The 144,179-nt window shown below is 41.2% G+C and overlaps 2 protein-coding genes across 10 annotated transcripts in view; both read right to left on the bottom strand.

The window, feature by feature from the left end:
- Positions 1-8,257: 8,257 nt before the first annotated feature.
- Positions 8,258-84,277, bottom strand: adamts18 (ADAM metallopeptidase with thrombospondin type 1 motif, 18). 2 transcript variants are annotated; one of them, XM_061815262.1, is made up of 24 exons: positions 83,953-84,277; positions 83,629-83,734; positions 77,844-78,154; positions 63,345-63,606; positions 61,869-62,083; positions 60,955-61,038; positions 60,451-60,610; positions 58,740-58,845; positions 55,930-56,067; positions 55,698-55,851; positions 52,666-52,761; positions 51,021-51,169; positions 37,902-38,074; positions 35,216-35,346; positions 32,897-33,020; positions 32,572-32,816; positions 24,770-24,890; positions 23,250-23,376; positions 16,236-16,440; positions 13,317-13,511; positions 10,904-10,974; positions 10,652-10,817; positions 8,992-9,184; positions 8,258-8,828 (listed from the first exon to the last, which is right to left on the bottom strand). In XM_061815262.1, the coding sequence occupies exons 1-24, from the start codon at positions 84,052-84,054 to the stop codon at positions 8,710-8,712; spliced, it is 3,753 nt and encodes a 1,250-aa protein (XP_061671246.1). In that variant the 5' UTR covers positions 84,055-84,277; the 3' UTR covers positions 8,258-8,709. The 2 variants fall into 2 exon arrangements, with proteins under 2 accessions (XP_061671246.1, XP_061671247.1); XM_061815263.1 differs by lacking the exons at positions 77,844-78,154; positions 83,629-83,734; positions 83,953-84,277 and adding an exon at positions 63,718-63,765.
- Positions 84,278-109,266: 24,989 nt separating this feature from the next.
- Positions 109,267-144,179, bottom strand: part of phkb (phosphorylase kinase, beta) — a 96,002-nt gene continuing 61,089 nt past the window's right edge. For 7 of the 8 annotated variants that reach the window (XM_061814833.1, XM_061814829.1, XM_061814830.1 and 4 more), the window contains 17 exons: positions 144,100-144,155; positions 143,791-143,884; positions 126,523-126,606; positions 125,173-125,277; positions 123,979-124,061; positions 123,081-123,171; positions 122,855-122,913; positions 122,592-122,754; positions 121,381-121,462; positions 121,007-121,064; positions 117,342-117,432; positions 112,864-113,069; positions 111,883-112,017; positions 111,525-111,654; positions 111,317-111,424; positions 111,054-111,194; positions 109,267-110,656 (listed from right to left, as the gene is read on the bottom strand). In XM_061814833.1, coding sequence (XP_061670817.1) covers positions 110,519-110,656; positions 111,054-111,194; positions 111,317-111,424; positions 111,525-111,654; positions 111,883-112,017; positions 112,864-113,069; positions 117,342-117,432; positions 121,007-121,064; positions 121,381-121,462; positions 122,592-122,754; positions 122,855-122,913; positions 123,081-123,171; positions 123,979-124,061; positions 125,173-125,277; positions 126,523-126,606; positions 143,791-143,884; positions 144,100-144,155 — 1,824 coding nt within the window. In that variant the 3' untranslated portion in view covers positions 109,267-110,518. Of the gene's footprint in view, positions 110,657-111,053; positions 111,195-111,316; positions 111,425-111,524; positions 111,655-111,882; positions 112,018-112,163; positions 112,231-112,863; positions 113,070-117,341; positions 117,433-121,006; positions 121,065-121,380; positions 121,463-122,591; positions 122,755-122,854; positions 122,914-123,080; positions 123,172-123,978; positions 124,062-125,172; positions 125,278-126,522; positions 126,607-143,790; positions 143,885-144,099; positions 144,156-144,179 lie in introns of those variants that run through there. The other variant, XR_009794249.1, reaches the window with a different exon arrangement.

Raw genomic sequence — 144,179 nt, forward strand, 5'->3', positions numbered from 1 at the left:
TTCATAAAATGCTCTGACGAACAGCTTCCAACACAGTACACACTCAAGAACAGGAATGTAAGGAAATGAACAGTATGTGATAGGGTTGGTAATGAATATGTGCGGAGAATAATAGGTCAGAGAGTCCAAGGGTTTAGGTGGGGGTTGTCTAGAGAAGTTGAGTCTGGTGAGTCTATCCTTTAATCTTCGGTTCCTACAATGTAGCAAGATCATTCTGCATGGATGGAAGTGGGAATAGAGAGACTGTAAAATGAACACACAACCCAACTAAATCAACACACAAGAAGAGTCCAGTTGCCCAATTCAACCACTGTTGATTAGTATGACTTGGATGACCCCGAGTCTATAAAGGCAGATAAAAACATTATTTTTAGCAAGCACTTTGGTGTTTTTATGTATATTGGAACAGCAAGTTTAAAAAAAAAGAGGAAATTATGTTATTAGGCTAACAATGCTGTATTGATTTTGATGCACATGTGATAACCGGTGCATCATTGCTTTTTGATGCATTAGCATACACAGTCTGTCTTGGATTTATATCAGGCAGATTTAATATTTAAAAGCTGCATTTGATTATATGGAGTATTAGCATTGTACAATAGATATCAAAAATGCCTTTCTGGTTACTTGTAATTTACATTTAAAATAATTGAAATTTCAGTTGGAGTCAGCTGTAAGGTGTAACATATAAAACCACAGATAGTTTTCACTTTTGGCAGTCATGTGTCAAGCTTTCTGATAACGGATGTCTACCATTCCGTTGCATAAATTCTTGAATTGTAATTGAATTACAGATCGAGATCGGTCGATCAACTCTGTTGTTTTTCCTAGTTGAAACTTGAGGATATCTGAAAAGGAACATGTAAATGTCTTGGGTCGGGTGAATTAAAGATATCCTGAACCTGAGATATCCATAATCTGAAGGATGGAAATATGCAACCAAATTGTAAATACCAACATGAAAGACAAAAATAACGCTGTGTGTTACAGGCAAAATGACATTTTAGATATCTGAATGGAGAATTTTGGATGGGAAGAATGTTGTTTTGGATTTCTGAAATGTTCTTTTTGACATGACAAAACTAAAAATTTGCTATCTGCGACACATACCGAGTCTACTTATATATTTAAAAGAATTCTTGCAATAGAAATTATTGTCGAGACAAGAGCAAGAGCCCTGTTGATATTCATAAAAAGCTGGCAGAGTTGACAGAATTTAAACCTTTAAATCCATCTATATTATTTTTACCTGTTCATCTTTTCTTTTTGCTTTTCAACGGACAAGGGGTCAGAACCAACCTGAACGCATTGTTGGAAATGTGCTTATGAGCTGCCGTCACGCTTTGATGCTGTTTGAGGTAAAAGTCCATCAACCTCGATATGTTGTGGATACATCTACTCATCTGTATTGGACACCAGAGAAAAAGGGCCAGTGGATGCCGTGGGGGAGCAATGCCCCCTGGTGGCCGTATGGCATTCTTCCATACTTCCATACTTGTGGTGGCTTAAGGCATGTAATGTCATTTCATAAGTAGACTTTGTGTGTGTGTGGTGTGTGTGTGTGTGGTTGTGTGTGTGTGTGTGGTGTGTGTGTGTGTGTGTGTGTGTGTGTGTGTGGTGGTGTGTGTGTGTGTGTGTGTGTGTGTGGTGTGTGTGTGTGTTGTGTGTGTGTGTGTGTACATGAATAAATTGCTGTCAAGCAAAGCACAGTGTCTCCCAGGGAATAGGAGGGAGGGCGGGACAAGACATCAACACGGGGGAACAGATGAGTGTTTCTTCGTTACTCTGATTAATTCACAAACAACAAGGGCGAGAATGAGTAAGACTCAAAGACAGCGAGGACAGGGCGGGGTGCCGGGGAACATTGGTCTCGCTTTGTTGGAAACTGCTCGGCTGAGGTTTCCTCAAAGTCGCGAGGTTAACAGGCAGTCAGGTAGCGTTGCAGGGAGTGTCTGCCAGGCGGGGGCCCAGAGGAGCCCCCAATCAATGGTCGCATTGCAGGGCGAAAATTATGAGAAGCTCGATGCTCAAAGCAAGACAGATGAGGGAGAACGTTACGGCAAAACAATACAGATCAATAGAGGCATTTTTCATTTTATGTGTGGGTTTTTTTTTTCTTTTTGTCCCCAATGGAGGTGAGATGTTCGGAAATACAGCTTGTACTATTGCCTTGATGCTCTAGGGAGCAAGAAAGAACAATTTGCCTCTACTGTGGAACTAAAATTGTACTTTCTCTTTGAAGAAAGAGTGGAGGAGTACGAAACCAAGTATAATGTCGTAACAAAACACTCCTTTTAGTTTAGTCACTGTTACCTCGAAGCTGCGCACATGCACAATTGCCCACTGCTAATGTGGTCTCTGTGCACAGACATTCTGCGTTGCGCACAAAAAAATAAAAGTAAAAATGAAAATACAACCCGAATTGAAAGTACAATATGACATACAACTATTCGGTTTGTGCCATTTTGCAATGTGATTCAATGAGTTCTGGGCATCTGGTTCACATACGAACTTCCACAGCCCATCCACTGACGTTTACAATGACAGGGTGCTTATCCGCTGCCCACCACCGATGTTGAGTTAGTAAAGCGGTCTGCACAAAGTTGAGCAAAGACGAGCGAGATACGCTACTCATGTTTACGCCTACGGTGAAAGTAAAAAAGTAAAAAGGAAAAAAAACCTCTAATTTTAAGAGAGAGAGATTAAAAGATTTTTTCTTTTTCGGTGAGAAAGGTCTGGTCTGAAAAATGTGTTTGCGAAGACAAAGTAGAAAACGAGTTTACGGAAGGAAACGTGTTTGGCTAGAATGGAAGCCACTTTCATCACATTCCGTAGTTACCCATCCATCCATCCATCCATTTTCTGAGCCGCTTATCTTCGCAAGGGTCCCAGGAGACCTGGAGCCAATCCCAACTGTCATCGGGCAGGAGGCAGGGTACACCCTGAATTGGTTGCCAGCCAATCACAGGGCACCTGGAGACAAACAACAGTCACACTCACAATCACACCTCGGGGCAATTTGCGGTGTCCAATTAATGCAAGGTTTTGGGATGTGAGGGGAAAACAGTGCCCAGAGAAAACCCACGCAAGCACGGGGAGAACATGCAAACTCCACACGGGCGGGGCAGTAATTTGAACCCCGTTTCACAGAACTGTGACAGCAACGCTCTACAGCTGCGTTACCGTGGCACCTCCACACGAGTCGTTTGAAAGGAATTAGAATTATATGCAGTTGTAAATTGGAAATTGGGATCGGTAATCAGAGAGAGTGCCAAACAGAATAGGAACGAGCTGAAACTGGGAAACAAATTGTACCCAGAGCAAGTTAAAATTCCCATCGACAATATCCTGCTCGCCATCAATAGGAATGCATCACTGGTGTCAATTTAACAAATTCAAAGTCACATGGCAAAGTGCCTGAGTATATCAGAAAGCTGACGTAACCAAGAGAATCCAGTCAGTGAATACAATGAAAATAATTCATTGTCTCTTCGGCGGCCCGGTGCCAATTGATCCATGAACCGGTACCTGTCTACGACCCAGTGGTTGGGGACCACTGCTGTCAATCATAAAAAATGTGTAAATGAGTAAAAGAGGCAGCACGGTGGCTCAGCTGGTAAAGCGATGACCTCACAGTTCTGAGGTCCTGGGTTCAATCCCAGACCCACCTGTTTGGAGTTTGCATGTTTTCCACGTACCTGCGTGGGTTTCCTCCGGGCACTCCGGTTTCCTCCCACATCCCAAAAACATGCAACATTAATTGGACACTCTAAAATTGCCCCTAGGTGTCATTGTGGGTGAGGCTATTTGTCTCTATGTGCCCTGCGATTCGCTGGCAACCAGTTCAGATTTACCCCCCCTCCTGCCCGTTGACAGCTGGGATAAGCTCCATCATTCTCCGGGAACCTCGTGAGGATAAGCGGTGAAGAAAATGGATGGATAAGTAAAAGAACCTTGTTCTCTAGACTTTTCCAAGCCATTAAATGGAAACTTTTCTGAGTTTAAAAAAGGCCAATGGAAGTAATGAGACAGACAAGGTGACGGGAAGGTGGAGAAGTAGAAGCTGCTGTAGCAAACACGCAGATCGATAGGAGAGAAGAGGCTAATGGGCTATAGGCTTCGGTGGCACCGCTGATATCCACAGGTCTTTTTTTTACTGCAGCCTTTTTAAATCATTGCGACCATGACACAGGCACAAAGACCCGCTGCCACGCCGAGAGCCGTTGCTTGTCATTTGAGCCGTTAATCATCCCAGATCTGCCGTGGGGGGGACCTCATCTTCTTCTTCATGTATAAAATCCCCGTCGGCATCATGATCCACATGCACAAGAAAGTGCCTTGAATGAACAAGTGTTCTCTTCGTGGTTTTGAAATTGTACCCTCCTTGAAGAGAAAATGGGAAAACATGCACTGTAATCTAAGTCACCATGTAGTGATACAGCCAAGCTCGATGTAGATAGACACTTTTTTTTTGTGTGTGTTTAGAGTTATGGGTTAGGGTATGGCCAGTATGAGGATAGGGTTTAGAGTTAAGTGAGGGTTATCGTAAGGTTTTGTTTGGCTTAGGGTAAGAAAAGGTTCAATGTTGAGAGTAGAGTTGGGTTTGGGTTAGGGTTTAGTGTAGTTTTGTGACAGAGATTATAGTATGTCACATATGTGCAAGTCTCAAATCATAACCTTCAAGTTTTAAGCCGGTCCTAAGTCACCACGAGTAAAAAATAAAATCAAGCATGTCAGGTAGCCAAAATTTTCAAGCAAGTCCGGTCAACTCATTACACAAGTCAAGTCATACAGTCTTGCGCAAGTTCCAACATATACTGTATTGGAGTGCTAATTTTAAAAAAAATCATAAATCATAACACTCAGGGATGAGGGATGTATTCACACCTTGTCAAATTTAAATGAACACTACTGAGATGATGATTGATTGAGGTAATTGGCGACCAGTTCAGGGTGTAGTTCACCTTTAGCTCGAAGTTAGCTGGGAGAGGCTCCAGCACTTCTGTGACCCTTATGAGGACAGGCGGCTTGGAAAATGGATGGATGAAGTTATTGCACTGAATTGTTTTAAAGTACATAGTCTGCCATGTACTTTGTTATGACAGCCTTGCAACTTCTACACTTCCCAAGAGAGCACCATTCAGCAAAAGCCAAGACTGTTTTCTGTTGATAAAATATAATATGAAGTGTACCTTGTGGGCAAATAGGAATGGAAATAATACATGACATAAAAAAGTTGCAATCCTTGAAAAAAAAAGAATCAAGTGAACAAAATTTGCATTCCTCCCGTGTCCTCTACTTTAACTCACTAAATCTCATTTGTTAAATGATTTAGAAGCATTTACTCTGGATAATTGACAAATGTCAGTAAGTTAAAGGTTATGGTTCATATGGTGTTGTGTCGATTTTAAAAACATAGTGCAGTAATAGCTGACACCACTGCTGTCACTGGTGAAACTTCAATAAATTAGGGTTAGGCTAGGAGTAACCCTTTTGCTTGCCTATTTACAGAAATGGAAGATTCAGACAATTTTCATAAACTGTCCCATTCTAGTTATGTACTTGGATATAACTAAAACGTTAAAAATAACTACTTTTAATCATGCTACACCAGTGTAAGACTTAATGTTTGACCCACTAGTTAAACTGTTAGATTATCTTGCCTGTCTTTGTGAGTTTTGTAGTGACAGATAAAGTCTGACATTTTGCTTATTATGTCTTTAATACGTGACTGGTAAACCATGCTGGTTGCCATTCTCTTTCTACATATATTATCGATAACAAACTCCTTGACTCCAAATTGTATTATTTTTGGAGCTCCTTCCATCTGTGTTCTCGCAGGTGGACTCAATTGAGATGCAGATTTCCATCTCAAAATGAGATGATTTGTCAAGTCATGTAGTTCAAGTCAAAGTCAAGTCTCATGGCTACCAAGTGAACAGTCACATCAAGTCTTTCTCCAGTATTAGACAAGCAAGTCGCAATTCATAAAACTGGCGAGTAGTCAACACAAGTCAGTTGACTCCAGTCCCCAACTTCTCTACTTAGTAGTTTAGGTTTAGGGGTAAATCTTAGGGAAGGGTTAGTGGCACGTTTTATATGACGGGAAATGGTTAAGGTTTAGGGTATGGTTCATGTTTAGTTTTATATATCTCAGGGTTTTTGCAGACTCTTGGTTTTAGTGTAGGGTTGCCATTCGAGTATGATCTGTGAGGTTATGATTCACATGGGAGGTTAGAAAAGGACAAAGATGTGTGTCGCCTTCTCGCAAGTGCTCAGCGAACACCGCCACTGAAATATGACAGCTTGTGCAGTAAAGGCTTTCAAGAAATAGAGAGATGGATATTGTAAAGGAGGGGATGATGGGACTCTTAAGATGTGATCAGGCCCACTGTCAGTGGTTGAGGGGGTCCTATCAGGGTTCACTGCGCACATAAACGAGCGCCTAAGGCTGGGGAGAAGCACGTGACAGGCTGGTAGTGAGGAAAATAACAACCAGCCCCTGAGATGGAGGGGGAGAAAATGTGGAAATACAGTGCAGAAATAGTTGCATCGATCAGGCGAGGTGCAGGGAATTGAGGGTGACAGATTCCATTTTGGATAGGATAAATTGGAAAGTGGCGGTGTGGACATTACACTCCCTGTTACACACTTGATTTCCGTCTATGCAAACTGACAGCAGCTATTAGTCTTCTTACCTGTTGCCATTTAGCACATGCACGCTGATGATTATTATGAATGCTAATGTGTAGTTAAAATTCTTAATACAGTCAATGTCTACTTGATGTGTTTGTTTATATTGTGCAATGTGGTGTGGAGCGCATAATTAACATGAATTATATGGTGCATACATTGCTACCATGAATTGTTTTGTAGATTATTCCAATGGTGCATTTTACCATAAATAACTGGTATGAGGACCAATGACAATAATTGTAGGACATATAGATTGCACACATGTCTTGGACATTTTACGACTGGATTATTTCTAATTGTTCTATTAATTGCTATTGCGCAATCTGGCATTCAGCCTGATTACTGTCGAGGGGTGTGATCGCATATTAATCTTGTAGCTACAATCCACGCAATCTTATGAGCGACTGTGCTGTAAACTTTGTCTTTTACTCTGTGGATTATATTTTGTAGTTCTGTTCCACTTTTGTCAGCAAGGTGACAGGTATCATTAAACTTTACACCAATTTTATTGGCCTTATTGGATGAAAAATACAAGTGGATTGAGGTTTCCCTTCCCCGGACGCGGGTCCCCAGCGCCCCTCCTATGGAGCCAGGCCTAGAGGTGGGTTCCGAAGGCAAGCGCCTGGTGGCCAGGCCTGCAAGCATGGGGACCGGCCGGGCACAGCCGGAAAGGGTAACGTGGGTCTCCCTTCCCATGGGCTCACCTCCTATGGGAGGGGCCATTGGGGTCGGGTGCAGTGGGAATGCGATGGCCGAAAGCAGGGACCTTGCCGATCTGATCCCCAGCTGCAGTAGCCCGGGCCAGGAACGTTGAACATCGCCTTTCTGCCAGGGAAGGAGTCTGAGCTGGTGTGTGAGGTGGGGAAGTTCTGACTAGATATATTTTGACTTGCCTCCACACACCGCTTGGTGTCTGGTAGCCTGCTAGTCTGGGCTTCCCTGTTATAGCTATTGCCCCCACAACCCAACCTCAGATAAGCAGGAGAAAATGGATGGAAGGATTAATGATACAGTGTAGGTGTGCCTGTGAGTGACAAAGCTCTTTAACTCTGTGGACTTTTTCAAGTCATTGCGGTCATTTCTATCGTGCAAGATGGCAGTTATCGTGAATAAGTGGAAGAGGAGCCATAGGATCACGACATGCACACATGCCTGTCCAAACTGGTGTGAACTGGAGTTCTGTCTTAGTCCACATTTTGAAAACATGGGCAAAATTGTGCTTTAAAGGGATTTCATTGCACATGATAAATAATGTTGATCAGTTTGAACGATGAATATCTTGTCTTTGTTGAGTATTCAATTGAATGTAGGGTGAAAAAGATTTGCAAATCATTCTGTCTGTTTTTTTTTAAACTTTACACAGTCCCAATTTCATTGGAATTTGGAATTTTCTTTGGGGTTTGTAAATTTTAAAATTATTTTACAAACAAAAATCAACAAAAACAGAGGTTGCTTCTCGAACAAGCTGTATTATTTTCGTAGCGATAGAGGAGAGACGCACACAAAAGCATGTTTTCCACCGTGTCAACACGCATGGAAGGTCCTGGGGGTACGTCAGCAGCAGGAAGTAGAAAAACAGGACCAGGAGAAGTGCACCAAATGCGAATAATTCTTCATAAAAAAAAAAAAAAGAAATGAAATCATGAAAATAAAAAGTACAAAATGTCATCGTGTGGAGAAAGTCTATTGTGGGTGAGTTACACGTCACAGATCCACTGCACAATATAATGTAACGCCATGAGCAATAAGTTAAATAAAGGCATCGGATCTTTGAAACACACACACGATAGAGGCGAGCTAATAACAACGAAGGAGGAGAGCTCAAATGTCCCACAGACAGTAAATGTTACTTTTCCAGTTTGTTGATCTTCTTACTTCTTTACTCAGTTCATTAGTCAAGTACTCCAGGAAGGACAGACACATTCTGTCGGGTGCAGTTCTATGTGTTCTGAGAGTTCTAAACGGTCCGCCTCAGAGGGGTCTGGGTCCTTTCCTTCTTCAGTAGGGGGAGCTCTAGAGCCTCCTGCCGGTGCAGGACCGGCAGCACTGGTCTCCATAGAACTTGTGGCCGCAGACACCGTGCTGGGGGACGAGGTGGCACCAGCTGAAGTGGTCCATGCAGGGGGGCTCACCTGCACAGAGATAGAGAAAGAAGAACAATTACGTTTGGAACTTTGAGAATTTTTGGGGGAGCAATTGTAGGGGACGGTTATCCCTTATAGTGGTCCCTGGGACTAAAATATTTGCAAAGCCTTGATGCAGACACAGCAACACATTTACTTTGAAGCACTTTACCTCTCAGAGTGGTCCCCACAGCCGTGGCCCGGTTCTGGGGCTGTGGCGGTGGGGGGCCACGGGGGCAGAAGTGAGTGTTGCAGGCTCGCGAAGCGATCGGTCGCTGGTGGGGCAAGCAGCCGGCCGCCGGGTGACCTTGACGCAGGCACTGGATGCCGCGAGTCTGGACACCCCCGCCGCAGGACACCGAGCACTGAAAGAAAAAGAAGCTGTGAAGAAAAGCAAACACGCAGAATGCACCAAGATGCCGTCCAGCCAGATGTGGACAAGCGTCTCTTCTCTGGTGGAAACAAGCGCCAATCGCAGACTTGCATCAAACTATCAGCAGTTGCCCTTAAGACTTGATGCATAATAGATGAGGAGTAGCAACACACAACAAGCTCCCTGCCCACAGTTTGCTCACTAGCGCTGTGTTGACTTACAGATCCAAATATTTTTTTCCCTTGAATATAAATACTCTTTTTTCCGCTCTAAATTAAGAAAAAAAAATGTCCTCAAAAACACAATCTAATTTTTTGACAATAAAAAAAGTCCTGAAAAATAATAATATCTAATAATTTTCTCAAAAAAAAAAGAATGATTGGAAACGATAACTTGCATAACTGTCACACTTTTTTTACTTTTTATCCATTTTTTTATAAGGATTACAACTTTGTCATGAAAATATAAACAGCATATTGAAAAAAAGATTTCTGTGAAATCCATCCATCCATTTTCTTAGACACTTATCCTCACAAGGGTTGCGGGAGTGCTGGAGCTTATCCTAGCTGTTGACAGGCAGGAGGCAGGGTACACCCCGAACTGGTTGGCAGCCAATCGGAGGGCACATAGAGACAAACAGCCACACTCACAATCACACCTTGGGGCAATTTAGTCTATCCTATTATTGCATGTTTTTGGGATGCGGAAGGAAACCAGAATACCCGGAGAAAACCCATGCAGGCACGGGGAGAACATGCAAACTCCACACAGGCGGGTCCGGGATTGAACCCGGGACCTCAGAACTGTGAGGCCAACGCTTTCCAGCTGCTTCACTGTGCCGCCATATGTGAAAAATATTATTTTCAAATTACTTTTTACTTTTTTTTCTTGTATGACAATTATTTTTGTCTTGGGGGAAATCACTTTTTCAAAGGAATCCAAAAAAATCTAAAAGAAAAAAAAAACCTTTATTATTGTAAACCTTGCGGCTCCTCTTGTGCCGATCGACGCTCGCACCAATCACAGAGTTGTTGAGGGTGCAAGCATTCGCAAACCTGTCCCAATTCTCATTTATCCCTCCAAGAAAAAAGCTCCTCCCATGACTCCTTCATAGTTCCTGTTGTCGAATGCCGATCTTAGCGTTAAAGTCACGTAGGAGGATGTCGATGTCTTTATTACTCAGCTGCTCCAGGATGTCATTGAGCTGTTAATCCTTGTCTTCTTCACTACTTTCATTGGTCACCGCATAACCAAAAGTATCACGTTTTTGTTTTTTTTTTTCATAGCAATCCAACTTTAATCTCGTTCAAAGATGAATTTGTTAGTACTCAGGACACACCATAGCAGGAAAATGTTAGGGGACACTTTCCCATGCTAGTGACTGTGTTAAAACCTCAATTGTCAACGGACTTCTCTATCTTCTAACCGTGGGTTTGTGTGTCATTTTGATGATGGCTACCTGTTGCCACGGAGAAGAGTACCATCTTGACACCATGGCACCAGGGACGGTCCTGCCCTCCAGGACCCGGGCCAGCTCAGGGCACGGTCCTCGGTCGCAGGTCTGCTGGAGAACTGCCAAGGGTTTGGCGAGGTTCCTGCATCTCCTCGCGGGAAACTCCACAAACCTGCGATGAGAGGGAACACCAAAGAACGGGACACTTCTGACTGGATTTGCGTCAATGAAAATGATATCACTGTGAGGAGTTCTTACCCGCCCTGGAAGTCTTTCTCCCCACAGTGGACCTCTCGCTTCTGGAGGCCTGGACCGCATGACTTGGAGCACTGAAACAGAAGACTCATACATTTCAGAATTTTGTTCATTTGTCATGTCAAACCGCATTGATTTCCCCCAATGTTACGAGTAGGGACTTTGAGAAGTTAATGAATGAAGAAAATGGGAGAGAAGGTAGAGTAGAAGAGGCAAGTGTGAATGACCAGGAAGTGGCAATGATTAGCAAGGGGGGAGTTAGAAAGGCACTGAACAGAAGGAAAAATGGAAAGACAGTTGGTCCTGATGACATACCAGTACAGGTGTGGAAGCAATTTGGAGAGGTGGCTGTGGAGTTTTTGACCAACTTATTCAATAGAATAGTACCGGGAGAGAAGATGCCAGAAAAATGGAGGAAAAGTGTGCTAGTTCCCATTTTTAAGAACAAAGGCGATGTTCACAGCTGTGGGAACTATAGAGGAATAAAGTTATGGGAAAGAGTAGAGGAGGCTAGACTCAGGACAGAAGTAAGTATCTGCGAGCAATAGTATGGTTTCATGCCTAGAAAGAGTACCACGGATGCATTATTTGCCTTGAGGATGCTAGTGGAAAAGTACAGAGAAGGTCAGAAGGAGCTACATTGTGTCTTTGTGGATCTAGAGAAAGCCAATGACAGAGTACCAAGAGAGGAACTGTGGTACTGCATGTGTAAGTCTGGTGTGGCAGAGAAGTATGTTAAAATAGTACAGGACATGAATGAGGGCAGCAGAACAGTGGTGAGATGTGCCATAGGTGTGTCAGAAGAATTTAAGGTGGAGGTGGGACTGCATCAGGGATCCGCACAGAGCCCATTCCTGTTTGTGGCAGTAATGGATAGGCTGACAGACGAGGTTAGACTGGATTCTCCTTGGACTATGATGTTCGCAGATGATATTGTGTTCTGCAGTGAAAGCAGGGAGCAGGCAGAGGAACAATTAGAAATATGGAGGTACGTGTTGGAAAGGAGAGGAATGAAGACAACCAGGGTGGAACAGTTGGCAGAAGGTGTCTGGTGTTCTATGTGACACAAGAGTCTCCACTAGGATGAAGGGCAAAGTTTATAAAACAGTCGTGAGGCCGGCCATGATGTACAGATTAGAAACGGTGGCACTGAAGAAACACCCAGGAAGCAGAACTTGAGGTAGCAGAAATGAAGACGCTGAGCTTCTCGCTTAGAGTGAACAGGTTGGATAGGATTAGAAATTAACTCATTAGAGGGACAGCCAAAGTTGGATGTTTTTGAGACAAGGTTCGAGAGAGCAGACTTTGATGGTTTGGACATGTTCAGAGGCGAGAGAGTGAGTATGTTGGTGGAAGGGTGCTGAGGATGGAGCTGCCAGGCAAAAGGGTGAGAGGAAGACCAAAGAAAAGGTTGATGGATGTTGTGAGGGAAGACATGAGGACAGTGGGTGTTAGAGACGAAGATGCACGAGATAGGCTAAGATGGAAAAAGATGACATGCTGTGGTGACCCCTAACGGGACAAGCCGAAAGGAAAAGACTTTACAAGTAGGGACGCCATCTTTATGCGCTGTTCTAATCTGCATTTCAAAGTCAGAGGTTGAAAAATTAATTGAAAAAGTATTTTGGAAAAATTAGTTTTTCTTGAAAAATACAACTTTATTCTCAGAATATTACATTTTATTCTTGAACTGCACTGTACACTTTTTTAAAATTTAAATTACAAATGAATATTTTAACAAAAAAATAAATTTGCAAAACTACTACTTTATTTTGGGGAAAAAAAATTTACCCCCCCCACAACCTCCACCCCCCCCCACCCCACATACAAATGTATTCTTGCATAAAAGATTATTATTTGTTTTCCTTGAAAATACACAAATGATACCAAGAGGGTGGGGGTGGCATCTAGACCTGCCACAAATAGGGAAAAACCACAAGTAATTGATGACCCCTTCCAAAAATGTTCAGAACAGAAGTACAAATACTTTTCAACTGTAAATATACAACTTTATTTCCAAAAATTCACTCAATCGAATATGCACTCTTCAGAAGAAAAAATATTTTTGAAAATTGATCTATTTTTATTTTCGAATCCAATTTAACTGTTTTTTAAAGCAAAAAACAACCTTTAAATGAAATATGTCCTTTCCTCTTTTCTTCAAAAAAAATCATGCCTTCTTTTCCTGAAAAAAAAATCCACCACCCTAAAAATGAGTTTATCTTAAAAAATATACATCCTTTTTAAACAACAGCAACAAAAGACAATATTTTTATAAGACTCCAACTTACAATGACAAAAAAAAAGAGTATTTCAATCTCATTTCCTACTTGGAGGAGTGAAATGTCCTTCCCAATGTAATGCAATATAGTATGTCCGGTACTGACAAGCCAGTCCACAGAGGAGAAGTTCCTACCTCCCCCCATGAAGTGTGCATCCATTGCAGCTTGTCGTTCCTGGGGCAGCGGCGCAGGATACAGCTCTCCTGGGCTTTGGGTCGCTGGTTCTGTCCGCACATGCTGTCGGGCACCACTGCCGCTGCTGCCCCGGGGTCGCCGCTTTGGCAGAACACGCTTCGCTTCCTCAGTCCGCGGCCGCAACTCTTGGAGCACTGCGAGCGAGGAGACACGGTGAAACACGGGTGGCATCCTCTGAGGCGTTTGTGGCGTGAACATGTGGACCTCAAATTATCATTTATTTTTTTTTGGGTAACCTTGCTTGCGATTCGCTGAGGGTGGATTACGTTACACTTTTTGGGAAAACTTTATATCTACTTCTGAAGCAACCCATCCAGATATTTGGCTAGTGATTCAAGTTACGATATTCTCCTTTTTTCTCCCAAGTATAAAATATTCCAATGCATATTTCAAGCTTCTTTCAAGTTTCTGAAAGATTGACACTTTTTTTCTAGAAAAAAAATATATAAAACTTAATAAAAAGTTAATTTTTCTTGATTTTTTTTCATTTGTTCTTTTTTGTATATGTTTTCTTGTTGTTTCTCTAAAATATATCTATTTTTTTGTCTAAATATATTTGGATGAATTCTTGTAAGATTGCAATTATTTTCAAGAATTGTTTTTACGCTAATGAAATTTGAAATTAATTGTCAAAAATATACACTTTGTAATAAAATACCCAACTTCTAATCACAAAAAAAATCTTAAGCCATTGATAATTATAAGATGACAAAATTTGGGGCAAAACCATTTCTTTGAAACAACTGTTTTTTGGAGGAGCTAGAGGCGTGTAGATCTTTTTTTTTTGTTGTGTTTGCATATTTATGTATGCTTTATTGTGAACTTGAAACTCAAATCAATTTTATATTTTTAGTAAATCTGGTTTATGATTTACAAAATGAAACTATTTGTTTGGTATAATTTATTATTAAAACGTCATTAAGTATAGCAATCGAGATGTAACCCTGCTACAGTACATTTTCTACTCAATAATCAATTGGCAATTAGAACAAGTAACATGCATTGATAATTCAAAACAAGATGGGCTCCGAAACAGAACAGAACTGCTTGACTGAGGCTCCAATATGGAGCCAAACATGAAACGCAATACAGGCACTGGTCACAAACGAATGTGACCTCTAACCATCAGATAATCTGGCAATGCAACAACACAGTTGGGTGGAGGGGTGGGGGTGTAAATGCTCCTCAGGGAGGTTTTAAGAGACCATACGACACCCCCACTCACAATGCCACACCGACCACACAAACATACAAGGTGCCACACCTCAGCCGGCCAAAAATATAATTTCATACTTATCACATTCTGACTTTTTTTTTCCTCGCCAATGTTCTTTTTTTAAACTGAACACTTTTCTCTTGGGATATTTTCAATAATAATAATAAAAAAAAAGGTTAGGTCCAAATATAATTCTTTAAAATACAGAGTAATACAACTATTCTTTCAAAACATTACAATGGTCTTTAAAATTTTTCATCTTTTCACAAAAGTAAATAACTTTTTTTATGTAAAAATTTGGTATATTTGTTTGGAATACTATTTTTTTCAATATTTCTCATGAATAACAATAATAATAGACTTTCATTTATACTTTGTATGAGACTTCAAGGGATCTAAGAATGATTAACAATACTTTTACATTATTTTATGTCATATACATAATTTTTTTTAATTATTTAATTCGGGGTTCATCCTATATACGTTTGAACATGTGGGAAAAGCGCACGAATATATTTTTTTTATTTTTAGCAATTTGTCAGTTGGAAAAATGTCCAGTAGAGGGCAGCAAAGCTTTAAAAATAAGTCTGATAAACTTTTATGCAAATGATGTGCGCTTGTGTGTACGCGTATGTGTACGCACGTGTGCACTTGACTTTTGTGATTTCTGGAATTGACTGACATCTACAAACCGTCACCTTGTTTTCAAGTTATTTATCTTTGAAAATGGACGATTTTTTTCCCATACATCTGTTTTTTTTAAATAAAGGTATTTTATTCTGGCACTGTGGAGAAGCTGGTGAAAGCATTGGCGTCACAGTTCTGAGGACCGGGATTCAAATCCCAGCCCAGTTCGCACAAGATGCAATAACTGGAAAATTTTACAGAAATAGTGAATGTGTTCTTGTCATTGTGAAACAAGAAGAAAATTCCTTGTATATCAGTATACATAATTACCGGTAGATCAAATGCAACAGGAGTATTTTAGTCTGATGTTACTTCAGACAGTGAGACAAAAAAATGAAATGTGTGTTTTTTTTCCACAGTGTATGTAAACCTCTGGCTTCAACTGTGTATTTTAGGCAGCACTGTGTAGTAGTGTTGGCCTCACATTTGTGAGGATTGGGGTTCAAATCTTGGCCCCGCATATGTGGAGTCTTCATGTTCACCCCGTGCCTGCGTGGAATTTCTCTGGGCACTCCGGTTTCCTCCCACATCCCAAAAACATGCACATTAATCGGACACTCTAAATTGCCCCTTGGTGTGACCGTGAGTGCGACTGTTGTCTGTCTTGATGTGCCCTGCAATTGGCTGGCAACCAGTTCACGGTGTAACCCGCTTCCTGCCCATTGATATCTGGGACCCACATTTGTGAGGATAAGCGGTTCAGAAAAGAAATGGATGAAATTTGATGATTTTCTTCAATTTTTTTAATGTATAAAAAATGTAACTACCTCCTATGAGTCGCTCTCTCTTTAGCTTCAATAGGCAATGAAATTCGAATTGCATTTGAGGGTTTTAGCTTTTTTTTAAATTACTGAATAAGTTTGCATCTACGTCGTTTCAGAAGCAGCCCCCCAACCCACCCACCGCAGCAAAGCATGAAAGGTGTGCGACACGTTGTTGCATGCTTTGAATTTACCTGGGACCAGGCTCCCGCATTCCAGGCGGGCGGGCAGGCCTGCGTGTTGCAGGGCCGCAGCTGCGCGGGTGAGACGACGGGGCAGAGGGAGTGCGCCGCCGCCTCCTCCCGCTGGTAGGTCACCTTCCTCATGCAGCGCAGCGTCCTGCTCTGCTGACCCCCGCCGCACAAGCGGCTGCACGTTGCCCACTCTCCTGTCCACCAGCTGAGAGGGAGAACAAAAGAGATCCCCATTGATTTGGAAGCATTAAAAAAAAATGCTTTTCTTCTGTCAGACACTCAAAAAAAAAAAAAACTACTGCACAAATTTCATAATCATATTCGTTCATATTTCTCATATAGTATCTTTATTCTCGGAAGAATCCTTAAAAAAATAAATAATGAAAAATGTGATTTCCTATTAAAAAATAGAGCATCTTTACATGAGAAAAAAATATATACTTCTGAATTTAAAAAAAACAACTGCTTTACAAAAATAATTATCAAGAAATCCTTTTTTTAAAAGAAAAAAATGTTTTTTTCCTAAATGTATAGCTTTAAAATACATGCCTTTTTTTCTCCTAAGAATAAATGTATTTTATAAGATTTCATATATTATTAAAAATATATAGTTTTAAATTAAAAATAATTTTAAAAATTCCTTTAAAAATGTCTTCAATACTTTATTACCCTCACATTAATGCTAATATAAAAGTTTTTCTTTTTTCAAAGGGAGCTTGGTGAAATTTTATAATTTTTCTCCAAATATAATCTTTATATAATTGAGTTTTTTTCATGCTGTCCTCTGTCAGGTACTCACAGTTTTTTACTGATTTTGCATGTTTCATAGTAGTGCTTAAAGTAGCCTCAGACATAAATTTATTCCTCAGTTGCAATGTTTTTTAAATGACAGTGTAAAACAAGTGCAGTCAGTCCCAATTCTCAGAGGACCAGTGAACATTTTGTTCAGTGTGAAACAGCTCAGTAACTACTACTACACCTGTGAACTATTCTTATTAGTTCTGTTATTTTAACTAAGTACTAACTAACTAAAAGAACGTCCACGAACATCAAATCTTTTAAGTTTTTGCATCTCTGCTCCAAAATAGATGCTGTGAAGTTGACAACGCGGCTGAAGGGGGTGAGATTACTGCAAAGATGCGGTCTGACCACCGCGGGATTTTAGGCAGGAGGCAGATGGCGAGTGGGGCAGATGTCTCGGGATGCCACAAAAATAAAAAAGACTTCGGGGCACGGAGGCACTTCTCATTCTCTTTCGAATTCCACAGACGAAATTCGGGAGAAAAGCCTCGCGCAAAGAAGTGGTTCTTTATTCCCTTGTATTTTGTCCCAGATTATAAATAACAATACATCAACCAGCGGAATATTTCCCGAAACCGCGGCCGAGCTCACCCTAATTTAAATCTCGCAAACGTTACATTTTGAGATAGATGACCAGTGTCTATTTCGAGGGGTGTTCCATTTGGTATTGAATTTGAAGGTAGGCCAGCGGGTATCCTACGTTCATTTATTTTTCTTCACTTAGTCAGAACCAGATTAAATGTTTACTTTAGCAACATGGAGGGGGGAAAAAAAAAATATGCCTGGGAATATACAAAAAGTCAACCATCTTGGTCAGAAGGGGCCATTTTAGTTCCATCCAAATTGAGTACCTCCCAGAAATGTTCTCTGATTGCGACCAAATTCAACGAACAAACAGAAAACTCATCAGATAGGTAGCACAAAAATGCAGACTTTTTGAGGTAGGTTGAATCATTTGTGTGTGGTTTGATGATGCGCCATTTAAGGAGTTGTGGCATCCAGATGGCTTACATTTCACTCACAAGTTCTCTTCATATACCTTTTGCAGCAGGCAGCCATTTTGAATGATGAAATTCCATGTTGGAGCAATTGTTAAATAACTAGTTGCCCTGGGGACGCCCCCCTTTCCTTAGCCAAAATATAAATAAAATATACTGTTCTGCCGTGTCTTGGTGTAATGTCAGCAACAGAATCGGAGAGACAGGGCAATGTATTATAGTATATCATGGCATTGAATTGAAACTGTATTTTTGTACAGTAGTTGCGTGAGGGCAGAGTACAGTGACAAAGTTTGGCATCTCACCATAAAATACAAAAGTCTAATCACTCAATTTGAAAATTCAGGCCGGGATTTTGTCAGACGGCTTCCAAATTTGAACCACGTATACCCGACAGATGAGTGACAAAACTTTCTGAAAAGTTATACATTATCATTGTATTTTGAGCAAAGCGCGGTAACAAATCTGGGATGACTCACCATAAAACGCAAAACTGCAATAAATTGACTGTTCACAGTTAGCTCTCGCCCAAACGCTAAAGTCTTCACGTGCCTCTCAGCTTCACAATTAGCCTGTAAAACTGGCACTTAACCCGATACAATCCCCCGTTTCCACTTATAATATGAAGGATTTTGTGGCAAACCGCAGTCACTACTCTTTTCCCTGAGGGCCCAACACTGACCGCAGCGTAAAAAGTGTAAAGCAGGTCTAAGTATGTCAGCTGGAGGGTCTGGACTGACTCTGAGACAGTCCGGCGAGAGAGTGCGGGGCCCCCGTGGAAATCTAGGCACAATAAAACACGTCAGTGGCCAAAATGCAGTAGTTATAAGAAGGCCATCCGCGTTAGGTGTGGAAAAAATACACTTTGGATACAATTTAGATAAGAAAAAAAAAATCCTACTTCACAAGGCTCTGTTCACACAATGAACAAATGATCAGTTTGTTTATGTCTATTGTGCAACGTGACAGTTATTATTAATAACTCCTGTGACAAGCTATCCCATTCATTATAGTACATTTTGCGTGCCTGTGTCTCTCTCAGTGGGTGGTGGACTTTTTTTGTACTGCATTATTTCCAGTTGTACAACAACAATGCTGTGCTTATTTCTTTTATCCAAGATAGGGGTTATTATTAATAACTGTGATTATGGGACATGACACTGCACAAGTGAATGCAGATGCAAGTGCTTGACCAAGCATGCCACTGACTTTTTTAACGGGATTATCTCTAGTCCAGTAGTTTCCAAACTTTTTTTCTCCGAAGGCCACATACAGAAAAATCGAAGGAGTGTTTGTGGTTTTAATTTTGGATGCTTTTGTTTTATCATGCATCTTTAAAAAAAAAAAATAAAAACACACGTTGTGTGACAGCCATCAGCACCACTCTGTTTGGACCTTGCCCATTATTTTGTCAACCTGGGCTCTCGGCTTTCTTTAGTTACTTAAAGTTAACCTGTTTGTGTTGTCTGTTTCTGAGTTCAGTAAGCTTTACAATGATGTAAACCTTTGGAAAACAGGATCAAGATTAAAAAAGTTCTGAAAATGTTACACTCAGATTCAACAAACAAAATCACACTTAAACCCAAATTGTCTTTCCATTAAAACATTGGCCAGAAAGTGCTGGATTTTCACATTTTTAAAGATTGATAACTTTCTTAATATTTGTCACATGGAAATATCTGTCTGATAATGCCTGTCTCATGAATATGGCTTGAAATTTAAATTTGTTTCTTTTAATCTCATCATTCACTTCATTGTACAGTGGTTGGTCATTTGTGACATTTTTTGTTTTTTTCCTACAGGTGATTCACAGAGTTTGTCAAAAATTTGCTACATTTCTCAAAATGCTGGCTTTTCAACTGGATTAAAGGTATTTATTTTGCATTGAAGTGAACGAGATTTGTTGTGGGTGCAGTTTTCTCCCAAGCACTGAGTGTTTAATGTCAGGAAATTTAACATGAACCTATTGTAGGCTCATTTTTCTATCCAGTGAGTCGCCCAAATATTCATGCACAAGTCTGATGTATCGCGCTATTGAAATCATCCCCTCACCCACATCCATTTGTGCTTTATGTGCACAAGCCTGTGCGTGTGTGTAAACTAGTGGCCCCGCTTACCAATTGACACAGAGACAAAGAGTCTGAATCCCTGACAAGAAATCCCCACCACCACCACCGGCTCCTTTTGTTTTCAAACAAATTTTCATGAGCCTCCTGCAGTTTTCTCTAGAGGCAAGAGATGGGCAAAACTGCATGCGAATATATTAAGGCAAGGAAATTTAGGATCACGGGCTGTCTTCAATGTTATTTGTCGCACATGGCCCGCAGACCTTAGTTTGGATAGCCCTGTGCTTGTCATTTAATTCTATTGTGCAAGGTGGCAGTTATCAAGGGTACTTGGTGAGAGGAGCAATCACAGTAAAGACACATGACAAAGTGTGTGAATGGCCGCCTGTCTGTTGATTTCTATTGTGCAAGATGAACATGAATAGGTGCTGATTGAAGCTATTGCTAGTGCGTCTACTCGAGTATTCACAAGGTATAGCCACCTAGGTTGACTTCCATCATTTGTTAGCTTGGATTTTTTTAAATATCCTTTACGAGAAGCACACACGTGGTGAAGACTCTCCATAAATTATGTTAACAAGCCAGACTAAACTTAGCTCCTGCCTGAGATATAAAGATCTCAGTATCACATGCATCATTTCATTACTCTACGTTTGACATCATCTATTAGGCTTTGCTGCAATCTTGCAGTTTCAAAAAAAAAAAAGCGCAAAATTACTCTGCGAGCCACAAATACTTGAGAAAAATGTGCGAATAGGTGAGGGTTTCCCTGCATACTACTCCGATCCCCTTCCTAACAAAAAGGCTGTGTCAAGACGCGCACCGGGACTCTTTAATACCTTTGGCTGAGATAAGAGAAACGCAATGCCCAAGATTAGCGGCAGGAAACGGCGTCTCGAGTGTTGGGAACGAAGGCTTTTCCTCTCGGGCTCGTTGCACTCAGCATGGACTTGTTGCGGCAGCCCGAGCCAAGCTGCAGCGTCCCCGAGCATCCGACGCATGCTTTGTATGTCTATTTCGGCCTTGCGGCTTGGATGCGTAACGCATAATTGCAGCATTAATGGAAGTGCTCGTGCTCTCCCTGACCCCAAAACGCTCTGCCCTGCCTCTTCGGTGCAGTGCACATGTAAATCACTTTGCCGCTCGCCAGAGAGGGAAAGCTTTTCATCCTGGCGCTGCTTCAACATGAACACCACCGCAGTTATCGAGTCTGCATGCATGCACGCCCTTCTTTTTGAAAGTCGACCCCATTAGACACATAAGGTCTAGACTTGGGTGGGCTTATCTATGGACGTTGGTTTTGTTAATGTCAACAGATGGTTTTAAGACAAAAATAAAATGCTTCCAGGCAGATCAGCACATCTGGCTCACAGTTCTGAGGTTCAGGCTTTGAATCTCAACTTGGGCATTCCTGCCTGGCGTTAGCAAGTTCTCCCCCATGGGCGCATGGTTGTCCCGCATTCTAAAAACATCCATGTAAGGTTCATCCAAGACTTATTTGTCCACAGGTATGAATTTCAGTGATTGCCTGGAGAGCATTCAAAGGTGTTCTCTGCTTCTTAAAAATCCACTTGGATAGGTCCCCAGAGTCCAGTACTGAAAAATCCAAATCAGTGAATGTAGCACTTTTGTTCGTATGCATTATTTAAAAAAACAAAAAAAGTCCTCTAATTTCTTTTTCTATGATTGGCTGACATCAAGTTCACGGTGTATCCCAGCTCCTGGCCGAAGACAGCTAAGATGGGCTCCAGCACTCTTGTAACCCTCGTGAAGATAAGTGGCTCAGAAAATACATGGGTGGATATTCCTTTTTCAATTCAGTAGAATATTTTTGTTTGGACATTTTGCAAAAGGCTTTAGCGTGCATTTACTTTAAACTCCTGTATTTGGTAAAATGTGGCCTTTGTGTTTCGAAAGGTTCACTTAGCGATAGCACCGCTAGGCCAATCCTATAAATACAGACCTCGAAAAACGAGTGAAAACACAGCAATGTGCAATCGAGGCCAGGAGTCTGAAATCTCAGTTTTTCCAGAAAGTACTTGTCTAAAACTATCATTTGTATGGCCTCATCGGTGAAAATGTGAGATTGGAAGTCTACAATTTTTAGTACTTTAAGTATGGGACAAGTTAGCATGATAGTACATCTGCTCTTAACACTAAAAAATGTATAGTGAACTCACACATGTGACTATTCTCTCATTTATCTATTCACAGTTCATGTACCCTCACTACTGACACAAGATGCAAAAGCCTTGACTAAAAAGAATGTAGAAATCGGCGTCAAGGTAGTAGTATGTTGGAGTGACACATTGCCACTACTGTAAGATATTTTTATGTTGGTTAGGAGTTAAGTTTAGCCTAGCTTGTTAGCAGTTACGAAAAAGTCTTTCCCCTTGTGTATGCTTTTGCGCTGCTGAAATTCAATCTTTATAGGGTTGTAATATCAGTTTGATATGATGTTAAAGGGCTTTGGGATCTTACATTTTTGTACTGGCTGCACTATAAAATGGGCAATTGTAAACATTTTTAGTGTGGGTGTCATCACTCGTTATTTCGTCGTATGGATTAGTTTATTTGCGGGCGATTACGGTATTACATTTTCACGGATAATGCTATTCAACATGGAAATGCTCCCATTTTCATGCCAAAATTACAACACGTTTGTACATTTTCATGTCGGATAAATGAACAACATTCTCCCAATGGTCTAAAAATAAAAAAAGATTAAAAGGAGATTACAAATGATTAAATTTAGTTTGAGTAGTTTTATTGTATGTCTTCATTTATTGGTTGAGACAAATCAAGAACAGCATTCTGTCCTGGCACTACGACTAAAACACCGCTTGTGATTAGCGTAATGCCTGGCGGAAGTCGTCCATTGATTTGTTAAGTAGAGAGCTGAGTCGCAAACCGTCACGGTGGGTTTCTCAAAAAGGAACAGAGGAGAGATTAAAGAGTGGGATAGTATAGCAAGACCACAGACAAAGTGCAGACTCCCCTCAACCGGAATGAACAAGGGTGAGCAAGCCTATAATAAAACCAGCAAAACATTTGCCAACATGGGTGCATGAGCCGCAAACTGCACACACGTACGCAACTGCACTTGCAAATACACACACACACACACACACACACACACACAGACTTACTATGCAGGGCAGGGCTGCATATTGCAGAGATGCGAGCCCAGCGTGGGTCTTGTGAACGGATTGCACATGGTAGCGTTGACTTGAACTTTTTGGTCCTGCATGCAAATTGCCTTGGTAGAAATGCGACCTGAAGGGAAAGAAACAAGGATTAAACATTTTAACGAGTTCTCAGAGAGGCCGGTTTGACCGCACCAATAAGTATTATTTATTTATTCCGTTCAAATAATCCATCTTTGGCCATCCATGCCAGTGACGTAGTGGTGGTACAATTACTGGTTCTTCCACGAGAAAGCAGCAGATCCATTGAACCTTTGTACTCATCTATTGTCATTCATACAACAGAATTAAAGCTTGGTGTTCAACTAATTCCACATTCCACATTTATAATGTAGTAAAAATATTACCCGATAACATACATTCAAGCACCAAATCTAATGGAATCCGAGTGTCGTGTGTGTGTGTGTGTGTGTCTATATAAAAGGAAACGTCAGTGTTTAACACATCGCTGGCAAATACTGCCGGAAGGCATTTGCTTGCATCATCCAAATATTTCTTTTTTGGAAAATATATCCACACACATTTGCATTCAACAAGGGGGCGCTCCATTGACATCTCTTCTCCAAGTGCAGTTTTTGTTCGTTGTCCTAGCTGTCACATGTGAGTGCATTGGACTGAAAATCCTCCTTCGAGAACAATTTAACAATTTAAATGGTGATTGACAGACAGATAATGTTGGAACACTGGCAACCAAAATATTTTTGTTCTTATGTACAAAAAATAGAAAAACAAATACTAGTAGGCTGTAAAACTTGAAGCTTGAAGAATAGATGGCACCCTAAATCCAAACTGTTAAGATATTATAACCAATTAACGGGTGAGGCGGGGTTCGCACAAGATGCAATAACTGGAGAATTTCACAGAAACAGTGAATGTGTTCTTGTCATTATGAAACAAGAAGAAAATTCCTTGTATATCAGTATACATAATTACCGGTAGATCAAATGCAACAGGAGTGGTTTAGTCTAATGTTACTTCAGACAGTGAGACAAAAAAATGTGTTTTTCCACAGTGTATGTAAACCTCTGGCTTCAACTGTGTATTATAAGCGGCACGGTGGTGCAGCTGTAGTGTTGGCCTCACATTTGTGAGGATTGGGGTTCAAATCTTGGCCCCACTTATGTGGAGTCTTCATGTTCTCCCCGTGCCTGTGTGGGTTTCCTCCGGGCACTCCGGTTTCCTCCCACATCCCAAAAAGATGCAACATTAATTGGACACTCTAAATTGCCCCCAGGTGTGATTATGAGTGCGACTGTTGTCTGTCTCCATGTGCCCTGCAATTGGCTGGCAACCAGTTCAGGGTGTACACCGCCTCCTACCCAATGACAGCTGAGATAGGCTCCAGCACTCCCGCGACCCTTGATCAGAATTGGGGAAGGCTCGCATTGCCAAAATCCATCTAACCTAATCGCCATCTGTATACGGGCAAACGCATTTAACGCATCCAAACTCTTCCAACTCACCTCCGGCGCAGGGAGCGGAGCAGTCGGAGCGAACCACACCCCAGCTGTAGTCTGGCTTCCTCTCAGTGCGAGGCAGTGTATACTCCCAAACCACGCCGGGGTTCTTGCCTTGCAGGAGAATCTAGGACAAGAAGAAGAACCCATAAATTGTCATGGAGAGACAAGGAGTAAAGGACTGTAATGCTCTATAAAGTTGTTGTCTAGGCAAAACCCTCAGAAGGTGTCAGAGTCCATCTATTCATTTTGTACAGCTCTCATCCTTACTGGGGCTGTAGGTGTGATGGAACCAAGCCAGGTGACTTTACATAAGAGGTGGGGTACATCCCAGACTGGTCGTTAGCCTCTTGCAGCGCGCAAATAGACAAACAATAATTGACATTCACATCTGGGGAAATTTTTGATTCTTGAATTAAGCTAAAAAGCATGTTTTTGGAAGGTGGGAGGAAGATGAATTACCTCCAGAAATCACACCCAAAAGAACAAAAATACTCCACAAAGTAAGGGCGAGATTTGGATTCCGGAAGAATAGGGTCCAGCTCACCCCTGACCCTAATGACGATAAGCAGTATAGAAAATAGATTGCTGGATAGACTGCAAAGGCAACAAATGACTTGGCAAAGATCTGTGCTTCCCTGTGCTCTTGTCACTATGATAACTAGGAGAGTTATGGCATGCCAAAAATCACAGAATAGTACTGGAGGTCCGCGTAGCGGACCAGGGAGAGAGTAGATCATGTATGTTGCCTTCAACCGTGTCCGGAAATCTTAGCCTTGGACTTGGAGGGAGATTATTCTTCCTCCATGGACATTCTTGTGGTATGCCAACCCGAGGACCGCTGTGTAATTTAGCTCTCGCTCTTTGGGCTTGATGAGTGGCGTGGTGAAGATGTGGAAAACCTGTGGTCTGTTGTCTCGACTGCGACGATGTTTTGTACTTGTCAAACATGACAAAGATCTTACACTGTCCGCACCTTAAACGTGTCTATTTCCAACACTTGACAGATAGTCTGCCACTCATTTTAGTTCTAATTGTCATTCCCTGTTGCTCGTTTGACAGACTATTCAGATTAGTGTGTTGATGGTTGTGGCGGGGTGTTTATCTTTGCTTGTGTTTGGCTTGGAGACCAATATTTGGCTTTGTCTAAAGCAATTGTTCGAAAAGTTGTGTGGTGTTGTTCTTGGCAGACAATGTTAGTGAACATTGTGTGTCTCTGACACAGAGGGACTTGATCCACAGATGGAAAGCAGTAAAATACACGATTATGTCTGCATTCTATTGTTTCTGCAGCTGTTTTCAAAGAATTTTGGATATATCTCAATTCACATTTAATTTCATTCAACTGTGCAGCTTGTATACCAGGTTTTTTGGTGCGTTATGTGTGTCATATTCGTGTTTTCATAAAAATGGCAAGAAAAAAAATGGAGGATTTAGGACAGACCCCTGAGGCACACAGTTGGATTATTGCTAATTTTATAATCAACCTTTAAAATTAAGTTTTTGTCTATCAAACCAAATAGTGCGTGCTGGCATTTGAAAACCGGGACAACAACAAAGTGAGAATAGTGCACCGATAGTATTTCATGGAAAGGTAGTGACTCTTAACATTTAAAAAAATAAAACAGCAATTCAGATGCAAAAATTGAACACTTTTACACGTGTACTCTATCTCTAAATTCTGCTTAATTTGTCTTGTCATCCATGCGTCCATTTTCACAGCCGCTTATTCTCACAAGGGTTGCGGGAGTGCTAAAGCCAATCCCACTTATCATCGGGCAGGGGGGACGACACACCCTGAAGACACATGGAGACAGGCAATTTAGAGTGTCCAATTAATGTATGTTTTGGGATGTAGGAGGAAACCGGAATGCCCGGCGAGAACCTTCGTAGGCACGGGAAGAACATGCAAACTCCACACAGGCAGGGCCAGGTTTGAACCCGGGACCTCAGAACGGTGTGGTAGATGTTCTAACCAGTCGGTCACTGTGCCTCCACACATATCCAATTTAGCACCCTCCCTTTTTTTTTTTTTTTTTTTGGGGGGGGGTCGACATAGATTCCTCCTTTGAAGGTGCAGAGTCTGTTGACGCCAAGCACAAAAGCATCAGGGTATTGTACACTGGACATTTATGGATGCCAGGTAAAATTAACAACAATCCGACCTTTTTGTATCAATGACAGTAGCTGACATAAGCGACATTTATGGAAGATGACACGTTGGTTTGTCCTCTTTCAAGTGTTCATGCATGTGCAGGTAGCCAAGAGTAACAATCTACCTTTTTGGTCACAGGACCCAGCATGCACTTGGAGGTGTAAAGTAATTGTTCCAGTCGGTGGTTTTCCGCCTTAGGGAGGCTCTCGAATGTGGATCACACACGCTCTTGTGTAAGCTGGGCTGAAGGCCAAGGTAAATTGGTGATATTCTCAGGCTTGTCACTAAATTTGATGCTTAACCTGGAGGAGCGAACGCAATTCAGAGAGAGCATAATCATTTATGTATTGTACTTCCGCAATGAATTCAGTGTTTCCCAAATTTAAGTCCCTAGACACCCTGGCAGTCCACGACCTGTAGCTTCTGGGTCTTTAAAATAATTTGCAATAAATTATGTTGTATCATTTAAAAAATTGGACTGGCATGTCAATGACACACATATAATAAAACAATTTGTTTTCCGTACCTTAGTCTAATTAAAAGTCCTTTATGATTTTGATTTATCACATAGCGGTAATATTACAAGACTCATCCCTTGTTTATGATTATGTGCCCACTTATTTTTCAAAAATAGGCCACTTTTGAATTCTTGTTGCATGTAAGGGAACATATTGTACTCTTGTTGAACAGGCGGTCTACGGAAAAGCAAAAGCTCTCCTGCAAGGGGTTCGCAGGCCGAAAAAGGTTTGAGAAATCTTGCGCAAATGATCACGTTTGCTGCTGTTCACCCGTCAGACTGGGCTTGATTTGGACGTCAAAATAAATGTCTTTCCAACGTAAGTACGAATCACCGGTCAGTTGGTACAGTCAGGATGTGGTAGAAGATGGCTGGAAATTGAGCAGTGCGCTGTCCAAATAAAGTGACGGCGAACCAGCAAGAACAGAGAGCGGAAGCAGTCCTCCGTCTCAAGAGGTTTGTGGCCAAAAGTCAATGATAGCAGCAGGACTGAAGAATCATGCCACGTTGTCACGACTTTTTTTTATAGGCAATAAGTCTCCAGTATCCAGTTTCAGGTTGAATATGACCTCAAGAAAATACACTTTAGGGTCTTTGCAGGGAATATTGCATGATAGGATATTATAGGATTAAGATTTATCCATCCATCCATTTTCTTTGCCGCTTATCCTCACGAGGGTCGCGGGGAGTGGTGGAGCCTATCCCAGCTGTCAACGGGCAGGAGGCGGGGTACACCCTGAACTGGTTTCCAGCTAATCACAGGGAACATCGAGACAAACAGCCGCACTCACAATCACACGTAGCGGCAATTTAGAATGTCCAATTATTGTTGTATGTTTTTGGGGTGTGGGAGGAAACCAGAGTGCCGGGAGAAATTCCACGCAGGCACGGGGAGAACATGCAAACTCCACACAGGCGGGTCCGGGACTGAGGTGTGCCGCCGATAAAGATTTAGTTTATTTAATTTATTTCACAACCGCAGATAGTTAGCATTGCAGTGTAAGTGAAAATTTGGTACAGTAAAGATGCGTACGACATGAACATACAAGTGTATCACAAAGGGATAGGAAGCAGAACAGCCGTTTGCCACGTCTGCTCAATAAACAAACAGTGTAGCTTTGCCAATTGCTTTCAGGCATCATGGCTACCCATCCATCCTTTTTCTGACATGCTTATCCTCACAAGGGCAGTGCTGGAGCCAATCCCAGTTATCATCGGGCAGGAGGCGGGATACACCGTGAACTGGTTGCCAGCCAATCGCAGGGCACATAGAGACAAATAATCATTTGCACTCAGCTTCACACCTATGGGTAACAGGGTCAATGAATGGATGTTCTTCGGATGTGGGAGGGAACCGGAGGCCCCGGAGAAAACCCACGCAGGCAAGGGGAGAGCATGCAAACTCCACACAGGCAGGGCTGGGATTTGAACCATATTCCTTAGAACTGTGAGGCCAACGCTCTTAACCAGTTGTTCCATTGTGCCGCCTCATTTGGAGATACTGTACAGAAATGTCTTTAAACAGTCATTTTTTAAAGACATAAGTTGAAATGGTGAATTAAACAAACCATATAGTATGGTCTGTTACAGATACATACAGGATGCTTGTTTATATTTTTTTCCTGCATTTCTGTTGTCAAGGTTAACAAAACATCTGACCTGTTTTGTGCAACTACAGCGCAATATGTAGGATTCGTTTATACAATACTGTCCATTACCAAAAAATGGCAAAGAATAATCACTTGGATGCAAGGAAAACAAAAAGGTGCTATTTCAAGAAAATTGCAGATTGCAACAAAATAAGATTTACCATACCAAACGGTATGGAAGTGTATTCAAATAAAGTGCACCATTTAGTGGAAACCGTGTCTATAAAAATCAGCAGAAGGAAGAAATTGTGTGATCCGTCATGGCCTGACCTTAACTCATCACATTCAAAGAGCTCAGTTGCAAGATTCTTAATCTTTTAATCTAGCCGCTACCACTGCTGCACTCTCTCCTCTCTCCCCTTTTTTTTTTCTTTTGGGTTGTAATTACAGGACATACTTAGAGAGATTAGAGCGGTGACATCTACAGATCAGTATGATCTGTGGCTGCATGCAGACAAGACTGACTGCATATTAAGCTTCCTTTCTTTAAAGGACTTCTTTAGGTTGTTCAAACATTAATCCCCCTTTCATATTTCGGGAGTGTCTCGATCATTTATGATGATGTAAACCAAACGTGGCGTCCAAAGTTTATAAAAGACATGGGTGGACACAATTCTAATATTGCTTGAAAATGAGTGATTGAGTTTTGCGCATCAACACAAACTGTTATTTTAAAGCATTAAAAATGCATTTTTTACCTTGGTATTAACTACTTCAATCCTTTATGTCAAGATTTACAAAGGGACTACAGTGAAATAAATATCTATTTGCAATTTACCATACGCCTATATTGATGAACTGTACCCCAAACTCAGAACCTAAAACACATGATTTGATTTGGGGGGAAAATGGAATTTAAGGCCTACAACACTGACATGTAGCCCATAAAAGCCAACTGGAGCACAAAGATGTAGACATCAGGAACAGTTCCTGTAATTTCTGCTAAAAACCGAAGCCAAAATGAGCTCCTCCATGATTTACAAAAATCTTGGAATGGTGGTGCTGTATTGCTTCAAAATTCTTCCTTAATACTTCTTTCATAAAAGCTTTTCAGGGAGCAGTTTAGCATAGGTCTCATATGAAAACAAATGCAAACAGGTGAATTTGTGAATGGCAAAATGTGAACAGACAAAGGTTAACCGCAAAGCAGAGTACAGCGTCTAGGTCTCACTAAGTCAAAAATAATGACCAATAGGAAAAAAATAACAATTAACAGTATTTTATTTTTATTTGATGGACTGCAAAGCACCAACAAACATGCTAGCATGTTTTGCATCTTTGCATTTCCAGTGTATTTCATCCCAATCAAAGTTGTTCATCCATCCATGCATGTTCTGAGACACTTATCCTCACAAGGGTCGTGAGAGTGCTGGAGCCTATCCCAGCTACCAACGGCCAGGAGGCGGAGTACACCCTGACCTGGTTGCCATCCAACCACAGGGCACAGAGACACAAACAGACACAAAGTTATTCAATAGGGTTAGGGGAATATGTTTTTAAAAGTTATTAAATAACTTTACAACTTTGGGCAAGAGGTGGGGTACACCCAGAAGTGGTTGCCACCCAATCACAAGCCACATATACATAAACGACTGTTGACACTGACGAACAATTAAAATTATTTACTGGACCTACCGTGCATGTTTACAGAATTTGGGAGGAAACTGCAGTTCCCGGGTAAATCTCACGCACAGATAAAGGGAAAATATGTAAGCTTCACATACATTAGGTAGGGAAGATTTGAAACCGGGACCTCAAAACTGTGAGGCGGGCCTGCAAACCATTCGTCCACTGCGCCACAATGTATTATTATACTGTATACAAGGGCTAGCATGCCTTAGTGAGGATAAGCAGTACGGAAAATTAATGGCTGGATGGATGAATGGATGGATAGTTAATAATAATAATTTATAAAACACGAACATTTGCTTACTGCATATGTTCAATGATGAAGGCTGTATTTTTTTAAAAACCCCACCAAATATTTGAAAAAAGAGGGCTAATCCACCAACAAAGAATTTTTGGGATTGGTTTCCAACCCCCAAACGTCCATCCATTTTCTGAGCCGCTTATCCTCACAAGGGTCATGGGAGTGCTGGAGCCAATCCCAGCTACCTTTGGGCAGGAGGTAGGCTATACCCTGAACTGATTGCCACCCAATCACAGTGGACATCGACACCAATAACCATTTGCACTCAGCTTCACACCTACGGGTATTAATGCACGTTTTCAGGATGCGGGAGGAAACCGGAGAACCTGGAGAAAATCAACGCAGGCACAGGGAGAACATGCAAACTCAACACAGGAGAAATCCCAGTTTCAGAACCACACCACAAGTTAGCCCTCTTTTCTGAAATAGCTGCAAAAAGATACAAACTTTTCCAGATGGCCCAGTGACGAAAGATTTCAAGCCCAGAGCACTTTTAGCCCTTCAGGTGAGAACAAGTGTCCACGTGCTCACCTGGTTTCCACTTCTGGTTTCTGCAGCCAGGGTTGATAGTTCAAGGGAAAATGAGAAAAAGTTTGCCCTGACATTTATGTGTCAGGACCAGCCTCCATGAAGTCTGGCGCTTCGGGGCAGGTAAAAGACACGCCCTCCTGTTTTATACTCTCTTGCCTTCAAAGCAGTTTTTCTTTCCGTTTTCTTGCTCTGCTAAACACCAATAACGTTGGCAAAAAAAGCACTTTTGAGGTCAGTGGCCACGGGGGCCACATGGCCACAGCCCGGGAATGCTTGTGCATGAATGAAAGCACGTGACCACCTCTTTACATTGAGAGAACAACGGCTAAAGCATAGAGATGATGCACAGTGGCGGTGGTTTTTTTTTTTTTTTTTTTTTTATGGAGGTGAATCCTGTAAAGTCAAAGATTTGTAATTGCGGGAAAATAAGTGATAATTGATATATAATAATAATAGCAATTATTATTATTATATTTTTAAAAGAGGTAAATAAAATTACAAATAGATGAAAAAAAAGAAGAAGAAAGCATTTTTGAGTGAAAATCCTAGCCATTTGTGTTAAATGTTTAAAAATTTGTGGGAAATTACAAAAATAAAAGACTTATTAAAAGTCACATCTCCAAAAGAAATTCTGAAAAAAAAAATTCAAAACAGAAAATTGTCATGTAAGGAATTAAATTCCGAAAAAAAGAAATATTTTCATAAAGTGAGAGAAAATCCTAAATCTTAAAGGAATAGTCAAATGGTAAACTTTTGGAAGTGTTCCATCCAGTATTTGTGACAATAGCTTAAGGACTAAAAAAAAAAGAAAACTTTAAAAGCAAAATGTAAGGAAGCTTAAAAATAATGCAAAGAAATTTATATTTTAAAAACGGAAATATCTATCAGAAATAAGTACATATTATGGAAAAAAACCCGACTCATTTCAGCACTTTTCTTGAGACTTTGGAGAGCGGTAGATGCGTTACTGTCCTGACTGCTCATTACAAGATGACAATGAAAAGATGACGATGGCCTCAGCCTTACTTCAAACACCAGCGTCTCATTGGTGGGCCCGGCGGCGTACAAGCTCTCGGGCTTGCTGAAAGAGCGCTGGTAGCTGAACGTGGCCCCTCCGAAGTGGAACTTTCCCGGCCAGTCCACCGTCCAATCTCCAGTCAAGTAGTAGTTCCTCTTGAGAGAACGCACCGCCAAGTAGCTGGTAGACACCGCCATCTCCTCCACGCGAATGCTCCGGGCACCCGGGGGGATGGTCACCATGGAATAATACTCTGAATAATGAGAAAAGAGATTGGAATTACAGTGACGCCTTTTGTCTTGACATTGCTGGTGTAACATTGGACCAACTTACCGTTCGCCCTGTGTTGCAGCGTGTACGTGCCTTTGTAGAATTTGCACGAAGAGTTGCTTCCCTTGCACACGCCACACGCATCCAGAGAGGCCTTAGATCCCAGAATCTGATCGCAACCGACCGCCTGCACACAAAAAGATGGCAAGAAAAAGGAGAATTTAATGTCCTTGAGGGCATAGAAATCCAGACAGGTAGGAGGGATGATGTGGCCATGGCTTGAGATGGATGGATAGAAACAAATGATAAAGTTTCTCTTCGACGGTCATATCATTCCTAATCCTGACAAAATAAGTGAAAATAGTCAAAAAGGAATAAAGAAAAGTCGTGATGAATCAAAAATGAGGAAGAACTATCAAATTAAAAATCAAATTATATATATTTTTTAAGTGGAAATATGGTTTAAAAGGTTAAAATATGTGGAATTGAGTCAGTGGAAGTCAAAGTGTTTAGAAAAAGATATTTTCTCCTAAATATCCCATTACATTTCAATTTTATTTGATCAAATAATAAGGCAAAGGGTTTTAGAATTTACACGGCCAAAAAATATACCTAGAAAAACTAAAAAGTTGTACAAAATGTACCGATTTTTTAAAATGTGAAAATTGTAGAAAAAAAAGAGTGACTAAAATCTCAAACAAGTGAAGAGTACCCAAACATGAATGGAGAATTCCTATGAAATCAATGGAAATTCTTTAAAAACAACAATAATTAAGGAAAAATAACCAACGTGGTGCACACAAGATACATCCTAACGAGTGAGAGTTTAGTAAGAAAGCAAATAAATCCTTACAAATTCCATGAAGTGATCTTTCAGGATTGCAGACTACAGTGCATTGCAACACAGCTGTTTCTAATGCTTTTTTATATATAAATTCAAAACCAATTAGATGGCATCGTGTGCAACGGGCAGTAAACTGACAGTGAGGTTTCAACCCGTTCCTCTGCTCAATTCAATCGCTCTCCTGAACTTCCCCCTTGAAACTGACATGCAGCTGTAATTATTTATCGCAATGACGCTAATTCACAAGCGTCTCGTCCAAACCGGTTCGCCCCGGTACAGCATGCACGCCACAATGACTATAATGTACTGAACTTCACATGCAATCCAAGTCAGTGCCAACGAAAGCCAACGTTTGTGGAAACGGGACAAAATAAGTGTCAACGCGTCGGCTTACGTTGGACCACAAGACAATTGGGTTAAGCTCATGGTCACAGTTTTGAAATGATTGTTTGGAATATAAGCTTTTGACGGCCGCTGAAAGGTGACACTTGAGGTCTACCAAAGTTGCTCAAAAAACATTTGGTCTGAACACGGACGAAAAGGACTGAACGACGCTCACAAAGTGGACTGGTGTGCTAGTCACACTTTTGAAGGGAATCGGTTCATTATGATCACTGATAGAGACTTTTGAACCTTGCACGTGCCCTCGATGTCAATGTCAAGCTTGTGGTTGGGAAAAAAAAAAACACACACATAAAATAGCTAAGATGACAGAAAATGGTCAAAAATGGGGAGTAAACTGGCCAACAAAAATATAATAATGAAAAAATCTGAACAAATGTGATTTTAAAAAATGGTTCAGAAAAATTTTGAAAATTGTCAAACATTAGTGGCAAAAATGGAAAAAAATGAAAATTACAAAAAAATGTGAAAAGAATAAAGCCCAGTCCTTCTTGGTCCCACAAAGAAAAGAAAAATGTTTATGAGAAAAATAACAGTATTGTTCATTATAAAAGTCCACGGTAATAACGAGAGTGTCTTCAGACTTCAATTGTTTGTTTATCTTTATTAATTTATTGTGTGGCTCGTTCTGGTGTTAGTGCCTTGGCCAGAAGGGGGTAGTATTATACAGTCATATATAAAACATGAAGAAGGGTTTCACAACTAAGTGATTATGTAAGCTGCAACAATATGGTAGTTGTTTTTTGCAGATAATAAAGATGGGGTGCCTGTTATATTATATTGTCTGTCTACATGTTGCCGCACTCCTTGTGTTCAAATGTCTGTTGTTTCAAGGGTTATAACTCCACAACAGCGATTCTATGCATTATTGCGTTTGCATTGTGTTTGCAATAAATTTGCCGACTTTCGTAATGCAAATGTGTAGTTTTCTTTGTTGTACGTTCAGTGTGACTCAAACTGGGAGTGGCAATAAACTGTTGAAGGCCTTCTTTGGGGAGACATTCACTGCCACTGTTTAGCACTTTCACTTCAAATTTTTGCTCACAAGTCAAAGCAAAGAAATCAGCCAAGGGACTTTCTTGTATCTCAATAAGGGAATTGTGGTATTATGAAGCAAAAGTGAAGACTTTTTGTACCTCGCACACGCCGTCAATACAAACATCGCCCTTGTGGTCAGAGCAGGAGGTGCCATCTTTCACCTTGCTGGACATGGCGAAGAAAAAGTCAAAGTCCTCGGCCGTGCAGTACAGCTTACACACGTCTTCGTCTGTGAACCAAAAGTTACTCAATAAGCCAAAGCAATCAGTCCAGGCCGCAGACCTCTGGCAAGGCCAAACATTTTTACAAAGCACTCTGTTGACGTTTGAAAAGAACGAATTGAAAAAAAGAAGTTTGCGAAAAAATATGAACCAGGTACAATATCTTTATAAAGAGGAGAAAAATGTAAATGTAAAATGAAAATTGCCGAAACCAAGGGGCTGAAATTGTTGCTAATTTGTTCAAAAAGTGCATTATTTTTTAAAATGTCAAAAACTGTTAAAATGAGTGAAGATTTGTTAGTTAGTTAGTTAGTTAGTTAGTTAGTTAGTTAGTTAGTTAGTTAGTAGTTAGTTAGTTAGTTAGTTAGTTAGTTAGTTAGTTAGTTAGTTAGTTAGTTAGGTGAAAATTTATCAAAAAGGATTGAAAATGTTATTGAGAAGTAAGGAAGATTTTGTTTTTGTCTGAAAATACTGCAAAATATGAAATATAAATCTGAAAAAAAAATCCTAAATTTGTGAGTTTTTCCACTGGTATTTATTGCATAATTGGAGGTAATACACAATTTAGGGTTTAAGGCTTTGGTAGTGTGAAATTGACATTGCGGACCGGTGGCGTTATTAATTCAGGCTCAGTCTGAATGGGAAAAGACTGACAGTGAAGTCTTTCGGGGGATTTCTTCCTTGGTTCCAATCACAAGACAAGCCTCGGCGAAGGTGACTTGGCCCAAGGTTCCTGAGGCAGTTTATAATGTCTTCCTCCCTACATAACCTCCACTCATCAAGAGATTCAACAGGCCTTGGATGCTGGCCAAACACACCGCTGTTCTTCACCATACTACCTCCCCCTTACTTTCCTCTCCTTTTTCAAATCTTTTCCCAGTGTGTCGAAGGTTTGCAAGTAGCTGCATGCCTCCCATCTAAGGTGGCAAATATTTGTGTCAGAAAAAGTGGTAAAACTACTGATTCGACTTCTTTGGTTGATTAAAAGTTAAAAAAAAAAAAAAAAAAAAAAACTCAGAAAGTCAATAAACGGTAGTTAAAAGTCAAAACTCAGAAATGTACTGAAGAACAAAAAGATATATCCGGGAGCCTTTTTAAAAACTTCGCACAATGAAAAACAAAAGTAATTTTGAATGCCAGAATCTTTTGGATTTTAACATTAAATTATTCTCTTGAATACAGTGGTACCTCTACTTAGAAAATTAATCCGTTCCAGAAGTCATTTCCTAACCTCAATTTACGCATTTTACATGTAAATAGCGTAGTCCCTCATCAGTCAAACAATAGCCGTTAACTTCTTTTCTTGCCATTTGCATCTTTTTATATCATGTCTTCATCTGATGTGGTTGAAAAAAGTAACCCGCCTATTTTGTCCTAGTAAGATCGCACTTGTATCTTGAGAATTGTGGAGAGTATATATACCTAAAACTTGTACTCGAGAACAGTAACAAAAATGCGTAATTTATAACTTCCCACATCTGCCTTCCATGCATATTAGAGGGTGATCCTTTCCTCTGTCTTTTTTTTTTTTTTTTTGGAGGGGGGGCACATGCAGCAATAAATGGAGCAAGGCATGGCAGAAAAAAAAATATCATTAAATTGATCTGCGCTGGAATACAGAAGAACAAGCTCAATTAAGATGAGACAAAGCGGCAATACATCCTCCTTTGAGTATTTAAGAGGAGCTGCGTTGGCCAGTTGGATTGCAAGTCTTGCACTTTATATTGAAAATATTCCCCAAAATTCAATTTCAAGGAACTAATTAAGAAAACAGTGCACATCGGAAAGACCAACCACGACGCTTTGCAATTAAATTTGCTAGGTCTGGGTGATATGACCTGATAATAAAAATGTCCAATTTCTGAGGAAAGCTGACAGAAATAATGGATCCCCACCCCCTTTACGAGTCCTCTTGGGACAATGTCCCCTTTGTTAAAACAAATGTGTAAACACATACCTTTCAAAATATCATTTTAATTGTTGAACAATTGTACATAATCAAAGGAGCCATCAAACCTCAAGGCTCACCTGGTTGGCATTGCTGGCTCTCCCGTTGTCTTTTCTCTTGTAGTCAAGGTGAGACGACGATTTTAGCAAAAAAAAGGCTTGTAAGTACATGCCTCGGGTCAAAAGTCTCCATCGTGAACAAATCACTGCTTTTGCAACATATAAATGCCCACCATGTCTTTGTCTATGTTCAGTGCGGTTGACTCTGTGACTCCCTTCCATCGGGCTTCTTTTTTGTCATATGCAAAATAACGTTCAAGTAAAAATAATTATTACTATCATTTTGTTGTCTTTCCCTTAGCAGTAATTAAACTCACCAGTTAGCCTTTTTTTTAAGTAGTTGCTAGATGGGTTGGAAACGTCTCTAATTAAATAAAACATATTAAGTTGGAAACACTATGCTTTTGTAAACCACTTCCACTGTGTTCACATTCATGTTGTTAGTGTAAGCAGTGCAAGTCAGCATTGACACGATTGACTTGAATGTATCAAGAAACTAGATTATTCGCCCAGGCCTGTGCTCTATGATCAATACAATACAAGCTTCCAATATTACCGTCAACTTTGGTGTACGGCTTCCACTTGTAATACCAGCCCCTGAAGGGTTTGCTGTTGTACTCGGCGCACTGCTGAGACCGGAAGTCCACGATGTTGTGTGGGCACGGGCGGGTGTTGCACAGCTGGTTGTGGCGCCCAGGCCCATAGCAGAATTTGCCGTTATGCTGTGGCCTGGAGGAACAAGAGTAAATGTTGTCAAAAGTTAACAAAAATAAATGTGAAAATTCTTCAAAGGAAATAATGAGAATCAGAAAAAAAGGTCATTGTTAAAAAAGGGAGCCACAGTATTGTTAAATGTAGTGAATACACGTGATTTTTAACAGTGTATACTCAGAATAACGTATTGATTTGTCATTTTTCCTCAGATACTTTGGTCATAAAAATCCAGATTTATGTTCTAGGATAACATCAGTTGAGCTTTCTGAACGGCACAAAATGAGCTACACTAAATTGTGCAGTGGCGTAAGGAAGTAAGTGTTCATGCAGAACAAGCAAACATGCTTTGATGTTTTTCAGTGACTGGTTTTATATTCATGGCCTAGAAGTGTTTTTCATACAAATATTGACTATGACTTTACTACATCGTTAGCTTCAATTACTAATAGACTGCGGAAATACCCTCCAGTGTGGAAACACCGTCGCAGGAATGGAACTCTGTCATAAACAGAGGATTCTTTGTATTCAATACAACAGTCGGAATAAAACTGAGAATGGAGGCAAACATCAATTACTACATGTTGCAGAAATGCCTGTTGGCATTTTTGCAAGCTTTGGATTTCGCACAGGTTTTAAACGCGGGCATTGCGGCATGACCACCAGCGGAGAAAATTAACTTTAGCTGCTTACGGTGGTTAACAAAAAAGGTTATAGCTAGCGCGGACCCGGAAGAGTCCCGCTGTTTTCATAAAAACACTAATGCTGTTCAACTTGTCCAGGGTACTGAAGAATGCTGACTAGAAACAAAACCCAACAGGGGGGCAGGGATATCAGGGGGGGGGGGGGGTTGTATGTGTGTGGAATGAACAAATATCATTCTAGATTGTATGGAGGAGGGGTGGAATGGGAATGTGAGTGCCTTCGAGTGGGAGTTAGAGGGAGTTTTTGATGATATTTATGATTGTATTAGATGATCACACATGGTCACGGTAGTGATCTACACAGTGGACTCCATTTGAGCCCTTCTTCAGTGCAGTTGGCATTTCAAAATTCCTCTTTAACATTTCATCTAATCATTTGATCCCATGCCAATTGTCAATGTACTTCCAAAACAAGACATGAGCTAGATCGTTTGGTTTAAGTTTCAGCCTCCCTTCCGCATCAACATGATGCTGGACTCGAAACCTTATTGCTTCGTGACGCAGCGGCAACCAAAATTCCTGGGGTGGTCACTATCATCCCCTGACCTCAATCCTATTGAGAATTTGTACATCATCCTTAAAAGAATAAAGTGAAAACTATAATCCAAATTATTTGTTGACTGAAACTGTTATGCATAATGATGGGTTCTGGACAACTGTTCAGTTAAAGTGCCCCCCCTCAAAAAAATCCAAGCAAACATTGTTCCTTGAAGTTTTACTTTTTTTATGCATCTGTTCAGAATGTCAAGCAACAGGAACAAGACAAAAAAGAACCCAAGGATGAGGGGTCATTGTGTGACTGCAGGTGTTGAAGAACCTGAATTGAAAAATGGACAGCATGAATTGAAAGTGTACCAGAAACAGTTGCGATTCAAAGTTGGCATCTTGCGAGGAAAAAAACAAATTTGTGTAGATGTGTGAGGTCCTCTTTTAGAGCCCTATGTCAAAATTTGTGTAACTATTGCTGCAATCCAGAAAAAGCACCCAGTTCGGGAGCGTAGTGCTGAAACAAGATCTGGATCTAGTCCCCGGGACCTAAAGTACATTGGAATTCCTCAGGTTTACAACCAAGTAGGTTGGTTAATTTGGCTTGCGAAGATTATTTGATGTGTTAACACCTGTCAAAAATTACCATAACTAAGGAAGAAACCAACTACAGTTTCATTAAAACTGACTCAAGTATGAAAGCCCCTTGAAATCTGCCTGTCAACAGGAGGACTTGATGTCTGGTCTTCACCTGGAGGATCTTCCACTGTGATAAAGAGTCCGAGGCTTGTAAACAGGAGTCCACACCGAACACCAATGAGCCTTTACATTCCTCTTTACATCGAGTATGTGACAAAATGTGCACCGTCAAAACCAGGTCAAGACTGTGACCCTAATCTCCCAGGCTTGTTGGCGAGGATTAGGGCAGACCGCGTTTGATCTGGCAGGTGGTCCAAGGGGAGGAGGTGGGGGTGGGGGGAGGCAGGTGGAGGACATGGGGGTAAACCAAGATCCATTTTTTTCCCCTCTTTAGAACAGCTACCACAAAGGCTTTAATCTGCTCACCCCACAGAAGAAGATGCTTGGAGAAGAGGCCAAAATTTACACGGGGTCAAATGACAAGGTATTTCACAACTTGCTCCATGGGGTTGCATCCTTTTGCATGAAAAATAATAATCACAATTATTTTGATCAATATTTTAATCACATTTATTTGTCATGTTAGGGAAAAAATCTATTTGTATTGCATTGCTAATATGTAACATTTTTTCTGTGCAAAATCCATATTTTAATAAGAATAAAAATGAAGCCTTAAAGGTAGCAGGGGGAAGCAACTTGTTAGAGCGTCGGCTTCACAGTTCTCAGGACTGGGGTTCAAGGCACAGCCCCGCCTGTGTGGAGTTTGCATGTTCTCCCCGCGCCTGTTTGGGTTTTCTCCGGGCACGCTGGTTTCCTCCCACATCCCAAAAACATGTGTTAACTGGAGACTCCCGACTTCCCCTTAGGTGTGATCGTGAGTGCGAATGGTTGTTTGTTTATCTGTGCCCTGCAGTTGGTTGGCAACCAGGTGAGGGTGTACCCCGCCTCCTGCCTGATGATATTTGGAATAGGCTCAAGCACTCCGGTGACTCTTGTGAGCATAAGTGGCTCCGAAAATGGATGGATGGTTGGATGGATGAAGCCTTAACCATACATCCACCCTCTGCTGGTTGGGTGCCGAGTTTTGCGGGCACTGCTGCAAACGAAGCATTTTCCATACGCAGCAGTGCTCGCATTTTAAATGTAGAAAAAAACCCGCCGATGATCAGGCTCCTTTTAACTGTGTGGAAGCCAATATACCGATCATGACAAAAATTCAATTAACGCTGCTACCCCATAAAGAGAACACAAGTTAATCAGTCTTATAAAGACCACTGAAGCGCTCGGGCTCTGGTGTCGCATGATGCAAACATGTTGCAACAAGCATGCACTTTGTTTTATGCCTACAGCCGAAGACACAGACACACAGGTGTGCATGCACACATACACACACGGTTGTGAGATGCACATAGCTGCATTGAAATTTCTTTTAGCATTACCATCCCAAGTCCACAGAACCCAAAATGACTTTTTCTTGATTTTGATGACTCATGTGTTAAAGATGTCTGATAGCCGTCGTTTGTGGTGTCCATCCAGTCAAGATGCTGGGGACAGTATCCACTGTCCGTTAGTTAATCAAAGGGCATATATAGACAAACAAATACTTATGCTCACATTTAAACCTATTAACAATCTTGATTCTTTTGTTATCCAAATTTGCCTTTTTGGGGAGGATGTGGGGGGAAGTTGTAACACCTAGAGTAAAGCCATGGAGATTGAAACAGAGATCTGCAAAGTGTGAAGGGGGTTTGCTTACCATTAACCCACCGTCCTGTCTGTTTGTGGTGTGCTTCCAAAGTATGATCTGCAGACATATAGATTCTTTCTATACCATTAAAACCACATGCATCCACATACAACACAAAGCTGTGCTGTTTTCAAGGTTTGGTCCCTATATTGTTTTTCATTTTAAGACTCACTAAATACCTGATGCTTTTTAAGGTCTTTACATTATTTTGACTCTTTACAAAGAAAGATAGCAAAGCACCTAACTTTGAAAATTGTCGTGCACCTTTCTTGTTGTTGACTGTTACTTGGTCTCATTGTGATTTTTGTCAGACATGCAAAACAGTTGATTTGGAGTTGTTCGTGGGGTGTGAATGACATTAGCGACAGGCAGACAGATTCAGACTAATCCATCTGGTTGTAGTCTGATAAGGAGGAGAGCGGGCCTGCCAAATTAATCACTGCGATTAACACTAACACAAAAGCACCCACAGTTGAATAAATTCCCCCTTGCCAACATGCAACTGAGATAAACATGAGGTTTTGTTCTCAAGATATACCCGAGCGTGGCTGAATGTGTAGCCTGACAGTAACCCTTAAAGCAAACATCTTACAAAAAAGTGGCCTTTTAAGCTGTATTTTCACACCTATGAAGTATGAAATTAAGTAATTTTGCCCTCTACCTATTTTGATCAAATGTGCCTATGAGTGAGGAGAGGTTCTCATTTATTTCATAATCATTCCCACAACAATTTTCTCCAGCTATGACTTGAAGACTACGCAACAGTTTTTTGCTCTTTGATGTTGTAGCGTGCTGGGAGTGGGTTGTGGGGGTATGATCTGGTGGGCTTTTTGGTTGGCAAAGCGTCCGCTGCATGTGCCACATTTACAGCTCTGGACACTCAAACTGACAAGTGGACCATATGGAGTGCTGCCTCCGCGTAGAAAAATCAATACAGAAATCAGAATGAGAATCATCTTTACTTGCCAAGTATGTCAAAAACCCGAGGAATTTCTCTCCTAGTTGGAGCCGCTCTTGGATGACAAAACGGAGCCATTTCATGAAAAATACTTTTGAGACAAAAAACATAAAAGCACAGTATAGTGAGTAATGAAAGGTTACCAGTGATGCGTAGCACCGATACATCTAAAGTTACAAGTAGTCTGATAGTCTGGAAAAGTGTGAACGTTTTCTCAATCAAGACCCACTTCACCATTGGCTCTCCCACACTTTGAGTTACCACAATTATTCAAAAACAGTTAAAATGTACATCTTGCAATTTGCATTTAAACTGTGTATAACCCATCAACCATTGCATGTTTTTGCTTGTTTTATCTGTTTGCAAAGTTTCTTTGAGTTTCATGAAACGCAAGATAGAAGAACTGATTATTATTATAATTATTACTATTGGTTGTAATCGTAGTAGTAGTATAATCACTGGTAAATTTTGGATTTACAGAGGGGTAGGTGGTAGGTGGGTTGTATTACTTAATGGGCTTTTTAACAGTTTCCGACAAACTTTTATAACAATTTTTATTCCAATCATTTTCTAGAGTCTTAATGTTAGTAAATTTGTAAAGTAATAACAGGACAAAGGTAAAACTTTAGGACCATCCTGTGGAACTCAGGCTGACTACAAAATGCCTTCGATTTGGGGGCCATTGTTGGTCTAAAAACGAAAATAAGTGATTGATGAACGAAAGCGATGATGCATGCAAAAATGGGTGTAAACCCTTTTGACCATGCAAACTACAAGTGGAAGTTGATCTAATTGGGTAGTGCCAGGATTGGATCTGTAAGAAGCGCTAAATTGTCGGAAGTTCATTTTTGCGCATTGTTAGAGAAGTATATGCTTCCCTAATATGAGTCGAACAAATTATTTAGCAAATGATGTTTATTTGTCTCTCCAGTGACACTTCAAATTTCATTACTTCAACACTTCATTTTGAGCTTTCAGGGTTCTCCCAAAAGTTTCATAATGACCAAAAACCTCTTTAACATACGGGAAATGAGCTGTCATGATGTTTCGTGTGCAAAACCATCAATGTAGCGACAACAAGCCGGCCTGTGGTCCTCTTTGCCTACAATTCCCTAATAAAGTAACATTATGAATACAAACAAATCAGCTGTCCAAGGAGAACTAGATCCTTTGCCTGAAGCGTTATACGCAGTATTGTTATACTTGAACTCACCATGGAAGGAGGAAAAAAAACCCTGAATAATGTGCACATACACATGATTGGGAAGATTTCAACTATTCACTCTTGTCTTACTCCAACTGTTTAGTTTTGCAACCCTTTCTACAAGTTGCTGACATGTGCTATCAGACTTCGTAAACACTAATTACCACCCACTATTTGGGATATTTGTAAAATATCGGAGTGTTCGTAAATCAGGCACACCATGCTCACAAACTGCATAAACAATCGAAGCGTTCAGACGCAAAAGCAGATATATCAATTTTTGTTGTTTTTCTGTAGACTCTTTGATTTATATAATATATAAATATATTTATAGATTATTTATATAATCTATAAATACTATATACCAATATCTAAATATATTTATAGATTATTTATATATATTTATATAATGTATAAATCAAAGAATCTACAGAAACAACAAAAATGGATATATCTGCTTTTGCGTCTGAACTCTTCAATTTGTTAGTAGTTGTAAGCCCTAAGGGTTACAGATACAATCTCTGATATCATTATTTTATACACAGACCTTTTACTGAATTGTATTGAATATTTCCACTTTTTCTTTACAGTGTTTATATTAGCACAAAAAGCTATGAACACATCCCAAATGAGATCACTGTCATAAACTCATCTTCATTATAGCAGGATTTCCGTCAAAGACAAATTTAAATGCCACCAAGGTCGCATTAGGTGAACTCCAAAATGGTGGGAGAAAAGTAATCCTTCACTCAACTGATTTAAAGTGTGATAAGTCTCCTTTAGAACACTGGTGTCAAACATGTGGCCCATGGGCCAGAAGTTGCCCATCAGGGGTCCAATCTGGCCAGTGGCAATGGAGAACTCATTCACATTTTTCATTTTCATTCACTTTTGTTGCTAATTTAAGTCTTAAAGTGTTGTCAGTGCACACCGGAGTGTGCATTGACAACACTTAAATGACATTGGGAGGGCCAATGAATGCCAAGTTTCAGGAGCACACTCGTGTAAAATGCTGTGCCATCTTCATACTGTGAAAAAGAAATGCCTCGTGTAGAAATGTTTTCAGATATTGAAGATTACAATGGTTCAGTCAAAAGATTCACTTCAAAACAGGTTGGTTTGCTGAAACGTGTTTTTTCCATGCACTGCCACAACTTAAATTTTCACGCATACAAGCCGAAAGAAACTTACTTACTTTTTTTACATTTACAAAGTATGCATAATTAAATGGTGCACGCTCACTGATTCATAACACTGTTGAAATATTTTTTTGTTAAAAAATGTCAAACTGCTCATATGATTTGGAACAAAATTTGCAGCAAGATAATGACTAATGTGAATATTTTCCAAAAAACCTGTACTTATTTGCACTAAAATATTGCGGATATTTTTAAAGAGCTTCTACTTATGGATTTTTAATCCAGACATATTGTAGTCTGGCACACGTGAAATTTAATTTGGGTAAATGTGGGCCGGGAACTAAAATGAGTTTGACACCCCTGCTTTAGAGCGACCCGGATACCTTTCCCTCCTGGTGTCCTACTGACCCCGTAACTCATAGTCGCAGGAGCTGCTGTAAAAGCGCCTCCCTCCCTGCCGCAGGAATGATAAACGAACTGGACAGCTAACCTGCTTGCTAAGGGCCTCCTCCATGGGCCCTTCTTGCTCTGCCGAACCCAGCATATGCGTAACGTGTATCATATGAGCAGAAAACATCTTTGATCCCCTGGCGGGAGGGATTAGGAGACGGGCCGGCTGCATCTGTGTCTGCCTGGCTGTTAAGTAAGCGCTGATGAGCCCAGTGAAGTGAACGGTCCAAATATTTAAACTGACCTCGTTGTGTGTTTGTAAGGGGGTAGGGCAACTGGTGAAAACTTTGTAAAGCTTGAGAGGATGTGGTGAGGGGGGAGAAAAAAAACAGTTCATTACCACTGGCAGCCTCTTAAAGAAGTGTTGTACTAATGTTTTCAAACCTTCTGTAGTAAATCCTTTGGTTTTTTCTTTTTTTTCGTGAACAGAATACTATAGATTCAAATTGCTTTTAATCCCTTCCCAACACTATAGAGCTATCTAGTGGTCGTCTGTCTATCCATCATACCAACACCAACCATCCAGACATCCGTTTTCTGAGCCATCATCCTCACAAGGGTCATGGGAGTGCTGGAGCCTATACAAGCTGTCAATGGGCAGGAGGCAGGGTAAAACCTGAATTGGTTGTCAGCCAATCGCAGGGCACATAGAGACAGACAACAGACTCACTCACAATCACACCGAGTGGCAATTTGGAGTTTCCAATTAATGTTGGATGTTTTTGGGATGTGGGAGGAAACCAGAGTGCCCGGAGAAAACCCATGCAGGCAGAGGGAGAACATGTAAACTACACACAAGCGTGGCCAGGATTTGAACCCTAGTCCTCAGAATTGTGAGGCCAACGCTCTCAACCAGTTGCATCACTTTGCCGCCTATATACATATCCACATCAATTGGAGACCCAAAATTGTCCCGAGTTGTGATTGTGAGTGCGACTGTTGTCTGTCTCCATGTGCCCTGCGATTGGCTGGCAACCACAGGGTGTACCCCGCCTCCTGCCCGATGACAGCTGGAATAAGCTCCAGCACTCCGCAACCTTCATGAGGATAACGGCTCAGAAGATGCATGGATAGATGTATCTTTTTAGTCTATAGACAAGTAATTATACCCAAAAGTTAAAATGAATTGCAATAAAAGATCATATTGTTGCTTTTTTTAATGTCTCTGAAATCATGAAACATAAGGCCCGCCCTGGAGCTCATCTCAAGGCCCTGAAAACAAGCCCTTCAATTAAATACATTTGGTGAGTGCCGATGAGGTTATGCTGGGTAAAAAGTTAACTTCCAGTGTGTGTGTTAATTGACCCCTCCGTACAGGGCACTTAACCACGCCTCCTGAAGTGACGTCACGCCACGTGCGCTGACATAAGACAAACAGTAAAAATGGCAAATACAATACAATACATTCTGAACTGAGACAGACTCCATGCTTCTGATTTAATTCAAATCAACGATATATTATAGATTCTAAATACAATACATTCTTAACTGAGAGAGACGCCATGCTTCTGATTTCATTCAATCATTCACACGTAGCAATGTTATGCTAGCGAAGAACGTCTCATTCATTTATACGAGACGTGTATTAAAAATCAAATTTAGGGCATATCTTCGTGCAAACACAGTCTGGTTAAGCTTCGGCCGCGAGCCAGCAAGAAAGCGACACGTTTGTGCAGTCCGATCATCGCTAAATATCGCTCAACAAAGAATAAGTGTGTCAATCGATCACACGTAGCGGCGTTATGTTAGCGAAGAACGTCTCATTCATTTATACGAGACATGTATTTAAAATCAAATTTAGGGCATATCTTCGTGCAAACACAGTCTGGTTTCAGCTTCGGCCGTGAGCCAGCAAGAAAGCGACACATTTGTGCAGTCCGATCATCGCTAAATATCGCTCAACAAAGAATAAGTGTGTCAATCATTCACACGTAGCGGTGTTATGCTAGCGAAGAACGTCTCATTCATTTATACGAGACGTGTATTAAAAATCAAATTTAGGGCATATCTTTGTGCAAACAGTCTGGTTAAGCTTAGGCCCCGAGCCAGCAAGAAAGCGACACGTTTGTGCAGTCCGATCATCGCTAAATATCGCTGAACAAAGAATAAGTGTGTCAATCGATCACACGCAGCAGTGTTATGCTAGCGAAGAACTTCGAATTCATTTATACGAGACATCTATTGAAAATCACATATAGGGCATACCTTCGTGCAAACATATCTGTTCCGGTTGATATTAGATGGATTTAGTTGATGGTGCGGTCTTCCACAAAGTTTGATCCATCGAAGGCATTTTTCGTACTGGGTCTTCGGTTTTGGAAAGGGTACGAATCGAACTCCACCAACTAGCCTTTCAGGATACCTGTCGTCACTATTACAAAGTCCGTGACTGTACCTCTTAACCATATTTTTTGTTAAATAACCCAAATACGCGATAAAACGCTAACAAAACCTATACAGGACCATGCAATGTTGTCTGAGAAAAGGGCGGGAGCAAAAACGGGCTTTGGTTTATGCAGATCTCTGGCCTCTGATTGGTCAGTGACGCGGATTGTGCAGTATCCACAGAAGGGTCAATTGTGACTAAATGGAACAACTCGGAGTGAGGCGCTGACATTTTAAACGACGTTGCTTTGGTAGAGCGAGCTGCTTAGCTTTTTCGAGTATGAGCTCATTAAATTGTGAGTTTGCGAACGTAATAAACAGTTCACTTTTCCTGAAGTGCCTCTGTTGCATACTTCAAGGCTGTGGAGTATTAGACAGGGCCAACACTGGTCCATCGAGTGACGTCGCCAATATGGAGTGAGCTGTTTATCTCCTTAGCTCACTCGCTTGTTAACTCGTGGGCTAGCAAATATAATAAACACTTGACTTTCCCTTAAGTGTTTCTGTTGTGTGCCACATGCTGCACATGGAGCAAGACTGTGAATCAGTCGGAGTCAATACTGGTTCTCCTGCATTCCAAGACCTCACTAGCCCGCCAACTCACCACAACAATGACATCTTATTAAGTCCAGAAATATTCAGGAATTATCATAATCGGCCTAACTAACACTGCAGCTGGTATCCCGCATATAATAATTAATACTTGCCAAGAACAGAGCATCTAAAAATAACCTAGCCACGTATTGCTACACCAAGTCTAAAGATAATGTGATTAAATCAACACTGATAATGGATGAATTAGATTGTGGTAAATTTCCACTGGAGATTAAAAAAAAAAAAATAGGAATAAGAAATGAGGTAGAAGTCAAGTTTCACATGAAAACACAAAAATAGAAATTAGAGGATACCAGCCTAGTGACAAGATGGTCTAACCAAAATATGCAGTTGCCCACCAGACACAACCCACATCTTGTCTTCCATTGAACAAAGGAAAGGTCGTGTTTTCTTGCATGAAACAAATGAGTGACGAAGAACGTGAACGGTGTTGCCAAACATAAAATTTGCAAAAAAGATCAATTCTACAGAGAGAATGGAGAAAGGAAAGTCTTCTGATTGCAGTCCTAGTTTAGCCACAGCCTTGTCACACCAAAACATCTACTCTGATAGTTGACAATTATACTACTCAGCTACTCAGAATACGGGGTTCAATCACAACCTCAGATAGTGAAGCACATGCCCTAAAAAATGGAAAACCTCACCCTCATTTCCACCTGCCTACCCATTCAATACTACTTGCATTTGCTGGATAAAGCCCAAATGCAATACAAAATAATCGTACCGGTACCTGAGCAGGGCGGAACAACTTTGGATTAAGAGGCACGCTGCTTCCCTAAGTCTAAGACAAAGCGATAGAAAGAGTGTACCCCTCAAGCTACAATTACTGACAATTACCTTCATCGTGAGTGCCTACCGTTTCAATTAAGCTAAAGAAAATTTGTGTTTGCTTGATGAAACACAAATGCAAGAGAAAAAACATGAAAGGTGCTGTCGGCCATAAAATTTGTCTTGACTGTTGCTTCGTGTTCATCGGCCAAGAGTCCAAACGCTGGCAATTAGTTCCACCATCGATCAACTGGATCTATCCCCAGAGCTAAACAGGAACATGTTACATTTAATCTGTTACATTTACTCAAGTAACATTTTGGATTGAATGGATTAGACTGCCCTTAGGTGTGTTTGTGAGTGCGACTCTTGTTTTTCTCTATGTGCCCTGTGATTGACTCGCAACCAGTTCAGCGTGTCCCATGCGTCCTTCATGATGATGGCTGGGAAACAGTCTTCCATTCAGAAAATGGATGGATGAATCAATATCTGAATGGGCAGATTCATTGTGCATTGTCCATTTTCCAAGGCGCTTATCCTCTCAAGGGTCACGGGCGTGCCAGAGGCTATCTTAGCTAACATCGGGCGAAAGGTGGACGACACCCTGAACTGGTCGCCAGTCACCCGCAGGGCACATACAGACACTGAGCGGGAATTGATCCCACGCTGCTTGCTTCATGGCTACTCCACCCACCACTGCCCATCCCCCATGGTAATACAACACAGAACAAATCACTCATATATGTCAGCAGGTTTGAGTCCCAAAAATTGACTAGGTTGCACCCAGTAAGATTTTTTGAAAAGTCAATGCACAAAGCCAGTTTCACTCCGCAAAATAAAATATAGTAAAGGGACATCATGAATAGATGACTAAAAAGTCTCAAGAACCAAGGTTATAAAGAGAATGTATACCATTCTGAACTGAAATGGCCTTTTTATGGTAATTTTAGCTAGTTTATTGAATAAAAAATAATTTGCCACATTTGGGGAATTTCATGGGGAAAAAAAACCTACTGAACTTTTCTTCTAATCACTCCCGTCAGCCTGAAGCATGGAGCAACACCAAATTTAGTAAGCATGTCCCTCTCGAGTTGACCAACCTAAAATTCTCAAGAGCCCAAGCCAAAAAAGAAAAAGGAAGTCTGTCGTTTTGGTTTGAAATGACCGTTGTAGGCTAAGCATGGCCATTTCCTGGGATGTTTCAAAGACAAATTTGAGTTTGACATTTTGTCTAATTAATTTGTACCAGAAAGAGATGTTATGAGCTCTCTGCTTTTGTCATTGCATGTGGGAGGAGCATGGCGGAAAAGTTTGATGAGTTCCCCTAAAACACGAAATTCTAATAGTTCCACAGGGCAAAAAAAACAAAAAACATGTTATACTGTAAAACTACAAGCATCGCATGTGCATGTGGGATGGACAATTTTATGTTTGTGCAAGTGAGCAGCGATGCAAGACGTCGGCAGCTCTCGGCCCTCTGTGCTCTTTTTGAAGGAGGTTCCCCCCTCAACCCACCCTCGTCTGGAGCATGGGGAGAGATTGTCTTACTGTCTGGACTGTCAGCTGACTGCATGTGTGCATGTGCGTGCTTGTTGACAGCTACCTGGCAGACAGTGCATTCAGGTGTTCCAAAAAAAGGGATAAAGGAGCTTTTCTCTCATGCGCATTTCTTGATGTGGGAGCAGCCGTTTTTCTTTGAGTGATGACATGATGAATGCCATCTACTGTATTGTGTGTGTGTGTGTGTGTGTGTGTGTGTGTGGTGTGTGTGCGTGTGTGTGTGTGTGTGCGTGTGTGTGTGTGTGTGTGTGTGTGTGTGTGTGTGTGTGTGTTGTGTGTGTGCGTGTGTGTGTGTGTGTGTGTGTTTACCTTGGACTGGTGCAGGAGCGCTCCCTGTACATGATCCCACCTCCACACGTTCTGGAACATTGTGACCATTGGGACCAGGGTGACCATTGTCCATGGACCGCCTTGGGGGCGTGTTCCCCGTATTTGACACACTGGCCACGCAAACACCACTGATGTAAGACAATATAGATCAATCAGTGAGCTTCCTCATCTTGGGTTGACTATGGAGATAGTAAGATGATAAAGATCTCAAGGTGTTGAAGAGAAATGACATCGCTTTCGGCAGTGGTGAAATTAGCTCAGCATAGGTGCTCAAAGAAAGGTGACGATAGACACGGTGGGTCAAAAGGAGGTGGGCACTTGTTCTCGTCGTTAAAATGTTATTACAATTGCACTTATTGGCCTGCGATTGTGCCGTTAAGGGTAGGGTGTACCCCGTCTCTCGCCCGAAGATAGCTGGGAAAGGCTCCAGCACAGCCGTAACCTGAGTGAGGACAAGCGGAACGGAAGATGAATGAATGAATGAGTCGCTCTCATTTTACTTACAATTAGGTTTTTGGGTTTCAATCCCGTGTGAGGATTTGAGGGTAGGATTTTAAAATGCCATTTCTTACGATGGTCCCTAGCCATGGTTATGACTTTAAACAAGGGTTAAAGTTTCCAATTAGGGTGACAAGGTCAGTGTAAGCAGTAAGTGGCTTTCTTGGTTGACGTGGTGGAGACATCAAAAGTGGCCGAGCGCCCCTTCCTTCCTTCCTCATTCAGAAAACCTCCTTTACTTCCTTCCTTTCCTCCTTCCTCCCTTCGTTAAGTTTATATTAAAAAGTGTACGCCTAAACTACTTTTGCCACTCTAAGTATTTGTGAATCACTGATTTTTTTTGGTTTGCTTTTGTGGCTTACATAATCTGTAAATCGTTTCTTTTTCAAGGTTATGTTGAAATATCAGTTTTATATCATAGTTTGTTGAATATAAACATTATAACAATTCATAAAGTCATTAATACTCCTAGCCATTATACATACCGGTAATGAATGCTTGACAAATGAATGAATGAATAGAGAAGACGACATGCAGACAGATTTAGAATTTAGATTGTGTAGAATAATATAGAATAGATGTGTATCGTACACATGATTTTGATTGTATATAGCACTGGTGTTGAGTGGAAAATTGACATCTCCAAAACCATCACATCCCCCATATGAAATAACAAAAAACTTTAGCATTGCGTTGTCCAAGAGAGTACCCCGTTTTTTACATTTGATATTGGTCAGAAATTTGTAAAAATGGCCTTCCCATATGGTGACTGACCATTGGTATATATTGATAAAACTCTAACCTTGATCGAAATTGACATAGGTTTTGACCTGTCATCAGCAATAGGCAAGACATCAATCCCTGACCCCAAGCTGAAAATGTGAAGCGATGTCCTCTTTCACTCATATAACTTTTATGCTCTAAGTTCTATGCGTGGTGTACAAAACAAAAACATCGTCCTGAAATAATTGAAATAACTCTCATAGTCCCTTGCCTACCGTTAGTCTAACACTGCATTGCATTTGTGCTTTCTGTGTACAATTTCTTTCTGCCTGAGATACTATGACGAGTATAAAAGATAAAATAAATACATTTTTACACTTAGTATATCCTTTCTTCTCCTCACCATGTCCGGGCCGCAGCTCGTGCCTTCAGCGGCAGGCATGAACTTGGTCTCGCATCGGTGGCCCATGCGGTGACACCACAGTGATTTGCAGATGTCCTGCGAGATGAGGCAAAAAAAAATTGGGATGTAAATAAGATGTCATCTATTATATTTCTTTGGAGATTGACAAAACTAACAAGTCTCTTTTGACAATGTCTTTCAAAGTAGGGAGTAAAAGTAAAAAGTGATCGGAAAAAATAAATACTCAAATAAAGTATAGACAGCGTAAAATCCTCTTAAGTGCAGTAATGATGTATTTGTACGTCATGACTTCCCACCACTGCTGAGCGAGCATCAGCAGCTCCCTGCCAACGCCAGAAGGGAAGCTGGTTGTCGGGCTTACGGCGCACCCTGCACCATGAACCCGACAATGAGCCTCCCCTGAAAAAAGCTTGGATGTCAAACCTAATCAGTGCACTTCTTTAATGAAACGGGCTATAATTGTGTGTGTCATCTGACCCAACAATACAGAAACGGAGCGAGTGAGTGAGCACAGAGGGAGAGCCTCGCATCGGGAGACAGACTGCCGACGCTGGCAGCCGGCCCGGCTGCACCGGGCACGGGGAAGCGACCAGGACGGAGGGCCAGGGCGAATTAGACTTCCAGACTGTGTTAAGGTTTCAAATTAGGGTTTGCAGTCTGGGTTTGCGCTGCAAACAAGGGTTAAGGTTTCAAATTCAGTTTCAAGCCTAGGATAGGGTTTCAAATTAGATTTTCTATACAGGCTACATTTTCAAATTAGATTTTAAATCAAAGTTTCACGCCTAGCTAAGGGTTTCAAATTAATTTTTCAAGCGAGGGTTTGAGTTAACATTTGAGTCTTGCGTTAGGGTTTCAAACACACCTTTCAAGGTAGGCCAAGGGTTTCAAATCAAATTTTAAAGTTAAGATTTCAAGGCAGATTATGTTTTCAGGTTGGGATTTAAAATCAAAGTTACGAATTAAAACAAGGCTTTGAGTTTGAAGCCAGGGTTAGGGTTTCAAGATGGGGTTTCAGTGTTAAATAGGACTTAAAAGTCTATGTTTAAATTTCAATTCTGTGTGACAATTTAAATTTGGGTTTGAAACCTGGGTTACAACTTGAAATAAGGGTTTCAAACTCAGTTGATGTTTTTAAATTATGGTTTCAAGTCTGTGTCTGTGCTAGGCTTTGAAACAATGGTTTTAAATCAGGTAAAGACTCTCAAATTCGCGTTCCAAGCCAAAGTTGAGTTTCAAATTATGGTTTCACGCCCATTTTAGAGTTTCAAACAAAAGTCAGGGTTTCAAAATGGGGTTTAAATCCTATCTTAGAGTTTCAAACAAAAGTTTGGATATTAAAATAGGCTTTCAAATTACATTACCAACCTGCATTAAGATTTGAAATGATGATTAAGTTTCAAAATTTGTTTTTTAAAATGGATCTACATTTTTTTTTTTTTTGAGGGGGGTGTAGCATTTCCAGTCAGTGTTTCAAGTCAAAGCTGGGGTTTCAAATAAGCATTTTCAAGCAAGGTTGAGAGTCCACAGCTCAGGTTTGAAACCAAGGTTAAGATTTCAATCAAGGGTTATGGCATGAAAGTCACTGTGCTTTACTCAAAAGACAATTTTTTTACATTTTGTACCTTGTCTCATTTTTTCCAATAAAAAAAGCTAATTTTATTTTTTTCATGTACAAGTAAACACCTTTGAATAGCCACAATGAAGTATTGTGCGCTAATCCGCTAGCTATACCATTTGTCTTAGTCTATTTCCCAGCCGTTAGAGGCCAAGCAGCATTTCCATGTGAATAACAGCTAACATAAAGATTTCACCTAGCCCAAGGGGCTGGAATTGGATAGAAGGGGCCTGTCCATTGAGAGGAATTCAAACCATGGGTAAAACACGGGGGGTCTTGGGCTGTTTGGCAAAGATCACTGCGATTAATAAAGTCCTCATTTAGTAAGACATCATTGACGCTGTAGGATGACAATACTTGGATCCAGTATGATGGGGGTGCTCATTACTGGAGGTTCCCAATGGTCTCAAAGGCATGTTGATGTGGGATGGTTCCGGTGTATAAAAACCTGGACTAATCTTTAGATGAAGCCAGTGTGGGAAAGGCTTAAGGTGGTTTAAAAGATTTCTCCCAGGGTAGAGAAGGGGAGAGGCTAAAATCCTGTTCCAAACCAAAGATCTAATGACTAAATATTCATATAGAACCAATACAGGGATGTCATAGCATAAATATAAGGTAACATTCAAAACATTGTCAAATGGAAGTCTAAACTCCTACTGACGGAAGACTAAAAAAGTAGAAAAAGACGTGAACAGAGTAAAACATTGCAGAGTGGCACTAATGTAGGAGGACTTGATGTCCACTTAAGGTGTACTTTGGTAGGGTCTGGACTTGGTTTTAATCATTTGTCTTGAGGGACTGAAAGAGCAGAGACTTCAGACTAAAGATGAAAAAAAAAACAGTCCATTAGAAGACCTGAACATGATCATTACAAACTGGTCGCTGGAGAGATTAGGACACTGCCCAGGTGACCATTAACGTACTACTACTAACTACGTATGGGATAAAATTAGGGATGATATTAGATCATAGTGGGCCTCATATGGTGATTTTCATTTATATTGATTCTGAACAAGATTTGCCTTGGGTCCCAATTATACAAAGCCTGAGAATCCCACTGAACACCAAAAAAGTAGAAACTTTAAGGCAGGAAGAGTAGTTGGAATAACTTTGGGGGTCATTAAGGTTGATGTTCAGAATGGGTCCGGGTGTGGTTTTAAGGATTTGATTCAGGAAATGGAACAGCTAGAGATTTTAAAATCTTGCAGCAGACCAATGACTCAAAGGGCATAGGAACCACGAAAGGACCAAATTTTGAAAACTGGGACTGGTTAGAGAGTGAGTTCACTGCTGAGATGCTCTTGACAAAAACCACCAACCTTGTCTGTGGAGGGTTAGTATTGGAATGAATACAAGTCCGCATAAGGTAAAGTTTAGTTGATTTTTATGAGGATACCTTAACAAAGTCAAGTCTACACAACTTGGCCTTGGAGCCAAACTGCCACTTGCACTGTGTGTCTCCATCATACAGCTGCCCAGGAAGCTTCTCTGGATATTTGTACTGACCTATCTGCTTGGGCTCGTCCACAAGGCAAGACGCCTGGGTCGTCCTAGGAGATACACAATCAGATATCATAATTATAACCGTAAAACCATCCAACCAAGGGTGTGTTCGCAAAGATGCCTACCCGAGGAAGCGACTGAGATACTGGCGACTGCAGGTGGACCAAGAGAAGACCCCATTGTTGCCGGCAAGGGTTGGTGACATAATGTTGCCTTCAGTTTTGCGACAAGGGTTACCCTCACCGTCATGTATCATCCCAAAACTGAAGGAATAAACGAACAAAAAAGTAAGAGTTTCAAACCTGTTTCAAAATGGTTTCAGGGCTTTGTTTTGGTTTAAAATTAAGGTTTCAAATTAGGTTTTCAGGTTAGCATTTCTTGTCAGTCAAAGTTATGGATTGAGATAAGAATTTCAAGCTTCGGTCCCAGCTTTGAAGTGGGCGTTTCAAAATAATGTTTTTAAACCAGTGTTAAGGATGAAATTTGTTGTGGTTCCAAATTATAGTTTGAAGGAAAGTTTAAAGTTTTAAATTAGGTCTTTGAGTTTCATATTAGATTTTCGAGTCTGCATAAAGTTTTCAAAATAAGGTTTCAAGAAAGGTTTATGGTTACAAATTAGAGTTTTAGGATGAAGCGAGTTTAAAAGTCAAGTGTCATGAAATGGATGATTTTTAGTACGTTATTAATGAAAAAAACGGCATCCAGTATGGACCTATTCATTTTTTCACCACAAAACATGATTTTGACGTACATGGCTTTTAATAACTCCTGCCATGAAAATCCTCTCGAGGAATTTGTTGTCGAGAAGAAGCAAGAAGTGACGTATGGGGTAGCAGCGCCCTCCAACGGACTCGTTTGTTTCTATTAGTTTTACCTGTTTTAAGTTTTAAAGTAGCTTGTTTTTCCTTCGTGTTAGCCAAAATGCCGGCTTGTTGGATTGCTGGATATTGCTCGAACACTCAGGAGGATGTATTTACCCTTCATAAGTTTCCAAGAGACCCAATTCGTCGTGAATAGGGGCTTGCACAGGTGGAAAGGATGAGAGCTTCGTGGGTCCCAAATAACAGGTAGGTGTGTATACAGCTACTGAAAAAAAAATAGTTTGGGGCGGACCACATAATCGGTCTCTCATAACGTAAGAAAAGATCCGCGTACGTATGACAGCGGTGCTAAATGTGCCGATGTGCGTGTCTGAGGGCTGGCGCGTCGACTCGCCGGAGAAGGCTGGCGCGTCGGGCTCGTGGATGGCAGTGTCTATGAACAAGGCTGCTGCCAATGGCGCACTCAGCCTCGTGCGACAACAACGCTGTAAAGCAGCCCCACTCGGCACCGTGATAAGCCACCTCTGCACCCAAAATGAGCCACACCAGCTGAGGCACCACATCCACCGGTCACGGCTTCGGCAAAAGCTGCCGCGTCGGGCTCGTGGATGGCAGCGGCTATGGACAAACGCTCCCGGCAATGGCGTACGCAGCTGCGAGCGACAAGAACGCCATAAAGCGGCCCGGCTTGGCGCTTAGATAAGCCACCATGGCGCTGAAAATGAGCCACCCCGGCCTCGTGGCGACACCGGGCGGCGATGGCTCATCTCCGACACGGAAGTGGATCAGACGGGGAGGCGGTTTGGCTGTGATCTGCACATTATCCAAACATGGCTCGAAACAATAGGGTAATATTGCCCCAGTAACTTCACTTGGTTGTGAGATGTTCTCTGCTTCGAAAAGAGCTTCTGTTTCAGAAGGGGCGTGTTCGTCTCCACAGTAGGGGCCGCAGCGTGTTTTCAATGGTGAATGTCCAGGGTGACGTCACGGACGGGAGATGCAGCCAATATGTCAATATGGCGACCACTTTGATGTCGAAAGACACTACTGCAACTTAGCGCACACGCTCTCTGCTCATATTTATTTTTTCGTAAAGACATTGAAGTGAATAATGTTATATATACTTTTCATTACAATATCTATTTTAGAATGTTCATAGGGACGACACTTGACCTTTAAACATGGAAAATAAGTATTTTTTTTAAAAACATACAAATTGTGTTTTTTTTATTTGTGATGTTCACTGTAATCAGCATATTTGAGCGTAGAGCAATTCACAATTTGTGCTAGAAATTAAATTGTTTTAAAATGTTTTAGTATAATTACTTTTGGTTCTATTGACGTAATTTAAACTATTGAAGGTATGGTATGTAACTTTTACCGCCCCTCATAAGTTTGAATTGTTCAATACAAGAGAAGAGCCATCACTTCAGTCTGACATGAGCAATGCATGTCATGCCCCTTGTAGGAGATTTGTTTTTCCTGCACTTATTTCCATTCCATCATTTGTCGTGCGCCACCAACTGGGCCAGAACGGAAAAAGAGCTGAATGGCTTAATTAGCCTTGTGTGAGCTCCTCTAGTTGTGGCTTGGATAGAAATGGGGATTATAGCTTGAATATTACCAATTCATTAAAAAGAAAAGAAAAACAAGAGAGTGAGAGAGGGCATCTAGTAATTGCAATGCTTTACTATTCGTGACAGATCTTGCTGTATTCTTCGCATCATAATGTTAAGTTTCTGCTTTTTTGACACTTTAGCAGCCCGGTGAAGAGCAGGAAAAAACATGTTCAAGGTTTGTATTGGGTGAGTGCCAGACAGGCAGACGGGTTTAAATATATATATATATATATATAAAAAAAAAAAAAACAATGTAAATTGAACCAATCAAACTTGTATCTCGATGGAAACGTGAACACAAACAGAGCGGCGTCCCCCCTAGGCTATTCTCTCAAACAGTTGAATTTGGACGTAATGTTGGCAGGTCAGTGCGTGTTTGTGTCTATGTGTGTGACATTTGAGGCCCCACTCAGTCGATAACATGGAGGCTTCATATTGTTCCACTTCTGCCAGTTGGCTGCTAAACGTCATCACTGTCAGGCGCGATAGACATACTTGTGTCCGGACTCGTGAGCAATGGTGAACGCCAAGCCCAGTCCTGTGTCCTCGTTGATAGTGCAGCTCCTGTATTTGCTGCACATACCGCTTATTGGAGCGAAACCTGTGTGCAGAAAAATGACATAGAACGATGACGGATCAAAACAAGGATATATTTAAGGACCTCGTTAATGGTGAATGATTGCTCAACTTTTAGGACGATGCACTACCCGCTTTAAATGGTAAAGGCAAAAATATATATGTTGCTCATCTGTTAAATACATTTGCTTCTAAATGTGTCTAATTTGAAAATTATCATTTGACTAGGAGCCCTGCAATTCACCCCAAATTTCTGCTTCAAACCAATACACCTCCTTTATTGTTCCATTGTGATGGGGGGTCTACGAGACTTCTTTTTCTGTTAATGGGTGAAATTGGTGTCAGGGACTCATTGTTTCAAACTTTTTGATTGATTTCAACCAAATGACAGACCTTGTGCTCAGTTTCAACCACGGATTTCTGTAACTCTTTTATTTGTCCCAAACATTTCCTTACACTGAGAAATTGGTGTCAGTGGCTAATTTTGTTCAAATGTTTTGACCATTTTTTAGCCTTCCATACGTGTAAACAGACATCAATGCCATGTATGTTTCTCGAGCACACTTCTGGATTCACCTTGCTTGGCCAGTCCAGACATTTTAGTTTCATCCAAACCAAAATAACAGGAATGAAAATGTGCCTCGGACCGCAGCCTGGACCCAAATGACTTCCAACCAGACATGGGAGACTCCCTGGGTAGGACGGTTAAGACTTTCCAGCAATTAAACGAGGTCCCTCCAACCATCCATCACATCCGTCTCTTGAGGGTAACATGGGAAAGACTGCACCCTAGACTGGTAGTGGCTGAGTGGGATTTGATGCCACGCCAGCTACGTGAAGTAATTCAGTCCGAAAGCACTATAAGAGGTGGGTGCATGAAATAGAGATGAAACAACCCCATCTCGGGCGTGTGTACTTTTCTTTTCCCATCTTTTTTTTCAAGCTCGAAACTCTAATTTGAAACACTAACACTTACGTGAAAACTTAACCTTGATTTCAGACTCCAAATTTCCATCCCAAACCTTTGCTTTAAAGTTTAAACTCTACCTTGACCCGAACCCTGGTTCGAATTGCTAAATTGAACTTGTAAACACAAATTCTGGCTTAAAAGCTTAAGCCCCGTCTTTGAAAACCTTACTTTAACCCTAAAATTGGATTGAAATCCTAACCATTGTCCTCTTTAATTAGTTGAAAGCCTAACCTTGACTCAAAACTCAAGTATAAAAATACCTCCTTTTCTTAAAATACTAATTTGATATCCTACCTTTTGCTTTCAAGCCTAACCTGAGCTTGAAACCTTCATTTGAAACTTCATTGATGGCTTGAAAAACTAACGCTGACTTGAAGCTTCAATTTAAAACCCTAAACCTGTATTGAAAGGATTTAATTAAAATGGTCAATCACTTTTAGACGTACATTTCAATTTCAAGCATTTTTATGAATGTGGAGCAGTCAAGGGAATGCTGCTGTCACGCAACAAGAGAAGCAGGTCAGCGACTTGCATGTGGAAACCAAAACTCACAACCTTTTGAGTGCAGAGCAGCATAAATTGGTTTGAGACATTCAGGTGTAAAAACAAACCAAAACCAAAAACAGTGAGCAGGAAGTTGCAGTTGGCCGGTCGCCTTACCCAGGGTGTCGCAGGGCTCGTTTTTCCAGGAGCAGATGTCGAGTCCAGTGAGGAGGACGGCGTGGTCGTGCCGCTTACCGCTTTTGCCCACGAGGCCCGACTGCCACTGGCAGAAACTGTTGAGCGACTGGTCAGCATGGTGATTAATGGTCAGGCCCAGCTGTTGTTGTTGGTGTTGAAGAGAAATACATGAGCAGAATCTTGCAAATATAGCAAGTAGAGTAAATCCCCTGCATAAACATTGTTCGCTGCTCACTAATTCACCTATTTGTGGGGGATTTTTTTGTCAAACATTTCTAAGGCTGATTTTCTGAGTTCGAAATGATATTAAATAGTTGGGGGATCATAGATTTACATCTATGGTTCAACTAATACTGTAGGCTATTGCAAACTTTTATTGGTGGGCGCTTAACTTATTCACAGCAGGGCATGGTGCCTATCCTCTGTGGGTAGCAGCGGATTAACGTATATTTGCAGAGTTCCAGTACAAGTCAGTGCACTCACCGGGTCCTGTTCCAGTAGCAACAAGCTAACTACCACAATGTTGATGTCTGTCCCGATGGTGCCGTCTTTGAAAAGACTGGAAACCTGAAGAGAAAAGGACCAGTAAAAGTGGCTGTTAACTCAACAAATGAGCCAACTCTAAAATCAGTTACCACTGTATGTTTGCCTCGTTTTGTGTCATCACAGCCAAATACACACAGGACGACCATAGAAGAAAATGTGGAAAGATTTTGTCATTGATGGACTCAGGGTTTGAACAAATGCTGCATTTAGAAGAATGGGAAGAAGCCACCGGGGCCACCGAGAGCACTGCAAAACCACAATTTTCAAAACGAAAGGGAGAGCGTAGGATGGTATGGTCCAACCCGTGAGGAGTAATGACTATTGTTCTCTGGGTGTGGGTCTGGTCTTACTGTAAGATTAAATGAAATTCTATCAACAGTAAATTTAACCTAAACTGAGGGTCCTAGACTAAAAGATGTATAAAATTTTAAACTACTTGGTAACATTGCCGCTTGTCTGTCAACTTAAGATGGAAAATTTCCACCAAGAGACCTCCAAGGGTTGGTTTCATTTTGGTAAGATGAGCATTTTTCCGCATTTCTGTCATAAATGGTTTCAAACGTTCCAACCAGTATCTGTACATATAGAGGGAGGTAGGATTAAGTAAGATAAAGTTTGGAGTGGTGAGATAAAGTAAAGTTGGTCAGGTAGGTCAACTAAGGTAGTTAGGTACGTAGATAGTATCTATGATTAAGGCTCCCAAATTGTTCAACATTTTTGCTTTCATTGGGATACCAACTGCACTAATACAGTCCATTTGTCTACAACACCTGTGTAAAACTCTACTGTTTGGTGGAAAAATAACAAACTATGGTAAACTTTCACAGCTGTCTTCCCTTTTCGACACTGACCATGTTCATGACGGTGAGGATGTAGGTGGTGACATTCTCCCGGCCGTGTTTCTCCAGCATATTCCTGTCCGCCACCACCAGGGTCTCCACATTCAGTCCTCCCACCCGATTGGAGTCAATTGGGGAACGCTTTGGCCTTACCAGGCCCTCGTCATCAGAAGTGTCAAACTCATCTGGCATCAGAAAAGGGTCCTCAATGGGAGGTTTGGGGGTGTCTGTGAGGATGAGAAGCATTTTGGTCCACTTAGCCAGAAGAGTGTTTGCTGTGTTTGAGATGTTTGTTCTAGGTTATTTTCCACACCAAGCATGCCTTTATAAAATTTGCAGGGTTATTGCCTTTCTTCTTTAACATACATTTTATAAATATAATGAGCGTGCAATGGTAACATGGTAAGTTAAGCAAAGCAATACTGGGCTGAAATAACATAGTATGGTACAGTGAAGAAAATGAGCATTTAAACACCCTGCTATGTTACAAGTTCTCCCACTTAGAAATCATAGAGGGCTCTTAAATTTTCATCGTAGGTGCATGTCCACTGTGAGAGAGGTAATCTAAAAAGAAAAATTTAGAAATCTCAATCTATGATTTTTTAACAATGTATTTGTGTGATACAGCTCCAAATACTGTATATGGGCTAATGTTGGTAGGGAGAGAGGTAAGGCAGTGCAGCTAATGAAGGTAGGATAATGGTAGGGAAGGACAGTGAAGGTTCATAGGTGCTGTGGATATAAAAAGGGAACACACACCTCTTCAAATCCCAAATGTAAAAAAATTAGACCAAAATAAATTATTTCAAAACTTTTCCCAACATTAAAGTAACCTACAACCTGTACAATTGGGAAAAAGAGGCCGTGTAAACATCAAGGACTGCACGCAAGGATAAAACAGAATTGTCCAGGTCTTATATTCCCTTGCTATCTTGGTTGATTTCTTTGACCTGTCCCATGATGTCACAAAAAAAAAGCAATGTGTTTCAGGTCTGCCTAGTTCAAAAACATCTGGTATGTCTGTAGTTAATTCAAATGTCAAAAAACCTAATGTTAGGCTTTGTAAAGTGATGACTTTGAAGAAAGGAATGAAGAATTGTCCACCCCAAAAATCCTTATATCATTATTCTGGGATTCTTTAAACAGAAATAGTTCTGGTCATCCGAATTGACCAAAAACAGGAAACGTTTAATCTGATTTCATGTCAGAAAAAAAACATCCCGTTTTATATTGTAGATGTCAGTGGTGTGGATGCTTGTTCATTCTCCTGCTATCCTAATCTTACCCCTTTTTATCTTTTTGTTGTTGTTGTTGTACAGGTTATTGGTCACATTATTGGTGCAAAATGCTTTCCAATAATTTATCTTCCCCTCATTATTTTATATCACAAACATCTGCTATTCAGACAGGGGTATGTAAACTTTTTATTTCTGTTGTTGTAGTTTCATAAAGTTATAAGTAGAATGATATAGAAGTTCCCTTACATACATTGCTTGCGGCGCCCACAGAAGTGTTGCCTTTGTGTGTTCCCGTGTTGATCATCCTGGTGCTGATGGTGGTCCTGGTTCTGCGTGGACGAACCGACACCTGATGGGTCGCCAGACCGTTCACGAACCACATGTTCAGCGGAGCGTTTGTAGATGACATGCGGTTGGTGACCGTCAGGTGCGCTGTAGTTGTGACGTTTGGCCAGATGCTGAGGTAGAGGCGAGATCAAGTAGTCGTGCTCAGTCACGCGGATTAAACCTGACTGGGTGACACACACAAAGCAAACGATCAATTACCTCCGCCAAAGTTCAGCTGTGAAAATGGTGTAGAAATCAAACATAGTTTTATTTGTTTGGTGAAAAAAAGGCCACACCATTTTGATTCTGGAATGGAGAAAGCATTTCCATTTAAGTATCTTTGTTTACACACCACTTCCTGGTTTACAGAATATGTGAGCCAACCGGACTGTACCACTTAGACTCCGAGCTCGCAAAGTTACGGATTCCGGATACTCTAAAATTGTGTATTACAGTGGTCATGTTTCACAGTCAGCACAGTCGGTGTTGCCAAATTAGCAACTTTTACAACAATCCGATCCATTGGCTATTTCTCCAAAAAGAAATAGACAACATCAGTCAAATACTCTGAAATCAGTATTTTCCATAGAAAAAGACAAGAGCTATGTTAAAAACATTAATGACGGGAAATGACAGACACAGACACTCCTTTATACATTGCAAATGTAGTGACTATCTGATCTCAGAAGCTAAGCAGCGATGGTCCTGGCTAATATTTGGATGGGAGACAACCGATGAATTATCAGCTGCTGGCTTTGGGCAGTAAGCCAATCACTTGCTCCAGTAAAAACTCCGGAAACTGCAATTGTGGCTACTGTACCTTGCGGCACAGAGAGCTCTGGGGGGAAAATGGATTTATCTACATTCCATCCATCCATCCATCCATCCATTTTCTTAGCCGCTTATCCTCACAAGGGTCGAGGGGAGTGTTGGAGCCTATCCCACCTGTCAACGGGCAGGGGGCGGGGTACACCCTGAACTGGTTGCCAGCCAATCGCAGGGCACATTGAGACAAACTGTTGCAGTTACAATCACACCTAGCAGCAATTTAGAGCGTCCAATTAATGTTGCATGTTTTTGGGATGTGGGAGGAAACCGGAGTGCTCGGAGAAAACTCACCCAGGCACAGGGAGAACATGCAAACTCCACACAGGCGGGTCCAGGATTGAACCCGAGACCTCGGAACTGTGAGGCCAATGCTTTTCAGCTGACCCACTGTGTCACCTTATCTACATACATTTTTTTTTTTTTTAAATCTGAATGTTCGTACAAGCTGCAAACGTTTTGCACGGCAGCATTACCTCATCTTTTCAGTTCTACATTATAAAAGAGCATGAAAGAGCTGGTTTAAAATGTTAATTTATTAGGAACCGTGTTTATATTCTTTTTAATTAGAGGGACATCTTTCCCAAAAGGAAACACAAATTTTCTCAATATCTGTAAAGGAGAAAAAAAATCTTGAAAAGTTAATGCAAGTTGCTGCAAGTTAATGCTGGAGGGGAAAACCTTTTTGGGATCAGGAAGAATAAAGCAATTCCCAGGAAGAAAAAAAAACTGAAAAAAGGGACACGTGTTTTTAGAAAAACTTAATTGTCATTTGTTTTTTCTTTCAGGAGAAAAAGATGATCAAAATTGGAAATCAAACTGCGGCACAGTGTATGACTAGTTAAGACAACGGTCTAACAATTTTGAGGACGAGTGTTCAAATTCTCCCTCACCTGTGTGGATTTGCATGTCCTCACCATGCCTCGGTGGGTTTTCTCCAGATGCTTTCATTTCCTCCCACATCCCAAAAACATTCATGTTAGGTGAATTGGAGACTCAAAATATCCTCTAGGTGTGAATGTGAGAGCGAACAGTTATGTGTGCCCTGTGATTGGCTGGTGACCAGTTCAAGGTGTACGCCTCCTCTCACTCAAAGATAACTGGGATAGGCTCCAGCATGCCCTTCGTGACCCTAGTGAGGACAAACAGTCTGGAAAATGAACAGATGGATGGAAATCAATCTTTTGTGAAAAATATATTTTAAGTCCAGATTGCCCATTCCTGCCTCCTGCTGTTGAGCTTCTGTGCTTCAGATAATTAGTTAAATTTAGGGTTGTTGGGGCCGCAATTCATTGTCTTTTTCAACTAATTCCCATCAGCATTGTAGAGCAGGCACACACTGGAAGACGGTAACACATGCATCAACCCACTGACCCACTGAGCTTTGACCTGAGTGTGAGTGTGTGTGCTAGGGTGTCTGTGTGTGTGTGTGTGTGTGTGTGTGTGTGTGTGTGTGTGTGTGTGTATATACGCGTGTGTGTGTGCGTGCGTGCGTGCACACGTCTGTGTGTGTGTGTGTGTGTGTGTGTGTGTGTCTGACACAGCTGAGTAGCAGGTTGCAAAATAAACAGAACACCGACAAAAGAGAAGCTGGTGTTGTCAAAACACGACCGTGCTTGCTGTGGAGCAGACGTTTTGAGCCCGAGTGTTTCTAATTTGTGTGGAACGTAAACTTCCTCTAGCCTACATTTCATGTAGTTACTCTGATTTGACAGCATAGCCCCACACATATTATTTATATATATATGTATATATATATATATATGTAGTGTGTGTGTGAGACCCATTTCCCCCCAAAAAAATGAATATCATGGAAAGGGTTATTTCCACAATTTCATTCAAAAAGTTGAACTTTCAGATTATAGATTCAGGGCCCTAAATTTAAACAAAAAAATAGTTATTTGTTTCTTTTTACATAATTTGGGGTATCAGCTCATAAAATCCACAAAATTAGAATTTCCAAAAAAATACTGTGAAGAAATCAGACACAATTGTGGAATCCATGAATGTTTTGAATGATCCCACTCTATTCACCTCCCAAACTCAAAGCAAAGTTTTGCTCAGCTGTCATTAAATTGCTTCAATTTGGTTCAATTGTCTCACTTGGGTTCAATATGAGGGAAGACTGCAGACTTGACAACTGGCCACAAGATCATCATTGATGCGCTCCATCGGATGGATAAGCCAAAACAGTTCATAGATAAGGAGGATAGCGGTTCGCAGAGTGCTGCGTCTAAGCATATAGGCAAATTTGTTCACCAGTCATCCATTGTCCTCCTATATGTGTGTGTGAGTGTGTGCATGTGCATGACACATAAAAAATCTACTAGAAAACCAAGAGTAGTCACTGACCTGCCTTGACATCGGTTTTCAAGTAATATCTGATTCACCATATGATTTAATATGATGTTCTGATATGATGATAATATGATGTGAAGTCTACTCTTTGTAACTATAACAGTTTCGACTTTTATGGGAAGGCATTCAACAGCGTTTAGGAGTGACTTTGTGGGAATTTTTGCAGGATTTTATTTATGAGGTCACATACTGATATTAGTTGCTTCGCTCACTGTCCACTTGTAATCAACCCAAAAGCGTTCTATGGGGCTGAGGGCAGTCATGTTCATCCATACTTACTGTAATTCTCTTATCTGTGTCTTTACGGACCTTGCTTTTTGCACTGGTGCACAGACATGTTGGAACAGGAAGAGGTAATCACACCCCAAAATCTCTTGGTATGCTGAACCATCCAGAGCTCCTTTCAATGGAGCTCAAGGGCTAATATTTGGGACACTTTCAACTTTGTGTTTGGAGATGGCCCCTTCCTGTTTCAACATGACTGTGTATTGGTGGACAAATCAAGATTCTTAAAGACACAGATGAAAGATTTTGATTTGGCTGAACTTGACTCCTGCCCTCAACTCAGTAGAAGACTTTTGGATGAATTCGAGCGCAGACTGAGAGCCAGGCCTTGTCGTCCGACATCAGTATGAGACTTCACAAATGCGTTTCTAGAAGAACTGTCGAAAACTTCCATTAACATAACGAAACCTTGTGGAAAGCCTTTCCAGAAGAGTTTAAGATGTTATAATTGCAAAGGGTGGAATGATGTCACATTAAAACCTCCAGATTAAGAAGAGGCTGTAACTTAAACTTGTTTTTACATGTGACATCCCCTTCATCCACATCCATCTGTCCACCCTTTGTCACCAATTGAGCCTGTAAATCATTCTCATCAAAGAAATAATTGCTGTCACAATAATAATTGCAACAATAACTTCAATGTAGGTAGTTGCATTAGACTAGTGGGTCACATTCTCTTTGCTCATCTTTTCATCCCCTTGTGTGTTTTTTGCAACATACATCTGAAGAAGCAACATCGCTGTCGTCGTTCCTCGGAAACTTTCGCCCGGCCGCAAGCGACGCTTCGTGACTTTTCATCAAAAGGATTAACCTTGTGAAGTCTAACATATCACACGCCGTTATCGGTCGTCTTTGCTTTGCACTGCCTTTCATGTTGTGTTCCACCTTACAAGGTGCAATTAGTTACTTTCAACCTGGAAAGCTGTCATTTAACGAATATGTTTTGTCAAACAAAAGAAAGTGGACTTTCTTGTACACTTGAAAGAGTTTTATGTGAGTCTAGACTAGATGATGATTTATTAATGAGTATGTTTAGCTAAATGAATGTCATGGAATAAAAATGGTAACCAATGAGAAACAATCTTAACATGAAAACATTCACATTCATGCTTTTTCTTTGACAAACCACAAACAGCAAGTAATTGACCCCACCCCCTGCAAATGTTTAGAATTGCCTATGTGAAGCCATCGGTACACGGCAAACTATGATCCCAATCCAGTTTAATATCATTAGGAACTAAGTTTACAACATTAAAGTACTGTACTGTGTACAGTAATACAAACGCAATTGCTTTGGCACCGTCTTTGGAATCTTAATGGTGAGGAACTATGTTGAAGTATGTTGAGGAACTCCACAGAGAACAGTAGCGCTTTACTGCACTTGTATCAGTTGGACTGCAACAAATAAGAGGCAAGAGGCAACAATTTCCAAGCTTTATGAGCTTCTTCTTATATTTGAATGCACATCAATCGAGTTGGTTATTAATGTTGTCTTTGGCTTTTTCTCTCACTGAGTATTCTAAACTTGCCTCTATATGAACCACTTTTAAGGTTTCCTACCATGACATTATGACGCAAATGACTAAGTGCTTACACTCCGTTAAAGACAAGGGAGGAGGTGGGGCCACGGGGGGAGCCGAGTGGCCAGAAGCCCCAAACCAGTGATTACTGCACATCTGCGGGGACTCATGTGACCAGAAGAATTATGGGTCTTGTAAGGGGAAGAAGCACAAGGTGGTAATATTATATTTAGAAAAGCAAAGTCATCGGTAGCACAGCGAGAGGACAGCAAACTGAAAATAAATGCAGGAAAATAATACAGAATATTGAATTTGCCCTTATTAATTTGTTTATTTATTACAGTTTATTAAAGTTCTTGCTTTCAAAGACCTTCATTCCAAAAGTGGTATGTGTGTCGACAACAATAATAATAATTATTATTATTATAATAATAAGAAGAAGAAGATAGAAGAAGATTGGCTTCAGCACGCCTGTGACTTTAATGAGGATTAATGGGTCAGAAAAATTATTATTATTATTATTATTATCATAGGGCATTATTAACAGTTCCATCTTAGCTGTGTTTAAATGGATACTTTTTATGTAATTTTAATGAAAATCAGTGTGATTGGTCAACTGGTTACATGAGCTATCCAATCAGGTGTATACTATACATGTGACACACATTTAATTGGAAAAGCGATTTGACACACGTATGACACATGCAGATCGATGTAAACCACATAATTCTTCAAGAGGGAGGTCCCATTTAGGCGGCACGGTGGTGTGTTTGGTTAGGGCGTTTGCCTCATAGTTCTGAGGTCTGGGGTTCAAATCCCAGCCCCACCCGCCTGTTTGGAGTTTGGATGTGCCTCTGTGCGTTTACTCCGGGTATGCCGGTTTTCTTTCACATTCCAAACCATGCATGATAGGTTAATTGAAATCTCCATATTGGCTTTAGGTGTAAATCGCTGTTTGTTCGGGGGTACCCCATCTGACCAATAATAACTGTGATAGGCACCACTACGCCTCCGCCCATTGTGAGGATAAGCGGTGAAAGAAAATAGTATATAGTTTAGTTTTATTTATAGTTTATTTAGTTTTTTTATATAGTTTCAAATAATAATAAAAAGAAGATATAAAATAACAATAATTAAAGATCTATGAATCAATAAGGAAATTGCACTTATTCTGGTGTAGCTGGTATCATTGTGGCAAAAACCGCACATGCATGTGACCTGTCTGCTCACGGTGCACAGTATAATATGGCAGAAGTTAACAGCAACAAGTCAAGGTTTACAAATTCTGCTTTCAGCTCCTACGAGTTAATTCAAGCAGCATGATGTCTGTAATCTGTTTTACCGACTCTATTCTTCAGTATTTGTTGAGCAGGATTACGAAGCTAATCGTTATTAGCATGACACTGTGACACCATTAGCGCCACAGCTGCAGCGTTCTTCCAGTCCTTTTTGTACAAGTGGAGCAGTCAAGAGAGCATTGACAGTATATTCCATTTGTATTTGCCATAGAGGCATGGGTCTTCGTGTCCCATGGTGGCCCAGAATGGTACAGCGGGGGTTGTAAGGTGTGTGTGTGGGGGTGGGGGGGACATGTTTCACACCCACCCAATTCAAGAGATACATTTAGAGGATTTTAGAAAAGGAAAAAAGCGTACTGTTTTTATAGTTTTACTCCTCCTGCACTTTGTAAACACGTTAGACCACAAAGTGCAAGCATAAAATTTATATCCATGCTTTACGTATTGTAAATTCTGTGTACGCTTGGTGCTCTTTGAGAGGCGAGGCCTGCGTATAGGTGTTCAATAAATGGCTGAAATGTGCACCAGCAACTGTGAATCTTGGTGCCATTGCAGTATGTTTGGACAAGCAGACTTGTAACAACAACGGCTGTAGTCTCAACTCTTATGTGTGCCTTTGAGGGGTGGGGCCTAGTGAGGAACGTCAGGAACATGGCCGCTAAGTCTTAGCGGACTTGACATTAAAGCCCAAATGTCGTCCCTATAAACATTCTAAAATAGATATTGTAATGAAAAATACATATAACATTATTCACTTCAATGTCTATATGAAAAAATAAATATGGGCAGAGAACGCATCATCCATGCGCAAAGTTGTGGAAGTGTCATGCAAGTGGTCACCATATTGGCTGCATCTTCTGTCCGTGATGTCACACTGGGACATACGCCATTGAAAACATGCTGTGGCGCCGACTATGGGAGACGAACACGCCCCTTCTGATACAGAAACTCTTTTCGAAGAAGAGGACATCTCACAACCGAGTGAAGTGACCGGGGCAATATTACCCTATCGTTTCGAGGCATATATAGATAATCTGCGGATTACGGCCAAACCACCTCCCCGTCTGATCCACCTCCGCGCGGCAGTGATAAAAACAACGCCGCCCGCGACCGACAACGATGCCATGGCCAAACCGCCTCCCTGTCCGATCTAATTCCGCGGGGGAGATGAGCCACCGCGGCCAGGCACCACGACGAGTCACCCCAGCCGATGCCATGTTGACAAGGTCGGCTCGGACTTGTCGACAACGCCGGTGGCTGGCTCGGCCTTGTCACGATCCACAAGGCCTGTGGAGGCTGTCCTTCAGCGGCTGCTGCACGGAAGCCTTCCAATTCCAATGTGCACAACGACACATTTCGCACCCCTGACTTAAAGATTACGCCCCCCCCCCCCGCAACTATTGTTTTTTTTTTGTAGCTGCATACACACCTCCCTGTCATTTGAAACCCACGAAGCTCTCGTCCATTTTTCACAATGAACCGGCTTTTTTGGAAAAGTATGAAGAGTGAATCCATCCGGTCTGACAACAACAATAAGCTGGCCTTTTGGCTAACACGAAGGAACAATGAGCTACCTTCTATCAGGTAAAACTAGTATAAACAGACGAGACCGCTTGAGCGCGCTACTGCCTCCTACGTCACTTCCTGCTTCTTCTTGAAAATAAATCCCTCGAGAGGATTTTCATGGCGGGAGTTACAAAAAGCCATATACGTCAAAATCATGTTTTGTGGTGAAAAAATGGCTGGGTCCATACCGGCTGACGTCTTATCATTAATAACATACTAAAAGTCATGCATTTCATGACAGTGAACCTTTAAGCTTACTGTAGCTCTTTGCTGGTGTTTCATTTTGTATTTGTGTTTGACGAAACCATGAAATGAATGGTAACTGAAAGTGCATCAGAAACTGTTGTTATCCTTTTTGTTTTTCACTTCACTAAAGGCTTGACGCTCCTTTTAGCTTAAATTTTGCTTGCAACATAAAGGAAAGAATTGACCCTAAAAATTAGGCCACACAAAGTCTTGCTGTATACGTTAAAACCCATGACAACAATGGCTGAAAAACAAACTGCAATATCATGTAGCAGGCGTGCAAGAGATAAAGCCCAATGTAGTGGGGGAGCATTGTACCAGAGTAGGATTAAATCAGCATGCTAGTATTGGTAACGTAATACATGTTATTCGGGAAGAAGAAAAACTACTGATTTTGCTGTTATTATTCACTTAGCCATGTTGTACTAAGCAGCCAGAGAAGAAGCTTTGCTAATAGCAAAAACAAATGCGTAATGGATATCCTCGTAAAAAAAAAAAAAATATATATATATATATATATATATATATATATATATAACTGCCTGTATTAATAATTAAAACCCTAAATATATCCATCCATCCATTTTCTTTGCCGCTTATCCTCACAAGGATTGCGGGGAGTGCTGGAGCCTATCCCAGCTGTCAATGGGCAGGAGGCGGGGTACACCCTGAACTGGTTGCCAGCCAATGGCAGGACAAACAGTCGTACTCACAATCATACTTGGGGGCAATTTAGAGTATCCAATTAATTTAGCATATTTTTGGGATGTGGGAAGAAACCGGAGTGCCTGGAGAAAACCCACGCAGGCACGGGGAGGACATGCAAACTCCACACAGGCGGGGCCGGGATTCCGGGTCCTAAGAACTACGAGGCCAACGCTTTACCAGCTGATCCACCGTCCCGTATCCTAAATATATCCAAAGTTCTAATCACAAAACAAACAAACAAAAAATATAATTTCATTTCAAACTCCTCTTAGATTCCCCTTAAAAATAAATGCTTTATACATCATTTTCTAATCATATTAAATTCCACCACTGCCTACAGCCATCCAGGCCTTTGTCTGAAGTGCACATCGCCTCGCCTGCCTGCCGCCTGAATCTTTCAATACTTCCGAGGCTGTGGAGTACAGCAACACGCCAAGATAATGTTAGCATTTGTTTATTTTTATGTCATCACTGGCCTGAGTACCCTTAAATCTGTGAGAATAGCAGTGGGTTTTTTGCCGACTCTGCACTTAGAAACAGGACAAACTTTTGCCCGTGCAAACACATCTATGGAGAGAAAATAAAGTTCTGTCATTTATTTAACAACATGGCCAACAAATGCCATTATTAGACAACTCCAGTAAATGTGGAGGCAACACGAGTCGCTCAGGTATTGATGTATGGGTTCTGTTTGCATCCACTTGAAATCCTTTGCAGACCCCGTTAGTCTTGTGTGAGAAAGACGACAAAGGACACACACAAACACTCGGCTTCCCTCAGCCATGCTAAGAACCCAACCGCGCAGCCCTTCCTCTTTCCTCCTCTCAAGCTGGCACCAAACAGTGGGCACTACATCACTGTCAGCATGCAGACCACCAGGGAGCGGCTCCGGGCCTGAGAGAAGGGGGAGGGCCCAATTTATTGGCCTCTACACAAAGTAGACAGGTACAAACAGGCTGAATGCTGGTCGGAGATCAGTCACTGACTTGTCACTTGAACCCAGTGGGGGTGGGATGAGGAGTTCTTCCTGAGATGCCCCACCCGTGAAAAAAAGTCAATAAAAGTTTGAATGCCTGGGTGTTTTTTTAATGATTCTGCATGTGAACTGTTCAGATACATAAACCAGGTGAACTCGGGAGGATTTTGACATTTTCTTATGGTGTAAGGTACACACATGACTAGACTGAGGTATAAGTGAGGTTTTACACCTGAGACTCACTGCCCATCCCTCGATCTGTCGTAAGCAATTGTCACAGTTCCTCTTCCACGCACAAATAACAAGCTCCTTTCATACTGAGTTCCTGGTAAATAAGTGCATCCGAGCTTGACGGAGCCGGCATTTATAGTCCACTTCAGACGGAGCGCCGTCACCCAGCCGGTGGGGCTTGGCCAGCTTCAGATATTCACTTGACGACATCAGTGCAACAGCGCTTTCAAGATGAAGGGACACGAGCAGTGATTAAATTTACACTCTGGTCAAAGCCCCGTTTACATAGGCAAGATTTTGCTACGACAAAGTTGTGGATGAGCACCTGACAAACACTGCCCACACCTCAGCGTAGTACGCAATTGTTATACGTCGTGCTTAAAAAAAGGGAGAGGCCCTTTCCCAAGCCCATCATACACTGAATAGTCTTTTGTGATGATTTTATTGTAATAAGTAAATCAGTTGCACATGATTAAAATTTGTTGAACTAAGATGTATAAATCTATTATTAATGTTCTGACCCAAACAGACCTGCAGGATATATGCTGAAACTACTGTTATACCTGTAATATGTGTGAAACTTCAGTATCTTGCTCAAGGACACTTTGGCATGCTCAGACATCCTCAGAAATAAACGCTCAACCTATGAGTGCAACACATTAACATCATGATCCATTGCAGATAAGCGGAACGGAAGATGAATGAATGAACATACAACTTTATTTCTGAGAATGTACTGTACATTTTTCTTAGAAAAAGATGTGACTTTTGTCAAAAATATACATATCTGTTGAAAACAAATATTTATAAAAGGGGTTTGGGTGGGCGAGCATTTTTTTTTTGTAATTCCACTGCATGTTTAATTTGAGTTATAAAAATGGTCTAGAACATTGCTCAGTTTTCAATATGTTGAAGTCCCTGCCCCCCAGGCCTCAACTGAAGACTGCACCACACCCACAGCATCACTATGGGGCCGGTGGGACTCCACAGGGAGTCGGGTGCGTGGTGAGGGCAGACGTAATTTGTAGGTTCCAGTCTGTGATCTTACAAGAGCGCCTCAACTTGCGGCACCGTGTCAACGATGGGAGGGGTGGGGGGTGCTATCTAGCAGAGGAACAAAGGACATTAGGAGGGTGTAAGAGGATGGCTCCACATAGTAAGGCCATGTGGATTGGCATCATGTTCATTTAAGCAGTCAAACAGTTTCAGAATGCACAAATTATCACCTTTCTTGGAAAAACTGGAGACATCGCGACAATAAATACTTTTGCTTTGTTTTTTTAAACAATATTTCCCAATTGCCAATAAGGACCTGGGTTCAATCCCATCCCTCCCTATCTGGAGTTTACCAGTTCAGGGTGTACCCCGCCTCCTGCCCGTTGATAGCTGGGATAGGCTCGACCACTCCCATGACCCTTGTGAGGATAAGCGTCTAAGAAAATGGATGGAAGGACAATGTAGTGCCCTCAGCGTTAGCTACATTTTGGGCGGGGCTCAACAAATTCAGTAACTTGAAAATGAGAAAAGCTGCAAGGTATGTATTGTCTCTGTACAAGAGCCCCACTGACAAGTTCACTTCTCTCAAGTACCAAGCCTTTAAGGACACACAGAAAGTAATTACAAAGTGTGCACAATTAACAAGACTATGGGGGATGAAATCCCTCATCATCTAGCGCTGCTCTTAATACCGTCTCATTTGCTACACTTCCATCTGCTTGACCCCCAGCCCAGAGTGCTTGAGTATTAGTTCAAGTCCAGAAGCCCCAGCTGACTTCCCCTCTTTAAGGGGCAATAACAAGAACGAGGGCTTCTTATTCTTCCTTTCTCCTCTTTGCTTGCTCTCCCCTCATTTCATTCCCCCTAAAGCTCTTTGACATGAACAGTCCATCTTTCAAAAGAAATGATACGGCCTCCCTGGGAGCTTCCAAGGCCGGACAATGGCTTCACATTATCCTTGCACAACACTTTCGCTCACTAACGCTCTCTCGCTAACCATTCATGATGTCATCCTCTTTTCTTCTCTCTCACGTGTCTTTCTTCCTCTGCTGCATTGTTTGTAATTCCACCTTAATCCTCCCTCCGGCAACCTTGAATGCAGTCGCTCCTTATTTTGTACTTAATCCTAAAATTCTTGGTAGGAGAGCTGCATAAAAGCATGGCTGAGTCCAGTCTCACACCACACACATGCAGACCGTAGAGCTTGAATAAATTAAGTTAAGGTGAGATGTCAATATTCATTCAACTTGCACCTTTGGGATGTCATTCGCAAGTACCTACAAGCCCATAGGTCCCTAATAGGCAATAGGCCCCCGAACTGTTAAGCCTTCACTATTTGTTTTAGTTGGGTCAGCACTTCTTTCAATGCTAACAATACACAGACAGCCTGTACAAAAGGACCCAAAGTCAGTCCTTGTTTGGGAATACATTATACTGTGTGCTCCTCTCTATAATCAAGTCGCCTTAAGCATTTATTACTTTTGTGTTCATTTGTGCAATTGTGATTCAAGCCATCGAGTTCATGTGGTTTGTGAATGGGCAGTGATGTCACACTGGCTGGAAGCAGAGGGTGTGACTCAGTCAGGTGTACCGACTGTAATGGGATAAGGGATAGAGTGAGATGCATATATTAATCCAATGTTTACCTTTGGAACTTCTACCTGAGATTTGAAAACACTAAACTCTATTTTAGATATCCAAATACCCTTGAGGTACAACTAAACTCGGGTGACCAGGCATCCTTGGGCATAGTTAAGTTTGGTTTCCAGACATAATACATCATCCTTAAGTTTGGTTGACAAGAGGTCCAGAAGCTTTTTCAAACTACAGTGTTGAGACTGGAGCATACTTTAATAACCACACTTCCATAATCACACCAAAACTAGGGAGCCCAGATGTCCAAAACTCTCTCTAAATGAATGCGACCAAACCTTGAAAATCATACTTGATTTAGGGTGACCAGACATTCAGAATTATACTGAAACGAGGGTGACCTGATGTTGCGAAGTATACTTAAAGGGCCACTGTCGTGAAATGCATGATTTTTAGTATATTATTAATGAAAAAACGGCAGCCGACATGGACCGATGGGTTTTTTTCACCACAAAACATGATTTTGACGTATACAGCTTTTTGGAACTCCCGTCATGAAAATCCTCCCGAGGGATTTGTTTTCGAGAACAAGCAGGAAGTGGACTCGTTTGTTTCTATTAGTTTTACCTCCGGGAAGGTAGCTCATTGTTCCTTCGTGTTAGAATGCCGGCTCGTTGCATTGCTGGACATTGCTTGAACATTCAGGAGGATGGATTTACCCTTCATAAGTTTGCAAGAGACCTGGTTCGTCGTGAAAAATGGATTGCACGGGTGGAATGGATGAGAGCTTCGTGGGTTCCAAATGACAAGTACTGTATACAGCCATTTTAAAAAAAAACAAAAAACGATAGTTGGGGGGAGGGGCGTAATCCATAAATCAGGGTTGCTAAATATGTCGATGTGCACGTCAGAAGGCTTCTGTGCAGCAGCCACTGAAGGACGGCCTCCGGAGGCCTTGTGGATCGCTACCAGCCTTGTCGACAAGGCGAGCCGGCCCCGGCCTTGTCGACAAGGCCGAGCCTGCCGCCGGCTTTGTGTGTGATGATCTCTTCTTCGAAAAGAGCTTCTGTGTCAGAAGGGGAGTGTTCGTCTCCCATAGTAGGGTCTGTTTTCAATGGCGAATGTCCGGGGTGACGTCACGGACAGGGGATGGAGCCAATATGGCGACCACTTGGATGTCGTCGAATGACACTTCCGCAACTGTGAGTATGGATGACGCGCTCTCTGCTCATATTTATTTTTTCGGATAGACATTGAAGTGAATCATGTTATATGTATTTTTCATTTCAATATCTATTTTAGAATGTTCATAGGGATGACACTAGACCTTTAATTTAGGGTGACCAGCCCTCAACAAGCATGCAGTAAATAAACTAAGGTAACCAGATACCTCGATGCATACATAAACCAGGGTGATTACATATCCGAACATGGTACAAGGTGCTGAGGCCACCTTCCTATTGCTGACTAATATAAGGACAATAAAATAACAGACAATATGGAGACTGGTTTATAACTATTAGAATGTGATTTCTAATGTGTTAGTACAACAGCAAAATACAAATACAGATACTGACTCCAAAACCTATATCTATGATTTGATTTATAGCTTGCTCAACCCAAATAACTACTTGTCTCGCCTTGCTTGAAATTTGCCACAGTAACTTGTGCCCTGCTTGAAACTTGAAGTCAGTGACTTGAAACTTACTGACTTGCAGTTATCTCTGCTGTATTGTACATGCCAGGCCACGAGTTAGCAGTGTAACCCTAAACACAGAGCAACAATGACCCGTCCAATGTCACAACAATAGCAAACTTACCAGGCCCGAGCACGTCGATATGGCCGCCGAAGAGGATGACAGGTTCCTGATAAATCCTTGATAGAGGCAGTCATGGTAACCCTCGCCTCCGGTTACCGTGGTGATGCCGCCCGTGCCCAGCGTCTGTACTGTGAAGCCCGGGCCAACCACCAAGGACGGCTGCAGGTCCAGGTGCACGTCCCGACCAAAGACAGTGAGCCGATAGTGCACGGATGAGGAGGGCGACACCGACCTCCTACTGCGACGGCTCACATCGTGGCTCAGGTACCGTCCCTGAGAGTCCACCTCCATCGGCGTGGCGAAGGCATAGTCTGGGGGCAACAGAGGACAAGAAGTCAAGTACACTGACAGAAATTGTTTTCTGGGCCAAAACCAAGAGGGATGTTTTTTAAAAGGTGAAAGTCTAGAGAACAAAATCGGTACATTTTGGGGGTCCACCAAGTTGACAATGGTACAAGGTCCTTGTCCTCTGGGATGAGGAGGGGGGGGGTACATAAGTGCTATTTTCCCCTTGAAAAAGAATAAAGGAAAGCAAAAAACTGAAATAATAAAAGTTCTCCGTGTGCCTGCATGGGTTTTCTCCAGCCACTCACTTTTCCTCTCACATCCCAAAAATATGCATTAATTGGAGACTCTAAATGCCCGTAGGTGTGATTGTAAGTACGAAATGTTTGTTTCTATGTACCCTGCGATTGGCTGGCAACCAGTTCAGGATGTACCACACCTCCTGCCCAAAGATAGCTGGGATAGACTCCAGTATGACCACAACTCTCGTGAGGATAAGCAGCTCAGAAAATTGATGGATAATTTGATATGGGTAATTGGAGACCTGAAATTGCCCATAGGTGTGATTGTGAGTGGGACTGGTTGTTTGTATCTATGTGCCCTACTATTGGTTGGCAACCAGTTCGGTGTACCCCGGCTCCTGCCCAATGATAGCTAGGATAGGCTGCAACCCGCATGTAGTTCAGGGGCGATGCATATAGGCCTCTTACATTCCCATCTCTTTTTTCATTGCTGAATTTGAATTTTGTCTAAGAACATGTACATTATAAATTCAGCTTCCTTTTTAGGATTACATTTATCCTCCATAAATAGCAGTGGCAAGAGACTGTGTCCTGCTGTGCATAGCAAAAACTCATGAGTAATTAATTAATGGCAACCCCAAAATGTTTATATACTACTCATATATGACCATCTAAAGGCCCAAATACTTTCTACCAAAAAATTTGATCCCAAAACACATTAATATCATTTCAAACTCATCTTAAAATATTTTCCTTAAAAATAAATGATTACAAATGATTAGATTTGAAAAAATATGAACTGAACTGAAGTAATTGCATGAGTCAGGTTGTAATTTAAAACACCTGTATCTCAAATCATATTTCACCATTGAAATGAATGGAAATGTCATTAATCCATTCCGGTCTCCCTAAAAACACATTTCTGTGTGTGTATTTATTTTACAAGAACACTATAATATTTATACTTTGTAGAAGCATAGCATAATAGCATAATAAAGTACAACTGATAGCATTCAATACTTTGTGCATCATGATTAATTCATTGTGCTGCTACTTCTGGTTTGCCCACCTTAGCCACCAGGAGGCAGTATAATACGGCAGTCATCAATGAAGAAAAAAAAATGACTGCTTCTGTTACTGCTGTAAATGATTTAGAAAGTACATTTTCACACAAGATAAAGAATATATGCCTGTGAATATTATATTCAACTGGGAGTTGAATTAAACAGCTTCAAATATTTCGATTAACTATTTAATATTTGTCATCAATGAGTCCAATTGCGTTCACTGCCACCATACAACATTTGTATCTCAATTTTGTGCTTGTTAATCTAAGCACAAAAAAAGAAAAACATCGGAATGACGTTTCGTATCTCAAAAAACCTGTAAATTGAGTTGCTCGTATCTCAAAGCACCACCGTTCATGTGGTGAAGAACTATACTAACCACCAAGGCTTAACTTAGTTCGTCCCTCATGTACAAATTTGTCTCAATCAAGATGTATCACTTCAATAGACCTCCTTGACAACAATGAGCAATTAGACTGGGTTTTGGAAACATCTTGTGTTAATCTCACGGGATTTCAGAAAGAGCATTCAAAAACATAAAGGTGTGTCTTTCCACAAAAACCTCAGGATGGTTTCCACAGGGTGAAAAAAAGGCGAATCCATTTTTTTTTGGGGGGGGGGGAGCAAATAGAATTCAGGGATAGCATATTTACGCGGGATTCCTGTAATCATAATCAATTATGACATTGGATTTATACTACTGATGTATGGAACATGTAGTCGAAATCAGATTTTTCTTTCCAGACAGAACATTCCCACATGGAAAATATTGAGTTAAGGACAGGAACTGGAACTGCTCTAAACAAATGTGGCTCTCAGATGTCATAATAATAATAATTCATTCATTCATTTTCCAAAACGCTTATCCTCACAAGGGTCACGGGAGAGCTGGAGTCTATCCCAGCTATCAACGGGCAGGAGGCAAGGTACACCCTGAATTGGTTGCCAGCCAATTGCAGGGCACATGGAGACAGACAACAGTCGCACGAAGGGTGATGTAGAGTCTGCAATAAATGCGTGTTTTTGGGATGTGGGAGGATACCGGAGTGCCCGGAGAAACCCTACGCAGGCATGGGGAGAACATGCAAACTCCACACAGGCGTCATTGGGATTTGAACTCCGGTCCTCAGAACTGTGAGGCCAAAGCTCTACAGCTGCACCACCGTGCCGCCCTAATGATAATTTCAAAAATAAAAAACAAAAATTAAACAAACTATAGCTGTCATGTATTATATGAGTTGATCTGAGTCACGATGTATTAAGCCACCACCTCCACCAATCAGACAGTTGAGTGGTGCACATTGGATGCAGTTCAAAACAGTAAAGCAAACAAAACAAAACAACATCTAACAGCTTCGATTCCAGTGCTTGTCAGAGCAAATAAAGGTTTGAAAATAACGAGTGGGATACAGTCAGCTTCATTCAGCGTTTCCTGTCACGCTCCAATGCTGGGAGAAGCTTTTTCAGCTCAAGCTCCCAATAAATCAAAGCTTGTAAATAATCCCTACAGGGCAACTTGGCCAAGAGGGAATCCCAGAGTGTGCGGAGCACATTTTTGGGGGAACTCATGACCCTCTCGACCCCGACATTGTCACACTCCTAATTTGCTATTTGAGGACTCCCAAACTTGAGCCATCCCAGACGTTATGCTTGTCATTTACCGTGAAACCTCTAAGAATCGAGCGCTATTCACACCGGAAAGTTTATTTCTTGAGGATATAATGGAAATAAAAGAATCTGTCATCGTTTTAAAAGCCTTTATAATGCCACAATGTTTTAAAGCTACATTAGCAGTTGCACGGAGAAAAAAAAAAGAAATTATTCACTGTGAAACTCAAAAAGAACAAAACACTCAATCTTAAGTTTAATGAGTGAATATACAGTAGTCATGATAACGCTAATTGTAACTTCTCTCAACAACGCGTCTGTTATGTTGCAGCTTTGTTTCATGAATGGATGAATTCTGCTTGAATGAGGGATGAAACGTCTTTTAAGACAACCAGAACAGGCCATTTTGCAAGTGAGTCGATGAAAAGATGAAAAGACCTGGATGAAAAGAAATATTCACAGGCATGTCAAATTGATGACTTAAAAACGTTTTTTTTTTTTGTTTGTTTTTTTCTTTTTACTATAGATTTTCTAAAATTTTCCAACAATCCATTTTCTGAGCTGCTTATCCTCAAACGAGTTACAAGAGTGCCTATCCCAGCTGTCTTCGGGCAGGAGGCAGGGTACACCCTGGACCGGCTGCCAGCTAATTGCAGGGCACATTCTAAAATTTGTTTTAGTAATTATATCTATTTTTTGATGGGGGTGACACAGTGACTGGCTGGTGAGTATATCTGCATAACAGTTCTGGGGCCCTGGGTTGGAATCCAGGCCTGCCTGTGTGGAGTTTGCATGTCCTCCCGTGCCTGGATGGGTTTTCATTGGGTACTCCGGTTTCCTTCTACCTCCCAAAAACACGCATGGTAGATTAATTGAAGACTCTAAATTCCCCATAGTTGTGAATGTGAGTGTGAATGGTTATTTCCATGTTCTATGTTTGGCTATAATGAATAAGGCATCAAATTGACTGGCGACCATTTGAAAGTGTACCCCCTCTCTTGCCCAGAGTTAGCTGTGACAGGTGCCAGCACACCTGTGACCCGAGTAACAATAAGCAGTTCAGAAAATGGTTGAATGTATGTGTTTTGTTATTCAAACAAGTTTAAAAAAAAAAAAAACACAGCAAACACAGAAAAAGTGAAAGAAATGTCTGAATGATCTAAAATCTTTGGTTTTACCACTCATACAAACAGCTCATTCCACTCTCAGCTCCAGCACTTCTATCCAGGAGCACCCAGACAACATGCAGAACCCACGTGATCACAACAACAGGTTGCGATGGCGCTAACATAGAAGCAAGGAGTGAATGTTGTCTGCTCCAAGTCTTTTATTGACACTCCAGCAAAGGGTTCATTGTAAAACTAAACTTACATAACACAATATTATCCCTTGAATGTTCAAAAACATCCCAGCCTTTGTTTTGTTTAGTTCACAAAAATCACAAGCTCAAAGCTAACACGGAACGAATGAAAAAGAGATTGGCGACTTACAAAAATTGGCACTGAACTTGCGCCATTTATAGCTCTCAAAATAATGAATATTGGCAAACAGGCAATATAACAATACTCGGGCATACATAATTTGAATTCTGGGAAAAACGAGTAATGTTAACAATGTTCAACAGTAACTTTTTCTACTTTCTCTGTTATTGCATTGCGTGGATCACGCTGCCCCTCAGAGGCCAAGAGGTGCACAGCAGGAACACGGAATGTCAATAAAACTAAGTGTATTTATTGGTCCACGTGTGGAGAAACCAAATGATGTTCCCAGCAACAACAGCAAAAAAAAATAAAAATCAAATTTTATATTTTATACATATTTTTTTCATTCATGAACATTAAGGATAAGCATCTTTATTACGGCAACAGTTCAACATTTCATAGCGCAATGCATGCTGGGATCACAAGGTTTTACAATTCTGGTGCATGGAAATTATAGTAACCCTCTGTGTGACGTCAACCAAAATCCTATGATGCAGTGGAAACTATAGTTAATTATCCATCCATCCATCCAATTTCTTTGCCACTTATCCTCACGAGGGTCGCAGGGAGCGCTGGAGCCCATCCCAGCTCTCAACCGGCAGTAGGCAGAGTACACCCTGAATTGGTTGCTAGCCAATCGCAGGGCACATAGAGACAGACAACAGTCACACTCACAATAACACCTAGGGGCAATTTAGAGAGTCCAATTAATGTTGCATGTTTTTGGGATGTGGGAGGAAATGGCACTGCCTGGAGAAAACCCACGGATCCACAAGGAGAACATGCAAACTCCACACAGGCGGATCCGAGATTGAAACTGGGACCTCAAAACGCTGACGCCAACGCTTTACCAGCTGAGCCACCGTGCCGCCTAGTTAATATATATATATATATATATATATATATATATATATAGTACTGTTTTAAAAAAATTAATTTACAGAAATATTAATCAGCATAATAAATGCATTGGGGGTTACTTTTTGCAGATATCACGTGTCCGGTTTCCATTTATATTTTGATATTATTTGTTTATTTCTCGCTGAAAGCTTGCAGCCAGCATGCATGCCGGCTGAACGTCAATGACAAGTGGAGTACTCACCATGATTTAAACCGTGGCTACTGGAGGAAGAAGAGGAGGAGAAAGTCGAAAAGTCGCTGTCTGACACCGTGTGCAGGAAGGCGTGTGTACAGCAAGTGTTCAAACTCTGCAACAACAACAACAAAAAGAAGACAGGTATAACAGGTGATGCATAAATGACTTGAATCGGCGGTTCTTGTTCGCAACAGTGCTTATGTTATTATGTCAAATTGCCGTTCGGATTATGATGGGGGGTCCTTGGCGAAATACCCCCCTGGGAGTAGTCCCTGGACTGGAAAGGTTTGAGAAGCCCTGACGAACGTGCAGCGGATTTTAAATGGATACCTTGATGAGGGTCCAGGTCAGCAGGGTGGAGAGCAGCCGTCCTGGGGCGCAGCCGACCAGCGGCATGAGTAGAGTCCAAATAAGAAGAAGCAGACCGTCCATGGTGCTGCTCGTGACGGTGATGGCTACGGGCGAGCTCACACCACACCGCCACTCCTTGCAGTGCGCACGAGATCCAAACGCGCGCCAAATATTGCCATCATCGCGCAGTGCGCGCGCGTCATGGACCCCCTCAGGTGAGGTCCACTCGATTGCGAGAGTGAGTCAGAAGCAGGTACTGTCGTCCGGCTCGGACTGAATGAGTGAATGCGAGTGAGTGAGCCCGGGTGGGAGAGCCGGTCGTGCGCGTTTAGCCCAATCAGCTCGCAGCATCACAAGAGCACGCGTGGAAAGCTCAGCACAGACGCCCACACGAGGCCGTGCGAGCTCGTGCACGCACCTTGTCGTGTGCTCGTGGACGCAATGAGAGCAGTTCGCGTGACGTCATGGTTAAAGTGCTTCGCGATTCCTATCGGAACAAATGCAACAACCCAAAGTACAAAAGTTCCAGTGGTGACATGCACGAGTCACTTGGGCTGCCTTTCTTTGCATCTGCGGTGTGATGTTGTCAATGCGATTTATGGGGAGTGAGACGCAAAAGTATTCCCACGAGGGCGTGACGTCATTACAAATACAGTATTGGGAGGCGTGCGTGTTGGAAAACGACATATTTCCAGGAGAAAGGGAGGAAGGAAGGAAGGAAGGAAGGAAGGAAGGAAAGAAGTAGGATAGGGAGAATCCTGAAGGAAAGAAGCAAAACGGAAGGTGGGAGAGAGGGATGGAGGAGGATGGGAAGGACGGAATGATAGATGGGAGGAAAGAGAAGTAAGGAAGGCCAAAGAAAGAAATAACGAGGCTCAGTGCCATTTTTAGGGTCACCACCAGGTCACCGCACACAAACACTAGAAACCTTACACCGAAACCGAACCCGGGCTGGGAGCCCCGACTCCATTTTGAAACTTTACTTTGGAAGTCTGACTTCAACTTCCATGATTATTGTAAAATCTGGACCAAAATTTCTAATTGTCACATCATAAATGATGACATTGAGATATTGCAAGCATGTTTCTGTTACCAAACATCATCAATAGTTGAAAATCCCATTAGCCTTGATTTCTGATTCCCAAACTAGTTGATACATTTTAATGTGTAAATATGATGGGTCAATTAAATAAAGATTTTCATACTTTCAGTTGTAATGGCCCTCTGACAGAAACCGTAACTACAATGTGGCTCGTGAGAGTAACGAGTTTGACACCCCTGTGTTTACTGAAATCGATCCAGATCCGGATTCACTTTGAATGTTGAGAGGCAAACAAGCATTTGCGGGAATGCAAATGTGAGGTTCAAGCATGGGTGGGTAAACACTTTCTTCTGAGGGCTGCATACAGGAAAAAAAAAACGATCCAAGGGCCATTTTGACATTCTTTGCCTTGCTAAACATGCTAAAAACCAATTTATCAAGCAACAATTATATGTTATAGTTATTTTGAGAAACTGCTACACCACAGCATTCTGTGAAACATGACAAAGCATATACTTTTGGGGTGGGCCGCATCCCTGTGTCCCACGAAAGTAAATCCGCCCCTGCTTCGAGCGGATCTTCATATTCAGAACTAAAACATTTTGCTGTCCGAAATTAGCTGACTATCTTTAAAGCAGTGTTCATTTCAGGATAATAATCATTCATTTGCTCAATTCTTAAGAAGTCAGAGCTTGACACAGAGCAAAAAGTGGAATAAAATATCTCTGCCTCCGAAATTGAATTCGGCTTACGCGCTGGCAGCTTCCGCACTCAGCAAAACAGGTGGAAGCTCTTCCTTATAAACACGAGTAAATAGCAAAACTCTATCAGGACCTGTAGTAACTTTTAATGTACACAGTGTCTTTTGTTTAACGTAAGATGTAGCCAGAAAGTCATCAAAGATATCTGATATTTTAACTTTTCTTTGTGTTTACACAGGCTATATAATGTCATATGTGTATAAATTGATAACAAAGACGTATCTTATTTTTGTGAGAAGACACCAACTATTAAAAAAAAAAAGACAATCTGAATAATTATCTAGTTTGGCTTCAAACCATCACGCCATCAAAACATCAAACCATCACGCACAAAGTCCGCTAACCTATTTTCTGGGTTTGGTCATGCAATGTTCCATATATTGCTGATTATCTTCATATTTTAGGTGTTGGGAGGATCATTTTTTGACTATTTTAGTTGTTAAATGGTTTCATTGCATATGTTGAAAAGCTGTAGATAAAACCAATTTAGTAAGTAGTAGTAGTGGTAATATCAGTTGTAGTAGCAGGAGTGGTAGTGGTTGTGTCTGAGGAGTGTGCCTCCTCCCCACACACACACACACACACACACACACACACACACACACACACACACACACATAATTTTTAAACACCCACACTCCACTGCATTGTGAGGAATGTCAGATGTTTTTTTTTTTTTTGGTTTTTGTATATGCTGCTAAAAAAATGGACAGTGGGCCGCAAATGGTCCCCAGCCTGTAGTTTGGACACCACTGATTTATGGACTAACTGCAAACAGGGTCAGCATTCACACTCAACTCATTCTCAAGAAGTCAAATAGGGGATTTGAGGTTAGTGGGACAATAGTGTCCGGATTTGTGTGACTAGTTTGAAGTTTCCGTAGATTGAGCAATGTGGAAGCGAAACTGCAAGGCGTTATCTTCATAAATATGACCAATTTTAGTGTAGAATAGTGTAGCTTGGAGCATTTGCACGATTGAAAACATTGTGTATTCATGTTTTGTGTCCAAAAGGGTCATGTAAGCGATCCCTGAAGAGATCCTGCCAGGATTATTTTCTGGACCGGAAGACACGTGTTAGCCTGACACTCGTCTTTCCATATCATATCGTTGGATATCATATCATGTCCAAGTTGAGCGGTCCTGGCAGGCAGGTGAAATTCTTCATGATTTGCTCTCTTCCTGTGTCAGGTGTTGCTGCGAGTGGCTGAAAATATCATTTGTGCCGTCGTGTTTGGACGTGACCAGCGCGGAAACCCGATATAAAAACGCAGCCAAATCCGCAACGGAAATTCTACGACAAACATGCTGTCGTTCTCAAATTGCCTCTGTGCAAATTTGGATGGCACACACTTGAGGTTCCCTGACTTGAAGGAATCATTTCAGTTTCTAAGACAGTTTTAAAACCACACATTAAAGACCGACCCCTGACTTGTACAAGTAATTTGAAATTTGAATCCTGGGCTCAAAATCTTACCTCGTACCTGGGCTTGATCCCCAAACATTGTTTGATACCATACGCCAGGTCACATCTTCAGAGTAAGAACCGAAGACTGGCTTGATGCTTAAGTCCGGTTTCAAGTCCGACTTTGAAACCCAACCACTAGCATGAAATTTGTCCGATCTAGAAACCCTAATTTCAAACTCTAACTCTGTCTTGAAACCCTAACCCTCTAATTCATATTCATTGTTCCAGAAATATTTTGAAAATCTAACCCATGTTTGAAACCATAACACTGTCTTGAAACTTTATTTTCAACTTTAATTCAAGCATGAAACTCATTCAAAACCCCAACTGTTGCTTGACATCCTGATTTGAAAGCCCAACCTTAGTCTGAATCCTAACAGTTAAGGCCTTACCCTTCTCTTCAAACCTGAATTTGAAACCCTAACTCTGTTTTAACAGTCTAAATGTGGCTAAAAGCCTTAAATTAGAACTCTATTCCTATTCCTGCCTTGAAAAGCAAGTTTGTATACTTAACTTGAAACCACAACCCTGGCTTTAAAGCGTACTGTATTTTCAAATTTTAACTCATGTTTCACACCCTTCTCCAGGCTTGAAACCCTTCAATGAAGAAATAACCCTTGCTTGAACCCCTAATTTGATACCTTAATCCTTTCATTAAACAACTTTTCCACAATTTTCTTTCACATATACTGCCAAAGCATATGAAGACATGCAGCTGTGTGTGTGTGTGTGTGTGTGTCTGTTGTAAATATATACAGTGTAGCATTTTGCAGCAAGTTGCAGGTGCGCCACATTTCTTTTTGTGGGTCATTTTTGTTATCTATCACCAAGGACCTCATCTTTTACCTCATTTGCGCATTCTGGCCCGGCTCCACCGCAAACCCCGATCGTGAAACCGAATCGCGAAGCTCACAAATGCTCCATGCGGAGTTGTGAGGGAGGATCTGCACTTTCAGTTATGCTGAGGCCTTCTTAGCTTGGATGACACTATCGAGACCGTTGGGAGGATTCATATGCCGCTCAGGCACTATCCACTTTTATGAGGAACTTTCCAAACAGACGTTGTCCTACTATGCACTTGACTAATGGAACCGGGCTGTTTTGTCCATTGTTAAGTCCCTCCACATGTGGTATAATAATAATAATCACAGTATGATCCAAATAAAGTCATACCTTTCGGTGGATTCAGTTGTAATGTTGACAGTGCAGTCAAAATACTGCACTGTGACAATATAAATGTAGCACTACAAGTCAAGCCTATCCCTGGTTTGAAATCCTAACCCGGTCTCGAAAGCCGAACTGGAAAACCCAGCTCTTGTTTTAAACTCTAACCCTGGATTCAAAAGCTACTTTGAAAACCGAACCCCCGGTTTTGACACCACACTTTAGAAACATGACCCCATGCCAGGCTCGAGTCCCCAATTTGAAAGACTAACTCTTGTTTGAAACCCTGAACTATGTCATATGACGCTAAATTTAAATCCTACTCCCGTTTTTAAAGAGTCATTTTGAAATCTCAACCCTTGTTTGAAAAGTTAATTACAAACCGCACAGCAAGTGTTTGATACACTAACCATTACTTGATGACTGACTGTAATTTGAAATGGTAAAACCATGCTTGGGATCCCTAGCCCTAATTTAAAACCCTAACTCTGCATTTACCAGAAACTCCTATTTTTGAGAATAAAACCATAATTCAACAAGTTGAAAATGTATAATATTACGATCTTGGGAATAGTTGAATGTGTGTGTTGTATTTGGATTTGTGTGGGAATTGTGAGATTTACTCACAGATGTCTGACTTTACCCTCATAAGATTTTTCTTTTTTTTTCTCAGAACTCACAACTTCATTCCCGTACTTGAGATCCTCTTTTTTTCCCCCCTCCTCATAATTTCTCCATTTCAGTGTGAACAGGAGACAAATTTGGATTTCAAAGAACATTTCACCACAAAGGAAACAGTCGCTCTAATCACCCGACACCTTCGAACTGATGAGACGACTGAAGGTTCTCGCCAACTCTTTGTGTGTGTGTAAGTGTGCTTGTCCGTGTTTGGGAAAACCCCACTCTTTGTGTTTGAAGTGAAAGGGAGGGGTGTGTGTGTGTGTCTGTGTGTGTGTGGGGGGGGGGGTGATCATGTCATCCATTACCAGTCAGGTGACAGGTTCCTGTATCCGTCGACACCGTGTGATGACGTCATAGCCGAGGTGAGAACTGCTGTGTGTTTGCAATATGCTTGTCGCTAGGCAGATTAAAGGCTGATTATAAGAAACAAAACATAAAATACATGCATGCCACTCACAAAATATCAGGGATATTCAGCTTTGAGATTGCAATAAAAATGCACAACACTATTACCTTTTACCGGTGACCTGAGTTTGACCTCCACTAAACATTTGAATGCACATCCAGCTGTTCTTCTTCGTCTTCGTCTTCTTCTTTTCCTTTCGGCTTGTCCCGTTTCCTTGTATGACTTCCTGTACTTTGGGGTTCCACCACCAGGTCTCCTTCTCCCCTTTCCTACCAGATGACACATCAAGTAATCTTCTGCCTGTCTCTCTGATCACCTTGACTGTAGTCGTCCAGTCTTCCGGGAGCTCCTCCTGTCTATCGAGAGTCTGTCTCACCTCTTTCCAGAAGGCCGCACAGCATTCTTCCTTTCTCAACTTCCACCACCTGGTTCTCTCCTCCACCTTTGTCTTCTTAATCTTCTTACCCGCTACCAACCTATGCTGTCGAGGTACACTCTCCCCTACCACTACTTTACAGTCAGTAACCTCCTTCAGATGACAACGTCTGCACAGAATATAATCCACCTGTGTGCTTCTACCTCCGCTCTTGTGGGTCACTCTATGTTCCTCTCTCTTCTGGAAATAAGTGTTCACTACAGCCATCTCCATCCTTTTTGCAAAGTCCACCACCATCTGTCCCTCAAAGGTCCTTTCCTGGATGCCGTACTTGCCCATCACTTCTTCATCGCTCCTGTTTCCTTTACCAATATGTCCATTACAATCTGCACCAATCACAACTCTCTCGCTGTCTGGGATGCTCAGAACTACTTCATCTAGTTCCTTCCAGAATTTCTCTTTCAACTCTAGGTCACATCCTACCTGTGGGGCATAGCCGCTAACCACATTATACATAACAACCTCAATTTCAAATTTTAGTCTCATCACTCTATCTGATACTCTTTTCACCTCCAAGACATTCTTAGCCAGCTCTTCTTTTAAAATAACCCCTACTCCATTTCTCTTCCCATCTACTCCGTGGTAGAATAATTTAAACCCTGCTCCCAAACTTCTAGCCTTACTACCTTTCCACCTGCTCTCTTGGATGCACAGTACATCAACCTTTCTCCTAATCATCATGTCAACCAACTCCTGGGCTTTTCCTGTCATAGTCCCCACATTCAAAGTCCCTACACTCAGTCGTAGGATCTGTGCATTCCTCTTTTTCTTCGTACGACGGATCCAGTTTCCTCCTCTTCTTTGTCTTCGACCCACATTTGCTGAATTTTCACCGAAGCCCTGCAGGTTAGCAGTGGCGGGGGCAGGCGTTGTTAACCCGGGCCACGACCGATCTGGTATGGGATTCTTTAGATGAACGCTCATATTTGTTTGGCTCTGTTTTTACGCCGGATGCCCTTCCTGACGTAACCCTCTGCATTTATCCGGGCTTGGGACAGGCCTACAGATTGCACTGGTTTGTGCCCCCATAGGGCTGCATTGCACATCCAACTGTTCAATGTTTCAATATTTTTTGCACAATTTACTGTCCTCTCTTCTATCTTTGGTGGCACGGTGAATGGCCGGTTAGCACACCTGCCTCACAGGTCTGAGGACCTGGGTTCAAATCCAGCCTCGCTGAGTGTGAACAATTGTTTGTTTAAATGTGCCCTGTGATTGGCTGGCAACCAGTTCAGTGTGCACGCCAACTCTGGCCACCTCCCGCCTGAAGATAGCTGGGATTGACATCAGCACACCTGCAACCCTTGTGAGGATAATCAGTACAGAAAATGTATAGATGTTCTATCTTATCTTGTCTTCAACCTATGATGTGAATGGCAAAATTGACAACAAATGAAGAGTTCAGATGCAATAGCAGATGTATCCGTTTTTGTTGTTCCTGTAGATTCTTATTAGATTATAAAGAACACTTCAAATATTTGTTTTTTCCTGTCCTCTTCTATGGTTTTCTGTGACTCCTCTAGTGTTTCTGGATCTCTTGCAACCCACTGATGACACACTGCATCACTCAAAGCTCAGTGATCACGTCCCTCGAGAACATCCAGTTTGAAATCTAAGAATCGCCAGATCCTATCTATTTATGAATTATTTGGTGTGGTTTTGGTATTATGATGTCAAAATGTGAACAGCGTGATGAAGTGGACTGTTTAAGTAGCAAGTCTAATTGAACCAGCAAATGTATTGTTCCATTTGTGGCTGTAAACATCTGTTGTGAATTTGACAGTTTTATTTTAAGGTAATTCCTTGTTAAAGGTCACCCAAATGTACTGAAACATTGAACTGCGGACATGCATTTAAAAATGGGATGCATTCAAAAGTTTAGATAAAGTCAAAGCAAGTTCATTCGTGGTGCATTTGAGGTTCATCCTAAAATTTTACTCCAAGTTTTTTTTTTTTTTTTGGTTGGTGGTGTATAGAATTAGAAACGCTAAATTGATGGTGGAATTGAAAGAAAATCAGTTGTTTACGCAAAACCCAAAATCGCATGTTTCACATGCTTCGTGCTTCTCCTGAGGGGTAAAAAATAGAACAAGAAGTTGAGGGGGGAAAAATGAAGTTCACAACAGCGGTTTCTTTGGTGTAAACAAAACAACAATTGTGTTCCTGAAATGAGATGTTGGGGCTGCTAAAAAGGCAACAAGTTTGATTGACGGTTGGTTTCTTATTCAGTGTAAAACAAAAAATAAAAGGCCACAAGAAATAAGAGCAGCTTCGGTTGTTTTCATTTACAAATCCACAGCTTGCACAATATTTTGACACATAAAGCCAGAGCTTAAAAACATGTCACCCACAGAGCACAAATTATTTTGATTATTGTAATGATGATGATGATGATGGGGATGACTGTTATCGTCCCAGGCGTGCTGGAGCCAATCCCAGCCATCTTTGGGCGAGAGGCGCGGTAGAGCCCGAATTGGGCGCCGGCCAATCACAGGCCACATAGCAACAAACATCCATTCGCACTCTCAAGGGTGCTTATGGCTATTTTAGAGTCATCAATGAACCTACTATGCACGTGGTTGGAGTGTGGGAGGAAACTGGAGCACCAGGAGAAAACCCATGCAGGTGCGGGGAGAACTCCACACAGGACCTGGAGACTTTGAACCATGGTCCTCTTAACTGTGAGGCAGATGTGCTCACCAGTTGTTCACAGTACCACTGAAAGGTAATTAATGAATTACAGTATAAAACGGTATACTTCCAAAATGATTTTTATACACACACACACACACACACACACACAAAATAACTTTAAACTACAGACCTCTGTGATATAGCAAGATTTTCGTGACAAATACGATTGATAATTTGCGCAAATAAATCTGTGAGAGAGCTGGCGAAAACAGGAGTACATTTATAATGACTGTCACTTGTCAGCATGTAAGGGGAGCAGATTGACCTCACCTTATCTCCCTGGGGGGTAGCAACTACAGAATAACAGGTAGCGTTTGGTTTGTGTCAGCTTGACGGCTGTAGTCTAAAGGCCTGCAGGTGTCAGGTATCAAGCAATAAAACGAAACTCCGTGTCCGACTGGTCATCAATTTAGCATCCGCGTACAGAAACTCCGGAGACCACACGGCAGTCCTGCTTTATCTTCACATACTGAGGAGGCTTCGCTAACTGCTGCAGAAGCCTTCAGGTGGTGACGTGACAAAGACCAAGAGACTAGGAAACTGCCCAGGAAGCTCAAAAGCAATTGATACAGGTTGGTACAGGACACAATTTGTTGTTTCCATTTGTTGCTTTATCAACTGACACATGGTGCTCCTTGGGATAACTGATGATGTTTTGTGGTTTGGCCTGTGGTTACTCATGTGTTGACCCTTGGTCCTTTGAGGGTTGACCTGGGGGTGCTTGATGTGTTGACCTATGGTGCTTTGTAAGTTGAAGCATGATGCTTGGTTTATTGACTCTTGGTGCTTTATGGCTTGACCAGTGGTCCTTGGTGTGTTAACCGGTGTTACTTCCCGGGTTGACCCATGTTGCTTTTGAGCCAGGTTGATGAGGGTTAATTCATGGGGGATTTTGGCTCAGTATGCTTTGTGGGTTGACCCCTGATGCTTCCCAGGTTGCCTCATTCTGGTTTGTGAGTTGACCTATAGTTCTTTTGACCCATGATGCTTTTTGGGCTGAACCATGGTACTTCTTCGGTTGAACAGTACTTTATGGGTTGACTACTGCTTCTTTTGACTTGTGACACTCTATACCCATGATACTTCATGTGTTGACCCGCCATGTGACAAAATTGATGTTCCACTTTTCCCCTGGCTTGACATCTCGTGCTCGGATTCGCTCCATCAGATCAGATGTTCGATTTTTCTCACTGAGGGCACCGGTCACCCATTCAGCGAGCTCGATGGGCCACAAAAAGTTGTCGACGCAGGCCGACCAGCGCCAGCGGGACACGCCGCAACGAGCCCACCGACCGCCTACCTCCACTGCGTCCCGGCCTCAGTGACTCACTTCAGAGCTGATGAGATAATGAGGTCTGTGCTCGGAGCTCCTCGATCTTGTGTTCTCCGCCACGCCACAAACACAAGTCAGTACTCACCGCCTGCCAAAGTACCACAAAATGTGCGCCACCCCCTCACTCCACACACATCCAACCCAAATCTATCACAGGCAACACACACCGTGCCACATATTTATTGGCTTGATCCCGGCAGAATGGAGGACAACCCAAATTTCACCACCCTCCTTCCAGATCCCACCCACATCCTTGGGGGGGACGTGACAGAGAGCAGGTCCCCGTGGTGGCAGCGCTTAATTGACGCTTGTTCTGCCTCTATTGTCCCACAGCACGGTCTAATTGAGATGATTGGCTCAACCCAAAAGCGAGATTTGAACGATGGATATACTGTTGGTGGTCCTCATTCTTAACCCAAACTTAACCCTGAACTTCAAACCTAACCCCTTAACCCTAAATAACCCTTTAAAATGTGGAAGCATGGCACTGCCTTGAGATACAAGTTCAATTTATTCTGTCATTATCCTCATAATTTAAAATACCTCATATCATCTTTCCATTACAAAGCCACACGCACCCACAAAACCCCAAACATTTTTGACATGATTGTGATCGACTTGTATCTCGAAAATTATTAGGTCACTTGTATCTCAAGGCACCACTCACTGTAGAGGGTTATAACACATAGCCAGTCAAGATACACAGAACAAGCATTGGACACCTCTAAGACTTCAGGCCAGTGGTTCTCAAACTGGGTGCCTGAACTCTTGAAGGTCCATGAACCGTAACATTTGGATCTACGGAATCATTTACAATTAGCTGTGTTATATCAATTCAAAGAGAGACTTATTGGAAGTCTGATATGATTGTGACATCATAACAAAAATCTCACATCCTTCGTCAGTTTTTTTCCATTTTCTTTGAAAAATGGGAAAAAAGGCTTTTCGTTACTAGGATGAAGTTCTATTTTCTTCCAAAGAACGAAATGTGTATTTTTTTTTTAGCAAAAGAATACACTTTCTTTTCCTGAATAAAACATTAAATATTACAACAATAAAATTGATTTTTTTTTCATTCACTTGCTAAAATTAGACTTTCTTCCCTTATTGACTCGATCTTGAAAAAAATACTTTATTCTCAAAAGATGATTCTTGGATGGGGTTTTTTTTTTTTTGATCAATTAATCTTGATTTATCTTGAACAAAAACAGAATAAAAACATTCAACACAACCCATCACAACATTTCTCTAAAATGTATGAAGTTGTTAACCACCTGACTCCTTGAAGTATTCTACACCCTTCAGAAATCAACAGGACTCTTATTGGAATGGTGGGTTGGGGGTAAAAGGGGGGCCAGTCTCTGAAAGTCTGGAGAAACCAGCCAAGGCTTGCAGAATCCCCACGGTGGCGGTCACATCCTCTCCCTCGCTCTTATTCCTTTCTCCAGACGGACGTGCAGAGAGACAGACGGACGAGGCCAAATTACAGGATGGAGGATAAACATGCCGTGTAAAAATACACGCAGCAGCCAGCAGGTTCATCAAGCCACAACGGGGGATGAGGCTGTTTTTAGAACGTATCTTCTCGTGGATAATCTCATCCTCTTCATTTGTGGCTTCTTTGGAAGGGAAGGGCCATACTTTGATGTGTATATATATATTTAAATATAAATACGCATCACTTGTTTTGGGAAATGCACCGTGAAGCTGAGGCCAAGCCAAAACAATAAGAAAGATATTTATTTTTGTGTTAAACTACGCCGAGATAACTGAGACGGCTTGTTGAGCAGAGCACTCAAAATGTTGCTTTAAAATACTACATCGTGATTAACGAAGAGTTATGTTGTCTTGATTCTTCAATTGATTGACATTTTGACAGATATCCTTACGATCTACAGAAATGTAGCAATTAATATTGATGTGTTTCAAAGGATTATGCAAAATCTAAATACTGTATTTATCGCTGCATTTGTCTTCCCTACCGCTTAACCTCAATAGGGCTAGGCATGGCAGGCATGCTGGTGCTTATCACAGCTATCATTGGCCAAGAGGAGGGGTACACCCCAAACTGGTCACCAGCCAATTGCAGGGCACATACAAAAAAACAGCCGCACTCACATTTAGAATTGAAAGTCTTCAATCAACCTACCATACATGTTTTTGGGATATGGGAGAAAACCGGAGTGCCCGGAGAAAACAAGTCAGGCACGGGGAGAACATGCAAACTCCACACAGGCGGGGCCTTGATTTGAACCCCGGTGTTCAGAACTGTTAGGCAGACGTTCTAACCAGTACAGTCCAGACCGTACCGCCTCGTAAAATGTAATCAAATGGATTTTTTACTTTGAAGGATTTGCAACAGGGGAAAGTACATTTCCAAAGTAATTTTCCCAATAATGGAACAACAGAGGTGGTGGAAATAAACATTATTTTGGTGAAGGTCTGAATGAAGTCTGTGTTCATTTTTTTCTTAGAATTTCATTTGGGACATTAGCTAGTTGTCAGAGTTTCCACTGAACCTAGCATGTTTACCAGTGAAGAACACCCATAATTGACTGATTAATTGATTGATCGAGCATTAACGACGTGGCTATAACGAATTCTGAGAGGCAAGCTATTCGACACCCGCGGCCTTGATTAAGAAAATTGTGAGACGACCCTTTGACATCAAATCAGTCTTTCCCCCAACGGCAACAAAAACCCTCCAACGTCTCCGTGAAATGACAATGGGCCAACCCATCGATTTTCCTCCTCCAAGGCCAGATGATTGTGACCCGTGTTGACTTTTCTTTCTTGTCCACACAACGGAGAGCAAAGCAATGGCAGAGGGAGGTCAGCGGACACAAATGTTCATTGTCCCGATGGAGCAGGAGATTGCGGCAGCGTGCACTCAAATGTGCTGACGGGCTTAAAGCTCAAGGCCAACAACGGAAGCTTCTCAAAGTTTGCACTGAAGCAAAATCAAACACGAGCAGGAAAGAAACATAACAAATGAAGGTTTTGGACTCTCAGGGGGACTGTTTCGGATGGATGCCAATATACACCCACCCGCCGGCCACTACGTGTTTAACTTTGGACAAAAGTATGAAAATGTTGTGCTGAGTGTCTTGCATGTTACTACTTCCTGGTTCATGGAGAATTGGCCCAAGATGAAAGGATCGGACCATTTTCACTTCTGGGGTGGGGGTTCCATTGTGGCTCAAACAATAAAAAAATATACATTAAGAACCTCCTTAAACATAAAAAGAACACTTTTCTCTCCGTTTCTTGGCTACTTCCTGGTTCACAGCAAAGTGACGTATGAAAACAAGATGGTATTATTTTATTCCACTGAGACACAAATGGCAAGGAAAAAAAAAGTTGAACAAACGTGAAAAACTATGTACTTCCTGGATCATTGAGGCGTAATGTATACTAGTGGGCATGAAAGCAATTCATGTGTCATTTAGAGCATGAATGTAAAACCTTTGTGTGTCTATAAGACACGAGCTGCTATTTAAAGTATGCAGGTTTCACTGCGTAGGATGATTGTTTTAAAACAAACCCAAAGTGTCTTCTGCTGCTCCATAAATCACAACATTATCCCCATTCTGTTTCTTTTTTTCCCCCAAAACTAGAAATGCATGCTGAGAGGCAAGCATAATCTTCCTAAATCGTGTTTGATGTTCCTGAAAACCTGTTAAATTTGGTGAGGATTACATTTTCTGTAATTTTTACAGTAGTTTGTGAGGACTAAGTTATCTTTGATGTTTACGAAAACAGGTATGCTAGGTTCATGACAAACTAATCCCAATTCCACCCTCCATTCACACCGTAGCCTTTGTTTTTTTTTAGTTTTTTTTTAATATTTGACAGAACAAAAGGTCCAAGGTGAAGGTGTGTATAGCCCTTAAAGCTCAGTGAGGTCCAAGAACTCACTTAAAAGTGAGGTCTTTGGAACTCAGCCCTTGGTTACTGACAAACAACTCGACAGAATGGGCAAGGAACTACTTGTATATAAATCTGGTGTACTACATGTTAGCAAAATTACCAATATTCACAGCAATGACGTGTTTTTAGCAACATAAATTGTAGCTGTATTTCTGAAACGTCCATAATAACGAACTCGGGCATTGATAGTTTACTGTTAGACTACACTGACAAATTCACGGCCAATGGACTTTACTTCAATTTACCCTTTTTTATGAGCAATTGGAATTATTAAACCGCAACATCACATTCTGAAACTTCATAGTTAACGTACCATCTTTTGTTGGATTTTTATGTAGTTAGGATGTAGCATATAATCACTCTTGTGATGCAGTATTTCATCGTCATGAAACGGTTAGCTGCAAATATCCTTGTCTGACATTGCTTCACTTCATGGAAGTACAACTGAGGCAATAACATGACGTAGCTTCCTTTATAGGGAAAACAAGACAAGCGTCTTCTACGTCAGCACACAGCTGTCCAGAAAAGAAATGCAAGCCCAACTAATGCAAAAAAAAAAAAAGGCACAAGCCGCAATTAGTTTAGGAAAATGAACAATAACAACATGAGATAGAGAGAGACAGGATGTCTTTCATAACTTTCCAGTAGAACTGAATTTAAATTTGTTTTTCATGTTATATGTTTGGGGTGTCACGGTGGATCAGTCGGTGAAGCGTTGGCATCACAGTTCTCAGGACCCGGGTTCGATCCCGGCCGCACCTGTGTGGACTTTGTATGTTCTCCCCCTGCCTGCGTGGGTTTTCTGCGAGCACTCCGGTTTCCTCCCACATGCCAAAAACATGCAACATTTATTCGACACTCTAAATTGCCCCTAGGAGTGATTGTGAGTGTGGCTGGTACATACATGTTTTTGATTTTTCAAATAAAAAATTTGCAATACCCAAATGTAAATAATCACACTACTACCATATTATTACTACTTATTACTATTACTACCATGTTATAAGAAATGTGAATATCCATCCATGTATTCTCAACACCGATTCTCCTGTTCTTCTAACCTATCTGACTTGGGCAAAAGGCTGACGACACCCTGATCTGGTTGCCAATCAGTCATGGGGCACATATCGAGATGGACAACCACTTTCACCGGCTGGGAACTGAAACCACGTCCCACTACACCATCAGCAACGCGATGAGAATGTTCTGTATGTTTTACAATACTACAAATTGTGATTGGGTTAGGATTTTTTTTTCCTGGAACAGTGATGAGTCCCTATTTCTTTGTATCAATTTATATTTGCAAATGTTTGGTAATGTAGAGTGGCACGGTGGATAAGCTGGTAAAGTGTTGGCCTCACAGTTCTGAGGAACCGGGTTCGATCCTGGCCCCACCTGTGTGGAGTTTGCATGTACTCCCCGTGCCTGCGTGGGTTTTCTCCTGGTACTCTGGTTTCCTCACACACCCCAAAAACATGCAGCATTAATTGGACACTCTAAATTTCCCCTCGGCGTGATTGTAAGTGCGGGTGTTGTCTGCCTCCATGTGCCATGCAATTGGCTGGGGACCAGTTAAGGGTGTACTTCGCCTCCTGCCCGTTGACAGCTGGGATAGGCTCCAGCACCCCCCGCGACCCTCCTGAGAATAAGCGGCAAAGAAAATGGACGGATGGATGTTTGGTAATGTGTGTTCTGTGCTGGTTGTTGGCCGCTGTTAGGCCAAAAAAAAAGTCAGTTTGTCGCAATGTGGTCCTTCTCTGAAAATGTGTTCCTGGAGTACATAAAATAGAAATATAGAAATGTGTGCACCTCACCATGTGGTAGGAAACATCTATTTAAAAAAACAAAAAAGGAACATATAAGTCATTTTGAGAAACCATATATACCCAGACAAACAACCAGACAAATTTAGAGAAAAAAGGCAAGTCATAATAGTAACAATCATTTGGCACAAGTTGGCATCTTGGAAATGTGAACAATTTCTCCATCTGCCTATGACACAGCCAGCAGGGAGCAGCAGTAGGGTATTCAATTGGTGCATAATTTTACACCTTCATCTTGGCCCTCCGAACAGAAGGCAAAGGGGAAGGGGTAAAACAAAGGGGAGGGGCTAAATGATAGGATTAGCATTGGCCTTAAATAGCCTCTGTTCTTGAATAAAACACTTATACAAGGTTCGCTGAAGATTCTAAATCGTCTGATGTTCCGGAAAGTGCCTGACAGATGTCGTCCACATTTTGCCCAATGACAGCTGGGATGGGCTCCTGTTCACTGTCGAGAAAATAGATAAGAAAACTTGGATGCGGAGGTTTGTTGAGGATGACGTTGCATATTCTTTGATGTTAAAATAACTCATAGATTGCTTTTTGAAGCGCAGTGCGATGCGGCCGAACCTAACTTGGAAGGAACCATCAAATGGGTTGTTGGTGACTGACATCTCCACAATTAGTGATTTATTTTAGAGATGCTCTGCGTCAAACTTTGGAGTCTGTACTGGCTTCTGAGTGTCCTCACACAGTGTATCGTACTGCAACCATTTTATTCAACGACATCAAGGGAAAAGTGAGTAAAATCAGCTGAATAAGTGATAGTTCCCTGCAAATATATCAGCTTCATGTTGAAGTCAACAAGCTCAGATTGTGCTGCAGCGATCCACATGCCACTGCAGCACATGAACATGACACAAATGCCATGTCCTGACTAGTTGATGACTGGAGTGGAAGACAACACGGTGCCACAAGCGTGCACCATGATTTAGTGGCCCCACATCACTGCCACCGTGGGCCGCTTTCCATCAGCATGGCTTGGGAGCAACACGCCGTCTGGGAACGCTTAGGTGCATTTCTGACTGGCTCTAATGCACGACGTTGATACATCGTGTAACGGTGGTGATCCGCAGCTCAGGAAAGCTCCAGTAGTTGTTGAGCCCTTCGAACTTCATTCTGTCATGTTCAGCTCCATCGCTCGGTGTGCAGCAGGCTTCAATTCTTCATGGCAGACTGAATCAATTTTCTTGTCGACTTAAGCACTTAGATGAGTTTCACTGATGATTTTAAATAATGTTTGATCCTGGGGAAAACATACGTCATTCATGGGAGATGAAGAGTGAACATAGATTTGCTGTTTATGTTATTTGATCTTCTATTAGCTTCTGTTTTAATGAAGACAATTTAGTGGTGTCTCATAAGTCTCCACACATAGGAAAAATAAAACCCTTTTTATTAATATGCTCTATTGCTTCTGCAGTATGCGGACCTCAACCACATCTTGGTTGATCCAAAACACTCCCTGTTTTGTTTCAATTTTTACCTTGACAATAACAGTTTCGTGTGCGATACTCGACCCATGTTTTCTTTAAAATGCGCTTGCAACCATGCGACTGCATGCTGAACTGGCCATCAGGATGATTTCCATTTGTTGCTCTTTATTATGTCTCCTACGGGACACTGTGAAGTTTTCAGCTCAACCTGAAAACAGAGCGCAAAGACGTTTACTCTTTGGTGATCCTCGCAGTTGTGTTTTTAGTCAACATCAAAGACAAGAGGATCCAAATTGTGTCTCCACATCTCATGCGCGTTCCTTCGTATTTGAGGCGAGTGACCATGCAAATTAGCCTTTATTAGATACTTGTCGTGGCTTGCGGCTGCGGTGTGCTGCTTTGACGACGACGATTGCAATCAGTACGTTACGAAGAACAATGGCGGCCTCTGACTTGTCATCATGACATTAACGGCGTGTGACGGGGGCACCACTTTTTTTGCGCGCATTCTCATGACCACAAAAGGGGCCTGCATGACAGTGCGACCAAACACCGGCGGCGCTAAATAATGACAGCCAGAGTATTGCACATGAGCTCATCAAAGCCCCCCACCCACCCCCCACCCCACTCCACACGGGTCACATCAAAGCCGACAATAGAGGCCCGACTTGTTTCGTCTGATGCCACCGAGCACTTTCAAGCGCCGCCGGGCCCACAGGAAGCCAGTGAACCAGGCAGCTCGGTGCGAGGGAGTGCAAAGGGGGGGCACTCTCGGGTGTACGTGGGGTGGGGCAGTGGGGCTCTTGTCTCGCAATTTTCCGCCCTGATTGGACTGAATGAGCAAGCATTCTGTGGCTCAGCTGAGTGGCAGTGACTGGTTGGCTCAGCGATTCGCCAAGACTCTCTCACAGCCGGAGATGTGACATCACCTCGGGCTTGATGCATGCTGACAAATTAAAAAAAAAAAGGTTTTGTATTACGACTGCTGACGTCGACATCTACTAAAACACGTGAAATTGTTTAAAACTACAGTTTCTTTGCTTTGAAAACGACCCTAGGTTGAGTGAAGACTCTAAATCGTCTTTGAGGTTCATAAAAACATTTATGTTAGGTTCATACGCTGATGTTTGGTTCATTGAATGCCAATTTACTATGGATCCAAAACAGAAGGTGCTAAATTGGATGCACTGTTGGTGGGCCCTGTCACACATCATGCTACTAAGATCTTTGTCACGATCACATGTAAAAGTGTGGTAGACTGCTGCCTTATGCCCTGTTTTTTTTGAAGAAGTTTGGTTGCGAAGGTCATGAACGTCGATAATGAAAGATATTTTAATTTGGGAACGCCTGAATGATCTAAGACAGTGGTCAGTCATCTTTTTTCAAATGAGACCTACTTCTTGCGTGTCGAATAATGCAAAGGGCCATCAATTACATACCTTTAAAACGACAAATTTGGTTAAAATTAATTCATGAGAGTCAATACAACATTTTATTTGGTTTTCACTATAACAAGACATACATCTTTGATGGCTGGATTCATTAATGTCTAAATCATCTTTGGGGTTCAAAAGAATAAATTAATCATCTTTGAAGTTCACTATAACAAGACAAACTTCTAGCATGTTTTGGGTTCACTGAAAACGAAATTGTCCTTCAGATTTATGAAAATATATTTGGTTCATATTGTATAAATTGTCTTTGATCACTAAAATACTTTTACTACTAAAAGGTCTTTCATGTTTTAAATAATTGTTTGGTTAGTTTTTAATCGTGTTTACGAAAACATTGGTGCTAATGAAAACTGTCTTAGATGTTCATCGAACTTTCATAGTTATGCTCATTAAAGTTGAAATAGTTAACGTTTATGAAAAGTCACAAGGTCATTGAAGTCAACAATGTGATGTGCATGAAAACAGAATATTGGGTTGTTGAAGACTGAACCATCCATTCATTTTCCATGGCGCTTATCCTCACAAGGGTTGCGGGAGTGCTGGAGCCAATCCCATCAGTCAACAGGCACAAGGCAGGGTACACCCTGAACTGCTTGCCAGCCAATCGCAGGGCACACAGAGACAGACAACAGTTGCATTAAAGTCACACCTGGGAGAATTTAGAGTCTGCAAAGAATGCATGTTTTGGGGATGTGGGAGGAAATCTTTTGAGCCCAGAGAACACCTACGCAAACACGGGAAGACCATGCATACTCCACACTGGCGGGGCTGGGATTTCAACCCAGGTCGTCAGAACTGTGAGGCCAAATCCCTAACCAGACCCTCCACCATGCCACAGACTGAACCATTGTCGGTGTGGAGATTCAAAATCATCTTTTGTGCTTATGAAAGGATAATTTATGTTATATTCATGCATTTATGATGCAAAGCAGTCCACATTTCGTGTAGATCATCAAGCAAATTTGGGACAAGATGGTAGTTCACTGAGGATCCGGTAAAGATGGCTTACAATAACAATTTGAGTACAAGGTCACGGGGAGCGCTCATTATTGTATTGTTTACAAACATGTTTTGAACTTCTGTTCACATCCTACCACACTGGCCTGCAAAAAACATGAAAACCATGCAATTTTCATCATGGAGTCCACCCTGTGGTACGGCAACGTCTGGTATGTGGGACTCCGCTTCGAAACAAACATTTAGGACGTGTCGACATACAAGGAAAGCAACATTTTGTTTTGGAGTGGGAATGCAGCGGGTGATTCAGACCTCCTCAAACGGGAAAAATCGAGAACATCATGGAAATGTGATGAAAATGACGAAATTAAATGACTCCTTCTTTGACATTTAGGACATAGAAGGTAAAATCATCGTCAAATGTTTATGAAAACACAAACCTTCGCTTTGTTGAATGCTGAATTCCGAAAGTCTTTAACGTTCCTAAATACAAATAAATTTGGGATCTTTGAAGATATGTATTAACATTAATGTTGATTAGACACATGGGATTAAAGGTTTAGTGACAAAAAGGGTCTCTGTAGTACATGAAAATCAGAACTAGTTTGACTGAAGAAGTAATTGTCTTTCTTTCTAATCGTCTTTTAAAAAAAAATTAGGTCCAAGTGAAGATAAATGTGTTTGCGATGTTCACCGAAAAAAAAGCGATTTATTCGTCCATCCATTTTCTGAGCCGCTTATCCTCACAAGGGTTGCGGGATTGCTGGAGCCTCTCCCAGCAATCTCCGAGCAGGAGGTGGGCTATACCTGACCAATCACAAGGCACATATAAATAAAGATTCAAAAGGGTCTTTGGTGTAAACAAAAATACAAATGCTGGGATCAGTGAAGACTGTAAATGTTTCGATTGAGTGATTTAGGACCCACCCCCAAACACACACACACACACACACTGCTGCCATCCTTGTTCCCCATCTTTGGAACTCACAATCACCTGGCCTCCAAAACAAACCCAAAGACCATCTTCAAATCCAAATGCAAGACATTAACTATTCCAGACTGCCTACAGATTTTCACATTTTCCAAATCGTTTGCCATCATAATTGATGATTTATGTCGTGATTGTTAGAAGATATTTATTGGCTGGCAACAAGTTCAGAAGAAGATAGTTGGGATCAGTTTCACCACTCCCGTGACCCTCATGAGGATCAGCGGTGTAGAAAATGGATGTATGCATTATTTTTTTTTAATCCTCATCATCCTCATCCTCATCATCATCATCCTCCCAAAGGGTTAGAATGGGTTTGTCCAACATTTAGAAAAGTGGTTTAGCAAAGTGCCCCAGATTGTGAGGACCCACTCAATTGTTGCTGTTTACTACCATCTGTTGGTTTCATGTGGGACCTCAACAATTGAGATGAAACCCCTTCAAAATCTTTGCATTATCTTTCACAACGTAAAAATGAAATTATAGCTACCAAATTACAATTCCCTTCAGAAAGTGCACGTGGAAAATGGACACGTAATTATCCCCTGATGTGGTGCATATAGTCTTCAGCATCTGCAGTTATGTGACTTCTGCATGATTCAGTCACGATAAAGAGGAAGCCGAGGAATTTACCAGTCGATATACGGTCCTACCATCACCTAACGTCGCGAGCGGTGTCGTGACAGAGTCAAGAACAAGATCCTGGACACTAGTGGCCGAAATGAGTTTCCTCCGCAGGTTGTTCGGGCTCTCCTTTGGAGATACGGTGAGAAGCTTAATCATTCAGGAGGGGCTCAGAGAAGAGCTGCTGCTCCTCTGCATTGAGACTCCCAAACTCACGGACGCCTCCTTGGATGGGTGTTTCAAGAATGCCCACCAGGGGAGTTTACGTGTCTTGGCTGCCCTGGGAATGCCAAATGGAAATATTCACAATTGCTAATAGGTTTATTTTACTTTTTTAAGTCACAAAAAAGTATTACATGTAAAATATTTACATTTGTATTGGTATACTGTTTCCGAGAATTGCATTAAACTATTCTGAATGTTACCACCAGGGAGTCACTGATGGTGTAGTGCTACACATTATGTGACCGTCGTAAGGATAAGTGGCTTGGAAAATGGATGGATGGATGGATGGATGGATGGATGGATGATGGATGGATGGATGGATGGATGGATGAAATATTATCACCGTCTCAGGCAAATTTGTGGCACTTCCAGATTTGACCACTAGATGCCAATAGATACACTTGCTTCCATTTTGCATCGTGCCACCAGGACATGGAGTAGGAGCCAGCAGTATCGTGCTGAAATACCCATCCATCCATCCATCCATCCATCCATCCATCCATCCATTTTCTTAATCACTTATCCTCACAAGGGTTGCAGGGAGTGCTGGAGCCTATGCGTGCTGTCAACAGGCAGGAGGCGGGGTACAGGCTGAACTGCTTGCTACCCAATTGCAGGGCACATCGAGACAAACAGCCACACTCACAATCACACCTAGGGGGCAATTTAGAGTGTCAAATTAATCTTGCATGTTTTTGGAATGTGGGAGGAAACCGCAGTCCCCGGAGAAAACCTACGCAGGCATGGGGAGAACATACAAACTCCACAAAGGGAGGGCTGGGATCAAACCCGGGACCTCAGAACTGTGAGGCCAGCGCTTTCCAGCTGCTCTACCATGCCGCCATCTCACTGAAATAAATGATTATAATACGAGAGTAATGTGATGTTGCCACGGCAACACAATGTTCCTCCTTTGTCATTGACATGGACAAAAAAAAAAGTAGCAACAAGGTCGAAAGCGGTAAACAGCTGCCTCGCTAACTGATCTGCATTAATGGTCCCGGGCGGCGCCGCCATTCAGCCGTGATTCACGACACGTTCACAGATATGGCCGCCATGCTGCCTGGTCTAATATGACAAGTTGATCAATGGGTGTCACCTTGGGCCGGATGTGAAATTACGGCACCAACGTGTCAGTCAACACAAAGCATCCATTTAGGACTTCACCAGTGGGCTTGTTGTCCGGGACGCTTATTCCCGTCTTTGGAGAAGATGCCCTCATAAGTTGCTGGTGCACACAACTCAAGGTTGTCCATTTGAGATGTGAGCACTCCAGATGCGTTTAGATCAGTGGCTCTCAAAGGAGTTCAAGGAGCCATAGCTTGGGGGAGGGGTTCTGTAAAATAATTTTGAATGAATTGTCTCACATAAGTGCATAATTACAGTGAATATAACAAATCTAGACAGCCAAGGTCAAAAATCGAAATTTGAGAGCGAAAGATATAGAGTTAAAATATTTTACACCCCCACGTTTAAAATTCGCAACCTGTTACCATTTGTAGTGCCTTTGATGAGCCCCAAATAAAGTTCAGCTGCTCTGGACATTTTTTTTTTAACTGACATTTTGTCGTCACACAGCAGCACAAGACATGGAGCTTCGAGAGATCTCATTCGAAGGTACAAGTGACAAAAAGGAGACTTTCAGAGATTCAAATTATCATGAAATGGACGTCCATCCAAAATTGACAAAAAGACAAAGAAAACTAATGAAGGAGGCTGCTAATGGATTTGTGGCAAGGAGTAGATGATTAGTACTGTAAGTATGACAATCTCGCGGCATCTCCAGTGTGGGAGCTATGAGATATGGTGACAAGACAAAAATGAGTCTAGCTATATTTTGCAAAAATATGCTTGAAATCTCCTAGTTATTGTACGGGACTAACATTGGACATCAACTAAAGAACACCATAGTTACTGTCAGGCAGCATCATGTTTGAGGCTACTCTTCAAATGGGAAGGTAGAGGGGATGATGAAAAGTTCCAAATAAAAATCAGTACAAGCATAAAAGTGCTGCTAGAAAGATGAACTTCAGCTCACAGCTTGAACACAATGCAAAGTACACATCCAAATCAACAAAAGAATAATTTCAACAAAGGAGAATAAAGATTTTTGAAAGGGCCCACCCAGAGTGGAAACCTGCAAATACACCCAGTACAGTATAGCCACTTCTTGACATCCTGTTTTTGGGTTTATTCAAGTAGACACCTAATCAAGCATTCATTTTCTCTCCGCTATGTCCGATCAGGTCACGACTCAATGGAATCTCGTTTTGCATCATGGTCTTGATTTCATTTGGGAAACAACGAAAGTTCCCACCCATCCAAACATTTCTTTGTTTACTCACCTATCCATCAGATTGCTACCCAGTGGAATCTTTTGGATTTGCCTCGGGAACTTTGTTGACAGATTTTTATTTTCATTTCATTAGTTGGATTACTTAAATCCATCCATCCACTTACCTGTTAAATTTCACATTTTGGAAAAGTGGCTACTTCTGGATTTCCTGTGGGTTTATTCAATCTCATACATGACTTGCTTGGCTGTCCTTCCGTCCATTGAAGAGTTGAAAATATTTTTTTCCTCAGGATTTTCACATTTTGAATGTATAACCACTTCCCTCTGTTTCTCTGTTCATCCACCTGTTTTATAATCCATCTGTCAAGTCCAAAATCCACTTTGGGAGTTGTCTCTGGAATTTCATTTTTGATGTGGAACTGCTTCCAAGATTTCCTTTGTGGGATTATTAAAGTATATATATCCATTCAAGCCTTCATTTGTCTATCCATTCCATGAATTCGTCTGTCTCGGTCGGTACCCAACCTTTGGGATTTGCCTCAGAAATGTTTGCAACACTGACTCGACCTACTTTGTAAACAATCTTTGACAGTTCCATTGTACTGATATGACAATATAGTGTATGTCCCTTAATCAACCTTGTATTAGATGTCCCTCAACAACAATAGGGATCTTCACCCTCCTGAGCAATACGACTGAAAAGGAACAAAACCTACATGATGAATTCAAATTTTCCACACGTTTGGCCAAATCGCACCGATCACACTCCCCTAACAAGGATTTTCTGCAGCCTAACGACATTCAATATTATGGATCCCTGCCATTTGCCAGGAGGCATCTTTGCTCCTAAAAATAACATTATCTTTGTTTCAAGGTGCACAGCCCATTAGTGACAAGAAGAAAAGTCAATTAAAGTGCTGATTAAAAATTCCATCCAGGACGTCGAGCGTGGGCAACATCTTATTTAAGAGTTTGCTCTGGCTGGAAAAGTTTTTTCTTTTTTATGAATTTGTGTATTTTGTCTTCTTGCCAACAAGGTGGAACTTGCTTCTAATCAACTGCTTTATTACTGTGAAATAACTTGTGCTTTTTAATTATTAACAGCGGTTAACTTTCCGGGTTTACGGGCCAAGACCATGTCTATCATGAGGAGACCAACAGAAAAGTCTAAAGAGTCAATGGCAGAAAAAAAATAAAAACAAAGTCTGCCATTTTTCTGAGAAATCTGGATTTTAGCATCATTTTGGTTGCTCCTATAAAAAAATCTTCAAAAAAGTGTTTTCTTAAGACAGTATAACTGAGCTACATGAATATTGGTAAACATACAGCAAACCTGGGTCTTTCAAACACCCAAGAAAAGACCTTGAGATTCTGACATTCCAACCAAATTTGATCAAAGTACACTAGTGGATGCCTAATTTTGAACACTTGAGTTTCACAGTTCGAGTGCTCATCCAAAAAAGAAATCTAATAATGTAACTCAACAAGTCCGGCAATTGATTTTCCTCAAGTACTCTGTTCTGCTCGTAGCTTTGATTACAGAAATAATTCTTAAAATATTAAACAATACACAATAGAAATTTTAGGTCTTTATTTCTTCTTGTAATGCTGTCATTAACCAACAAAAAAGGTGCAAGCAAACATGACAAACATTTAACATGTATACAAACAATGACGCAATTCACATTCAAAGTGATTTCTAAACATCACTTTGCATGAAATTAGCAGCAAAACATGCTTTTGAAAATCAGGCACCATTATGAGCAGGACCTTGTCACAATCACTTTATGGTTTAAAAAGGGCTTGGCTTGGCTTGCTTAAGAGTAGCACAACACTGGCTAACACGTAGCATCGCAGAGGACAGAGTTCTTTGGAAGTATGTTGATTGACAATTTAGCTACTGCCAAAAATGTCTCAAGAATCCTTGCCATATGTAAACATTCCCTTACATTTTTTTGAAAATTGGTGAGCATGAGTAGACCCACAAAAATAGTTTCATAAACTTGAGAGATGGCTAACGCTACATTGTAAATATTTTAGTTCACATCATAGTGTGTGGGCGCAGCGGAAACGATATTTTGTGAGTCACCAAAAAACATGAAACTCAAATAACTGCCAGTGGAATTATTCAATAATTCAGTCAGTTTCACTTAGCATGATGGAATTTAGTACATATGACTATCACGAGTAGACCCACAAAAAGTCTGAAGGACCTGTGCTGTTAAAATAACAGGGGCTCAGTGTTGTTTTGGCTATTTCCACGCATCTTTTTTTAAAAAATGAATTCAACCAAGACATTTTCTCTGATCGATACCAAAGTGCAAGTACATACACTACACAAATGGATAATGCTAATTTGTGAAGAATTTTAGTTTTAGTTATTGCACGTGGGTGCAGCAAAGTGAAGAAGCTAGTTCACTACACATGGGTTTGCATTTTTGATTTGTACTGTGACATATCTGGCCCTTTTTGTTGTTTCATGGTCAAGATGAGAAGGAGCTTGATAAACACAAAATGCCAATTAAAGATCAGTTCCGTTAAAGATTGTCCTGCTGACCGTCCCAAAGCGTTTCTGCTGAGTGTTGAGTATAAGGACTAAAAAAATGCACTAGTTGCCCCTAATCTCAAGATTCTCAGTCCTCCTTTCTTATATGCTAAGTTAGGCTCAAATGACAACTAACAAAATGACTTACTTGTCAAAAGCCCCTACTATGGAGGTTTCCATCAACTACGTGGTGTTTCACCACTATTAACATCAATCCAGCAATTAGCACACACGCTAATTAAGCAAAGTAATGAGTCACGTGACAGAAACGGGGATGGGGCTTCTAGCTAACAGAACATGGGTCATCCTTGCAGGGCTTCACATCCCCTTGCAACAACAGGGTCATAACAGCCTTAGTCAGGTAGCTGGAAGTGCCCCTCCGGCCCACAGGTGGCGTGTTGTAGAAGGCCTGCATGTCGTCCTGAAAATATGTTGAAGAAGAGGAACATGGTGAATGAATGAATCAATCAATCAACCCATCAATTTTCTCAGCCGGTTATCTCCACACGGGTTGGGGGCGTTCTGGAGCCTATCCCAGCTTTCTTCAGGCAGGAGGCGGGGCACACCCTGAACATGTTGCCAGCCAATTGCAGGGGACATAAAAACAAACAACCACTCCACTCACATTCAGACCTACAGGCAATTTTGAGTCTTCAATTAACCTACCATGCACGTTTTTGGCAAGTGGGTGGAGAAAACCCATGCAGGCACGGGGAGAACACGCAAACTTCGTATGGGCAGGGCAGGGATTTAAACCCTCGCCCATTGTGAATTAAAAAAATAAATGAAAAAAAATCAACGTTAATCAAAATTCATACCTGTTTCTCGATGCCTTCCAGGCGACTACGATCCCGTTGGAAGTCGGCAAAGGCTTCCTTCACTAGACTGTCCAGGTCCACTTTGTCAGCAAAGTCCACCTCTGGGTTCCTCTCTAGCACGATGGACACCACCATCAGCAGCTGCTCACATATAGGAGAGATTTATTTACTTATTGACTGCTACATCACATACAAAATGTGAATGTTTTCTCTGCTCTTAAATGAAAAACACACTCACTTTACCATCTACTTTAGTTAGTTACCTCCACAATGGTTTGCCTGTATTCCGGCAGGATGATGCTCTTCAGCGTGTCCTCCACCAGTAGGGAGAAGTTCATCTCATACATGGTCATGTCAGACAGTGTTGGTTGCTACAAAAATGCATGACATTATAAAAATACTCAAAAATTGGTCTACAGCACATGCTCCAACAAGGAAGCGCTTTACAGGACCACAACTTGCAGTAGGTACCTGTGGTAGATGTGTCCCGCTGACCAAAATCCCATTAGGGGTCCTCTCCAGGATCTGCCAGACCCGGTCATAAAAGCCCAAAGGTGTTCTGTTAAGCGAGCCGTCGATCTGGCGGCGATGCAACCACGACCTGCAAGAAGTGAAATCAGGTCGAGCTGAGGAAATTTTCTTCATGAGTTGAAGCGTATTTGATGAGGGAAGATTAAAAAAAAAAAAAGTTTAATGAAATCCCCAGAAGGAGTGCGGTAGATAGCAGAAGATGGATGTGGACAAGTTGGAAATAATTAAAAGTGGAGAGGATTACACGGTAACGCTTCAGATAAGGAACACAACATGGATAATGTCCACATATGAGTACCTGCCCGTGTGCTGAGGCTGCAGCACGTCCAGTAAGAGCTGCTTGATGTCGCTGGGGGATAGCTGGTAGATGTCCTGGCAGGGCATGTCTCCTGCCCGGATGCTAAGCTCCTGTTTCATGGCCTGAACAATCCACCTGTGGACCCAGACATGAGGAAGGACACTCAGGAGAGTCACATTGACATCAGAACCAAGCTCATCCCGAAAAACATTATACGTTACTTAGACAGAGGTGTCAAAAATGCTCCGTCTTAAATACAGTGAGATCATACTTCTGTGTACCTGGTCATAGTTCTCTTTTTCTAGTTTCCAGCTTGTCTCTCAAGACTTCCTACCTGGTCAAAAACTTCTGACAAGTAGGAGAAAAGATACAAGTTCTTCAGTACCTTACTAGACAGCAGTTGCTCCTTAATGTTCTCGATTAACACAAGTTCTGGGACACTCACTGATGGGTCAAATATGTCATGGCTCAAGTATACTAGAATTTAAAAAAAAAAGAGATCATAGTTTCCAAAGACTAACTTAACTGCACTACATTTGATCTTCACTGTTTTTAGACTCTGAAGTTGGTCCAAAATGAGGCTGCTACAGTATTGAAAAAGCAAAATAAAAGAAGATTGTACATCTGCAGTGCTGGTGACACCAGACTACATTTGCCCTTAAATGTTAACAGCATAAATGGAAAAAACTCTCTAGCTGGTCAAAAATGCTGCAAAAACAATAAGAGCACTAAAGATTCTAATTCTCCAGTACTGGCTTCAGAGTTGTTGATTAGCAGCAGATCTTGAAAGACTTTGGTTAGTTAAAATGCAGCAGCTCGAGTCCTGACAAGAACTAGGAGAAGAAATTATACTGAGACATTTCTATCTTTACTGCACTGCATTTCTGAATTAACAGGCCATCACAAAAAAATATGTATCTGGTCCAGATTGTTGCTACTTGAGTATTAATTAGAACTGGTAAATGAGATCATAGAACCAACCCAACTCGGATCTTGAGCATGCCACTGAACAGCTCTGGGCTGTTGGAGACGATCCATCCGATGTGGATGACTAGCTCTTGCTGCAGGACGGCCTCGCGCTCACCCCCTACTGGGCAGCACTTGCTGTAAATGATGCCTTGGATAACGCTGGGAGACAGCGGGTTGGAAATCACCTCCTCTTCGTGGCCAAACACACCCAGCGTAACCTGGGAAAAGACCCGCCTAGAATTAGAAAGTTCTCCAAATATCCTGGGAGGCGGACTGGTTCATGCCACACGTGCATCCAGCCATCTCCATGCTTTGTGAATGTGTTGTTTGCCAAATCCCACATTAAAACTGATTTGTCCTGTTGAAATTCATTACTAGAAAAATAAATGAGTTTGCAAAAGAAAAGAGGATGGTAACAAATGGCAGTTTCAGTAGTTCTCCAAAATGCTGCTGCCAGATCACCATAGTTGAAATGAGAGTTGTATGTTTTGCTCTTCAAGGTTTTCCATTTACAATCAATGCCTAAAGACTCTCCTACTTGTCCAAGAATAATTATAACTCAGTCTAGGGTAAGAGGTCATGGTTCTTCAGTACCAGCTGCACTGCACTGGATTTGCTTTTCGGTGTTCTCATAAGGGGAAGCCTCAAAAAACTCTCCAGATGATCCAAAATGCTCCTGCCCGAGTACTGAGCATATTCAGACAAGAGACTACGAGAGTCATGCAGTCAGGAGCGCAGATGGGATTTTTGAACTGGTGGACCAAGCTGTCAGCAAATTATTTCAACTCTACCAAGTATTATTATGTGATCTTGGCTTTAACAAGCAATCAAGTACTTTCATAAAAGCATAAGGGCCAATGATTTGCATTAAATATTAATTTCAGAATTTTAATTTGAGATCATGGATCAGTTATTTTTGCAAAACTTCAGGGTCAGGTTGATTTTGTTTTGTTTCTCAGATTACCATGTCAACTTCCTCTCCCTCTGCATTGCCCCCTGTCTCTCCTTGTCCCGTCCCTGCTTCTTACAATATCTCTCTATTCCTAACGAAGTTTTTGTTGCTGATCCTTGGCAGAGTCTTTGAGAACTGACTAGGGCCTTTATCACTGTCATCAGGAAATACTTATTGTCCAGGAGGAGGAAGTTAATGTTTCAACATTTTTGTATAACTTGAATTAGTCAACAGACAAACACAATGCTTGAAGTGCACTCCAATGTATTTTTTTTCTTAAAAAAACCTGAACATTATTCTTCTGTTTTACTGGAGATGTTCATTGCCTGATGTAAGGACAGTGGGGATCATGGATGAATGAATCTAAAGGGGTTGTAACCCATCTACATCTACAGTCCTACTTCCACAGGATTTCTCTCAAAAGATAGTCTATTTAAAACAAATTCCAATGATTCTGTACCTGGCCCAAAAAGTTGTAGCATTTTGGAGTACTGACTAGGACAAGGAGAAGAAGTCATAGTTTCCCAGTACTAGCTGTGTTCAACCCCTATTTGCCTTGCCTATCTCTAATAATAACAAGTGTTTAAAGACCCTGTAGGTGGTCCAAAATGCTGCTAGCTGAGGACTTAAAAGAGAAGAACAGTCCTGAGCTAGCGTCTCTTCAGTGCATTTCCTCTTCAATGATGTACACTGTTTAATAAAAGATCTTGACAAAGTTAGTAAAAAAAAGTTCCTGCCTGTGTTCTGAGTAGAAATAGGACAATAGATGATAGTTCTTAAACACTGGCTTCAATACAAATGCATTGGTTTAGATAACCTTTTGAGATACGGTATGTTTTAAAAAGAGAACACGGAATGGCAAATGCAGCACAGCAAAGGTAACACAGACGAACAATAATCTGTTCTAGTTTGCTCTGAGGCAGCAGCATTTTGGACACCAGCGTCATAAAAGTAACATTTTTAGCTGCAGTCCAGTCTTTCTGTTGACGGAGAATATTCAAATGCTGTTACTGGAGTACCAATTAGAACTAAGACAAGAGAACTCAAAATTTGCAAGACGCATTTGTTGAGGCAATCTATATGCAGATACGCACCTTGAGCCACTCGAGCATGATGAAAGGCTAAAAGTGCTCACATGGGTATTTAAAAAAAAAAAGAAAAGGAAAAAAAATAAAAATGAGGCAAGATAAGCGAGGCTCTCGAAAATAGGCGGCTAATCTCCAAGAAACACTTGAGATGCCAGACGATGGCAACAGTGGAAGTGCTCTCTCTGGGGCCATGGGAGGATCGACGGGAACATGCACGGCGACTAGACGTGATGAATACCAAGCACGCATGCGGTACCAGTCGTTTCTGCAGGAAGAAGTGGCACGAGGACCTCCAACATCATTTGATCTGTTTTCTTTTCTTAGTGAATATTAAAATTAGTAATCAAAGAGCTATAGACTTCAATAATCATAAAGCCAATCAGTAATGTTTGTTGTATTAGGGCCACACAAAGGGAAAAACACATGATGAGAATCAAGTCATTTTTGAGAACTAAAACAACAAGCAATAGACGCAATGGCAAGTGAGCTACTGTAGAACTTTGTAACACGTGAACATGAAAAACTTGGTGTGCTTTAGAGTGTGGGAATGTCCTCAATTTGGGCTAAACGTAAATAAAGCAACAACATATATTTTTAATGTAATAGAACAAAAAATACTGCAGGAAGCTGCTCCTAAGATTAAAAAAAATGAATAAAATTAAAAAATGCAGTATGATTGCAAGATAAAAAAATATACAAAAGAACAAATCCAACATAATATTTAAAAATGCTATGTAAATATCTATTCATCCATTTTCTGAGCCACCTATTCTCACAAGGGTCACGGCAGTGCTGGAGCCTATCCCAGCTATCATCGGGCCAGGAGGCGGAGTACACTCTGAACTGGTTGCTAGCTAATCACAGGGCAGATAGAGACAGACAATAGTTGCACTCACAATCACACATAGGGGCAATTTAGAGTGTCCAATTAATGCAAGTTTTTGGAAGGTGGGAGGAAAGAGTGCTTGGAGAAAACCCACGCAGGCACGGGGAGAACATGCAAACTTCCCATCTGTCTTCAAAACAGTTAGGCCAACCCTCTAACCAGTTGTTTGACCATGCCTCCCAGTGTAAATAAAAACAATAATTACAAAAAACATTTAAAAAGCAAAACATACCTGTTCTGTTCACATCTACTGAACAGAAGTTTGTCAGCGGTATGAGATTTACGCAACTGGACAGCCCAGAAATCATCTTTTCTGACACCTCATCAACCAAAAACTTATTTAAGAACTATCTAACGATATTGCAGACTTGCTTTTTTTCCTACCATTTATGTAAGAGGGAAAAGGCACACAACCGTGCCCTTGTCTGTCTCTACTCTTGCTCTATCAGATTCTACCTTTCACATCAGTCTGTCATTTACTGTACATGTTGTCTGGTTAACTTAAACACTATCCTTCTGACACTTTCCCAGACTTTGTCTAGTCAGTGTCCAGCTCCACAGGTAGGTGAAACATCACATTGCAGTTCAAGTTTTGATTCAGTTATATTTGTAAGCTATTAGAAAGTAAAAAAAAAAAAAAAAAAAAAAAAGCTATTAAATTAATGTGGAGAGTGAACAAAATATATTTATTGAGCTGATCAAAGAGGCGTAATGGTTTGTTTCTCCTCCAATACTGACGATCAAGCCCACTTCGAGCATGGTACCGGCGATTGGTATTAAAAAACAAGCCTTTGGAATTTTGCATAAGTGGAGGGCTCCTAATATTAAAAGACAGTCATTGTGGTGCTGTAACGGTAAGTTAGATATTTAATGATTTCTTTTTATTTGCTTCTATGTCAGTCTATGTCATAAGATGATTCGGCCGGTCATTGGCAAAAAAAAGGTTTGGCACCACCGATTATGTAACGGCTGGCACAACCTCTTCATTTTATTTATAGACCTCTAAAGATGCATTCAGTTATAAACACAGTTATGGGATTAAATTACTTTTACTGGATTTATTTCCTTCATAATATTTTTTGGGAAAAAAAACCTTCTCCCCTTCAAAGTGTTTGTGTTTCAGGTGACTGGCCAATGACACATGGTGTTTTCATATTTACAGTATGTTAATAACTTTGATTTCAATGACATTCTCAAGTTTCAGGAAAACTCCATACACTATGTTTTAAGGCCAGCCTGAAAATTCAATGAGTCACAGCTTTTGGGTGTTTATGCACTCATTCTCAGTTTACATGTAATGTGGTGTTCAAGTCTGGAGGGGGAATACGCTTAGATGATAGGTATATAAGCCCAGGTGCATTAAAAAAAAAAAAAAAAAAGACACATGCAAATTGGAGAGTATAGGTAAGGCATGTCTCAACAGAAACATTTTCTATTTACATTTTGAAAAATATCCTAAAATTATGTTTTACCCGCAAACATTACCACTTCATTCTCGGAATTGAACATGGCTTTTTTTTTTTTTTAAATGCAGTGTGACCCTCGTGCCTGTGTGTCAACTTACCTGCTTGCCATGCACTAAAACACTAGTAATACTGGGGGCAAGGCTGTCCACCAGCTTAGTTAACAGACTGGCGGCATGACGGACAACAGACCTAGTGGGCGAAAAGAAATCGGGCGTCAGACAAACAACCCAGCTCCTGCTGCTGAATCAGAGGAGCTTACAAGTGAAGTGGTATGAGTTTTTCATGTTTATGATCCACACATGTATGTTATGGAAAAAGTGTTAAAATTAGCTACATTTAAGTTTACTAACCAATGAGCATCACACTCCAAACCAAAAGGTGGCAGCCAATTAACCAACCCCTGCACTATAAAGAAGCAAAAGTGAAGAGATGTTTTCTTTTTCCTGTGAAATTTCAGTGGTATGACTGGGATTTATGAATGAGGCTGCATATATGTACCACCACTTGAGTTTGTTCATGCTCTTGTCTATTAGAGCGGCATAGTGTAAGATCATTGTACAGCTTTTTGGTAAGGGTTTTATGTCACATCCCCCCAGCTGAGCCTTTGGTCACACTGGTTGTTGCAATGCAAATTGGGGCTTGAAGTTCAAATTTCCCACCAAAGTGAATAAACAAGGAAGCTAATTTTTGCATTGCGCCTGTTTGTGTAAACTGTTCCACAAATGGGCCAACATTTTTTTTTTCGCATTGTGTGGCATGTTCTTCATGGTCCTGGATATGGAACAATAGTGTGTAGCACTCGAATGTTCTTTCTTTCTTTCTTTCTTTTCTGCCATAAGTGCTGAAGCCAGTGCTGTTCTTAAAATGACAAGCCCCTGTCAAGACCGTGGTTCACACACTGGCGTCCTGTGGTCTTGCATGTCCATTTTTGTCTGCTGTCTGGACTGTCAAAGTTCTCTTAGCGACAGCACATGATGATCAGGGAGGTTTTGTTCAGTGTTATACTTCTTCTGTACCCACTCATCCAGTCCATGACGGACCAAATTTATGACATCAACTCTCGTAATGATGACATGGTGACCTTCGAGAACCACAAGAAAAGTCATGGATTCTGAGCTCTCCATTATGCCATGTTCACACTGGACGCAAAGCGAAAGTCCTATGCACGAGGTTGATCGCAGGGTTAAATTACACACACTGAATGTTCATGCACTTTATCCATCCATCCATCCTCTGAGCCGCTTATCTCCACGAGGTTGGCGGGAGAGCTGCAGCCAATCCCAGCTATCATCGGGCAGGAGGCTGGGTACATCCTGAACTGGTTGCCAACCAATGACAGGGCACATGGACACAGACGAGTCGCAATCACAATCACAGGTAGGGGCAATTTAGAGTCTCCAATTAATGCATGTTTTTGAGATGCGGGAGGAAACCGGAGTGCCCGGAGAAAACCAACACAGGCACGGGGAGAACATGCAAACTCCACATAGGCGGGTCCGCAGTTTGAACCCCGGTCCTGAGAATTGTGAGGTCAACGCTCTATAGCTGCGCCATTGTGCCTCCCATTCATGCGGTTCATTTGCTGCAAATTGATATGCTCCTCCCAACTTGGTACTCCTCATCAGGTCGTCTTGAGTGCTCGTGTCCGGTGACAGTATGCTGAGCACACCCATGCACAAGGTTTCCCCGAGTTGGTCAGTTTATTTTTCTTTCCCAGGTCTGCCCCCCTTCCAGCACTCTCAGTCTGTGACTCTCACGAAAGGTGATGGTGTGGTCGGAGTAGCTACAGCATTCAAGTCCCCCTGGCTGGACAAGCAGAGCGGCTGCCGCGACACAATTTGTGGCTTGAAGCTCAAAATTTGCAACCCAAGCAGATGGGCGTTCAAGCGATTTTTTGCATGCTTGGACTACTCGAATTGTTTCAAAAGTGTCACAAATGTCGCCTGGCACGAATTCCTGCCTATTCACATGAATTACATTGACTTAATATGTAATCCCATTGCATAAATGGTCAAATTTACGTCAGGTGTGAATGCAGCATTACAGGACAATCTGGAGGGTGTTCATTGGTTAGCAAACTTGTTGTAGGACAGTTTTAACTTTTAAAAGTGTGGAAAAATTCTCAAAATCCTCCTCAACAACTTAATTACTCCCCTGAAAATGGAAAATCAACTAAAAGAAATAGTAAGAAATAATTTTCACCCTCACTGAATAACAGTCAACCAGTCCTCTCATCTTATTAATGTAAAGCAGAACACTTTTAATATGCTATATTTTAATGTTCACTTATTTTACATGTTAAATTGGTCTTCAGAGTGCCTCCTCTTGCCTGCCTCTGAGGGTGAAAAGCAGCACACGTTGCCACTGGCAACGGTGGAGCCAAATCCATCCTCACAGAAGAAATTAAATCGTTTCTATAATAAGCCAGGATAAGTGATGAATGTGTGTGTTTGTGTGCAGGTATTCAACACGGGAACACAAAAAAGCGCACGGATGAATGAAAAGCAACAGAGCCACGGCGTTTATGAGGCATGATGTGGTGTCAATCCGCCGACGCTTTGTTGGCCAACCTATTTCAAGCTTCACTTGCTGGCCAATGTTAGGGAAATGAGAAAGTAAATTGAACCCGAAGCGCTGATACCATTTCCAAGCAGAGGGAGGAGAAAAAAAAAAAAAAAAAAAAAAAAAAAAAAAAAAAAAATCAACCCGGGGGCTTTTTTCTGCCCTCCTCTCTTTGGCATAATCACATCTCGCTGCTGTGTGTGCAAATACGCCTTCAGCCAATTAATAGAGATTGCATACAGGGAAAAGTTGTAGTTGTCAGTCAGACTACAATACACCCACACACACCACACACACACACACACACACCACACACACACACACACACACCACACACACACACACACACACACACACCACACACACACACACACAAATACATACGTCTACTGGATTTGGTCTAAAGTGAGTCAGGTAAGTATGATTTACAATTAATTGAATTTACTGTACAGTAGAACCTCTCAGGGAGAATACTGGTCGACCTCACATTAACCAGTGTGGGAATATTCTGAGCACAGGGAATACTGACAAATTAAATGAATGTAATAACTATAATTGGAATATTTGGCGTAATTGGAATAAAATAGAAATGCTTAATTTATACAAAACTAACATTCAGTATTTAGAAAATAAATCTGATATGTATGAAAAATTTCAAAAAACTGTTACAAGAATGAGAATTGAAGAATGTCAACTTTAGAGGTTCTCCCGTCGTGTTCCAAAAGTCTTCTACTTACAAAAAAACTTCAATTCCCTGTCCTTTTAGTAGTATACGGCTAGCTGTCAGGGACAGCCGCTGCACGATGGTTGATGAGATGAAATCAAGCTTGCTAGCTCGCTCAGCCAAACTCAGGTTGACACGTTTACTCTCAGAACATGGCGTATTAATGTTGAGAGCTGTTTTGAAAGTAGCCACTAAACCTGCAAGTTAGCAAGACGCTGACGGCTAACATGCAAACTCGGCCTTTTCTGGTGGGACCCCATTACCTGCTTGCCCTTCACCAATATGGAGGTAATGTGAGGCGCGATTGAGCTGGCCAACTTCCTGAGGATGGCGGCGGCGTGGCGCACCGCCAGCCTGCGCGTATTTAAACACAACAACCTGTTAAATGTGTAAATGACGTGTGTGTGTGTGTGTGTGTGTGTGCGCGCACGTATGTGTGTGTGTGTGTGTGTGTGTGTGGGCAAGAAAACATCAGACCAAAGCTTCCGGCTCCCAGCTTGTCGATAGATCCTCTCCAACTCTTCCATCAGGTTCTCTGCAAGTTCAACAGGAAGTTGTCATCTAATCTGTTTTTTCTAAAATATATACATTTTCATCTTAAAAAAACAGTCTTTATTCACTGACATTTTCTTGTCCATTTTTTTTAAACTTTTTTTTTTTCAATGTTTGCCTGGTAACACTACATTTGGTCTTGAATATATACAACTTTTTATCTTGGAAGTCACATAATTTGTACTGGATGAGATTAGATTGTGCGATAATACCCATCATAACAAATAATTGAAAACAGTTTCAAAAAATAACAAGGATTTCCAATCTTGGCATTCATTCAATAAGCCGATATGTCTTACCGTCCTTAGTGAAGAAGTCCGAGCCTTCCCTCCTGAGCAAGATTCCGGCGAGCTGAGCCTGGCTTGCCAAGCAGTCACAGTCCTGAATGATGACGCACACGAAATGCAGTTAATCCATAATGAATACAAGAAAGCAAAAAGAACCTGAAAATGTTTACTTCTTCGTGAAGAGCTGCCAATTCTAATGAGGCCACTCAGTGTTTTGCATGACGATAATGGATAACAGCGCGTACTGCCTCATTTCCATGGCAATTAAATAAGGAATATGCATGAAATGGGGAAGAAAAACAAGGCATTCTCATGCATGACGACAGTGTAGTAGCTCCCAACTTTTTGCTTATTTTCACTTTCACAGGATCATCCTTAGCTACACTACATGTTATTAACAGCAATCCATCGTGGGTTTATCAAGATACCACGTAAAACTTTGATATTGTCAGAGAGATAAAAATTGATTAAAAAATATGATACATTCATATTTCCCACTGTAAACGAAGCAGTCTTAAACTGCTTTAGGGTGAAAATGCAAGTCAAACATTGTTCATACTTTAGGGATTTAAACACAATTATTGAAAAAGGGAGCGCGAGGAAAAAAAGAAAGTTTGCATCCACATTGTTATCGAACATCAGTTACTGACATTATTATAGCTACTCTTAGCTCAGTAACCAAAATTTGAAAACGTGCAACCTTTTGGGGGAAACATATGAAAGTCATTCATATTATGACTTTCTAATGGCTAAAAAAAACGTACTTAAAATGCATTACATTTTTTTCCCTAAAAATTTTATCAAAATATTTTTTTCTTGAAAATATATTTTAACCTTGGAAACTAACTATAACTTCATTCTTGTATTGCTCAAACTTTTACAACTTATACAAAATAAAAACTTTTGAACTCTCAAAAATTATTTTATTCCCTTTATACAAATATTTATCTTGAAAAAAGAAACAGTTTGGCATTACATTTTGAGTGCAGAAACAAGTAAAGAGTATCAAATGTGGTGGCATGTGTTGAATCGGGGGGGAAGCTGTGGAACAACTACTGTATTACAAATTGAAAGTTAGCAGTCCATTAGCAAATCTTAACATAAAGGAGTGCATTAACATGTTAAGATGTTTTATTTTTATTTTTACCTTAGTGACACAAGTAACACAAATGTGTGTGCATTAGTTTTGCTTGTGCAGGGGTCCCCCGCGGGTATAGACTCACATGAAACTTCTGGAGGACCTCGTTAGTGGGCTTGTGCAGCCACTCGGCCACGCTGATCTCAGGCTGCTGCTCCAAGTCGGAAGCGTTCGGCGTGCTTGTCTGTCGCTTGACTTTGGAGTGTTTGGGAAGCTCTAGCTCCTCGAAGCTCCTGAACTCTGGGATACTTTTGTTTTTGTGTACCACAGAAACACACGTATTGAATGTTACTAAGGCCTATCAAATAAAGTGAAAGGGGAGCGTACAGCGCAAATTATAGTTCTTACTCGGCCTCGTTGACACGCAGGAAGTCCAATTGCTCCACCACCGCTCCCGAGATCAGTGTCTGAGTGGCACATAATCAACATCGTGGTCGTCATCAACATCCACTTCTGATCTGCTTATATTACCACTTTATTTTTTTAAAGACAATATTTCTATCTTGAAAAAATATGAAAATAGATTACTATTTAGCTCAAAAACGTACAACTTTAGTCTTGACATCGCACAAACCTGAAGTCTGTCGACATGAACTTTGACTCCTCCAATGTGGCCCTTCTTAAAGGAAGCCAGCATGTCCAACACCGGATTAAAGCGACTTCCCCTGCGAAGATGCCAAAAAAATAATCAATTGATCAGTTGCAGTCAGCTGCTTTGTCAGTCTTATATAGTCATGAATTTTTATCTTTTTAAATTTTTGAAACATTCAACAGTTTTTGCTCTGAAAGATATAACTTTTCATCTATTATCTTATATCCTATATAAGATTATATTTAAGTGATTTCTTGATTCATAGTATGGTGTTTGGTGGTACTCAGGTTTGGGTGTGGTTTGTGAAACTGAACTCACCTTTTCCCAAATTTATGGTTAGTCAGTGACTTGGTGATTTAACGAGAAATTACTTTTTCACAGAGGGTCTGAAAGGTTTTGATGTTTTTGGGGCCGGAATAAATTAAATTGTCATTGTAAAACTGCATTTGGCATTTCCTTCGGTTGTCTTGAGTGATATTAAAATTGGTTTGAGGATTTTAAACCCGTGTGTTTAATAGTTAAGGGGGAAAAAAAAAAAAGGAAGGGGCGAATGCTTTTTCAAGGCCCTTTCAATTGTTTTAACGAAGTAAAAGAAGCATTACTTCGGCGCAGCAGAAGTGGCGGAAGTGTTTTGTTTTTTTTTTGGCGGAAGGCTTTTTTCTGCTTTCATCAACTCCTGCGACACCCTCAAGGAAAAATTCATTGGCTCTATATGATTCACGTAAATGGCCTAGTCGTCAGTGGATTTAATCAAAGAGCGATTAATTTGCATGTATGTTTACCTCAACTTTTATCTTGTAATATGATTTTTTTCTTTAAATATGGCTTTATTTCTTGAAACAACTTTATTCTCTCCAAGAGATTGTGTACTATCTTTTACTTGATGTTGTCCTCGTGGATGAGCACCAAGAAGAGAGGTCGCCCCTGCATCTTCCAACACTGCTTGATGAACTGGAGTGCGTTCTGCAACATGAAAAAAAAATTGGAAGAACATTGGAACATTATCCTGTGATGCGGTTGTGAAAACAAAGCTTTTTATTGCTCAAAATGTCCCGTCAAAGAAAATAGCTTCACATCATACTTTTTTTCCTCAAGAAAATGACTTTTTCTGATCTTGAAAATTTACAACTACCATACAAAATGGGACTTAGTCCCTTTATATTTGAATTGATGGCAACAATATATTTTTCTTCTAAAAAAAAAAAAAAAAAACTCATTCATTTTGATCATTTTCCAACTTGTTTTCTTGACAATAAACAGTACAATGTAGTTTTTTAAACATCTCCAAAAACATATGAATGTCTTAATATTATACCTTTTCTTACTGAAAATGTTCCTTTTTATTTTAAGATGTTTATTGTAATATTAGACAGTACTACTAATACTAATAAAATATATTATTTTTTCTAAAAAATACACATTTATTTTCACAATCTCTTTTTCTCAAAATATAAACACATTCTTGAAAATGTCCAACTTTATTCACATGAAAATTTGAAAACTTGGAAATTTTTTAAAATTTCATTCTTGTATTTAGACTAAAAAAACAACTGACAGTGTCATATTGGAACCCTTTTCACTGAAAAATATCCCAGAGGAATACAACTTTCTTCTAAAAAAAATGTGTGTTTTCTTTTGGTGCTGCAGCTTTTTATCTTAAAAAGAAAATACGGTGTTCTTTATGTATGCTTTGATGGGGGTAGTTTTCTTCTTTAAGCTTTAAAAGCCAAGGAAACAAGCTTTGGAATAATGTCCAACCATGTCGGAGAATGCAATGAATGAGCCTCCAAATGATTTTTGGCAGTATTGGCTGTTAATCACAGATGCATTGGCTGTCATCAATTTGTTGTGCACCTCTATAACAGCTCATTGGCGTACTGTGTATTTTTATAACCCTGGTGCGATCATAACAGTCTTCGCGACGGGCCTGTCTTTTAATAAAGCTTTACAACCAGTTAGCAAACTGTAAACCTTGCACATTTTAACCCATCAGAACTGGAGAGAAAGCCATAGACGTCATCTTGTCAGAATATTTTAACAGCAGGCGGGCATTTATGATCACCGATGAGGGTACCTTAATGTCATCAATGAGCAGCATGACATCCTGTGACAGGTAAAAATCACTCAGATCAAAGACAATCGGGTAGCACACCACCGTCTTGCCCAGAATGCGGTAAATCTGCAACACACAAACATACAATAAGACGTAGGCTAACGTATATGTTATTGCAGGCAGCATACAAAACTAGTCTTGCAATAAAGGGAAGCCACAGGAAACACGTTCACACCCACACACATACTGAGCACAACACCTGCTTTCATTCATGCACGCACAGGCGCACACACGTGGTTGCAATGCCCTCTGGCAGGCAGCCGACCTCCCTCTATAAATGTTCCATGATGATATTGTCTTTGCAAAGACTTTGGGGGAGTTGTGATTCATTGGTCGGGCAGAAGTCCCTGTCATGAGTAAACCTACCTTACCTCCCTTTTGTTACCCTACTCTATACGACCTTTCTAATCAGAAAAATATGAATTTAGTCTCATGATACGATTTATTTATTGCTTAAAAGTATTCCCATTTTTATCTTGAAAGGAAAAATTATTTTAAAAAACATTTAAAAAATATTTACATTATTTAATATGACATTGTTTTTTTTAAAATACACACCTTATTTTGAAAAAATAATACTTTCCTGTTGTAAATTATGACATTTTATATCTTTTTCCCCTCATTAAAGCTTATTTTTTGAATGATTAGAGAATTTTATCAACTTCTATTTTTACTTATCTATTTTTGGTTTACTTCTCATTGTACAGCACCTAACATTTTTATAACTTTTTTATAATATAGGACTGTAGACGTTTGGTCCACAAAATCACTTTTAGCACTATAAAATACAACTGTTTGCTTGACATCTTTATGCAATAGAATATTTATTTTTCAGCCGGGCCATTCTCTGTTTGTGCTACTGCTCTCGGGCAGAGGTTACAGGAACATCAAAACCAAGACAAATAGACTGAAAACTGTCTTTCCAACTGCTGTAAGAGCCCCAAATCATAACTTTCTGAAATATGTGAAATACCCATGCAAAAAACAAATCTATCCTGAAGTAACTCACAATGTGGACTATTCAATTAATGTCGACCTTATGTTAATATCTGTGTTTCTGTAATGTAAAGATTTATATCAATTGTAATTTATCTTGATCTTTTTCTCTCTTTTTTCCCCTTTTATTACAGTGTATATTTGTATCCTTATGTTTGCACTGAATGACCTGCACCTTATTTTTCGTTGCATTTGTTGTAATGACATTAAATCTGAATGTGAATCGTGCACACTTCTTTGTGTGGGAATCAGTTAATATCCATATGCTACATGGGGAAACAACATACATGTGAGTGTGTGCTCTCATGTGTATACCTTGGAGGTACCAATGCAACCCACGGGTCGATCAGGACGCCCACTCAAGCCCAGCTTACTATTGATGGCCAGGAAGCGGTACGCCTGTGGGAAGACACAAACCCATGTTAATAAATGCACGTGGTAGTTGGGGAAGTGATTCGGCCCCCAACTGAGACGTTCCCGTTGTTGAAGAAATTACCTTCGTGCGGCAGCACTACCACCCACCAGTATTGTTATTATCATTAGTGCTAATGAGTTGCGGCACAAATGAAAAGGTCTTTGCCATGCCATTAGTGGTATCCTTAGTGGACCCCCATGGGGTTTAAGGAGGAGCAGCAGCAGCAACAACACTCAGTTGACATGTAACATGGAATGGTGGATTTGTTAAAACAGAACCAATCCATCTGGTTTCCTTCACATGGATGTTTCATCTCTGATGTTGATTTTCCTTTATTAATTTGATCCTGTTTTGATTGGTTGGCCAGTTTTGTTACATTTCTAACATTATCTATATCTTCAATACAGGGTTTCATTTTGAACAAAGTTTCAGGATGCAAAGAATGCAACTGCAACTTTACTTTCCTCACAACCGCCCGACAACTTTGCGTTGCTAAGTATTCCTCAATCAAGCGCCACATGGGCAGTGAAAAAATTGAATAGACCGATCTGGTGTTTTACTGTCATTTAAAGGACATGGCATACTAATCCAGGTAAACATCAAATGTTTCATTAAGATTGTCAGTCATCTATTTAGCACAGTTGTTGAAATGTGTTTTTGTTTGTTAATAGCTTGATTAACAAATTGTTCAGGCTTCTTTATACTCGCGTGGACAGCCACCATGCTGATGTCATTGCAGAAATCCCGCACGTTTGTCTTTATACTCGAGTGCAACCCATCTGCGCAGTTTTCAAAATCTACTGCTGTTCTCCCACAAATCTGGGGTGTTGCTACAGTTGGTATTGACTACGATGCTACAGAGTGGAGTTTCCTCACCATTTTATAGTCATTTCATGGAGCGGTTTTTACTTTCCTTTCTGTAAAAAGGTATAAAGGAACAACAATGCCATGGATTGGTATCTGTTGAAACAAGTTGACCTAAATGACCAACTGATACGTTTTATTATGCTCCAAAATTGATCAAGAAGGCAGTAGCGTAGGGTACCGGTATGTGGAGCTGGGAGGAATGGTGAGTATGTCATCACAGCATGTGACTAAAATGGACCAGTCACCTGAGGGATCTCTGCAGCTTCCTCTGTATAGCAACTTTTTTATGTATGGGTGGCAAGTTACACAACTGTACTACGGAGGGCAATGCGTAAGTCATGTGATGCGATCCAAGCACTATTGAGCGTGGGAGCGTAGAGGCCTTTACAATTAATTAAAAATAAGCTATCCAGCCCCACAGATGCTCTGTGGGTCCTCCTCCCTAATGTCCCCTTGTTGGCCACACCTATTCGCCCTCTTTTCCTACAAACAAGTGACACCGTCCTCCCCTCAATTAGCGGAGGGACTGCCTGTATTGTGGGCTCTGCAGGTTGATGGGGGCGTGAGGTGGTGGGGGTTGGCACTGGGGTGGTGTGGTTGCTGGCTATTGTGGCGCCTTACTGGGGCTGGCAGACCGCCTTGGGTCCCTCGGTGTAGGATGTGTCCTGTCCGCCGGTGTGCCAGGTGGACTCTTGGGTTCGATCCCATCTTCCGATTGATTTGGTGGGGTCCTCAGCCCTCACAGTGCAGGCACAACAGTTACAGGACACTACTGTCATTCCTTGTGCATGCAAAATGGTGTCAATTCACTTGGATGTGTCCAAAGGCACACACCACTGGAATCTTTTCGCTGGGTCTGGGGCCGTCACCTACTGCAATAAATAACTAATGAATATGCAAATGGATTGGGGATCCCCTTACTCATACTCTCGTCCCATAGACTTTTACAATTTACATAGTCACTCCCACCGCACTTCAGTTCCCCAGCTGGGTTCACGACTCCAGCACGCTTACCTCTTATCCTTTTCCTCTCCTGTCCTTCCCTCAAAGGGTTTAGCATTACTGGCTCATACAACACTACATAGTTACTTATAGTTATACTTATATAGATATATAATGATTTGCATTTCTCATCTTGTTTACATTTGGTGCTTTGTCTTTTGGTCTCTTTTCTCACTCCCCTCTCGAAACTTTGTTCTGTTTGACTGATCAACTCTGATTCTCAATACATATACATTACAATACTAAGAAACCACAGCGGCCGCTTAAAAACGCCATTGTGACACAGTAAAATGTAACGGCGTCCGAAAGGATACTGAGCTCCATTCTGCTTGACCCGGCAGCCAAACAGGACAAAAAAAAAGTGGCGGTGTCCGTCGCAGACAGACAGACCACTTTTGTATTGAAACCAAAATATTGTCAAGTGCATAGATAATGACGTCACTGCACTATTACATCAAGACAGAGCATTTGAAGAAAAACGCAGGCTGGCTCTTCTGATTGACCAGTATATGTAAATAACTTCTGATCGGTTTGGGGATTGCAACACTCTATCTCAGCCGATGAAATTCCATTTGGGTTCAGCTTCTTTATTCGAACTGAGGTGTATATATGGAGCATTTTTATACAATTTGGGCTTGGGCTCCATTCACGGCTTCATGTTTTCCTCTCCTGATTTTTCTCTTTCTATAGTTATAGTGTATTCCTTGACATTTATACAGTGTTATTTAGGGTTCAATAATATGAATGACACAACACAGGATATTTGGCGCCGAAAAGCATTATTTATCGATAAGAACACAATTCATCACATAGCAGAGAGTTGGTATCCAGTATGTGTGGGTCTGAGCTGCAGACTGTATATTTCCCTGTCCACTTCAGTCATTACCCTACCCAATTAGAAACCCTAACCTTAACCTACCCTTTCCCTAACCTTGACCTATCCTTACTTTACACTTGTATACTGTTTAACAATACATGTCATACAATACAAGAGGTGATAATTGTCATTATTTAAAAAAAAAAAACCATTACGTTATGTTGGGAAAGCTATAAAGAGATGAATGGATGCAAATGGTATGATATTGTACCAGAAGAACATGTTGACAGTTTAATTCAAGCAGTTGTCTATTTCCTGTTTACAGATGGCGCTTGTGAAACCTAGAGGGATCCTGCTGCTGGTGTAACCGTGACAACCGAGATAATTCTGGCAATCACCCACAATGTCGGGTTGCAGATGTCTTAATGAAACAGTTGCCATTACACAATATTGTTCAGTGTCAGGTTTGTCCCTATCACTCAAGGCAGGTTGCACTTAAGTGGAAACATCTCGGTAATCTTCAAATTCTCGGTAATGGAAGAAGAGGGGAAAAAATGTTGCCTCATGTTTGAAAGAGAATGTTACGAAACATCTACTGATGTTTCTTCTGTCTTTCATGTCTTTTAGGTTAAGTACCATGCAGTCTGTCACCATTGTCATTTCCAAGGTTCAGTTCCAAGTGACTGAGTTGAACCACAAATTTTCTGACCCCTGACATAATAACAGAGGCCGTCATGTGACCAAGGTTTAAGTCTAACTGCTGAGAGCACGCTATCTTGTGCTGAAGGCAATTGTCGGTGACAAGACTATGGACATCGATATATCTGACAGTGTTTGTCAAGGTCCTTGGAAAATGTTGTGAGATAGGCTACAAGGTATTCTACAAAAAAATGTGGCTCGAATACACGCAAGCAACCCGCAGAAGCATTCATACTTAAGCTAAGCGGCAATATCAAAAGTAGGTAAATCACATCAGAGCTCTTATAGCTGGCAGCGCTAAAAGAAAAAAAAAGTACAAATGAACACTTGATTCTAAAAATCTTTGGCTAATCATGCTTCTTATTACTACAGCAATGTTCTGTTCTAATGCAGTGGCATCACTGTCCTATTATTAACATAACTGAACAGTGTGGACTAACCAAATGTATGATAGCTGCAGATGAGGTAATGCTCCTTCACTGTTAAAACTTTTTAGGTTAACAAATATCAAATAATTTAAACTCAATAATATGGTTTTGTAGAAAAATGTACAGCATCTGCTTAAATAATACAACTGACTAACGTTCCCAAGTTGTACTTTTCACCTCCATTTGTTTTCTGATTTTTACTACCCTTCTTTTCACACACTTAAAGACACAAATACCATGTACAATTTTATTAGATTGTTGCCAAAAGCATCTTGGTACCTAGTAGTACCTAGTAGCAGCAAGCGGTTTGTGTTCACTGAGTCATACTGACTAGCTTAGCTGTTGATTACTGTGTTAACCTTATGACACACCGAAATGTGTGTCGTTACATTTGCTCTCAATGTCTCAAGATGTTGACATAAGCCTCATTTTGAGGATTCATAGAACACAACGGAACGTTTAGGGTAATCTGGAATTACTACAGCTGTCCACACCTCTTTGCCCTCCCCTGTTATTGTATCCAGTTCCATGTGTTCCATAATGCGTACTACACTGCTCAGTTGGTGGGCACTGTCTAGGGTGAGCATCCGTATTAGAATGAATCGTCATTCTAACAAAGAATAATGTGACAAAAATGTACAAAAATTCCACAGAAGGGCACAAAGATTCATGAGCATAGAATAAAAGGCACTACAATAAACAACAGGGGAACAGGAGGATGTACAGTATTTGACGTGCTCAATGAAATGGATAGGTTTCCAGTTACCCATCATGCCTTGCGAAGGATGCCATACTGTGTGTCTTAAGAGTTCAAAGACCAAAGCTGAACGGTCAAGCGTGAAGTTTTTTCTATCGTTAATTTTTCCGTTTGGTGGAAAAGTTATGACGTCATTTAAAGCAAATGCAAACCTAGTGGACAAAAACACGTTGGGAGCTTTAAGCAGAGCCAGAAACTTGGAGAAATTGAAGTACATTGGCGGGAAAGATCCATATGAATTTCAAGGAAGCGACTGGAGTGACGATGTGGAAGGCTACCCTGACGTTACATAACCAATATCGTTAATTATTTCATGAATTCTGTGAGCGCATATAACCTTGATGAACTAAAGGCTTACAAGTCTCTACAAGCCTACAATGACTTTGTAAGTGGGTGGGTTCAAGATGTACGGCAACGGGTGACCGGTAATCAGTGTGTTATGGCGGCTCGAGTAAGACATTCTCAGAGGTCTACCGATCCACGACTACGTCCCTGGATCATATCCCAAAAAGATTGTACTTGTATGGCCGGTCTTAGAGAAGTGTGTTCACACGTGGCTGCCCTTCTTTATGCACTCGGGGCTTCAGTAAAATTACGGGCTAGCAAGACAGTTATAGAAGAGAGGTCTTACTGGTTATGGCCCTCTGCTGTAACAAATGTAAATCATTTTTTTTTTATCTTTAAGTCTTTATAATAAAGAATTCTCTGTCGTGAATTTATTCATTCCTTGTTGCCTCAAGTATTTAATTGAAAATGTTACGTGTTATGAAATTATCTGAGGAAACTTTATAGTGTCTTTTTGTTGGATCAGGAAGAAATCCTGCTCGGTGGTAGACGCTTAGTTTTACTTCCCTGGTTGACAACGACCTTTGAAATATCAAAAACTACCTCTTTGTTTCAACGCGGTTAGTATAGCTTCAAACTAAGTATGTGGGGCCGATTATTATCGGACGAAAGGGGCTTGCTTGCTTTTTTGACATAGATGCTAACTAGCTTCAGACACTCAAAATGGCGGACAAGGGACTCCTGGGACTGTGGTGACGTCATTGGAAACCTATCCAAAGGTGATTCATTAAGTTACAGTGTATTACAGAGGAGAATACACAATTTTCCAAATGCTTTGGTGAATAAATTATTTGGACCGCACCAACAAGAGGGAAAGAACTCAACAGAGCTGCTTGCTTAGAGCGCTGTGATCACAAGGAGGCTACCCGGTGATTTCTTTTCTTTCTTCCTTTTTTTTTGGGGGGGGGGGTATTGCTGAAAAGCAGAATGACAAAAAAAGCTAAAAGCTTGGATTAAGGTCTAGTTCAGCGGTTGGGAACCGATGGCTCGCGAGCCATACCTGGCTCTTTAGGTGGTTGCGTATGCCTTGAAGAGGCCGCTTAACGACATACTGTACACAGCAGGGGTGCTCAATGTGTCACGAGGCAGTTTTGGTCAATCATGTGACGTGTACCCAAAACAAAAAAAAAAGACGTCAGCCCAAACCCACCCCGCTCTTAAAGGGGTACACTCATAATTACAAATGTTACAGTCCTTCCGCAGCCTATCAACGTGGTTAATAATGACAGCGTGCTTATGTGCCGCCCACCACCGGAATTTTTTTTTACATAAAGACATGCCTCTGTCGGCAAGCATTGTTGGCGAGCGCACATAAGTGGGGAGAAATAAAAAAATGAAACCTGCAGACCAGCTGATTGTGAAAACTTGGAACGCACTTCCCGTTACATACCACACACTGCAGCATGTGAATATTGCTGTACTGACAATGTTTGGTTCTACCTACTGTATGCATATGAAAAGTCTTTTTTCACATTTAAAAAAAAATTAAGACCAACCTACGTTCATGAATAACGGATGGAAGTCTCAAAGACTGCATGAAGTTTAATTTAATGACGTATGAAACAGACAACTAAACTATCATCAAAAAAGTCACATTAATGGTAAGAAGTACTTTCTCATCACTGGTTAGCAACAGCATAATGTTATTTCAATGAATTTAGAAACTTATTGTACTCTTAAAGTGTCGGTCTTACATAAAATGCGCGAAGACACTTGTATTTAGTTTTCAAAATATTCCATGGCTCTTTTGGAATTAAATTTTAAAATATTTGCCATTTATGGCTCTCTCAGCCTAAAAGGTTCCCGACCCCTGGACTAGTTGTTTATTTAGAATTAAATCTTTTGTACAATTTTGTTTTGAAACCTCATTGTACCACCACTGTTTCATTACATCATTGCTTAGTTTACTTTTATTTTGGAAAACAATTTCGTCTCCCTAGATTTGGTTTACTTTTTGCCACAATCACTGCAAAACTGTAGGTGGGCAGGGGAAAACTCTAAAACCCCCCTTGACTAAATACATCAGCAATTACAAGGCTTTTCTATGAAATGGGAAAGCAGGGGCAAAAGGTGGTGGACCTCTTTAAAGTTGCTCTGAGCATTTAAAGGGCCACTGTCATGAAATGCATGATTTTTAGTACGTTATTAATGAAAAAAACGGCAGCCGACATGGACCCATGCGTTTTTTCACCACAAAACATGATTTTGACATATGCAGCTCTTTGTAACCCCCGCCATGAAAATCCTCTCGAGGGATTTGTTTTCGAGAAGAAGCAGGAAGTGACGTACATGGTAGGACCGCCCTCAAGTGGACTCGTTTGTTTCTATTAGTTTTACGTTCGGGAAGGTAACTCGTTGTTCCTTCATGTTAGCCAAAATGCCGGCTCGTTGCATTGCTGGACATTGCTTGGACACTCAGGAGGATGGATTTACCCTTCATAAGTGTGCCCCCCTCGCTGGCTTGCACCGTCATCACACCAGCCACTTCCCCATCCTCCATCTTTTTTTCCTCTTTAAGTACCACCCTCTTTCCTCATTCGATGACATCTTCCACTGTTAATTGTTATTGTAACTGATATTGTGTCTGCTCTACTCCTTTTTTCCTCTCCCGATTAAATGGGAAAATCTTTGCGATGGAACTTTTACTCCATTTATATTTTTATTATTTTATTCTTTAGACTTTATTACTATTTTAGTTAGCCCTGCAATTATATATTGTCTATATGTTTGTTTTGATATTGTTTGGGTCTGGTAGCATTTGTTGTAAATTTGCAATATGTTTGGAATAATATGTTTTTATTATTTTCTGTTTTAAATCAATTACTATTAGTTGTTTTTTTTTTTTTTTTTTTTTTTTACAAACCACGATTCCCAAGCAGTTTTTAAGTTGTGTAGAACGAAAAAAAGAGTGATTTGTGTCTCTATAACAGAGAAAAATTATTTAATGTTCAGACTGATTAAAGGAACATTCCTGCAGCTCAGTTGTTTACAAGTATGGATAGGGCGAGGTTCACCATTTTGTTAACAACCGACCATTTTGTTAACAACTGGGGGAGCAAATAGTGGATGCAGCCACGTAGGCCTCAAAACACTTCAGAAAAATATTGTCAGTTAATACAGTTTGTAGATACACCTACAAATGTAAGTTAAAACTCTAAAATGCGAAGTGAAAGCCATACATAACATCCATAAACGACTCTTGGGTCTCTGGGCCAACGCTCAACTGAGATGTACATGTCCCATGTGAAATTATTATGGGAAATCATAGACTTGGCTTCTGCTGCACCAAAGAGGAAAATGACCATCCGGATTGTTATCAGCACAAAGTTCAAAAGCCAGCCTCTGTGATAGTTTGGGGGTGTGTTAGTGCCTATGGTATGGGTAACTTGAACAATTGTGATGGGAACATTAATACTGAACCATACATACAGGTTTTTAAGCATCATATGCTGCCATCCAAGCAAAGTCTCTTTTAGGGGCATCCTTGCTTATTTCAGCATGATAATGTGAAGCCACGTTCTGCATGTCTAACAAAAGCTTGGCTTCATTGTAAAAGGTGTGACTATTAAACTGCCCTGCCAGCACTCCCTACCTGTCTACCTGAAAATGTGTGCAGGAACATTATCAAACACAAAATACAACAATGGAGAACCTGGACTGTTGAGCAATAGAAGAATGGGAGAGGATGTCCTTAGAAAGCTACAACAATCAGTGTCCTCAGTTTCAAAGTCAATGATTTGAGAAATAAAAGGTCGTGTAACAATTTTTTTTAAATTTTATTTTTTAGAACATGTTGCAGGTGTGTTGATTTGTGTGTTTTACATATATATTGAATATTAGTTCTACCTTCAACTTTAACAGGTGATATCCTGCTGTGGATTCTAGTTCTCCTGGCAAGGCTATTCCTCATGTGATGTTTTTACTCACTCCATAGTATACAGCTGGACATAGATAGCTATCTTGTTTTGTCTCTGTCTCTCTCACTTTTATATCACCAAAGGACTTTTGGTCTGATCTTTAGTAAGGGGTGAATGCTCGAAAGACTTGCACCCTTTCCTCTTTTTGCCCCAAATTTTTTTTCTTTTATGATAAACATCCACAAAGACAAAATTTTCTCCTTGCTTATGGTGTCAGAAAAATATTTTGCGAAAAAACGGGAATCAAACTTAAAGGGCCACTGTCATGAAATGTATGATTTTTAGTATGTTATTAATGAAAAAACGACAGCCAATATGGGCCCATGCATTTTTTTTCCCACCACAAAACATGATTTTGACGTATACAGCTTTTTGTAACTCCCGCCATGAAAATCCTCTCGAGGGATTTGTTTACGAGAAGAAGCAGGAAGTGATGTAAAGGACCGAAGCGCCCCCAAGCGGACTTGTTTATTTCCATTAGTTTTACCTACGGGAAGGTAGCTCGTTGTTCCTTCGTGTTAGCCAAAATGCCGGCTTGTTGCATTGCTGGACATTGCTTGAACATTCAGGAGAATGTATTTACCCTTCATAAGTTTGCAAGAGACCCGGTTTGTTGTGAAAAATGGATTGCTCGGGTGCAGAGGACGAGAGCTTTGTGGGTTCCAAATGACAGGTAGGTGTGTATACAGCTACTAAAAAAATAATAGTTTGGGGCGGACCACATAATCGGCCTCTCATAACGTAAAAGATCCGCGTAGGTATGACAGGCGTGCTAAATGTGTCGATGTGTGCGTCTGACGGCGTTGGGCTCGCCGGCGAAGGCTGCTGCGTAGCCTCACCAGCGAAGGCTGCGCCTTTGGCTCGCGGACAGTGGTGGCTCTGAACAACGCTGCAGACAATGACGCACTCAGCCGCGTGCGACGACAACGCCGTAAAGCAGCCCGGCTCGGCTCCGTGATAAACCACCCCGGCGCTGAAAATGAGCCAACCCGACGTGCAGCCTTCGGTGAAGCAGTGACCAGCGGAAGTGGCGCCTAGTGCTAGCGGACACCGGCAGGTCTGAAAAAAACACTGCCAACAATGCCGCACTCAGCCGCGTGCGACGACAACGCTGTAAAGCACCCCAGCTCGGCGGTGATGTTCCTCGCGGAGGGTGGCGGCTATGAAGAACGCTGTAAAGCGGCTCGGCGCCATGATAAGCCACCTTGGCGCCAAAGCCAGGCAACAAGGTCACAGCTAGCCGGGGTGGCCCGTTGCAGTCGGCGGGCGGCCTTGTCGGTCGGGGTGGCTCATTTTTGGCGCCGAAGTGGCTTATCATGGCGCCGAGCCAGGGCGCTTTGCGGCGTTGTTCATAGCCCCCGCCGTCCGCGTTGAACAACACTGCCGAGCTGGGGCGCTTTATAGCGTTGTCATCTCAATGGCTGAGTGCGGCATTGTTGGCAGCGTCGTTCAGACTGCGATGGCTCATCTCCGCCGTGGAAGTGGATCGGACAGAGAGGCGGTTTGGCTGTGATTGCATATCATCTGAATATGGCTCTAAACAATAGGGTAATATTGCCCCGATAACTTCACTCGGTTGTGAGATGTTCTCTTCTTTGAAAAGAGCTTCCGTGTCAGAAGGGGCGTGTTCGTCTCCCATAGTAGGGTCCACCGCGTGTTTTCAATGGCGAATGTCCGGGGTGACATCACGGACAGGGGATGCAGCCAATATGGCGGTCACTTAGATGTCGTTGAATGACACTTTTGCAACTTTGCGCATGGATGACGTGCTCTCTGCTCATATTTATTTTTTTGTGTAGACATTTAAGTGAACAATGTTATATGTATTTTTCATTACAATATCTATTTTAGAATGTTTATAGGGATGATACTTGACCTTAAATAAGTCGTGTCAAGTATAGTGGAGTCCAGTGTTTCCGCTCTGCTACCAAACAATGCTTTAGTGTCATCGGTTGTCTGAATGCGCCACGTTGGAAGAGGCAAAGAAAGCCGAGGTAGACATTGATTCCAACCCAAGCCTCGGCTTGGAGAAGGGGGGTGTAAAATCCTCACCTGCTATGTGAGCAGAATAGATCAGCCGGACACATTGGTTGCCCTTGAGATTGACTTGAAATGTTATGCTTCAAGGAGACACTTTAAAGAAAATATATTTTCCTTCCTTCCATTTAAACAGTAGTTTCTCTATGTTTGTGCCTACACAAAGTCCATACACACACACACACACACACACACACACAACACACACACACACACACCACACACACACACACACACACACACACCACACACACACACAAACACAAACACATTTTGTGTGCTTACATATCATTTACAAGATCAAAAATGCTTATTTGTGTGAACCAACACTGTAGCTCTGGTTATATTTTGGCTTTGATGTTGTGGCGCTTCCTTCCATACCGGCTATCAAAATAAGGCAGGGTAGGGAGATGAAGTTGGTAGGTTATCACTGAAGTGTGCATGTATTGTACAGATGAAACCAGAGGTTCACGTACACTATGCAAAAACATATGGACAAAGATCCTAAACATACTGCCAAGATAGTTAAAAAATGGCTTGAGGATGTCAATGTCTTGGAGTGGCCATCACGAAGCCCGGATCTGAATCCCATCGAATATTTGTGAGCTGATCTGAAAGGGCGTGAGCGACCAAGGCAACTGACAAACCTGACTTAGTAACACCTGTTCTGTCAGGAGGAACGGGCCAGGATTTTAGCAGAGGACTGTCAGAAGCTTGTGGAAGGTTACCCCAAACGTTTAACCCAAGTCATGCACTTCAAAGGAAATGCTACTCAATACTAAGGAAATGTAAAGTTTTGATTTGAAGAAAATAATTTAAAATTGTGTAAAAGAATTCTCTCTCATTATTGTGGCATTTAACAAAATTAAATAATTTTGGTGGTCCTATCTGACCTGCAAGTGCAGCTGTTAAGTCTATCTTGACTTGAGACAGTGAAAGAAAAAATTAAATGGGTGTTTTGCTACAGTGTGTGTAAAAGTCCGGCTTCAACTGTATATAAGGTAGGTAGGTTAAATGGTAGGGAGGTTAACTTAGAGGACGTATGTATGAACATAGGTAAGGTAGGCATTTAGAGAGGGTTAGGACTTAAGGTCGGTCGATAAGAGTATGTATTTAGTGGATATACAGTACAATAATAAAGCTACACACCCCTGTTAAAATGTCAGGTTTTTTTATACACCCCCCCCAAAAAAAGATCATGTATGGATGGAACTTGTACTACTCTACTGTTAAAGAAAAATAAATGTTTTTGAGAGGTCACTTATAAATTGACAAGTGCCTGCGTTCAGAATTATTATCATTATCATTCACATTCATCCATCCATTCATCTTCCGTTCAGTTTATCATCACTAGGCTCGCGGCATTGCTGGAGCCTATCTCAGCTATCTCCAGACGAGAGGGAGAGAACTGGTCGCCAGCCAATTGCAGGCGTCACATTCACATACAAACTTGTGTCAAATTTCATGCTATATTGGTGGCCACACACTTAAAAGTGGCTACATGTATGTCCCCTGAGAATGTTCAAATATGCACAGAAAAGTTGCAGTTCACCGAATCAGTCAAACGGTGGTACTATGCTTCTCCTGTGCAACTATGCAACAACTCGAGGTGACTAAAAGGTTGTTCAATTAAAGTAAAACACACTTAAAAGTAAATAAAGAGAAGTACACGATATTAACAAACCAACAGGCAGCTGTTCATTGACGATTAGGCAGAATTACAAATGTGTTAATTGGAGACTAAATTGCCCTTAAGTGTGACTGTGAGTGAGACTGTTGTCTGGATTAGAATCATAGCACCACCACCAGGCAGGTAAGTAGGTAGGTAGCTTAGGGGAACTAAAGTAAGGAAGGTAGGTAAAGGAAGGGTGAGACTTTTAAGGTTGTTAGCTAAGGTAGGGTATGGTTGAGTGAGGTAGTTTTCCACAGTTAGCGTTTTTAAAACAGAAAGAGATGGAGGTAAGTCGAGTCTAGGTTTGACTGTATGTTTTTCTGTATGTTGCACTCTATGTTTCATTGTATGTTCCATTGAAGTGTAACTTGTGTTCGTATGGTTGACTTTTATCTGTTCAAAATGATTACATAAGTGGCAGGCTCAAGCTCAGGAAAAGTCTACTAAGTGGCAGGCAGAAACAGGAAAAGTGTCCCTACAGTCATCCACTTTACAAAGTGCCCCTTTATTTGTAGTCTATACTAAATAATGTCGTTTTGCTCTGTGATTCCCGCTCTGGACCCCTGGTGGATAAACAATGCACCAAGTTAATTTCGCACGAAAAGATGTTGAAGGATGCTGAGGAAATGTGACAAAATGGCTTTGACGGCTGTTGAGTTCACCTCTGATATTTTTCATCATTAACAACATCGGATCATTGACTTCACTTTCTGCTGAATCATCTCTAAAAGCTTTGCCTCCTTATAAGGAATTGGAGTGACTATGCCACAGACCGAGATGTATATTTCCAAATCCAACCTTCCTTGGAATAAGGTAATACCTCTCCACCTACCTGCTCTCTCTGTCTCTCTCTCTCTCACACACGCATACACACGTATAAAAGGTGCTTCCCTGAATTGCGCAGTCATTCATTAGCAAAGATAGGGCGAGGTTTACCTCTTTGTCAACAAGTGCGTGAGAAAATATTCAAACACTTTAAGCACAATATTCCTAAACGTATAATTAAAAAGAATTTCATTATCTAAAGTAAGTTTCTTTCGGCTTGTCCCTTTCGGGTTCGCCACAGCGTGTCATCTCAGATGAACGCACATATATGTTTTGCACAATTTTTACGCCGGATGCCCTTCCTGACGCAACCCTTCTCAGGGAGTGGAGGCCCCAGTTGGATTTATCTACGCTCCATAAAATCATCAAAAGGTTCAGCTAATATGGAGAAATCACTGCATGTAAGCAGCAAGATCGAAAACCAACGTTGACCTTCGATCCCTCAGACAGCACTGTTTCAAAAACCAACATGAATGTGTAAGAGATATCACTAAATGGGGTCAGGAACACTTCAGAAAACTTATGTCAGTAAATATAGTTTGGGGCTACACCCATAATTCTAACTTAAAAGTGTACTATGCAAAGCAAAAGCCATTTCTCAAAAACACCAAGAAACACCGCTGGTTTATCCGGACTCAAATTCATGTAAGATGGACAAATGCAAAGCGGAAAAGTGTTCTGTGGTCCGACGAGTCAACATTTCAAGTAGTTTTTGGAAATTGTGGATGCCGTGTCCTCTAGCCCAAAGAGGAAAAGAACCATCTGGATTGTTATGGATGCAAAGTTCAAAAGCCAGGATCTATGATGGTATTGGGGCTGCGTTAGTACCAATGGCACAGGTAATTTACAGATCTGTAAAGACACCGTTAATGTTGATAACTACATACAATTTTTGAAGAAACATGCTGTCATCCAAGCAATGTTTTCTTCATGGTCCCCCTGCGTATTTCAGCAAGAAAATGCCAAACCATATTCTGCATGTGTTACAACAGCGTGGGTTTGTAGTAAGAGTGCAGGTATTAAACTGGTCTGCATAGAGTACAGACCCCATTGAAAATTGGTTGCATATTATGAAGTGTAAAATATGAGATCGTAGACTCCGTACTGTTGAACAGCTGAAGCTATACATCAAGCAACAATGGGAAATAATTCCACCTACACAGCTTTAACAATTAATGTCCTCAGTTCCCAAATAACTATTGAATGTTGTTAAAAGAAAAAGTGATGTAACATTGGTAAACATGACCCTAACCCAGCTTTTCTGGAATGTGTTTGCAGGCATAAAATTCCAAGTTTATGATTATTTGCTAAAAGCAAAGTTTATCAGTTTGAACATGTTTATGGTGAGAGAGAAAAAGAAGAACCCAAAGATCATTGCGGCTGCACTCCAGAAATACAGTCAGTAGATGAGAGAAAGTTCCAGAGAGTCAACCATCACTGCAGCACTGCACCAGTCGGGACTTTATGTGACAGTGGTCCGCAGCATCCTCTCCTCAGTGCAAGACACGAGTCTCCGCATGGAGATTGTTAAAAATCACCTGAACGAATCGAAGATGTTGAGAAATAAGATTCTGTGGTCTGATGGTCAGCTGCATGAACAGGACGACTCATTGGAATGGAAGGAAAGATTAATGCGGCCAAGCATAGAGATAATCTGAATTAAAACATCCAGAGTGCTAAGGACATCAGACAGGGCCAAAGATTCACCTTCCAACAAAAATGACCCTAGCCACACAGCTATAAATAATGAAGTGGCTTTAGAACAACTCCGTGACAGTTCTTGAATGTCCCAGCCAGAGACCTGATTTAAAGCAAATTGAGCATCTCTGGATAGCTGTACACCAACATTCACTATACAACATGACAGAACTGGAGAGGATCTGTACTGAGGAATGGGAGAGGATCACCAAATTCAGGCATGAAAACTTTTTGCATCTTTTCCCAAAAGATAAATTTGTTTTCGCTCAAAACGATGCTTCTACTCAGTATTCAGCAAAGGGTCTAAATACTTAAGGCTGTGTGATATTTCAGTTTTGGTTTTTTAATAAAATCTGTAAAAAATCCAATAATCCAGTCTTTCTGTCAATATGGGGTGCTCTGTGTACATTGAGTAGATAAACACAGCTGCAATAACAGTTGAAAGTCCAACTAACAACAAAAGCATGATTTTTAGTACGTTTTGTCGTCGCTTGCGGCTGAGTATGCTACATACTGTCGGGGAGTCTGTTGTTAGTTAGAAGTGATCCGCATATCATCGAAATGTGGCTCGAAACAATAGGGCCGTATTGCCCCGGTCACTTCACTCGATTGTGAGATGTTCTCTTCTTCGAAAAGAGCTTCCGTGTCAGAAGGAGTGTCGGAAAAAAAAAAAAAAAAAAAAAAAATCAGAAAACCTCTGCTGTTCCAATCCCATTGCAGGTGCCAGTGTGACATCTGTAGATGACGTTGCAGGCAATATGGCTGCTACTTGGATGTCGAGTGAGACTTCCATAACTTTGCGCATGCATGACACTTTGCTATTTTTTTTTTCTGTATCAACATTGAAGTGAATAATGTTATATGTATTTTTCATTACAATATCTATTTTAGAATGTTTATAGGGATGTCATTTGGGCTTTAAGGAGGTCTTGATACATTGGGCAGAGAAGGTTTGTTGTTTGTCCTTGTTTGTTGCCAGGCACTGATTTACTCTAACATTACACGTAACATTTGTTTCTGGTAGAGGATCAAACTACGATGTTCTGCGGGGGGCAAATGATGGCAACCAGTTGGGCCATTATCCTCATCAATGGTGGTTAAGTACAGCAGTGCTGAGAGGATCAATGGTGTAGAGCTGACAGCATGTCTTTCATGAATGTGACAATCAAGACGAGGAAAAGCTACCGACACGCAATCCACCTGATTGCAACATTGATTGCCTCTAAACTAGCGTCAATGCTATTTTTTTTTTATAATTCCTCGAATTAAATGCTGAGCAAAGATGAACTAGATTAGTGATGCTAACTTCCTAGCACCACTTGATGACTGAAGGGAATCACTTAACCCTGTTTAGTACTCCAGGGCTGAAGACATGTTTACCTTTACTTGTTCGTACAGGAACTAAAACTATGACAACACAATACAAAAATTGCTGTTTCAATCAAAAAAAGATTAAAAGGCAAAGTAAAGACTGTGAGAATAATCTCTTAGAATAAAGAGTTTTGTTTTACAGATCATCATCAAACTTTGCTGCCATGCTGTGCCCATCCACAATGACAAAAATGAAATAGTCTTGCAATTTCGCAATGGTAATCTGCCATGTATTTGTGGTACAAATACGATAGGAATCAGAAAAAAAATCTCTTCAGAGGTGTTCCTTTTTTGTGGGTCTCCTCATGATAGACATGGCTTCTGGGGCAGAATTTTCAAATTGGCATTTGAAGATAAATGTCAAAACAACAAAATTTACAGCAAAATAGCAGACTTTTTGAGGTTTTTCATACTTGGGTCCTTTTTTTTGTGTGGGTCAACTCATGGTAGCTATGTCTGCCAAATTTCATGTTGTGGAGGCTATATCCTGAAGTTATACACACATATTTAGTTGAACCCAGAAGTTTACACACATATAGAAAGTCAATGTCTCTGAGTGGCCATCACAAAGCCCTGACCTGAATCCCATCGAAAATTTGTGGGAAGATCTGAAAAGGTGTGTGTGTGTGAGCAAGGCAACTGACAAACCTGACTCAGTTACACCAGCTCTGTTAGGAGGACTGGGCCAGGATTGCAGCAGAGTACTTTCAGAAGCTTCACATGGGCGCATTACCTTGACCAACTCCTTCTGAGGCCAGATTTGGATGGGCTCCACCTGCTGCGGTGTCTGTGTCTGGATACCGTATGTGTTCAGGAACACTTGCAGTCTACACGCGATTACAAAAAAAAAAAAATTGTGACATAAAATAATTCTTCTTACATAATACAGTTACTTGAAATTTTATTTTTTAAAATTCATTCCTTTACTATAGCACATACAGTTTATTAAACAGAGAGTTGTGTTGTGATCCCAATTGTGTGGTTGTGACTAGGAACAGGATTTGGGGGAAAAAACCCACAAACACACAGACAAACACTATACCTCTGGCTCTCAGCTATCAGTGAGACATGGACGACAACATCATTCTCTATGGGGCCCTGTGAGGGACAAAAACAAAAAGC

The sequence above is a fragment of the Syngnathoides biaculeatus genome, chromosome 3 (assembly GCF_019802595.1).
Source record: "Syngnathoides biaculeatus isolate LvHL_M chromosome 3, ASM1980259v1, whole genome shotgun sequence".
Lineage (NCBI taxonomy): Eukaryota > Metazoa > Chordata > Actinopteri > Syngnathiformes > Syngnathidae > Syngnathoides > Syngnathoides biaculeatus.

Bases quoted from the DNA above. Each gene is read 5' to 3' on its own strand.
- adamts18 (XM_061815262.1), bottom strand. From the start codon at position 84,054: ATGGACGGTCTGCTTCTTCTTATTTGGACTCTACTCATGCCGCTGGTC. The intron at 58,846-60,450 runs GTAAGGCGACCG...TTCTGCACACAG, and splicing joins CGAGCCCTGCGACACCCTGG to GTTTCGCTCCAATAAGCGGT. The intron at 9,185-10,651 runs GTAGCCATCATC...TTTTTCTTTCAG, and splicing joins ACTCTTCTCCGTGGCAACAG to TGCTCGGTGTCCTGCGGCGG.